General features: G+C 39.8%; 1 long non-coding RNA gene across 1 annotated transcript; it reads right to left on the bottom strand.

Moving 5' to 3' along the window:
- Positions 1–65,888: 65,888 nt before the first annotated feature.
- On the bottom strand, positions 65,889–136,579 carry LOC116645150. The gene is made up of 4 exons (XR_004301918.1): positions 136,502–136,579; positions 134,116–134,271; positions 132,983–133,167; positions 65,889–66,005 (listed from the first exon to the last, which is right to left on the bottom strand). It is a non-coding gene; the product is annotated as an uncharacterized LOC116645150 (long non-coding RNA).
- Positions 136,580–144,179: the final 7,600 nt, after the last annotated feature.

Genomic DNA, 144,179 nt, shown 5'->3' with positions numbered 1-144,179 from the left:
TGAAGACGCTACAATTTCTGTGCCTTCTCTGCACAGTTTGCTTAAGGAGTCACACTGACCTCACTCATCTAGGTGGATTGATTCAGGCTTCCAAATCACGGTTAGCTGTCCTGTAACAATCTGTTTATTTTGCTTCTCTACCAGCACACTGAGTGCTCCATCTTGTGTAGGGAGGGAGTCCCTCCACAAGGAGAGGTCCCATCATGCAAGAGAAAAACTGAATCCATGATGTTTACTCTCATTGGCCCCTTTCCCTTATTGCTGATTGTCCCCCCAAAAATAAACATGAAACTCATTCCTCAGGTATTTTTCTGTTCTGTTGCTACAAATCACACTAGGCTGCTGGGCTGGCAAGCTTTCAAGTTCCTTTGCCACTAATTATTGAATTAATTAATTTTCCAGCAAGCTTGCTCTTTGTTCTGTATAGCACATAAGTGGCACTCAGGGATGGCAAGTTTATACTAAGAAAGCAAGACAAGTGCTAATTTAAGTCAACATGAGAAGCACTCAAAACCCCCATACCTTCCAAGTAGACTCTTACTGACCATTATCTACCTCCCAGGCAGGATCTAGTGAGCGACCTCACAGACATGAAAATTTCACCGAAGTGGCCTTACATGAACCCAGACTAAATCTGAAATTAAAGTCATCCTTTGAAGCCCCACTGGAAATTCTAGCAATATGGATAGGATGATGCTCCTGGTTGGCAAAATGGCAAGTCATTTATCCTCTCTGCCCTTGTTTCCTCACACGTGAAATGAGGAACACTGACTCACTTCACAGGAAGGCTGCATGCATTTCATTAATTAACAACACACATCAAAAATACAAACTGCAGAATACCTTTCCTCAGCCCCTAAGCTCAGTAAACATGCCAACAGTATTCATTGTTTAGCTGACCTAACCTAGATCTTTCCTTAAGTTTGGTCTGGTCTGGCCCATAAATATGTTTTTGTCTACACTTACAGATACTTACAGACACATGTGTGGATTTTAATTTCCTATTTTAATGTTTTCTTTCCATTGCTGCGATTGTTGAGGTCTTATGTTTTCTTCATCAAATGCTCACTCAGCTCCCCATTCACTGCAGAAAACGCTAGACACCCAGGCCAAAAACGCATGTCCGACTGGCATATATCTAGCCAAATGAGCCCACATCAAGCTCAGTTTTACTTTCCTTACTCCAAAGTACCTTCTGTGACTAGACAAAAGATGATGGAAACTTCAGCCTAGAACATCAAACCCTGCCAGGCACATTTCCATCTGTCCTATTGAAGATTGCCAAAAGCATTTTTTGAGGGTTTTTTTTTTTTTTTTTTTTATATAAAGTCAATCAAAAATTCCCTCAGGCAGAAGTTATTTGAGGACTAGGAAATGTGGTGTTTCCTACCCTGACTGACCCCTACAGAAGACACACCTGACCAAAATAGAAGGAAAAACAGCTGATACACAGAAATGGCACCTTCAGAATCTGCTTCCTTCCTTCCTTGAGCCACACACAACACTCAAAGACATTAAGCCTAAGTGATGAAGAATCATGGCCATAAGGAGAGAGAGGACCGCAGACATCTTAGACCCTAACAAGGTAAGGAGCTTCCCAGCCAGAACCTCGAGCCAAGAAATTTAGAAGAGAAATTACACTGATGCCAAGGAGGAAAGGTTGAGGCCAGGGACTTGGGGTTCAATGGCTCAGTAGCCAGTCATCAAAGTCAAAAATAAACTCACAATTTTGACACTGGGGCAAGGGAAAGTGTTACTGATAAACAGGGGCGGAGATAGAAAACATTCATGTTAAACATGCTTGTCCTCTTCTTTAGAGAACACTAAGTTGTTAAAGTGAAAAGTTTTCTTAATTCCTCTCCTTGAACTAGCACTATGCTCATTCACTTACCCGTGCCAAATCACCAGACCTCTCTCATCAATCAACCCTTGTTGGTCCTACTTTTCAACTTTCCCCAAAGATTCTCAGGACCACCAAATATCCCCAAGACCAGATCGCATTCTAGTTTAGACCCTTTTGGCTTCAGACTGCTCTGTCATTCTGTTTTCATGTCTCTCCTGAGTAGCCGTACCAGGATCATGCTGGCACATTGTCATTTCTAGATGCACAAAGATGTTAATGAGTCTCTACTAAGAAACCATGGAGTGTGGATCACCATGTTAAGTGCTGTGAGAATGCTATATATATATGGTCCTTCCCTGAACTAATAAAATTTGATTTTTAATTAAAAAATCCCTACCCCACAAATATAATAGCACTGAACAAATTCATTAACAAAGCAATTTATAGTCAAATGGAACTCAAGATAGTACTGAAAAAGCAGAATCCAGAGGTCCTGAATGAGCACCCTCCAACCACAACCCCAGGAAATGAGGTCAGACCCAGCTCGGGAAAGTAACCACTCCAGCTGCCTTTATTTCTTACTTCCCATTCACTCCTTAACCCTCTAGCATCTGTCTTCCTTCTGCCATATGCTCATTATGTGGAAGCTGGTGGTTCCCAAATTTAGTGTGCATCAGAATTACCTGAAAATCCTGCTAGAGCACTGATTGCTGGGCCCTAGCCCCAGTGTGTCTGACTCAGTAGGTCTGGAATGCGGTCCAACAATTTGCATTTCCAAGTGCCCAGGCGAGGCTGCGGCTGCTGAGCCAGGCACCTCACTTTGAGATCCACAACTCTGTGGAAGCTGTCATGTGGCCTTGAGGAAGTCTATTTTCTGAAAGTGAAAATACCAACCCTCTCCCTACCTCAGAGAATTACAAAGAAGACCTTAAACTTGTAAATTAAATGAGACACTGTGAAAGCACTTCATAAGCAAAGAGATACAGCATTAGTGGTCATCAATATCCGCCGAATCACCTCTTGGTTGCATTTGATCCCAAGGAACACTTAGTTCTCGAAACTCCGTTCTCTATTCCACTGCTCTTTTTTGTCTCCTTCCCTCATTCTTCTTTCTCCTCTATGCCCTGCTTTTCTCTCTCCATACTTTCTCTCTACAAATTCACCTAGTACTACTGGCTCAAAAATCACTTATAAGAAAATCACCCCCAAAGCTCAGTTCCATATCTCTAACTTACCCTGCTCTGTTCACAACTTCTCCAAGCTTAAAAATATAGGCCCTCAGCCCTTCCTAACACTTCCTCCCAGATATCAACAGTCTTAAATGCTTCCTCTTATAGCCTTTAATGTCAGCTGCCACGTTGCCTCCCTTCCTCCGAAATCCCAGTGCCACCACCCTGTTGGCCTCTGTCCCATGGACCTCCCACCTGGCCTCTCCACCTCCACAACCTCCCTGCTCCAGTCCTCCTAAATGCTCCCTCCTTGGGAAGCTGCTTAAAATACCATTTTTTATCAAGTCCCCCTGCTGTAAAATGCACTCTAACTTCTCATGGCTTAAATAACAAATTCCCAAAGCTAATTCAGATGTAAGGTTCTTTGCAATCTGCCCTCACCTTTGAGCAGAGGCCAGATAGATGCCTGTCAGGGCAGTGGTAGCATGGACTCCTGCACTCTCCAACTGTATTAGGTATTTCCAATCTTAGTTGTACTCTTTCCCTAATAAAACCATGTCTTTAGTCAACCAATCCTACTAATTGTTTTTCACCAAAATTCCATCTTAAATACCACAAATACACCTTTGCTGATGATGTTCCCACTTCTCTCTGCCCACACAAATTCTAATCATCCACTAAGGTCAAAGTCAATGCCTTCCTTTCTACTGGCATTCATAAATCCATATGCTCTAAGCACTTTGTACTTACAGTCTTTGTCTTCTTCCCCTCCTTCTCCTCCTTCCTCTTCCCCTTCCTACCCCCACTCCTCTTTCCTTCTCTCCCCTGAATCATTCCCATTACCATACAATGTGCTTTAGAACCTCCTAACCATTAAAAAAAAAAAAAAAAAAAACTCCATTGACCCATATGCACCATTATCTACCCACCGTCTATCAGTCAGACCATTTCCTGGCTTTTACAACTTCTCTGCATAGCTTCTCTACTTTTTCACTTCGCATTCATTCCTTCTTCAACCCTTGCCATCTAGCATCCAGCTCCACTGAATTTGCTCTTTTCAATTTACTAAGTACCAGGTCAGCGCCAAAATCAAAGAAAAGATCTGTCTCCTCATCTTACCTACCTCTCAGTAGCAGTCAACACATCTAACCATTCCTCCCTTCTTAACTCTTCTCTTCGTGTCCAGCACTTCACATTTTGACTTTTTTTTCTTACCCCATGGGTCACTCACTCCCAGTCTTCTGTCATGACTCTTCTACTCTAAATTTGAGAGTGCCCAGGGGCTCAGTCCTAGGCTCTTCTCTTACTATCTATAAACGTTCCCTAGATGATCTCATCTACTCACATGACTTTAGATGCTATCTGTTTGCTGGGGACTCCTCATTTTCCCTCCAGGCTTAACATCTACTTTAGGCCCCAGACTCTATCTTGGTATCTTAACTTGGATATCTAGTATGCACATTATATTTATCTAAACAGAACTCTTAGTTCACCTCTCCCATCTCCTTCTTGTTTCTACTCCAAACCTCTCTCTCTTAGCAAATGGAACTACCTATTTAACTCAAACCAAAAATTTAGACATCATTCTTAATATCTGCCCACATTCAATCCATCAGCAAATCCTGTGTGTTATACCAGTAAAATATATCTCAAATATGCCCAATTCTCCCCATCTCCACTGCTGCCATCCTAGACCCAGCACCCAAAATCAATTTTCTGAGATGTTGTAATAGGCCTTCCTGCATCCATGCTTGGTCTTCTTCCGTAGCAAACAGAGTGGTCTTTTTAACACATAAATGACGTCACTCTCCTGCTTAAAATATTGCAACAACCTTCCATTTTTACCTAAACTAAAAATTCAAAACTTCTCACCGCAGCCTACAACACTGGGCTCTAGACTCTCTGATCTCAACTGGGACCACATTCGCCTCCCTATAGGCACCTTGTTTAGGCCAGACTGGTCCTCTTTTTTGCCCTTATAAGCCATCTTCTTTCTTGACCTCAGGGTTTTGCTGTTTTCTCCTTCAGGAACATGCTCTGCTGGGTTTTCACATGGTTGCTTCTTCCTCATCCTTGAGATTTTAGCTACTAATTTCACCTTCTCAGAGAGGTGTTTTTTAACCACCCTGTCTAAAACTATCCCTATTAAAAGGCATTCTTTATCTTGCCAACAGTAAAAGTTATCATAATCAAAATCTTACTAATTATGTGTTTACTTGTTTGTTTTTTGCCTCCAGCTTCATCTCCTAGCCTCCACGCAACTAGAAATATAAGCTCTAAAAGAAGAAACTTATATGTATTTTTCTATGATTTATTCCTAGCACCTAAGCATAATGCTCAGAATTCCTCAATAAATCTTCACCAAAAAATGTAAATGAATGGAATAGTCAGAATGGGCTACAGAAACACACAATTCCAAAATCTCAGTGAGCTAAAACCACAATATATACCTTACAAAGTCTAGATGGCTGTGTTCATCATGGTCCTATGGGGCCCATGACTAACAGAGGCTTCCTCTCAACACATGTGTCTATGAGGATCAGCACACCAGTGGACAAGGTGTGGTTAACAGCATGAGGACAAGAAGTGATACATATTGCAGCCACTGTGAAAAACAGTATGGAGGTTCCTCAAAAAATTAAAAATAGAATTATCATATGATCCAGTAATTCCACTACTGAGTATTTGCCCAAAGAATATGAAAACACTAATTCAAAAAGATATGTGCAACCTTATGTTTATTGCAGCATTATTTACAATTGCCAAGCTTTGGGAGCAGCCCAAGTGTCCATAGAAAAATGAATGGGTAAAGAAGAAGTGGCATATATACAATGAAATATTACTCAGCCACAAAAGGAATGAAATCTTGCCATTTGTAACAACATGGATGGATCTAGAGGGTATAAAGCTAAATGAAATATGTCAGTCAGAGAAAGACAAATACCATATGATTTTACTTATATGTGGAATTTAAGAAACAAATGAACAAAGAAAAAAGAGACAAACAAAAAACAGACTCTTAAAATAGAACAAATGAATGGTTATGGGGGGGATGAGTGAAATAGGTGATGGAATTAAGAGTACACTCATCCTGATGAGCACTGAATAATGTATAGAGTTGTCAAATCACTATATTGTACACTTGAAACTAACATAACACTGTTTGTTAACTATACTGGAATTAAAATAAAAAATAAAAACATTTTAATTAAAGAAGTGACACATATCAATCTTGCTTGCTTGGGCCAAAACAAGTTGTAATAGCCAGGCTTAACTTCAAAGAGGGTGGGAAAGTATAATCCTCCGTGTGCCCAGAAGGAAGAGAGATGGAAATATTGGGTCAGCAGCACTTATGTTCCACACCCACCTTCTACTAGAAAATTTCTTCCACCCAGAAGAAAGATAATAAAAATATTTGGTAATGCGCATTTTTGACTTTCATGTCTACCCTCTACTTAAAGCTTTCTTCCACCGACCCAGAATAACATAACCTCTCTGAACACTTCTAGCAGTTATTTCTGTAATTCTCACTTGGTGTAACTGTTCAAACATCTGTCTCCCCATCTACACTGTAAATACGGGGGGGGAGGGGGCAGGGACCCATATCTCATTTCCTCTGAACCTAGTATTCTGAGAAACTGGCTCAGTGCCTTTCACATAGAAGATTCTGAGCAAACATTTGTTGGAGGGGTATCTTCTAGTTTGTCATGTGTATGTGTGTTTAGCGGCACAATTAGACTAGATATTCCTCTGCATATAATACACAAAGACAAGAATTTCTATCTCATGTATTTCCAGCTGATGCATCACGGAGATACCCTCAGATTGGCAAGAACACAGTACATAACTGTTGAACTAAGCTAATTAATAGTATTAACACCACTCATTGAGGTGCAATGCGCAAAATACCCCTATTATAAAGGTACTCTCACAGTCCCGGCATTACCATCTTTTGAATACACACACAGAAGACATACATTTCCATCCCTGGCTTCTGGCAAAAGGTCCACAGCCAGTTTTCTTTGGTAGAGGAAAACCAGCAGATGACTGCATGGGTTTTCTTGGTTCTCTCAGTGGTCAATCTGTGTCTGGAAGTGAAACTCCCCCTTCCACAGGATTTCATCACAGCAGTAACCGCAGGACTCAAATTTTGGTCATTGATAGTATCTCAGCTCAGCTGTGTACCCTAATGTGAAAATGAAACTTGTGTTCCACTCCCTTATGTTCCCTTTCCTTACATTGCCAATTTCTAAAATGATGCTGAGATTAAAATCTGTTCCTTCTTGAGCGGGGTCATTGTGTGTGATGACAGATCTGTCTCCAAGACCCTCACTAAAGGAGAGAAAAGAGTGGTATTGTCGAGATTTTTACATCAGAAAATATCCTTTGGTTACCAAGTGGTTTCTATTTCTGCGGACAAGTTCAAAGTACATATATTTGGACATCCTTCCCTACTGCAATACCATGGGACTCATAACCTTCTTCCTTAGGAAAATGCCATTTCGATTCTTAACTGAGTATTCCAAATCACACAGGCCAATGTGGCATAGTAGAAAGAGTTAGAGAGGCCTTCTTTAATTCCACAGCACACCTCAGGCAAATTACTTAACCTGAATTTCAGTTTCCTCATCAAAAAAATGAGGATAATAATGCTTACCTCATAGGATTAAATAACAGAGAATTACAAGTGTTTATCTCTATTCCCGACACTTAGGAGATATTCAATATATGTTCTTTTCTAACAGCCACTTTAACTATTAGGCAAGGTACTAATTTAAAGTCCATTCAAATAAAATCGCCTAATAGTTACAGAACTGTTTTGAGTCAATGAATCTGAGAGCCCATAACAGAGCCTGGTACCTATACATGAACGCCAGCCATTCATGTCTTCACTACAACACGCTACTTGGCTATAGTCTAACTTTTGTACCTTCCCCATGTTTTCACCTCTTATAGATGGCTTTTCTGAAATGTGCTGCGCTCTCTTCCATTGTAGTTGGGAGTGTATATCAGTTCTTTTTCCTATGGGGAGCAATTAGCAATAGCTATCAAAATTGTAAATGCACAAATTCTTCAAACCAGCAATTCTACTTCTAGGAATTTGCACATATGCAATATGACATATGTAGAAGAACATTTATTGTAACATTGTTTATAATAGCAAAAGATGGAAAATAACCTATTGTTCATTAGTAGGAGAGTAGTGAAATGATGGTATGTCCACATAAAGAAATACTGTGAATGGGGCAACTATAAATCCTGGCGTGAAACAATCTCCAAGATATGTTATTAAGCAAAAAGAGCACAGTAGAGAGCAATGTCTGTGATATTCTACTATATGGGTTAAAAAATTATATGCATACACATTCTTGTATAAGCATAGAACATGCCTAGAAAGACACAAGACTGGTAATGACAATTGCCTCTGGGAAGTGGGGAGCAGATAGCCCTGGGAAAGGGGTAGAAGGATAGTTATTTTTCACAGAATATCCTCTTATAAAACCTTTAAAATTTTGTACTATGCACATGAAGTTACTTTTCCAAAATATATTACTAAAACTGTTCTTCATCCTATGATACATCACCTATTAAATCCAGGAAGAGGGTGATAGACAAAGGAAACTTCCAGAATGCTTTAGTTTTTTTTTCTTTTGCACAAACAAATGTTTATATTACTTGTAATTATTTAAAACTTAGTAAGAACAACAGAAATAACTGGAAAGTGAAAATACAGCTAGTGAAACCGCGGTCACTTCCACACTACGATGACTATTCATCAGTCCACAAGCATTTATTGAGTACTCACTAAGACCCTGATGTTCTGTTGGATGTAATAAGAGGGAAAGATGCAAGGGAAGGAGGCCCCAGTCTCTCCCCTTACAGGTGAAATGGTGAACAGTGTCCAGGAGTAAAGGATTTATTGCATGCAGCAGTGAGGCTGGCCTGTGTGAGGAAACTTTCTAAAGGAGAGATTTGCGGGATCTCAGCAAGAGATAATGATGATGTTGGGGACAAGTTATATCCCCTCCTTTTTCCATTTCCTCATCTTTAAAGTGGAATAATCTGCCTTGGCTCTCCTCTCACGTGGATGCTGTTAGGATTAATGAGCTCAAGTTTGTGCTTATGTAGCGTCTTTCTTCTGAGAACTCAGAGTGCTTTGCAAAGTATTCTTATTAATATTCATAGGGTGGTTTATATATTTTTCCACCTTTCACTTTGGAAGTTGCACATCTATACCTAAAGACTCCGATTCTTCTCTCACTCTTCCTCAACATCACTTTCTCTTTTGCACCAAAATAGTGCAGTTTCAAGCTTTAAAGTCTTGCTGGTTTTATATAGCTTAGGGCTAATAACATCACACAGCTTGCCTGCAGGAGAACCCACCTGTACTTTCTAAAATTTCTACAGTTTCCACTGTATACATATGTATGATAAAGCTTAACTCATGGTAAGATATCAAACAAATATATACCAGGGAAGAAAAAAATCATCCATAACCAAGACTGCTTCTTAAGAAGGGTGACTCACAAAAGCAGTAGGTGGTTTGAGATTGGGCTTGCAGGTTCAGAGATAGAGGCTAAACCCCACCTCCTTCCACTGACCCCAGAAACAAACTGCTCTGCATAACATTCATGACTTAGGGTTGGGGGTGGAATACAGGGAGTGCAGAAAGAGAGGAGAGGGGGAGCAGAGACAAGGGGAAGGGAACGGAGCCAGGAGGGTAGCAGGAGGCCACTTCCTAGCAGGAAGTGACCTCTCTCCTATACCCTCTCCCCAGTTATGAATAAATTCCACCAAAGCTTGCAAAATCCCAGGAGTAAGTGGTTTTCTTATATAAACTGGGCTGAGTTTATAGCCAGGGAGATGGAGGTAATGAAACAGACATGAGGTGATGAGCCTGGGAAATGATAGAAATCATGGAAGAACTGTGGACTTTCAATGCCTTGGGACTGACTAGGATCCAAGTTAATTAGACTACATCTCTGAGGGAAAAAGGAGAGTCGGCTGACGTGAGGATATAGATATGTGATGTCTATTGATGCTGGTTATTTATGCATGTATACCAATGTTTAAAAAAAGCTCTTAAGAAGAAAAACTTTAGGTTTCGAAAGATGGCCCTGTTCAGCTTGGACCGAGTGGAGAACAGCAGGCAGAGAAGTGAGTGGACATCCTCCCAGTGCCATGGCCAACCTCGATCCCAGGTCTCCTGCGCTCTGGTCTGCTGTTGGCTGTATATAACCAGTCCATGCCACCTCTCATTGTATCTTCCCTCAGGCTCATTTCTGCCCTGTTTGAATGTTTGAGAATAGCACTGGCTGAAGCCTTCAATTTAAGAGTTAGTAGGAGGGCTGCCTACTCATATCACGCTACCTGTTTGGCCCCAGGCCAATATCACAAAACAAAGCTTCTTGCAGCAACTGAGAAGAAACAATTTGCATAACTTAAAGCTATGTTGGAGTGTTGTGTTTCATGTCTGAGCAGCATAAGTCTTGAGCTTTAAATAGCCCAACCCTAACGTATATTTAAGAGCAATGTTCTAAAGGCTGTGTTACATAAAGTGGAACACTTAGTGACACCACAGCAATGTGCCAGGTCCCCTTTCTTGCAGACTGACAGAAGCCAGCATCAGTTAGGCAACTGGGAGGAAAACTTTCCCAGCCTAGGAAATCCAAAAGAGGTCAGCTCTGTCTATGATTTGGAGAGCCCTACAGTGTTCCACCAACCGCAACTATCTCCTGCCCTGGTCTACAGTGGCCTTGACAATCCTCTGACAGTCACCACAAAGTCACTCCTCTGGACTAGGCAATAAAAGAAGCCTCATAATTCCTGGAAGGACACTTAGGCTTGCCTAAATGTGCCATAGGTACAACTAAGGGCACTTTGTTGTGGCCAAAAGTTATAAACAACATCTTTCTCCTTCTGGCCCTCTCCCACTTGAGTCTCACTCTCTTTGGATTGCAAGTAGTCACTTCACACATTTAGAAACGATGGAAGACTAGGTTGTATACCAGAATTTATGGAACTTTTATAAAATATAAATGCCTAGGATCCACCCCAAACTTACCAAATCAGAATTTAGAAAGTAGTAGAGGTTTGGACAAGCATGTTTTAAAAATGTTGCCATAGACATTCTGATGCAAGCTCCCACCTTACAATTGCTGGAGATAGAATGGGATGTAGGTCAAGGTTAGGGTTGGGAAAGATGTATCCTGAAGACCTGGTGACTAGGAAAAATGGCAGCTGAGAAGAATGTGTCCCAAAGACTACACCCCAGGGAAAGTCTCTGATCTGAGGTGAGAACCGTCTTTGAAAGGTATTCACTCTGGAAAGAGGCTGAGAATTCCAGACCACACTGAGGACAGTCCCCCCAAATGGACTGCCTGAAACAAGTAAGAACCTTTCTCAGTGTATACTGCCATATGTATTTATACTTGTTTATGCATTCAGTTTAATATTTATTAACTACAAAATACCAGGCACAAAGTTGGGTGTTGGGGATAAAATATGGAGCAAAACTAGATATGATACCTGACCCCATGGAGCGTATATTCTAATGGGGAAGGCAAAGAATTAAAGAAGTAATTACAGGAGCGCCTGGCTGGCTCAGTCAGTAGAGCATGTGACTCTTGATCTCAGGATCGTGAATTCAAGCCCCATGTTGGACATGGAGCCTATTTAATAAATAAATAAATAAATAATTACAATTAAAGGTGACAAGTGGTATGATTCAGAAGTATAGGATGCTAAGGAATACATAATGAGGGAACTAACCTGTCTAAGGGTAATCAAAGACGGTTTATGGAGCAGGTGTTCATTAAATGGAGACCAGAAGGATAAGTGAGTATTAGCCTGATAAACAGAATAGGGGATGAGAGTCCAAAATCATGTGCAAAGCCTCCGTGGTTCTCAGCCTAAATTGGATATTAAAATCACCTAGGGAGATTTTTAAACTCCCCACTGTAGCCCCACAAGTTGAATAATAATTTCTAGGGGTGGAACCCAGACATCAATAATTTTTAAATCTCCCCAGGTTATTCCAATGTGCAGCCAAGGAGGAGAACCACTGGTCCAGAGACAGGACTTTTTATTCGCAGTATGGAAAGAAATTCAGAACATTTGATGAAGGTGAGAGATTGACAAGAGATGAGGCTGAAGTGCCCAGATCATGTAAGCAAAGTGCCTTAGAATTCTCCAGAGAATTAGAACCAACAGGAGATTATAGATAGAGAGATGATAGGTAGATAGATAGATGACAGATAGATGATAGATGATAGATAGAAGACAATTATAGGGAAATGGCTCACATGATTATGGAGGCTGAGAAATCCCACAGTCTGTAAGCTGGAGAGCCAGGTGAGCCGACGGTGCAGCTCCAGCCTGAGGGCAGGAGATGCTGTTGCTGCCCCGGCTGAAAAACAGGCAGTGGCTTGAAAGCCGAAGCTCGGGAAAATAATTGTGTTTGTTTGGGTAAAGCACCTAAAGCTAAGGTTATTAACAATTAGAATAAAGCTGTTGAGCAACTATACTAGTTTCCTAGGGCTGCCATAACAAATTACCACAAACAACAAAAATTTATTTTCTCACAGTTCTAGAGGCCAAAAGTCCAAAATCAAGGTATCAGCAGGGTTGGTTTCTTCTAGAGGCTCTGGGGGAAAGTCTGATCCATGTTTGTCTCCCAGGTTCTGGTGGTTACCAGCAACCCTTGATGTTCTTGGCTTTGTAGATAGCAGACTCCAACCTCTGCTTCTGTGTTCACATTACATTTTTCCCTGGGTCTCTGTATCCTCTCCTCTTCTTATAAGGACACCAACCACTGGATTTAGGGCCCACCCTAATCCATAATGATCTCATCTTGGTCCTCAACTAATTATATTAAAAAAACCCCAATGTCCAAATAAAGTAACATTTTGAGATGCCAAGTGGTCAAGAACTTTGGAGGGGCGCTGTTCAACTGTAGCCACTGATCAATTTTTGTTATTATTGAATAATGGCCACGATCAATTACATATGCAAGTTCTGAAGTTTTTCTAGAAACATGTCAATCCTACTCACCCTAGGTATCAAACAGGGAATTTCAAAGAGTCTATAGTGTTTATTTCTGGGACTAGAATAAGACCAGCAGTCCTCTTTTCTTGCCAACCACAATCTTGGCCCCCTCCCTTCCTTTTTCCCAAACAGCTTTTTTTGTGTGAATTAGAAACTTCCTTATTCTGCTCACCCCATCTGTCATCACCTTTCTTCCCCGGCCCTAAATTCCAACCTCAAAGGAACAAAACATAGCTGAGGTCAGGGGCTAACCATTCCTAAACTAATCAAACAAAATAGATTGCCATGAGTTTTCCACTTCTCATATCCATGAGACTATCTTAACATCTTACTCTTTTTTTTTTTTTTTAGAGCGAGAAGGTTTGAAGATGTGTGGGGGTCACAGAAACTCTTCAGTAAGAAGGACGTTCAGAATAAAAAGTATGATAATCTGTTTTAGAAATTATGACCATCTTGTGGTAATACCTCCAGATACAGATAGCAATGTTATCTGAAGCTATTCTGGTTTAAATGTTGAAATAGTCTAATATATCATGGCCTGTTTTAAATGCAATACATTAAAACACACCTCAACACAAGCCCATAAATGAAACAAATATGTCTTAGAGGAATAGTTTAGCTGTGCTTCTTTGCAGCCTCAATGTAAACTCTCCAGTAGTCTAAAAGCATTAAAATCATAATAATGAAATTTTGCCATTAAGAGTCAGAAAGCACTTTTCTCTTTAAAAAGACAGCTGCATTAAAATTTAATTATTGTCTCCCTATCTGATTATCAGACAAGAATAAAGCACATTTGGGGGGGGGGGGGAACTACACATATGTTCACCCAGCACAGGAGTGTTTTTAAAGACTCTTCAAGGAACTGTTCCCCAATACCCATCCTGAGTGCAGAAAAAAAACCCGTAATTAGATATATATGTGTTAAAACAAAAGAGTCAATGTACCAACTGTATAAGCAAACAGATACAAATCAGGTGCTTAAGGAAATGATTTCCGTTTCCTAATCCTGTGGGTCCCTGAATAGTATATGTGCATTTGACTTGCCGTGGCATCCCATCAGGAGGTTCCTCGATCCACATTTTCTTCTTCTTCGGGATAGGTAAGTAAAGATTCCTTTCCGGAGTGTGAAAGCTCGCAGCAGCAGGAACACAGCATATCTCATCTCTAATTTATGACTGACTAACTGAAACTCCTCACTGTCAGCAAACTCTGCTGTGTTTACTGGTTTGACAGCATACACACATATGGCAGAAGCCAGATGGACCTTCTCCCCCAGCTTCAAGCTAAGGGTGCTTCATTAGGAAAGAGATGCAGCCAGTCTTTGAGATCTTTGAACAAGGCTTTCCAGCACTACAGGAAGGAAGTCAGTCAGCAAACTGGAAAGAAAATAACCCTCCCCTAAGTGAGGTATTAGGTCAGAAGAGAATTCATAGTTGCCCCATTGAAGCCCATCCAGTTTTAAAGAACAAATGGCCTGTCCTCCTGACCAGAGAAATTGGGAAATGGCTTCCAAAGAAATCAATTGAAATGAAGTTTGCATTTCATCTACTTGAACAAGGGTAAATAGGACAATAAATCCATTTCCTAAGCTCTGATTCATAGTTAAAAGCTAAATAGTGTCAAAAAGTTCTTGTAAACTCCAAGAAAACAGTAGTGTCTTTTTTTTTAAGATTTCATTTATTTATTTATTTGTGAGAGAGTGTGCACAAGCAGGGGGAGCGGCAGAGGGAGAGGAAGAAGCAGGCTTCCCGCTGAGTAGGGAGCCTGACTCAGGCTCTATCCCAGGACCCTGAGATCATGACCTGAGCTGAAGGCAGACGCTTAACGGACTGAGCTACCCAGGCGCCCTGAAAACAGTAGTGTCTTTTGCAACTACAAAGATCATAGTGAAGAACCTTTGTCCTGCAGTGAAATACTGCTCATAGGTTATAAAATAAAACATAACCCTCTGAACCCAACTCTTCATTCTAAAATTTCAAGGAAAACAATGATTTTCTCAGTTCTATCTAAAATGACTGTGTTTTTTTGTTTTCTTTTTCCCTTGTGATGTCCTCTGCGCCTTTCTGACCTCTCAACTTGAGTTCTTTTTCTCTTTATTCTCTGGTCTCTGGGTTTTGGGGTATGTCTCAAGAGCAGTGGGCTTAGATTCCCATCAAAGTCCTTATCATCCACACTTGAACCATCGGGAGCAGAGATCTCTGCAAAGTAACCAGAGATCTTTCCTCTTCCTAAACCCAAAACAAGGGTTCCTGGAGTAGTAAAGGAGCAACAAAGAGAATTGAGAGAGAATGGATCCTTAGCCAGGGAATACACTGTCCCACTCTCTAACCTGTGAAACTGACTCTCTGATTCAGATGAATGCATTAATTCCATAGGTCTCAAACATTTGAAACAGAGAAAGATCTAATCCTGGGGCAGAAGTGGGTGGCAGGGAGGGAAGAGGTTCATGGTTTAAGGGGATGGCCCTTTCTCTGGGACTTGGTACATTTTATAGGAAATCCAGACACCCCTCCAATGTCTGCAGGACCTTCTGGTAATTAAGCTCTGATGAAGGGAAGTGGTGAGGAGGAGTCACTGGACTTCATTAAAAACTACCTCTATATGCCCTACAATTAGTTCACACTGACTTAAAATTCTCCTCTCTCTCTCAGTGAGGCAAAAAAATTACATATCTTTACAGAATGGGCTATAGAAGCAACTAACAATTTTCTCAACATTCTACAGCACAGTTTTTTTTTTTTTTAATCTATTTCTCAAGAACAACCTTTTAATTGAATGTTGGAATGTATAGGGTCACTTCTAGTCTCTACTTTTCTATGAAGAGTAATTAGAACTAATGCTTTTTGTAGGCACATCAGGACTACAGGCTTAGTGTAATGCATTAACCTTCTGTTTAAATGTTATTTCACAGCACTGGAGAGAAGCCCCTAGTGTGAGGCTGTAGGTGGATTTTAACCTGGTCTTTTTTACCTCTGCTAATGGAAAACTTTGATATGATTTGAAATACAGTGGCCATTGTTGTTGAAACTCCACGGGACCAAAGCTCTATCATCAAGCAAACAGAAGCTGAATGGAGTGCTCAAGGGCAGTACTGCCTGGGGTCCTCGGGGCACCGTACTTGATATCGGTCCAGAATATGATACTCCTCAAAGGGTTCCATACCCATCCTACCATTTGTGCCTTGGAAGAACTCTGAAATAGCCAGAAATATAGTATTAGTCCTCTTTCAACAGGCAAAGAAACCAAGGACCAGAAAGCTACATGATATGTGTCCAAATGGTTAGTAGTAAGGACAGAATTAAATCCTCAGCCTTCTATACTCCAGAACCTAATAGGATCCTCATACATAAGGTTTCTTCTGATGAGTGAGTACAACTGCTATATAAAGGTTAGTGGGATTAAGTGACCAATGGATTGGAAAACATAGGCTATGTTTGATTACAGTTTAGAGCATCTAAATATAATAAGACAACTCGGAATAAGGGGAGGGGAGAATAGGATAAAACCAGTGCAGCCAAGTTTGCTACTTAGCAAACATGCTCCTGAATGTCTCCACAGTTTACACCTCAGACAGCCCCAGTCCATGAGAATGGAAGTGAAAAGAAAATGCAAATTCAGCTGCATGTTACATCCACAGTAAATGCAAAGACAAATTAAGAATTAAAGACAAATGCAAATTACTCTGCTCATAAAAGAAACCTATACAAAAGACAGGGAATGAAAAGGCTCTGACAGTTATGGATGAATCTCTGAAGAGGCGCAGAGCGACCGTATTTCCAAATTCAAGCCTTTTAAAAACTGGTTAGAAGAATGAGAACAGCTGCTGCAAAGAAGGGGGGGGGGTAGTTCTGTGGTTAACAGTAAACCAAACTACAGAGTAAAACTGAGAATCCTATCCTTATTGTCAAGGTGAGGATGAAAAGCAACAAAGGGACGAAACCAAAAGAATTCGGTCTCCAGAAATTCTATGGCAGACTTTAAAAGCAAAGCCCCTGGCAAGCCTTAGGCTGGGGGTGATGGAGACAGGAAGAGAACAAAAGAAAGAGGCAAAGTAGCAGAAGAGGCAAATGTTGCATAAGAGAGAAAAAACACAGGACATCCTAGCAGGAAGGGGGCCTGGAGTCAGGGGTCATACGTTAAGTCAAATGACTGCCAGGCTAGAGAGGTAATGGAGAGCCTGCTTGCCTGGGAGTGGTTGGGACTGTGGGAGATGTCCACAGGCATTCGAATTCATCCTTTAAAAGAGGTGTTCGACATCGACACAGAGCGTGGCTGCACATCAGTTTGTTTCTTTTTATAATTGAGTTCTCTGGTGCATCTGCAAATTTGTGGAGCAGAATACGGGTGCCTTAAACTGTCAGTTGAATGGATAAATGAATCAATGAGTCTTTCATTTTACAGATGAAGAAACTGAGACTCTAAAAGATTGTGGCTTTCCAGGGCGCCTGGGTGGCTCAGTCATTAAGCGTCTGCCTTCGGCTCAGGTCATGATCCCAGGGTCCTGGCTTTGAGCCCCGCATCAGGCTCCCTGATCCGCAGGAAGCCTGCTTCTCCCTCTCCCACTCCCCCTGCTTGTGTTCCCTCTCTCACTGTCCTTTCTCTGTCAAATAAATAAATAAAATCTTAAAAAAAAAAAAAGATTGTGGCTCTCCTGAATTCACTCAGCTAGATAAAAGAGATTATCACTAGAGCCAAGCCCCCCACCTCAGTCCAGGACTCCTTTTCTATGCTATAATGCCATCTCAAGAGGAAGAAAAAGGAAACAACTGTGTTCACCAGCGAGTGAAAGAAAAGACTCAACTTGTCTCAGGTGGTTCCTAAGGGTCTTCCTGCCGTAGGCCGCCATCCCTGTGCTAGAGGGAGGCATCCAGGCTTCGGCTTTGGTCAAAAAACCAAACACCTACAGGGGTCAAGGAGGCAACGTATGGGAGCAAAGTGGCTCTCAGCCCACCTGTGCCAAACTGGAAAGTATGTGCGCCATGTAAGGGGCAGCCACTACCCACTTCCAGCCCATCAACACCAAATGGGAATGTGGCCAATTCTTTTAGAACCTACCCATTTTTCAAGAGAATCCAGAAATCTGTATTTTTATATGAAATACCCTCATTTTAAGATGTTGCAACAAATTCATTTCTAAACACAGTGAGGGCCAAAGTACAACTTTCGGGTCAGAGATGGCCCGAACCTGAGCTCTGCCACTTGACAACCCCTGACTTTAGTCACCGTAGCCATTTTAAGACAAGGTACGGTGTATTCGTTCTAAAACACTCTTAACACTTCAGCTATTTAGAAGCTCTTGGTCTAAAAATGTCTACTTTTATTGAAAGAGCAAATATGTGGAAGCTGCATTTTAGTTGAAACAAGTGCCTTCGGTGAGTGCTCAGCATTTATATACTTGTCTATCTTATTTCCCGAGGCTCATGTTCTCTTTATCCCTGGGTGGCATTAACCTCTGTTTGCTTTTCTTATCTACCTACAGTTAGTAAGGTTGTCAAAATGAGACTCTGTGGCTTCTTCCTTTCTAGAATTTGTAAAATACTTACCGACTTTCACATAGCAACTCATTCAGTCAAGTTCAGGCCTCTAGTGGTTACCCAAGCAAGACAAGAGAAACTTCATTTGAGCTCAGTCTTTGTAAAAGTACAATTTTTATTTAATAAGATTGGATTTGAAATGAAAACTTGTTGCATTTATTATGACACAGACTGAAAGAATTCCAAAACTTCTTTCCAACAGATAGCAACTTGTCTTTCAGGACTGGTAATTTACTTAATTTAAGAGAAAAAAATTTGTTCTCACCTGAAGCTATTAGAAAGTCAGTTTCAGGAATTACCCGAAAAGTAGAATTCAAGTTGTTTATGAGGCAAACAGACCCTGAAGAATGATGTCCATACAATTAGCTTAGCCCTCAGAGAGTCTGAGAAGCTGCAATGAAAAACCTGTAGGAATGCAGTTTAGCTTAAGGTGCCTGTGCCTTTCTCCTCACAAAATCCTGGGCTGCAGAAAACAAAAGTGGTAAATGTTATATAAATAGTATGTGACATTTGCAAAGGTTAAGAAGAGTCTCTTTACTCCTTTTCTTCTTTTCCCAAGTATTATATTTGAGCAGTGAACCCCAAGGTTTCAGTATTCAGGTACAAGCCTACAGGTCAGATTACCGGTGATATGGAGGTAGATCAGGAATTTCCACCCTGTTTGTTCCTCTGAAGAAAGCAAGGCCTCACCAAGTAAAAGTTTGCACAAACATCGCTCAAGCAAGGGGTGATATGGCATTCTGCCAAGGGGTCCTGGTGCTGCTGAATTTGCACAAAGCAGACTTGGCTTTATCTTCAGTTTCCACAAGGAATATGGGCACAGTTTGAGGCACTGTTTTACACAACAAGCTCCATTCCGTCTATTCGTGGCAAGGCTCTGATTTTTTTTTTTTTTTGTCTTTAATCCTCCTTTTCAAGTGACTAAACAAAGAGGCAGGGTGTTCCTTCTACCAAATCTGTGAAAAACATTCAGTGTCTAGGATATCTGAGCAGTTAAGGTGTTGGGTTTTCCAAGCCATAAACACAGAACAAAACTTGGAGCTGGAAGATCATCCTGAGGGACCATCTGAGCCCTGCCCTGCCTCCAGGCCAAGCAGAATTTGAACCCGAAAGAATACTTGGAAATTTGCAGAGTAAGGCTCTACAGTTCCTTCCTCGTGGCCCATCAGTGGTTCCTCAAACTCTGCGGGAGGAAATTCTCCCTAACGTCTAATTCACTTTAAATTTTGCTTTCTGCTTTTTCCCTATAAAGGGACAGATGTCTCTCTCATTGGTAATATGAACACCAAACATTCTGAACTGCATCCACATTCGTGCAGGAATGTGAATATGGAGTACCAGGAGATTGCTCCACCAAGATGTAACAGTTGTCAATAATAAATCACCCGTGGGTCTTCACTATGAAGTCGTTTATGTATTGATTGGGAACTGGGGGTCCACTCTCTGATGGAAGCAGGGTCTTTGCAAGCCAGATTTCTTCTCTGACTCGCAAACATTTAAATGAATCATTTATCCCACGCACACCCTCCCACAGAACATACATCCAGCTCAGGACTGGTAGGTAGTACATAGTGAACAGCTGAATATTGATTGATTAATGATTGTTGACAGCTTGACCTCATGAGACGCCATCTTGTCTCTTTCTAAACCCTTGGTTAAACTTTAACAGTTCTCTAATCTCTTGCCCTCACCTTCCTTTGCCCTCTTAACACACCCATTACTGTACTAGCTTCTAGACGCCAACCAGCCTTGCCATACCCTCCATTGCGGCTTACTCTGGATTTCCTGGTGTTTTGGTTGATACGATCTGCTGCCCTGATTGTTAGCCAAGGTCCTTTTTCAACTGTGCCCCAAGCTAGGTCTTTTCTTACTTTGCTTCCTAATCTCTAAAGACCTATTAGGAGACGAACCACACCCAACTGCCGTACCAAGCCGGAAAGATGATGGTGGTCAGGGCCACTCAGGGTCAAAGACCATAGGCCCATAGAAGATGAGTTGCATGGAGAAAGGAAGCTGCATTTGGCAATGTAGAGCTGGTGATGGCAACAAGTATCTTTGTTTGGGTAATTTAGATTTGGTCAGATAGGATGCAGGCTCCCTACCCTAAGTGTAGTCAGAAAACCTGTTAGGATTGCAGAACCTAGAGCCCCACCTCCAAACTACTGAATCAGAATACTTCATTTAACAAGATCTCCAAATGAGTTATATGCATATTAAAGTTTAAGAAGTACTGGGCTAGAGCAATGCTTCTTAATTCTGGCTGCACATTAGAATGACCTGGGGAGCTTTGAAAAAATACTGATGTCCTGGCACCACCCCCACACCAATGATATCAGCATCTCTCAGTGGGAGAGCTACACATTTGTATTTTATATAGGCTTTTCAGGGGATTCTAATGTGCCACCAGGGTTTGAGAACCAGTTCCTTAGAGTTTAGTTTGCTTGGCAGATGTGAAAATCTGACCGTAATGAACATGAAACGAACTGCTTTAGATCATGTAGCTTATTAGTAGCAGACAAAAGTTCAGATTCACAGATTCCATAGTTAAAAGAAAGAGCACAGGCTGCTGAGCCAGGTTTAAATCCTGCTTCTGCCACTTTCTAGAAGCAGGGCTTAGGGCAGGTTTTTGAATCTCTCTGAGCTACAGTTTCCTAATCTGTAAAATGGGATGGATCATAAAAATCTCGCATGGCTACTCTGAGGATTAAAGGAGATAATGTCTGTAAAGCCTCGCTTTCCCTGCGGTCCACTGTACCTTCCAATGCACAGTATTTGCAGGAGTCCCAAATCAGAATTATTTATTTATTCGTTTAAGAAACTATTATTGAGAACCTATTAGGTAACAAGACTGAGGATTCAGAAACAACGAAATAGTTGGTACCCTCTAGGAGGAGAAATGGGCACAAAACAAACTGCTCTGTAGCTGTGTAGAAGCAATACCAGGGGGCACAGGAAGGCATGAAGGTACACAGAGAACAGTTTCCATTTGTGAAACCCATCCAAAAATGTAACATCTGAGCAGAAGGAAGGAAGAGAAGGTTTCCAAGCAGACAAGGGAGGAGAGGAACAGTCCAGAAGGAAGGCATAGCATATACAAAAGCAAGTAAGCGTGAAATGTTATGGTGCGTTAAAAGAACCGTAAGCAATTCAGTGTCGCTGTAGGTGAAGTGAAGGCGGGAGGGGAACCGCAGGGAAGGGTGTGGCAAGTAGGTAGGAGCCAGGGCACTAAGGGCTTTCTGTGCTAGGCTAAGCTGCGTGGACTTGACCCTATGCATGGTGGGAGCGCGAGAAAGGCTCTGAGACCCAGCTTGTTCAGATGGTGTCTTGTAGAGGGAGGAAAAGAGTACCAGATCACTCTGATGTTTTCCGAGAAGGGGGCAAGTCCGAGAGTAGATGGAACTCAGGACCTCAGCTTAATCACCTGGATGTCACTGAGTGGTCAGTCCTACAACATGGGATGCCATGGGACTGACTGAATCTTAGCCAACATAGAGCTGCACAGGTAAAGCAAGGGGAAAAAGAAAATCTAGAGACCGGGGGAGCATGTCCTTATTATTTGCAGCTTCTGTTCCTATGATGGTAGAGAAACTATCTGAGGATATTTTCTTGAAAACCATTGAATAAATGGAGAAATAAAGAGCCAGCCCCTCTTTGTGTGTGAAGTCTTTCCTCCTACCTTCCCCAGTGTGGTTGGCCACCGCCCTTGGTGAGCCCTCCCTCTCTGCACCCTAGATCTGGCAGATGCCCAACCCACGCTTGGGTTTAGTCCTAGACCACTTGGATTTCCTGCATGTATTTCACCTCATCTTTTTATTCAATAATTTTTCACAATGACAAAAATACTGCATGGTAATGATGGAAAAGTACAGACATACTCAAAGAAAAAAAATTTAAATCACACATAATCCTATCACATAAAGATAACCATTAAAAACACTTTAGTGCGTTTCTTTCCTTTCTTCTAAGCATACATACACGTACTAAAACTGTTTATAGAATAGGATTACACCATGTATATTTATTTATAACTTGCTTTTTACATGTAATTATTCATTGGATAGGACTAGTTCTAGTGAGTCTCTTTTTAAGAATGAACAAGGAAGTAATGCACAGACAGAAGCTAGAGCGGCCATGTGCTCAGAGAAACCTAGAAAGCCACCCTTCAGAGAGAGACACAAATGAAGCAGATGAGCAAAAAAGAGGCAAAGACAAGAGACTATGAGATTCCAGAGACCTAGAAAAAGTAACTCCCGTTCTTGATGATTTTCCAATTGGGATTCCAGCATCTTGTGAGCCCTGCCTGACTTCCTTCCCTTGGGTTCCATCCTATTGCTTTGTAGGTCCCTAATAAATCTCTCAAGTCTGTCTTCAGGTTGTTTGAATGGGATCTGTTTCTAACAGCAAAAAAATTGCAAACTAAGTCAAAACCTGAAATATACCAGAAAAGATTCAGACAGACATAAGAAAGCAGATGGATAATGGCTTGCTTAAGTAAACAAGCGATTTTGGTCTTGAAGGTAAAACTTCCCCTAAATAGCCATTCTATTCCTGCGGAAGCTTCTATACCACGTCACTTCTCACCCTCAGATGTGTAGATGAGAAATTTTATTTAACACACTATGACAACCTGTCTAAAAGAATAACTGCAGTATATTGTGTGGTCCAAGCATCTTGATTTGTTTTTCCCTGGAGTTGGGTAATTGCCTGCTTGTTCCTGATATCACTGAGGACCAGGTGCAATCAGTGTCCAAGCTGGGATTGCCCAATGGTCCTTACCATCACAGATTCATATTATTAGCAAGTCTATGGAACTCTGCAGTATTTCAAGGCCAGGGTATGGTAGCTTTCTGCCAATGAGACCCTGTGACAACTCAAGGGTCTTTTCTGAATATCCAATTAATACTGTAGCCAAAGGTCCTGTTGGTGTTCACATGAATTCCAATGAACCGTCTCCCTTAGCCATCCTATGGCCTGGATCCATAAGCACACAGCACACTCCACTGAATTTTGGTACAGACCAGTCCTTTATTCAAATAGTACCATCCTGGAGGACTTGGGTGGCTCAGCCAGTTGAGCATCTGATTCTTGGTTTTGGCTCAGGTCATGATCTGGTGGGTTGTGAGATTCAGCTCCTGGGGTTGGGCTCCGAGCTCAGCGGGGAATCTGCTTGAGATTCTCTCCCTTGAACCCTCCCCTCACTCGTGTTCTCTCTCTCTTTCTAATAAATAAATAAATCTTAAAAAAAAAAATAGTTCATCTCAGAGAGCCCTTCTCTAATCACTCTGTGTAAAGCAGTACCTCTTCCCTCAAAGTCTGTCTTAGCCTGTTTCTCTCCTCTTTTTTTTGAGTAGCGCACAGCACCAGCTGACATAATACTCTATTTATTTGTTGGTTGTTAATCTATCCCAACAGAACGTCAGTTTCTTGAGGACAGGGACCCTATCTGATTCCCAGCTGAATGCCCACTGCGTACCCCAGAGCCTAACACATAATAAACATCTGTTGAATGAACATTCTCCTAGAGATAGCATCCTAAGACTGGCGCAGGGATGAATTCCTGACAGAATGAGATGCCACAGACTCCTTCTTTCCTGCGATCACAACTTTATTCCTACTTCCATTTGGGCAAGAACCTCAAAGATCATCATTCTTTCTATTGCTCTTTTCAGACCAGTCCTTTCAATCACCCAGTTTCCTTCCTTTTTTATCCTCAGCACTTAAGCACTATGTCCAGCTGTTCCTTCTAAATTAAAAATGGAAGGAGGTAGGACGTGGGGTGTATTTCCATAATGCCATAATTCCCAGCCCTGGGACACCTCCCACCACAGAGTGCCTCTAATTACCTCAGGGGAACATCATTAAAACTTCAGAGAAAGAATCATTTTAATTCATTTGAAGTTTTAAATAAACATAGACCACATATGACAAAATCAAGCAAACAAGGATGCAAGGATTAAAATGGTGAAAATGCTAGGAAGCCCTGCTCTAATGGATTCCAGAAGTGAGATCCACAATCCCGAGCTGCAGTTAGGGTGATATATGCCTACTATCCATTTCCAAAATGACTCACCTTTGAATTTTCTCTAATTTACACACTTCACCTACTCTCCTTCCAAATTACTGGGTCAAGAAATGCCTCTCGTTTTCCTCCGTTAATATGCTGCTTTGCTCATTCAGCTTCACGTATTAAGTTTTAACTTATTGGCTTCAGTGACACTCAATGGTCCCAAAGGGGGGTGGGCTAAAATACGTGTTTTTCCAAGGTGCCTTCATGCCTGAATTGCAATTTCTAATCTCTTACTTGCTCTATATCTGTGTCTTGTGGAAGAGCTATTGATCTGTAATCTCACCAGTGCATTTTCCCGTCCTTGTAAAATCCCAGGGACGTTCTAATTAAGGACAGAGTCCAGCCACAAATTACAAAAAAAGAGGCACCCAGGTATCCGAACAGAATTCAGACCTTTGGCTGTTCACACCCTGGACAACTGAGCAGCAGGTCTGTGCTTAAACTCTCCTCAAATTTGCCAGGTTCTGCTGTGTCCCAAAGGCAAGGGGAGTAGATAAATAATAAACAAATAAATAAATGCAAATTAGACACTTGTGTGATTGCAGACAATGCCATTGATGCCATGGTATACAATTTGTGAATTATGAGAAGCAACGTGGGGCAGCAGGAAAACACGAGCTTGGGTGTCAAAACAGTCTGGGTGTCTTTGAGTCTAGACTCCTCTACCAGCTGTACGTTGATTTTCCCTCTAAGCCTCAGTTTCTTTATATGTAAAATAAAAATAGAAGTACTTACCTCACAGACTTGTTGTGTGAAAATTTATTACATTGTGTATAAAGAAGTACTACCATGTGGGCTCAATACCTGATAGTAATTGCTCCCACTTCAGTCTCCCATACTCTAGACTACAAGTCAGAGACTGTACAAGTACTTAACCTTCTTATCATTCAAAGGAATAGGAAAAAAAAATGTGGAACAGTAGAGATGCCTGAAATTGGCCATAAGAATCTGAATATGCTGCTGTAAATGCAGAAGATAGTTGAGGAAAGGAGGCTAGTTGGCCTGCGTGAGTAGGTTGCCCGAGGCCGTATTTGGAAAAGGTGGTTCACCTTCCCTAGGCCAAGATTATGGAGCAGGGAGGAAAGCATTTCAATAAATGAATAACCACAGCTCTTCAGCACGAAGCAATGAGGACTGAATAGAGTCCACTGGATGTGACCATCCAGGTTACTAGTGACCTTGACCACGGGAGGGGTTAGAAGTCAGGCTGCAGGGGTCTAATGCAGTAGGAGTAGGAGGAAGCAGTCAACAAATTGAGATTATTTTTTCAAGTAGCTGAGTTGTGAAGGGAAAGCAATTCTCACCTTCCTCATTTTAAGTACTAAAAATTTCAATGCCAGAGATGGTGCAAATGGGAGTGTTGAGCTATAGAGGTCTCAATTATTAAGACAGTCTTCCTCCTGCCCCTAGCAGTTCCTCAGCTATGGTTCTTTGGCTGCCATGAGTGGTTGCTTGAATCTTCCTTACCTCTCTGGAAACTTCTGAACCTCACTTGCCTGCCATTGGCCACTGCCTGGGACCATCCCACAGTGTAGTGAAGGTGCTAGAAGTTTGGAGTCAGGAGTGAGACAAATCTGGCTTGTATCCCAGCTTACCACTCATGGGCTGCGTGGCCTAGGGCAATGTGCTAACATCTCTTTGAGCCTCAACTTCCCCAAGTATAAAATGGGAATAACAAAAACTCCTAGATAAATGTGTTATGAGGATTAAATGAGTTAATACTTAAAAAGCACTTAAGAACAGTGCTTGGCACATTCTAAGTGCTCGATAAATGTCAACTATCATTGTTGTTGGTAGGAGACCTGTGCCGATGTATATACCTATTGCTTTGATGAGTCCCTAGTCTGTCTGATCCTGAGTTGCAATCCTGTGACAGCTCTCTTTTCTCTCTGCCAACCTGAGCCAACCTTTCTCTTGCCCAACCGTCCACCTGGTAAATCCAGTCTCCAACCCAGGTCCTATGCCACAGCAGTATCCTATACTAATAACAACTACAACAGCTGCCTTTTATTATTGCTTAGCACATGCCAGGCATGGTAACTAAGAGTTTTACATACATACAATCCTTGCAAAACCATCACACAGTCATTATAAATAAGAAACCCAGCTGGTGAACAACACAGTCAGGATTTTAATCCAGTTCTGCCTAATTGCATAGCCACACTTCTAACCTCTGGGTTACATTCCCTACAGAGGGGGTTCAGATACCTTACCTCATTTCCACTACTTTAAATGAGATCTTTAGATGTCTGTGTGGTACATTGCAAAAACAGCTACAAATTCTCCTGCAATTTCCATCAAGAAATAAAATTTATTTTTTCACCCCTTAAATCTAGGCTGGCCTAGTGACTTGCTTTGGCCAATAGATGGATGCAGATGCAACTCTGTGCTAGTTCTAGGCCTGGGCCTCAAGAAGCGTCACACACTTTCACTCACTCCTTTGAGACCCCTGCCACCATCACCATGTGAACAAGTTCTGGAGAATAAGAGACTGTGGAGAGGAGAACCAAAGCACCCCAGCCAAAAGTCAGGCAGCCCCAGCTGATCTGGCACTGATCACAGATGCCTGAATGGGCTCCAGCCAAGAGCAGCCAAGCTTGGCCCAGATCATCAGAGCAGCCCAGCTGAGCCCAACCCAAATTTCCAAACTGAGAAAGCATAAGCTAAATAAATGGCTATTGTTTTAAGTCACTAAATTTGGGGGAAGTTTGTTAAGCAGCAAAAACTCACTGATACAATCTGTACATTCTTTTTTTTTTTAATCACTTACTAAATCATTTCTTTCTTTTCTGTTGGTATTTCTATTTACTATTCCCTCTCAGTTTCTGATCTTCCTGATCCCTGTCTTTACACTGCTCTTGATCAGGCCTTGGGCAAGAAATAAAAGTATGAAAACAAGATGCCATTAGCACTTCAGTAATAAACTTCTTTGAATGAGATCCAAATCTATTCTCTTCACAACAAATTTCATGTTGCGATAGGTCGCATTATGGTAAAATATCCAGATAATTGCCAAATTTAGAGTAAATGCACCTCTTTTTAGGTAAAAGAAGACATACTTTAGTCAACCCAAGGTTAATATTTGGGGCTCCACAAAGTCATCAAGGACCCAGGCTCCTTCTATCTTTTTGTTCTACCATATAAGAATTTCATAATCCAACATGGCATTTTTTTTCCATTTTTCCATCTGGATTCTAAGCAGCTTGCAGGACAAGATGACTTTCTCCCCATCCCCACCTCCCACTCATTAATGTCTCTGTCAACCCAGTACTATTCTCCACATCTCACTGGCAAGCACTTCACTCATGGAGCCGCATATTGCTCCAAAGGCGGCTAGGTGGGGTAGCCCAGATTCTGTTACTAAGGAGGAAGGGTGAATGGGCATTGGGAGGCAGCTAGCAATATCTGCAATAGACACCTTTCATTATCATCATAACTGGGTATCTTGTTGTTGGCAGTACAGAACAATTTGGCATCCTACATCTAAAAGCTTGAGGTTTAACATGGAAGCATTGTAAATGTCTAATAGTCTGTCAAGAGGCATTGAAAATAATGATAATTGGAACACTCATTTCATGGGGAGGGCTGATAAGATGCTTTTGCCATCAGTCAAGATCTGAAGTATTGTTCCAATATTTGAAGTGTTTAGCCAACAATGATTGAGGTAGTTAGTAGCAGCAATTTGCAGCCCAAACTTTACCTCCTGACCTATCCATCCAGTTACCTACTCAGCATCTCCTTCTGGATGTTTTAAAGGCAGCACAAATCCAACATGTCCAAAATGAAAGTCATTTTGTCCCCAAAACCCATTCCTTCTCCAGTATGTCTCATCTCAGTGAACAATACCACCTTTTACCCAGATGCTCAAGCCAGAATTCTGGGTGTCATCCTGGATGACCAATATCCACTCAGTCACCATATCCTGCCAATCTTTACTCCCCAATACCTATTAAATCCATCCACTTCTCTCTATCAGGCCACTACCCTAATCTAAGCTAACTCCATCTCTTGTTCTGGACAGCTGTAATAGCTTCCCAACTGGTCTCTCCACATCAATTCTTGCCATACATTCAACCCATTGTCTACACTGAAGCTTAGAAACATAAATGAGATCATACCATATCTGAGCATAAAACACTTCAACAATTTTCTATTACTTTTATAATAAATATCAAATCCTTTACATGGCCTACAAGATTACATACATTTCCAGCTCATCCTGTTCCCTGATTCCACTCACTCTCTGTGATTCAGGAATACCAATCTTTTCCTGTTCTTCAAATATGCCAATTTCTTTCCTGCCTTTGAGACTTTACACATGGTGCTTCTCTGTATAGAATGTTCTCATTTGCCCCCACCACCGACTAATTCCCCTTCTACCCCCTTATTATCCAGAACTCAGTTCAAATGTCTTCCTCAAAAAAGTGAACTAGTCAGACTAGTCTAAATACCCCATTAGAGACTCTACTAATATGGCACACTCTCCCTCTATAGTCCTTTTTTTTTGAAGATTTTATTTATTTATTTGACAGAGAGAGACACAGCAAGAGAGGGAACACAAGTGGGGGAGAGGGAGAAGCCGGCGTCCTGCTGAGTAGGGAGCCCGATGTGGGGCTCAATCCCAGGACCCTGGGATCATGACCTGAGCCAAAGGCAGACGCTTAATGACTGAGCCGCCCAGGCGCCCCTATAGTCCTCTTCATAATTATAATTGAATATTTCATTGTATCTACGGGCTCCCCTGCTGGAAAAGATGATCCATGAAGACAGGATCATTCTCTATTTTGTTCATATCTATAGCCTCATTTCCTAGCATAGTGGCTAGCATAATGGTCTTAATATATACTAGTTGAAGAAATGAGTGATTGGATGAATAAGTAAAGGAAAAAAAAAATCCCATGCAAGCAGAAGGTCTTGTCCCAGGAGATCAGAAGTAGATTTGACATAGTCATGAGAGAAGACTCAATCACTAGAGAGGGTAGAATGAAGGACACACTCAGAAATGGGGTAAATATGGACTACTTTTACTTACTGCAAGATCAGAGCTATACAAACAACATTACAGCCAGCAAGCAACTGAAATAGGGATCTTCATACCTATCCCATTTAGGACCAGCTAGGTTTCACATCCAAAGGCAGAACTGATGGATTTTTGATACACTCAGGAGGGTCACTTGAGCTTACTAAAATCTAAACTCCATGAAAACAGGAGCTTGGGGTCTTCTCCATTCACTGAGTATCCCAAATACCAAGATTGAAGTCTGGTATAGAGTCAATGCTCAGTAAATATTCATGGAATGAATCTCAACATGCATGGCCACAAGTAAGAAAGAAGTGAGTATTAGCAACCACAAATTCAAAACAAGAGGTGGGGGTGGTTGAAAGATGTACAGACTAGCATTAAAACACACACACACACACACACACACACAAGTATTTACAAGGGGACACTGTGCAGTCTTTAGTCCTTTCGACCCAAGCATAGAAGCTGTAGAGCACTGCATTTTAATCACACTGTTGACACCTTTCACTTTCTCCCCTCAGTTTTGCCAGTTTATTTTGCTTTAAGTGTAGTTTTTAAATGCCAGTTACTGCCTTTCACTTTATAGAGCATTCTTACACCATCTGGACCACACCACAAACCAATGAGTAAGGAGTTTTCAGTCTTATGTGGCACGTGAAATATCTGAGTGTCAGAAATATTAAGGCACTGGGGCGCCTGGGTGGCTCAGTCGTTAAGCGTCTGCCTTCGGCTCAGGTCATGATCCCAGAGTCCTGGAATCGAGTCCCACATCGGGCTCCCTGCTCGGCGGGAAGCCTGCTTCTCCCTCTCCCACTCCCCCTGCTTGTGTTCCTGCTCTTGCTCTCTCTCTCTGTCAAATAAATAAATAAAATCTTTAAAAAAAAAAAAAAGAAAAGAAATATTAAGGCACTGGCCCAAGTGAGCACAGCTCACAGAATGGCACAGGTGGGACCTGACGTGGTCTTCTGCTGCCAGATTCTACACTACTCTCACTTCTAATTAATGGTCATGGCAAAGGGAATAGCACATCCAAAATCAATGACTAGGTCTGGGGAATGGGCAGAACTATTAAAAACATAAAGAGATCATGGGTGAAAACCTGCCTATAACATTTGTACAATTTCTGCCCCTCTGACAGCTTCTTCCACTGTGGTTTAAAAAAACAATGCACGTAAATCTCATCTGAAGTTTACTGATGTGGAAAGGTTATAGTGATCAAATGTTCTACATTGGCTGAAATAAGATATGGTCACTTTGGGAGAGATATTTACTTTCCCACAACATTCTTCAATTCATTTCAAAGACCCAGTCCTCTAGGGCTCAACTCCCAGCTATCCCAAAATATCCAGCAGAAAGGCACTGTTCTGGCTCTTACACCTGAATTACCCTAATCTCCACCCTCTGTTTCGCATTGGCCCTATAGTCTGTCCTGCAGTGTTTGCTCAGGCAGGATCAAGAAGCAGGCATTGCAAAGTTTCCTCATTTGAATGGAGCTGAGATTGAGGGCCACCATTGATTCCGTGCAATCCCAATAGACTTGAGCTGGGAGGACTGCATCATAGTAATCAGATTGAAAGTAGATGCCATCCCTGGATCACTCCCCTGAGTTGGGCAGCTTGTTACAATGCTGATTCTGAACCAGTTGTAACTGGGCTAGGGTCTGAGAATCTTCATTTCTAACAAGCCCTCAGGGGATGGCAATGCTCCCTTGGAGTAGCAAGACCTTAAACTACATCAACACAGCTCCCCACCAAGTTACATGCCCTCCTTGTACCTGTACTTCATAGCATATCACAGAATGGCATTTTACATTTATAGGACTGATTGAATAATATCTGCCCCCACCCCCCGCAAAAAATAAAAAGTATTGAGATCACATCACTCAAAATCTAGTCAGGAAAACAGAGACCACATCAGGTAGTTTAACAGAAAGCATTTAATTTAGGAAACTAGATGCAAAGTTGTTGAAAAAATTGAGAGTGGAACAGCCCAAAATTAAGCAAGAGCAGGAAACCCCTACCACCCCTAGGGCTTGAAGGATAAAGAAAGGAAGGCCTGTTACTTGATCCCAACATCTAGGCTGCCTAGTGGGAGCAGAACTCATGACAGAAAGTACCTGGCAAGAGGTGGGACACAGAGATATAGTCACTTCCCAAAATGGGAGATGGAAGACACAGTGAGAAATACCATTGCTTCTCCTCTTATTCCTGCTCAACTATCTTCTTTTTGTACCTCCCATTGGCTGAATCCAGCAAGAAGCCACTTGCCAAGGGAACCTGGAAAATAGAGTTTGCAGGAAAAGATCAGGAAATGAATCTGCTTGCAAATATCTCAGCAGTGGGACATATCTACTTTACTTATAGCAGAGTGCCTAGCATATAATTGACATTTAGTAAATATTTGTTGAAAGACTAAACAACCAAAGGAGAAGTAAAAGCCAGATGCCCTTTTGGCGCACACATACATACACAGAGGCATACCTTGCACTTATTAAAACTGTGATACTAGCCATCTGTGGCCAAAGGCCTGTTGAAATATACAGCCTCCACATCATCCAGAGTTACCATCATGCCAGACTCTAGCCAGTAGGAGTGAAGAGTTGGCCAAGAGCATGAATGTTGAGCTTCCATAGTTGAGCAAATTCCTTTTCTAGTAGACTGTGGTCCGACTTTGGGAGAGTAGGCATAGGCGAGCATCAACCACTCTCAGAACCATTTGGTTACCACCCACATTAGGATGACAGCAATGGGGGCACGACAGCATCATCTATAGCCAGCCCAAGCCCCGTAATGGAATAAGCAACTCACTGTTAAGCTAAACCTCAGCTTCCCCTGAAGATTCAACTCTTGCTGACCCAGAGTTATGCCTGTCATTCTCTTATAGGACAATATAAGGACAGTATTCCTTACTCCCCGGCTCTCAAGGTCAACACAGAGTGCAGAAATCACTAATAGTAACAGCCACCATTTACTGAGAAGTTATGATATGCCACACACCATGTCAACAACTTCTCATGCTTTATCTCATTTTGGCCTTGCCTCAACTCACTGAGGTTGGAACTATTCTCATTTCCATTTTCCAAGAGAGGAAATTTACCAAGAGACTGGTAATTTACTTAGAGACTGTCTCTAAGTTTTCCTGCTCAAGATCTTGTGGCAGATAAGTAACAGAGCTGGATTCAAACCCAGACAATATGACTCCAAAGCCACTTTTCTTCTCTGATTCAGAAGGAAGATGGTCATCATAGGGGCAGGGATTTCCTCACGTAGGCTTGGGCATGTGATTTCATTCTTCAGACCACAGCACTGCACCGACTCCACGAAGTGGGCCAATATTCCTCACAACTGCCTGTGTGTGCCTTTCTCAGCATGTATATATCACCCTGGCCTACTGACTTAAGAAAGGACTTTAGATGTTCAGTAACTCTTGATGATCTAGGAAAGTTTTCCACGAGATCTGGAGCAGAGACTAACATCACTTCTTAGACGTCTAGTGGCATTCTGAAGGATAGCTACACAAAATAGAGTGGAGCTGGATCTTTTGAGCAGCCTCCCTTTCTCCTTTGGTGATGGAAAATGACTATGACACAATGCCATCAACTCTGACCCACCTGACCAAAGTCCATGAAGCTCAGCAATTTTCTCTGGCAGTCTACTTAGCATCCATCAGAGCCAAGCTTTACTGGGAAGGATGGGCATTCTAGAAAAACTGTCAAATAAGATTTACATTCCAGAAGTTGTACTGGACATTTCTCCTCTGTCAGCTGCTTTTTAAAGACTGTGTGTACCACCCTGTAAGGTCTCCTAAATCCTACTAGCACCCTGGGGTGGGAGCAGGGGTTTCTCCTTGGTACAGAAAAACCACTAAGCAATCACACTTGGCCTCCACATCTTTCCTCCCTCAGGGGCCACCACTGGGGTCTTTAATAGAATAAAGGAGGAGGACTGGGTGCTGTCTTTTTCCCTGATGGAAAGTTATAGCAAGGTCATCCACATTATCTTGAGAAAGCTTCCATTTTTTCATTACAACTATGGCATTAAAATCTTTGACCAACCCAAGAAAAGTTTAAATCTATCAATTGCTACTTGTTTATTGAGCACTGGGAAAAAGGTGGAAAAGGCATGGTCCTGCCCTCAAGGAGCACACAATCGAGTTGGCTAGTGTATCAGTTGCACATTCTCACAATAATACTGAATAACAAAATAAGCATTTAGTGCTCATATAGCTGGGGTTGTTAGGTGAATTTGCTTATCTCAGGTGGGTGTTCTCACACGTCTGGGGGTTGGCTGACTATAGGCTGCTCAAGTATGGCCTTAGCTAGGTTGACTGGAGTGATTCAGCTCTGCTCACATGTGTTTCATGCTCCTTCTGGGACCAGCTGGCTAGCCTGGGCATGTCCCGTTCATGACAACAGCAGAGTGCAAAAGCACAGGCAAAATGCACAAGCACATAAAGCGATCTGGTGATATCTTAATAGCCAAGGCAAGTCACGTGTCCAAATCCAGATTCAAGGGCGGAACATCGACCTTGCCTATTTAATGAGAGGTACTGCAATGTCACATGGCAAAGGGGCAAGGAAACAGAAAAGGCTGAGAAGTGGCTCCATGAATACAATCAATCTGCAGCAGAGAGCTAAGAGAGAAATGCAGAAGTGTATATACGACCAAGCTCCATAACATGGCTTTCCCGACCTGGCCAGCTCTGACCTAGAGCTTCAATTTCCTGTCTCCTTTCCCACCCATATCACTTTCTTCATCTCACTAAGAGACCTAGTGTTCTCTCACTCCCTGGCCTTAGCCCAATTTCTCTCTGCCTGGAAGGCCATTCCTTCCCCATCTCACCTGACATTTGCCCCCGCAAACTCCTACTCATTCCTCAGGTCTCAAGTCAGGCTTCAAGTCCTCTGCTAAGGCTTTTTTAAACTCTTGAACCTGAGTTGGGACCCATCTGTGCCCCCTCCTGCACCCTGTTCTCACTCCCAGTGGCACTAATAACCTGTATTGTCATTTACTATTTACTTGTCTCTTTCTTCCTCTAGACTGTCTATTCCAAGAGGGGAGGGGCTGTAGCCCCAGAGCCCAGCAGTAAAACCAATAAATGTGAGATGAAGGAAACTGCTCAGAGCCTTGGCACAAACAGGGAAGGAGCGAAAAAGGACAGTAAACAACAACACCATCAAGGAGGGAAGGGGTAACTTCCTCCTAAAACAGTTAAGTGGGAATGGTGCAAATTTAGAGATGGCCTCGAAAGTTAAAAAGGATGCATAGGTTATGTGGATGGGATCAAAGTACCACTGACAATTTCTGAGAAAGAGTGTGTGGGGAAGATGCATTTTCCTCAGATCCTCAAGAACAGCGCCAACCAACAGAAATGAAATGTGAGCCGCAAATGTGGGCCCACTTAGGTAATTTGACATCTCAAATTTTGAGAATTTAAAATGTAAAAATAGGCAGGTGAATTTACTTTGCTCACATATGTTATTCAACCCAACGTAACCAATATCCTATCATTTCCATGTGTAATCCACATAAAAAATAGTAAGGAGTTCATTTGCTCTCTTTTTCTCATATCACATCTTGGATTTTACATGTAAAGCACAAGCCCATGTGAACGAGCTACATTTCAAGGGCTCCGGAGCCACCGCGACTAGCGACTCCTGCATGGAACGGTTCAGGTGGGGGCCAAGAGGCATCCAGGAGGACCCCAGGGTGATGAGAGCGCTGCGCATGATGACAGTGTTGAGAATGGAGAGGAACACAAGTGTGTGACATTCCCCTGGCAGAATTAGCATGTCAGTTTGTCTGAGAGAGAGCCTTCGCGCTGCTAACGTGTATTTACACATTTGGCCTTCAGTGTGCATTGGAAAGGAGAATCAGTTCACATACAAGCTGTGATTTTGTTTATATTTCCGTTCTCAAAGATAGCTATTTGTGAGTGAAACCTACCACCTTTATCCAAGCCATGAAAATAGTGAAAATACTTTCTGGAGGCTGATTTCCCTAGTATGGAATGCAAGATTTGTGAAATTCAAGCATACTTGGTAGAATTCAAGCCCATTTTTATGTACTATGGGTCACAATCAATTCAATTCTACAATCATTGAATGAGTTGCCACTAATTGGAAGCCTGAGCTGCTGAGCAATTATCCTTTGCAGAAGAGTAAACAAAAGCATAATTTATTAATTTGCTATTTATTCTCCCAGTTATATAATTAGCTAACTGCTACAGACTTATATTGTGGTATGTCTGTATGATATAAAGGTTTATAGATATATTTTATTCGATTTTATGTTCAGCCATATTTCAAGATTATCCATTCTGTGTCCTTTCAGCTCTCATTTCTTCACTTTACAAATGAAAAAAAATTTTAAAAAGAATAAAGGGCTTGCCTAAACATAGTCAACAGAAGATTTAATGAGAGAACCCTGGTCTCTTCCTCTTTCCAGGCATGTGCCCTTGCTGAAGTTTGCTTGGATTTTTACCTAATGCACCCAGCTTTATAGGCTTTGCTCAATGCCATCCAACTGACATGAAAAAAAAAAAAAATTAAACAAACATTCACATGCATTAGGTTAGTTTTAAAGATATTTCTATGGCTGGATGTGTGGTGTGATAAATGAATAAAACATATTAGTTTATTAAATAACTTCCTATCTATGGGATTATTTTAAGTGTATATATTTCTAATAAAATGGATTTCAAACAAGACCGCAAGCTCTTAAACAACTCCAAACTTGATTTGTCCCAAAACTGTGTCTTCATATGAGCAGATAACTCTCTCATTCTTATGAGCATCTTTAACATATCTTTTTAAATGATCTGGATTGACTGTCTAGACTGTTTCAAGTTCCCTGGATAATTTCATAGCTCCCTCTTTGCTCTCACAATGTGCATATGACCTTGAGTTAAATTAGAGAGCTATCTTTTCTTCTAAATGTTTCATATGCACTACATACATTACTTAATATTGGAGATTTTTGCTTTAAAAGTATAAGGGAAAAAAATTTCCTGTTGAGCAATATTAAATACCACTTATCTGAGATTATCAGGTTGCATGACTATACATTTTCCAGCCCTGTCTTTCTGAAAACAAATCCACTGTTATTGAAATTTAAAGAAATTAATGCATTTTTAATCAAATCAATATACATTTGCTATAACAAGCACACAATCCATTTTGAGTTGAGCACTCTGTTTTTTTGAAACTAATAGAATCACTGCAGGTCAAAAAACAAATATGTTGGAAATTAACTAAATGTGTATATTTTTGTTGCTAACACTAATGTGATTTCATCGGGAGAATCTGATAAATCTCAGGATTTAGACATTCCCTTGTTCTGCTTTTTCACATAACAATGTGGGCAATTAAGAATTCAACAATTAGTTTAAGACTTCAGGAAATTACTTTCCCCCAGGATAAAACTCACCTCAAGAGAAGTGAAGACCTGCAAAGTTGAGACCCTTTGGACCCAATAGGGAGTCTCCAATTTTTGACACTGAGGAACTTATATTCAGCCTCTGAAAGGTAGAGACGTACTCAGAAGCATCCCATAATTTTTTCACTAATTACATACAAATCCAGAGAATGTCAGAGACTCTTGAAGTATTCTCTAACCCAAGTCTTTCAGTTGCAGATTCAGTGTGGAACATAAACAAACCTTAAGTCTTCCACAGTTTATTCCTATGTCCAGTTAGCACCCCTTGAGGTAAACTCCCAATCAGCCTCTTCAAATTCTACTGTATTTTCTTTATAACTAAAGGAATGTTTGTTAAGGTGCAATTAAGTGCAGTAAGTTGGCCCTTTAAGCTTTAAGGCATTGCCCTTGGCTTTAGCTTTCAGAGATTTGGTGAGCAAATCTATATTCACCCTGCTCAGACCCTTCGTGACTTTATAGACTTCAATCACATCCCCGCCAGCCTTCATCTTTCATATTATTCCATCCAAACTAAAGACATCTGAAGATTTGAAACATTTGGAAGCATTCCCTTTCATTTCCAGCCAAGATAAAAATAGAGGGTTCCATTGTGCTCTCAAGGAAAAAAAAGTCTATGTTTTTGGTACTTGGGGCTGTCTCAAAAAATGAGATCTCACAGAGTATATCTCTATAGAAGGCATAGGAACAGGAGACACATAGGCCTACGAGAGACCCAAATCCAAATACCTACATCCACTCTCATCTTAAAAAGACTCCTTGCTAGCAGCAACCATTCCAGAGTGGGGATGCTGACCCATTTCCTTCTTTTGTATGTATTAAGGGAAACGTTGCCAGAGGAGGAAAGTATACGGTCCCAAAATATTTCTTCCACAAAATATTTCTTCTTCTCTTTATATTCCACATAGATATTGCTGATTTCTTTGATTTAACAAATTCTATGGATTTTTTTTTTTTAGGTAAGAATATTTCTCTGAGCATGAGTTGTAAAATACACATATCTCTGAGTTAATCCACCAGTTATCAACATCTAAGATTGTGAATTGTTTTAATCAGATTGCTTTCCTTGCTGATACTCATGTAAGATGAACACTAAAAGAACTGAGTTTTTGACCAGAAGAATCAAAACAGAACCACAGGGCACTAACAAGAAAGTCAGGTTTGGACTGGCAGATCAGTGAGGAGAATTAGACCACCAGCAGATAATCTAAGGTCCGTGATCCTTGGATAGTGGAAGAGAAGAAAGAGGGCACACAGGCAGAAGAGAAGCAAAGGAATATAGGAAAGAAGCCAATGCACCCAGATTGTAGGTATTTTCAAAAGAACATTTATTGGAAGTTTAGTTCTTACAATTGCCTTGCAAATTACAGATTATTATGCCAATTTACAGATATGAAAACTGAGGCTCAGAGAATCTAATGACATTTCAAAGGCTACATCTACCACTTATTGAATATTGTGTACTAAATATATAAATTTTCTCATAGAATCCTCATAATAATTCTACAAAGTAGGTATTACTACCTGCATTTTAAAATTGAGGAAACAAAGAGAATTTAAGGTTCCAGGGATCCAGAACCAGTCAATGACAGAGCTGGGGTCAGAACCCGGTTTTTCTGACTCCACAGTCAAGGCTCCAAACCAGTAAGCAGCATTATCCCTCTACCTCAGAAAAAAAACTTTTTTGTGTTTGGAATCCAGCACCTTGATGGTATTAATTGTAATTTGCTGCTTGGGATGTACAGTCAGTGATTTTTCTAGCAGACCTTTTATAACCCTACCTCCTTTTTTTTTTTTTTTTTTGTCCAGTAAGATTACCCAGTAAATTCTCACACTATCCTCAGTTATGCAGGTTTGTTCACAAAAGTCTTTGCCAAGAAATCAAGTGTCCTGGGTATTGGTTCCAGACTTTCCAATGACTGGTTATATGACTTTGTGTCAACCACAGGGACCACTAAGGACAAAGTCACATGAATGAAATGAGAGCACTGAAGCCCTCTTAGCACCAAAATTCTATGATCTTTTTGCAGTCTGCTGTCAACTTGGAGAATTGCAAGTCTTCTCCTAAGTATTAAAAGTTAGCATATATTTAGCATGAACTGGAGAAGGTAGAGAACAGGAGTTGAAGATTTCTTGTGAAAGCTCCATTGTTTCCCCCACCACACACAATGTAATGTTGGGGGCAAAGTATCTCTTGCTTCTTTGTGTGGACACTCCATAATATCAGCTTTGAGGCTTTGCTTGTGTTTGCTTAATTTCTTTTGCAAACTGGATTCCACACTGTCACCAAGAGGAAAACATTTTTTTCACTCAACATTTATGGAGTATCGAATATATGCCAGGAACTTGAGGAATAAACATGAATGTTAACATATAAATTTACACGTTAGGTTTTAGGTTTTAGCTTATATACTTGCCCTTCCTGCTGCGCTACTTTCTTAGAATACTTCAATAAAATTTGTGGTAAAGGTAACTATGGGAAGCTGTGGGAGTAGAAATAAGGAACACATGACCTAGCTGGGGCTTCAGAAATTTCTGGAAAAATATGTCTTGAGTTTGAGGCCATTGATTTTTTTTTGTTGTTGTTGGAGAGGCTCTTTTCCCTAGTATTGATTATAAAATAAATTTGAATTAAATACTATTTATTTTTCATAACATTAATATTAGGACTGAGAAAATTTTCATTTCATTCAAAAGGAATTTGGGGAAAGCCGTCCACATTGGAAATTATTTATTCAAGTTATTTGTTTGACTTCAACCCAAACTTTAAAATTATTAGAACAACTTATCAAGAGAATAAATTCTGAGTAAGTGCAGAGCTACAGAATAAAGAATAAACTGAATGACTTCACATATAGTATTTAACAAACCAGCAAAATGTTTCTTTTTAGAGCTCTCTTAATTGTACTTCAATAAAAAAAAAATTAATGTGATTTTGCTTCATTAGGGAAAAAAAAGAATAAGGGAGGTGGTAAATGTTTTCTGAAAACACCAGCCTGAGACTCTGGAAACACCGAAGTTTACTTTTGACATCCTGGGCCAATCTTATCTGAACAATTTCTGTTATTTTCCCTAAGCACAGCTCTCAATTCCAACTCCATCTTCTTCTATTATGTTATGTTGTTCAAATCAAAATCAAAGATGAAGTTCAGACTAGAGAGTAAAAATGAACTTGTCCCTGGCACACATTTGCAGGGGTCAGAAGGGCAGAGAAGTGAAAGCCAGAACTTCATTGCCTGTAATACTCTGCCCTCTGATACTACAAAGAACAGCCATTCGTGTAACCACTGAGAGATGATGCAATTCTGGAGAGCATTCTCACTACAGGAAGGTGGCAAGGAAGCCAAAATAAACAACACAACTTTTAGGCTCAAGCCCACGCCTGCTTATGACACAAGGTATTGACAAATTCATCTTCTCTACCATCACCTCCCACCCTCCACTGTACCCTAAGGCAGAGTTGTGAGCCATGCCTGACCTTGAAAACAATTCTCAGGTCATTAAGCACCCTCTGTACACCGAAGCCTAGGCACTGGCTAACTGGAAGCTTAGTGGTGCCAAGTACCAGTGGGTAAGAGCTTGAAGATTGATTTTCTTTACTTGCCTTCTCCTACTCAAACTGTGGCCCATCTACACCTCCAGAAATCTCCAAGGACAGATTTTATTTACCCACCTTTTACCTACCAACCTTCCAGGCAGTTGTTTATTTTTAAAGATGACTCCCTAAAGATAGCTGACCAGGAAAACCCTGTGCCTTGAAATGTCTCTAATTGCTTCCTCATTTTTATCTACTTTTTTGTGTACTCCAAAATGCCTTTAAGGCCTTTACCAAACAAATCTTTTTATATTTGCCTTCTAATCATTTCACTGTTTTTTGTTGTTTGTTTTTTAATTTATTTCACTCTGGTCCAGCCAAAAAGCCGAGTATTAAATAAAACCATCCCTCGGTGTCACTTTCAATTCCAAGATCTCATGATTCCATAAAAATTTTTATTAGAAGTACTGGGGCCAACAAATAAAAGCAACTATAAAAGTGAAACTGGGTTGTCTTAGGTTTAACACAAAGAAGGAATTCCTAAGGATTTGAATAAATTAAAAATTGGACTTTGTATAGTACCTTTCTATGGTGGACCTTGAGAATAAACTCATTCTGTCTTTGAGGATAGAATGGATTTGATTATTTCTTGAGCTCCTTCCTATCCAAAGACAATTTTATTTATACCTAAATCGGTGTTTCTCAAAATGAGCTCAGGGATCATCACTTCAGAATTAGGATGTTCATAAATATGAAGATTCCTAGGCCTCACCCCAGAATGCACATCTGTAGCAAACTAGCTGATATTTATGCATCCTAAAATTTAAGAACCACTACTGAATTAAGAAGAGACTTCCAAACAGTAGTTCTGAATGTTTCCAAAGAGGTGCAAATTAGGTATCCAGGTGGAAATCTTAGCTCCAAAGATTGGCCCCTTCTGTCAATACCAAATCACGACGCTAGAGATCTCTGAAAAAGGAAAGTGATCTAATAAAAATCCCTTAAACTTTTTGTCTGCTAAAGCACTAAGTTGATTTTTTCTAACTCACTATGGAATGTTTAAGCTCTAAAGAGCTCAGAGTTTGTTCTGATCCAACCCACTCACTTTACAGAAGAAAGTGAGAATAGAAAGGTCACAGCTTACCCATGGTCAGTCAGCTAGAAAGGCCAACGGAAGGCTTACAATTAACCGCTTGGTACTTGTTCCAGTATGCATTCTACTTCCCAAGGTGAATTTCTATCTACATGGATTATTTCCACAATGTACACTTTCAAAAAATTGTTCTTTGATTTATTTGTTTTAATGACAGATTTATTTTTAAACTCAAAGATGAGCAAGTCACAGATGTACCACTCAGTATTATAACTCGAATTTTACTAAAATTTTACCCAGGTCACTCTGTAGTACCCAGAGTGGGTGGCAGCTACAACTATATTTTAGATAAACTCATCTATCAGTCAGTCAATAAATATAGAGATGATACACATACATATATGGTGGCTAGGGCAATTCATAGAGATGTTTCTAGCAGAGCTATTGAATATTCTAGAAAAGCATCCCCTGTCAATCTGCTCCTCTACTGTATCTAGTATTCATACATTCATTCATTTAACCAATATTTGTTAAGTGCCAACCATGTGCCAGGTATTATGCCATTCATTGTGGCTGCATCTTTTATAGAAGGATCAGAACTAGAGACAAACTCATAGAATCAAACTTACCATCAGGAAAAAAATCTACTAAGAAGGTTTATAACCCTATTTTCTCCCAGTTTCTTCTCTGATTGAGGACCAGATAAAGTTGTTAGCTTGCTTTTATTTTTTTATTTTATTTATTTATTTATTGTTATTTTGTTGTTGTTGTTAGCTTGCTTTTAGTGGCTTGTTGTTACGAAAATTCAGTCTCATTAAACATTTGAATCACCCTTTGTGCAGAGAAATACTCAGTGTGAGAAGCATAGAAGGACTGAGACCAACCCAGGAAACAACCTGGGTTCACATCTCCTATCGCTTTCTCGTTTATTAGATGAAATGGCAAGCAGAATCCATCCACCCCACTTAAATTATTTTTTCCCTCTCTTTTTCTTCCCCAAATAGACAGAGCTGAATTCAAGTGATTTAAATTCAAGTATGTTGGGACCTCTTGCCATTTGCCATAATCTGTTGTTATTTTGCATTATCCTGCTCAGTCTACACACTATTTTCTTAAATTGACTCATCAACACCCACTGCAAGGAAAAATGTAAGAGACTTTCTGTCAAGAGGGGGAGCCTCAGTTTTAACCTCTCTATTACTAATATCTTCAGACTGCTATTCAAGTTCGTACTCAGTGTTTTACTATCTTCTTGGCCTTGACCTCCTGGCCTTGACTCTGGCAACTCAAACAGCTGCTGATCCCCAGAATGAGGAGTGGGTTCCCTGGCTTGGAAACTGCTGACCTCTTTCCACAGTGCTCCCTGTGCTATGAGGTCAATGGTGGATCCCAGTTTCCTTTGACTTTCACGGTATTCACTTTCTACCGTGGCCCAATGCTCCACATGAGCCCCAACTCCTGGAACAGCTCCAAATAACATTATTTGGATCAGTAATAAAGTTTGGTTACACTTGTATAGTTTATCCTATCAAATTGCCAAAGCTCTGAGGAGGGAGGGAGAAATTGTTTCCAGAAACTGTCAATTCACAGCCCATTTATCAACCCTATAGAACAAAGGATACCATGTGGCCCTCAATTATGGGGATTCTTGTCCATTAAAAACAGGATTGACAGCAACAGCTTATTTCACAGGATCCTCTAACTGGAGGTCATTAAATCCAATGACTTCTTGATTGGCTCTGAATTAAGAACCAAAAGATGAAAGACTCCACATTTCCCATCTCTAATCTTATGAGCCACTCAACCTAAATCCTGGGCTTTATTGTCAAGCATCATACAACATGGGGCAGCATAACAAACCCCTAACCAGATCAAGCTCACTCAAGCTACAGCATAACAGCATCAGGATTAGTAACTTCCAGGCTAGTGACCACAAGCCACGAAGAGCTAAGATTTCCCTAGTTTTGGAAAAATCTGAAAATATCCTGCCACCAAGAGAACTAGTAATGGCACAGCTGAAACTTGGGACTCAGTCATATTTTATTTTGCTTTCATTCCCCGGTTCTCATTATGTTTCCAGCCCCCATCCTCTTCAATAAACATACCTTAATGAAAGCCTTTAAGAGAAAAAAGTTACTAGAAAACATGTAAAGAAATATTCTTTAATACATAAGTGGTAATTAAAATGTGAGCATGCCCTGAGGGCAGAAAATGGATACCTCTTTTAGAGAATTTCAAAGCTAATAAATACAGCAATATAAATGCGCCATTAAATTGCATTGTAACCAACAAACAGACATATGAATTATTGAGCCATACATAAACTTTAGGACCTGACTGCAGAAAAGGCCAAAAGCAACCCAAAAAGGTCCAAATTAATTGAGCAAGTAATAGGATCCAGGAGGGTAAAAGGTTTAAAAATGGAACAGCTGAAGCACTGAAGTATAGTCTCAAGAGAAGAGGGTCACGTGGAGAGCCGGAGCAGAGAGAAGCAAGTGGAAGAGTTCAGAGGTTATTCTGCTAAATGCATACCTTGTGGTTTAGATCTCAGCACTGATGCCAGTTTGATTCTGAAGATGGACTATGCTTCTAGAAGCACAGCTGTAGAAACAAAATGGGATTCTGTTTGAAATGTAATATATAGCACTCTCTATGTACCTTTCTTCAAAGTCTACCGTGAGCTTCTCCTTCTGATCCTGATGGAGTATCAGGGACCAGATTTACCCTCTCACATTAACTAACTATAAGAAACAGACTAAACATATGAAAGAGTAGTTTCCAGACATTGGACAACAGGACGCATAGGTCAATGACGCCGGAGTGAAGGAAAACAAACCAGGTGAGTTCCACCTCGATTGCTCACTTTTACTGCCTCGAGAGGGTTTCTAGGCCATAAGGAAGAGAGGAGACCCAAAGAGAGCCTACCTTTCCCCCCGGAGTTGAGAAGATAGAGCTGGGTAAGAAGGGAGGCCAGGGTGGCTAGAATTCACAGCACACTGTAGCAGAGAGGGGATCGCTGCCTAGCCTCTGTGTCTGGGAGATCTACAGATGGTTTTTCTGTGTCTTCCGCTGACAGCTGACCAGGCCATGTGTGTGAGGAAATTACTGAGGCCAGGTAAAGCCTGCTGACAAGAAGCAATCCACAGAGCTCACACACATCTGAAAATTATTCCATTTTCCCCTGCCCCCACCAGAGTAGAAAAACTTATGATACACAGAATAAGCAGGGCATCGGGCGGAGCACTCATAAGGCTAACGACTCAGTAGTGAGAAAAAATTATCCCTAAAGGTTACTCCACTTAGCAAATTTTTAAAACAAGCCTACAGGATCAAATTGTTTACAAGTCACTTAAATGTGTCCAGAACAAAGTATAAGCATATTTGAAAGAATCAGCTCCCAATGAGATAAAATCCACAGTAACTGGCATCCAATGAAAACTCACCAAGCATGTAAAGAAGCATAATGAGGAGAAAAACAATGAATAGAAACAGATTCAGAAATGACACGGATGATGGGACAAGTGGACAAAAATATTAAAACAGATACTATAACTGTATTCCATATATCAAGGTAGGGCAGGGTCTCTCAGCTTTGGCACTAGTAACTGACTTTGGGAGCCAGGTAACTCTTTGTTGAGAGACCTGTCCTCTGCATTACAGGATATTGAGCAGCATCCCTGGCCTCCCCCCACTAGATTCCAGTAGCATTCCCCAACCTCTATTGTGACAAGCAAAAAATATCTTCAGACATTGTCACGTGTCCCCTTAAGGGCAAAATTACCTCTGGTTGAGAACCACTAAGATACAGGAGAACATGAGCAAGTTAAGGAGAGACATGGATAATACCCCCTCCCCTAAATTAAAATTTCTGTCCATGAAAAATACAATGAGATGAATGAATGAAATAAACAGCAGATTAGAGGAAAAAACTTAGTAAACCTGAATCTAAAACAATAGAAACTCTCCAAAATGAGACAGAGAGAGTCTACCATGGAGTATATTTACCACTGTAGATGTTCCATGGATGGAGTTAGCATATCAGCTACAGGGCTGTTGTAGCCAACCAGTCTTATGAAAAAGGATGGTAGGGTGAAAAGAACAGTAGCGATGGTAGGAAACGAGTACAACAACCACTCACATTGATAATAATGGAGCAGTACAAGGACTAGCTAACACTGAGTTTTCCGTACCAGACACTTTGATAAGTACTTTATATGCATTTTTCATTTAATATTCACAGCGATCCTGAGAGGTAAGAAGTACCATCTCTTTTTACAGGGAAGGAAGTTGAATTTCAAATACTTTAAATAAATAGTAGAGATCACAACATCATAGGACCACACAGGTACTAATGGTAAAGGAGGAATTTGAACCTAAATCGATTCTACTCTAGAGCCCTGAACTTCTAACTACTAGGCTTCCTGATACAGAATGACTGATTGAAAGAAAGGCATTTGAGAGATAATTCAAAGAAGAATCAAAGTGGAATTTGATGACTGACTTGGACATAGAAGAAAGAAAATACAGCAAATGGAAAGTATATTGTCCAAGAAATAGCAGAAGGGTCAAAAATATAAATAAAGCTGGATACATGTACAGCCCATAGAGCTTTAGAGCTGCAGGGAATATGAAAGATAATCTCTTCCAGACACAGAGGTGCACACACACACACGCACGCACACGCACATGCATGCACACACACACGCACGCACGCACACATGCACGTACACGCACACACATGCACGCACATGCACACACGCACGCGCACACACACGCACGCACACACACACGCACACTTTTAAACAGTAAAATAAATACAGATCCAGAGACTTTGCTTTTCTTTCTTACATTTGTTGACTGTTTTAAATGACTTGTTTAGTTTTCCCAGCTATTTAGAGGCTATGCCAAGACTTAAGCTCTAATGGTTGTGCTCTTTCTACTCTGACACCCTGTTTCTCCTGATAAATATGTAAACATGCCTACCCCATGCCTAGCACACGGCAGACTCTTAATAAATATTAGATGTTTCTATTGACAACCAATTAAGCCATTCAAACGACTTGTGCATATAGACACAACATTACTGCATGGGGGCAGATCCACTCTGAAACTGCCTCAGCTTTTTTCTTCATGGAATAATCTTATTTACTATCAAATGATGTAGCCAAGTCACAGTGACGGGGGAAAGAACAGATGTTTTAAAGATTATTTCCCCTCACATAGTGTGTTCTTGAAACCCTCTCATGCTGGAGTGCCTAACACCCGAGCAGAATGGGGCTAGAATAACTGTCTTCACAGAGACAGCATTACCCGTGTTTACAATCCTTCACAGATGAGGGATCAGCTGATGAAGGCAGCCAGTTTGAATGTACAATTATAGGAGCATGACGAAAACCAGGTGAGCCATTCTCCGCAGGACCCTGTGTTATTCAGACCCCATATCAGCCCCCATACCAAAATGCTGGCCTTCATCCCTTTATCCCCACATTCTGTTCACACAATCGCTATGCCCAGTTAGAGATGGCTTTCTCTGCGTGAGATTGCTGTCCTGAGCAACATGTGACATGATTTGCCTTTAAAAAGCCTCTCCATCGCCCTTGGCACCAACATTTCCTAATGTTTATGTTTTTGAGAGGAGAGTGTTGGTGATAAAGCCCTCGGTCACACGGAGGTGCCTTTTTGCTCTGGCAGTTCACAAGATATTCAGTTTTATTTAATGGCTTAACTGCTTCATAATTGCTCATATTCAGCTGCTCCTAAGCCTGAATGATCTCAGCTTTTAATATGCCTTGTCTAATTTTTAGCCACATCAATCTATACAAATAGCTCATCACTACTCTGAAACGCTAATGCTTGTCACATATTTCAATCGCCTCTGTAAGACCTTGTTCCGTGTTCATAAATCTTGTTAACATTTCAGGACCTTTATTTTCTTGTCCAATGATTCAAAGATATAGATACATATATATAAAAGGCCTTATCTTCTCCAAGGATTCAATTTTTAAAATATGAAATAAAAAAAGATAAGTGACTTCTTTTTCACTGAATCTACATAACACTATTTATAATTATTTGTAGCATTTTACACCTTCTGCCTTCTTTTCCTGGTTCTTCACATATTTTTCTTACCTCCTCTTCTTGTTTGTAAACACCTTGGGATAAACCAAGGAGACAAAGAACAACTCGGGGAGGGGGAGGGAGTTGGGGGGCCAGAGGCCACTCTTTAAGGTGTTATCTGAGTGAGAACTGAAAAGTAGGCATAGTTAGCCACAGTGAGGACCGGTCCAATACTCCCACTTTCTGTAGTCATCAGTCACTATGTGACGGTGACCCATGTCATCAGAATACTATTTTCTTCAGAAACGTAAGTAATCACATCATCAGAAAGGGGCAGGGCAATAACAAGAAAATGTTTCCAGAGACACCTGAGTCAACTAGAAGTGTAAGGACTCCATTGTAAAATGCCCCACAACCGGGTACACTGGCTATCACGTAGAGATCCACAAAGGTCCTCTGAGTTGCTGATACTGTATTTCTATCTTATCTGGTAAGTAGATGCTGATGTATTGGTCTCTCCAATTACATCAAGAGTTCCTCCAAGGTAGAGGCTGTTTCTTAAAAGTAACCTCTGCATTTGTATGTCCTGTTTATGGTATATCATCCCCACTAAAATATAAGCTCTGAGAATCCAGAAACTCTGTGGGTCTTTTTCACAACAGCATACCAAGCCCCGGAATAGGGCACATAGTAGGGACTCAGCATGCTAAACAAATGAGTGATACCAAGCTAGTACCAATGTGAATTTAAATTGTTTGCCAGTAAGACCATATGGCCCTTGGGTCTAAAGGGAGCTTTTTATAACTGATTAAAACAGTGGGTGTCTATTTTTAAAACCCATAAAGTGCCCCTACAATAAATGACTGTTACAACCATCCTATATTCTCTAGGCTACAAGTGCTAGACGTGGCGGCCCTGACCAGCACTCCATACCTACCCCTCTTCCAACTTCACACACCCCAGACACCCAGACGCAGGAAGAAAGCAAAACAACAGTGGCCCAAGGAACACACTCACAGCAGCTGATGCTCTTCCAAGGCACTTCCAAAGCACCACTACTGCTCATTGGAAGGGTGACCGTCGGGCTCCATCTCCCAGCTCTCCTCTTCCTTATACCCTATTCTAAAAGCTGAGAACATACAGGGTTTCTCTCTCTTTCCAGTAACTTAATAGCATACAGCACTGCAGATTGAACATTCAGTGTTTGTTTCAATTCCTACATGTAAATATCCATTTTCCTTAAACCCAGTGTCATTACCTTCAAGGGCATAATCATCCACAGGACTGTTTCAGTTGTATCTACAAGAATTCATCATTACCCAAGCACTATAAAATCATTCACAGATCGTGGTCTTCCCTGAGAGCTGAAAAATAAGGTACTTGACATAATTCTTAAATGCATTGACTGGACCTTCCACAAATGTTCCAATAAAAGAATTGTTCTTTCTTTCTCCTCAAGTACTTATTACCCTTAATAACACCTGTTATGACTGAGACCTTTAGCAAAAAGAATGTTAGCTTAAAATTGTATGTTGTTAGTTATAATTTGCCTGCTGGGAAAAATGTTGCCTAAGTAATAAATACATTTTATTAATAGAAAACTAGGTCAGAATAAAAAAAAAAGTCCACCCTCCAACTATCTTTCTTCTCTTTCCCCTAATTTGTGCTACTTTCTAAAAGCTGCAGGTGCTCCCAGGAATGACTGTAGCAGCTGGAACAGAGTTGTCTTTACAAGACCAGCCATAGGAAAAATACTTGGATTGGTCAAATTGGTCTCCTGTGTTCTGGCCTCCCTTTCTGCAGCAATTTACCTCCATTTAGCCTCTCCCCACTTTCATGAATGTCACGTGGCATCATGATCTATAAACTCATTCGTGGTGGGACACCTGGATGGCTCAGTTCGTTAAGTATCTGCCTTCAGCTCAGACCGTGATCTCAGGGTCCTGGGATTGAGCCCAGAATCAGGCTCTCTGCTCAGCGGGGAGTCTGCTTCTCCCTCTCCCTTTGCCCTTCCTCCCCACTAGTAGTCTCTCTCTCTCTCTCTCTCTCTCTCTCTCTTTCTCAAATAACTCATTTGTGGTAAAACATCCGAGGACTACCATGTCACCTTGCTCAGGTGTATTTGTGTTTCAAAGAAAGTGTGGGGAGGAAAGGGCAATATTTAAAACAAAGTAATGAGTTTCTAATGGAATTGCAAGTCTTTTCCATCTACCAATAAGATCCAACTCTGCGCAGATCTCAGAGATTCATTTTTTTATTCTTTATTCTGTCAGTCACCAAATATTTGAGAGCTTACTATGTGCCAATTACAGAGCAAGGTGCTAGAAATGTTCTAATATGGCAGACCTAGTTCCTGACCTCACAGAATTTACGATACACAATTCTCTAGATCTTGGTTCACAGAAGAACACTGAACCCTGATTGAGCACATTAGCCAACACACTTCAAATACCCTTTACTTCTGTGGAGACCCCCAAACTCCCATAAGTTTCCATCACAATTTTAGCTAAAAAGCATTACCTAGTTCTGATCTGTCAAGTCTTTCATTGCTCTCCAGCCTCTAAGACTAAAAAGATGATCTGCCAGAAGTGTTCCAAAGCTTTTCTCTAAAATGCCTCAAGGTCAGCTTCAAATTTACAAACTGGGAAGACCCCTTGAATAGTTTCCATGTTAAAATGATCCTTGAGGTAAAAGTAGCAGCTTTCTTCAAAAAGGAAAGTCGTTCAGTACATTAGAAAGTGAGACACCCCACGTTCCAATAGCCCATCACAGAAATGAGTGTGAGACCAACTGACCCAGAGCTTAAGAGACCCCGAGCAATACCAACAGTCTGGAAAAAGCAACCAGTATCCATAAGCACAAGAATAATTTCTCCAGATATTTACACCCCACCTCCATTCTGATTGTCAGCATCTGTGCCTTGCCCCTGGATATGCCCCTTTTAATCATTTCTCTTTAATTGTCATATAGATTCTTTCCATTTCTACTCATATCATGAAATATTTTTTCTATTTTGTTCAGCCGCATCAATTTAGCCATGGAGAATGCACCTTGATCCCATCCTGCAGGAGATGGGGAAAAAGGGACAATTTTGCCACTGAAACCCAAAGTTTGCCATTAAAATATGATGAGATTTATTAAAGAAGCCAGTGACAGGCAGGAGACTCATGCTCATAGGATCTGAAAGTTACAGGGAACACTTGCACTGTGGATGGCAATAGTGGTCGAAAGGGCATTGAACCGAAGTTGTGTGTAGCAAAGGAAAAGGATGTCATTTTGGAGCAAACGCCATTCGTAAATTTGGGGACGGCTGAATTAAATTAGTAGGCTGCATAGAAACTTATTTCTGGAGACAATTTTCAGGGCTGCTCTAGCAGACTTTGAAGACCAGGAATTAGAGATACTTTTAAAAACTGTTTGATCTATATATAGGGAAAAGAAGCTATATAAAGGAAAAGGAAGTAAAATACTCCACTGGTTCTATGTGAAGCCAAGCAAAGTCTTTTCTAGTAGTTTTTTGCATGTGGAGCTCTGCTATAGTTACTTTAAAATGACTAAGGTTAATAGTTGGAGCATCCAAATAATACTACAAGAATTTAGATGGCTATAAGTAAACAGTTAATAGGACGTTTGGGAAATAAATTTAGACAGGTGTACAAATCTTAATGATAACTTAAAAAAAAAAACAATTCTGGCAGGAAAAAAAAAAAACCTGTAGATAATAATACAGATTTTAAATCTTCCTCTGGATTTAAGCCAAAAAAAAAAAATCCACATCTAAATTTGACCTACAACTGTGATCTTCACCTATCTATTTTAAGTGGGCATCATCCATCTTCTCTGTTAAGCTTTTATGATTACTTAAAGTATATAATCTTTTTTCACTACTATCCCTAACTTCTTTCTTGCAAGGGGAGAGACAGGCCATTTTCATTACATAAAGGAAATTCCTCAGTGCCCCACTCCTCCATACACACACGTCTCCTTTCCCTACAACAAGCCTTCCCAGCCATGAAGAAGAGGTAGGCCTTGGGAACGGGACCTTTTGCACTACCCTGACCACATACGTCCTCAGGAATCACAGTCCAAGTGAGTAAGGGGTCAAGTAATTCATTTCTTCAGAATAGAGTCGTTAATTCACAGTCCTTGATCATGAATTTTTCCCATCTCCAAGATCCAAAACATTCTACTCTGTCCCCTCCATCAGGTAAAATTCCAGCCCTATTTCAAGGTTCCATTCAAGTTCCACTTCAACCACACATTTTCCCTGACCCATCCAAACAACTTAAACACTTTCTTCTCTCTGAGCCACATAGCTCTCACAGTAAGGACAACACTGTCAATAACAGAATTTGGGGCAAACCCAACCAGAGTGAATGCTCCTCAACCACAGACTATGCTGGGTTTGATAGTGTCCATCCAGTACCTCAGAGTATGACTTTATTTAGAAATAGGGTTTTCCAGGTATAATTAGTTAAGATGAGATCGTACTGGATTAGGGTGGGCCCTATTCCAATGACTGGTGTCATTGAGAGAGACACAGATACTCAGAGGAAAGACAGCACAAAAAAATAGAGGCAGAGTTACGCTGCCACAAGCAAAGAAAGACAAGGGTTGCCAGCAACCATCAGAAGTTAGAAGAGGCAAGAATAGATTTTTCCCAAAATCACCTCACACTGGTCAGAATGGCTAAAATTAACAACTCAGGAAACAACAGATATTGGTGAGGATGCGGAGAAAGGAGAACCTTCTTACACTGTTGGTGGGAATGCAAACTGGTGCAGCTACTCTGGAAAACAGTATGGAGGTTCCTCAAAAAGTTAAAAAGAGAGCTACCCTACGACCCAGCAATTGCACTATTAGGTATTTATCCAAAGGATACATAGTGATTCAAAGGGGCACATGCACCCCAATGTTTATAGCAGCAGTGTCCATAATAGCCAAATATGGAAAGAGCCAAATGTCCATCGACAGATGAACGGATAAAGATGATGTGGTATATATGTAAAATGGAATACTACTCAGCCATCAAAAGAATGAAATCTTGCCATTTACAATGACGTGGATGCAATTAGAGGGTATTATGCTAAGTGAAATAAGTCAGAGAAAGATGAAGATCATATGATTTCACTCATGTGTGGAATTTAAGCAACAAAACAGATGAGCATAGGGGGAGGGAAGGAAAAATAAGACAAAAACAGAGAGGGAGACAAACCATAAGAGACTCAACTCTAGGAAACAAACTGAGGGTTGCTAGAGGGGAGGTGGGTGGGGGGATGGGGTAACTGGGTGATGGGCATTAAGGAGGGCACGGGATGTGATGAGCACTGGGTGTCATATGCAAACCCCTAAATCACTAAATTCTACCTCTAATAATAATACACTATATATTAACTAAACTGAATTTAAATAAAAAAATTTTAATTTGTTATAGCAGCTCTAGGAAACTAATATATAGACCATATCTTGTACTTGTATTTCTTCAGATTTCACAGAGTTTGGGGTTTATGGCTGGTAATCAATAATCAATGCTTATTGACTAACAGGAAGACACTTTATGATGGTTGTAAAAGTCAGGGCAGCTGATCCGGGCAGCCATAACTGAGAGCTGGTCTTCAAATGGAAACAACGGACCATCTCAAGATACTTGCAAAGCACAAGAGTCCTGGTAGTGATTTCCCAGTGTCAAGGATAGATTCAAGTCCAAGGGGTGGAGAAGAGCAGGGGTTTTTACAGATTTCTTATTAGGAGAGGGGGATTACTACATCAAATATATTTTCTATTCAAAAGCATTTTCACTTACCTACATACTATTTATTTGACTCCTCTTATAAACAGGAGCTACAGGATTATAAGCAGAGGCAAAGATTCTCTTTAAGAATAATTTTGCTCCTAGGCTTTGATATGTTAATTTGATCATTAACTTCCACAAACATATAGTTTTCAAATTTCCCACATTCATTTGATCATGGATTACTTTGGGTTGGAGAGCATATCTAGGGAGTAATATTTTGAGTTATACATTTTGCAAAGCTCACCTATAATTAATAACTCTTGCCTCTTGTCTTGAGATTCTTTGGACTGAAAGTAACAGGAAAAAATGATTCAGAGTGGCTTAAACAATAAGAATTATTATTCATATTATAAGTTCTTCATTAGGGGTCTGTAGGGATAGTTAATTCAGCAGATCAGAGTTGTCATCAGGCCCCATGAACTTCTGTCTCTCCCTTTTGCCTTTCTCAGCACGTCATGTGGCTCTCCTCATGACTGCAGCAGCACCAGCCATCACGCCATATATGCCAACATCCTCTGGAAAAATCAAATATTCTTTTCCCCCATGTGTCATTTTTAGTCAAAGAGGCAAATCTTTCCCAGAAGCCCCCTGTCCAATTCCTCTTACATCTCATTAGCCAAAATTGTGCCACAGTTCCATGCTTACTCCAACCACTGGCAAGGGGAATTGGGTCATCATGATTGGCTTAAATCCCTCATGATCATAATTCATTCTCTAGAACTGGGAAGGAAGCCCCCCAGAATGAATGAGTCACACTCCCATGACAGTGTGGAGGAGGATAAAACAAAACCATGTTTCTGTGGCAGAACTGTTGTCTGGCCCCTCAACAGCCGTCCACCCCTTCTTCCATACCAACAGAACCACCATTTTGTGCAGAAAAGTGATGTGTTCTACCCCTATCATTTGAATCATGATTAGTTAAGCCATTGCTAGCAATCCCATTCATTTTTGCCCAATACCAGCTTTCCCAGACTTGTACTGTGGGTGGTACAGGACACGGTTCTGGTCAATGAGATATGAGTGAACATCTTGTGGGGCCTTTTAATATAGCCATATATCTATATCTATCTATCTTTATATCTATCTATCTATCTATCTACAGAGAAAGAGAAATAGAGACAGAGAGGGAATTACCTTTAGCCATTTCTTCTTCCACCTACCCCAATCCCCACTCCTCCTTTCTGTCTTTGAACATGCCATGTTGCCAGGAGTTGTGACAGCCATCTTATGGCCCCAAGATAACCAGCACAAGAGCCAAACACCAACACATTGAGAATGACTGAGCAGAAAACTGAAAGAGCTTGGCTTATGGATGTCATCAATGAGCCACAGTATCTACCCTGGGGATTCATCCTCTGAACACTCTTTATGTAACACCTATTCACATCAGGCTGAACCTCCCAGAATACAGAAAACAAGACTCCAGATACTATTACAGCTGAATCCCCTAACCCCCACCCCTCAAGAAAAAAAAGGGAGGGAAATATTGGCTTGGGGAATAGCATGTCAAAGGCAGCCAGAAAAGCACCCACAAAGGCAGGTTTTCCTAGAGCTTTGGCTCATCCTGCGCAGTTTGAGGTGCATAAGGGAGGCACTCTCAGAGATGCTTCTGCACTTCCCGTGTTGTATGGAGGGGGCACACAGAGTATTGGGAGGAATGCTTCTCTGCTGTGAAGAAAGGAGTTGGAGCTCGGGGAGATCATGGATGGGGCGAAGAGGCAAGTGTTTCTCCTTGTGATTCCCATGATAATCATTTTAACCAGATTTTGTCTGCACAAATCTATGAAGTAAAAAGAAGTGGCCCAACCAAGACCATCAGCACTGGTTCAATATCACCCACCTACCCCGACCCTGGCAGCAAACCATTCTTTGGGGTACCTCCCTTCACTCCCTTTCTCTAAACTCCTTCCAAATCTCCTACTCTTTATGACCACAGTTTTATGAAGTACAGGCAAAGCACAGAACTTCAAAAGCATGCTTGGAAAGAGGAACTGAAAGTGTCAGTAATGAAATGACATGAGCTGGCAGGGCAGGCACACGCTTGGTGCCGTACCAGCAGCAAAGAGGGACTTAGCAAGCACACAGGAGCAGCGCGCTCACTTTCCTCAGAGCTTGACCATACCTACCTTCTAACCAATTACACAGAAACAACACATTACACCTCCACGGTGCACTTTGATCATCTGTCAGGCAAGTTTGAAACACTTTCATTTATATGTGTATTACATTATTCCAAGAAATACACATATGATTCATGGCTTCTGAAATTTTTAAATCTGAATTCAAATGAAGGAGGATAAGGAGGAGGAGGAGGAGGAGTATAAGGCAGAGTGAGAAGATGAAAAGAAGAAAAATAAACAAGTTTTCTAACTAGAGTTCTCCCTACAGATTTCCTCATTCCACACCCTTCCCTATTCAGGGAGGGAACAGAGAAGTTATTCTTGCACCAGCACGAAAATCCCTATCATTCTTTTCCAGTGCTTTTCTCAAGGGACTCCTTGTGTTCATTTCAACACCAAACTGTCAAACTGAAAGGTGGGAGAATTTTAATCATAAATTATTTACGTGGAAGCACATCAAGAATTTGCCAAAAAAAAATACATTTCTTAAAACATATAAAATATTGCTTTTCACACTTTCTAGCTCTTTGATTATATATCAGCGATATCTCTTAGGCTTGTAATAGACCCATGGACTTAAGAAGGCTTCTTAGGCATGACCATGTCATCCCACACTGGGCTTTCCAACCAGGATAAACAAGACTGACAAATATTCATGCAAAAATACCATTCAGAATCACAGTTTTTCTGATAAAGGAGGTTTCTGTTTTATTTAATCACTGAGGTCTTGTGGGTACAGATCAGCTCCCCCACATCCTCAAGGAGGGGTGCAGGCAGGAGGACGTGGGAAGGAAGCTCCCCAGCTCTAAGGCTTCAGGCACTTCCTCCAGCTCTGCCTTCCAGAACTCCCTTCCCAACTTCCTGCTCCTCACTGGTTTCTAGCCTGCATCATGTGGCCTTTGATCTCCATCTCCACTCAGTTCCTAGACATGGAAAGTTCGGTTTGGACTGAACATCAGCTCCTCATCTGGACAGGCTTTTGGAGCTCCCTTGGCTCTACTTCAGGCAATCAGTGAGCCAATCCCACCTACCCAGGGCTCCCCACCTCCCCCAGTCCTACGAGCCCAGGTCAAGCTCCTTGAACCTAGAGGGGGATCAAAAATTAGCAAAAATGAGTTCTGTCAGCTCTGCCATGAAAGGTAAGCAAAGGAAACAAATGGAGACTGAACATAAATTTGGCATTGATATATGATCACCAGATCTAATTTGGAAAATCCTGTGTTTTACCTGGAAAGAGCACTGTCCTAGGAGTTAAAGACCTCTAAATGGCTGGGACCCTGATCAAACTAGCTCGATTTTCTAAGGTCTACGATGAAAAGATTTGGACCACTCAGTCCCTGAAGTCCCTGAAGTCCCTTTCAGATCTAAAATTCCACAGGTGGATAAAATGAGAGGGTCAGGAAGCACAGGTGTATAAACTCTCTAGTAATAAATGTTCCTTAAACAACACAAGAAGCTGGGAGAGCCTTCGAGGAGGCATCAAGCAAGCAAAACTCAGGATAGCTACATTCTCTTTGGTTTTTCCATTTGTCTTCAAGAGAAAGAGACAAAGATTTGGTTTTAGGCAGGCTGATTAGCAACCCAGGAGAAAATCAAAGGTACTTATTTACAGGATTCCTAGCCCCAGCCATTTTCCCAGTTCAGTGAATGTGAAATCGTGATGAGGAAGGTAGATTTGCAGCATTGTAATCTGATTCTTTTAAAGTTCCAGAGGCTTTGGTTCAAAAAGAACATATTACCAATTTGCATCCCATTTGGAGTGTCTAAATATTAAGTTTTAAAAGGCCCAAACTTAAAGTATGTACAATAAAATAAACAACAATCCCCTTGCTCTATTCAAGTACAGCAAAAAATACATATTTTGTCTTAATTTAATCACATTCTCAGTAGGAAAAGAAGTACAACAAACATACAAATGCCTGGGTTTACTCTGCTAAAGTAAGGACATCCAGAAAGCAAGGCTTGCCCTTGACAAATTCTCTTCCACTTCCCTGACTTACACATCAAATTTCTGTCTCTCTCCGACTAGTTTTCATTTCCCAGAAGTCTTATTCTTAGCTGTCAGCCAGTCTCTCTACAGATAATGGCTTTTAGCTGATATTGGTTTAAGGTGTTTCTTTTCCCAGGTGTATTTGCATATATAAGTGAAAGCTTTAAAATCATCAGCCTTAGGTCTAAGGAACTAATTATAATATGGAGGGGGGGAGTAGAATGGAATTTAGGAAAGTGTTTTGGTGGAAAATTCTCATTTGGCCCACTCTGGTTGTCAAAGCTCAAGGGAGAGTTGCAAATAAATATCAAGATACTTAAGCCAGAAACTGTCACCTGCTGGACTTTTATATTTGTTTTAGTTGCAAGTGACAAAAACACAATTCAAATCAGCTTGAGTAAATATGGGACTTTGCTGGTTCATGGTAATTCAAGAAAGGAAGAACAGTAAGACATGGCGAGAGCGGGGATACTGCTGAACCTCCGAAATTACTGGAATCAGGGACTCAAGTGCACACTGAGCTTTTACTCTGTTCCTCATTCCTGCCTCTCTGCCCATCCACGGTATCCTCTCCCCCTGCAGAATGATTTTCTTTGAATGTGAGGATCCATGACCTTTGAGAGTTGTTAAGTTTTACATCTTATAGATTTAATCCCTAGAAAGAGGCCCTCAAGCTCTCTCTGGACACTGGTCCCCCCAAGGAAAGGACTCATTAGCCCAGTTTGAATCAGCCTTGGGCCATTATCTGGGTCCAGAAGGAGGACTGCTGGGATTGGCCCACTTTCCATGGTGGACCTGCCAGGGGGCCTGGGAACATGAAAGGATACTAAGGTGTTTATTCCTATGTTAACTAGGATGGAGGGAAGCGGTGGGGATGGGGGCAATTTTTAGTAAAGGGATCCTGGCAGACAATCCCACATGCCAGAAGTCCTCTACAGCTGGGCACAGCACAGTGCTGCTCAAAGCCCCAGTGTCTCACATTGGCAGAAAATCCTCACTCCTTCAATATGGAACACCACCTGGTTTGAGCTCACTGGGGACTATAAAGAACATAACCTTCTTAGGTTAAACTGTTGCAATATAGAGGCAGCAGCAAGATACTATCCAGGGGACACCCAAATAGGAGAAAGGGTTTTGGTAGGTACTATACGTTATACGGATATCCACTGATCCACACCTACTAGTCTCTGGGAATTCCCAGAAGTAATCGAGGGTGGGAGCAGTGGGAGCTTTGCTGGAGACTGGAGTGTCTGTGATAGCAGTTAGATGTTAGAGCTAGCAAAGTAAGAATTAATGCTGTCAGTGTAGAACAGAAAGGCATGGGGGCTAAGAGCTGGGGCTCTGGAGCTACACTGCCTGGGTTCAAGTTCTTGCCCCACCACTTCCCAGCTGTGGGATCTTGGGAAAGTGGCTAGTGCCTCTGTGCCTCAGGTTTCTCATCTGTAAAATGGGAATAATAATAGTACTTAACTCACATAGTTGTTTTAAGGATTCGATTAATATATGTGAAAGCACTTTTAAAATTTTATTTCCCAAACAGATGTAGACGAAGACCTTTTAGAAACTAAAACATCTCCAGATCCAAAGAATAAGTCTCCAGGAGTAAAATTATACATATTAACAGAATATTTCAGGGCAGAGAGCTATGCCTCATACCTCAGTCTACCCACTATACAGACACCTGCTCACCCTGATTTTGGATTCCCCGTGCCAGGCAAGAAGCAGGTATTTCTAACCCTTCCTCTCCTCTTATCATATCTCTAAGGGTCTAGTCTCAAGTAGCTTTCTGATGGCTTAGGAATTCTTGGGCCCGGGCCTTGAACACCACTCCCTCAAAGTTTGTGCCCCATCCCCACTGATTTTAGTCTCTAGAACCTGAAACTTCAGAGTCTCTAAGAATTATTGGGGAGAGGTGGGGGAAGACGGGGAAATAAGTCCGGAAAGGACTGAGGCATAACTCACAATGGCTCCCTGAAAGAGACAGGAAATAAAAGGGCATACATCTACACAGCTTGGTGCCATGGTCCAGGCCATCTCGGAGACAAATAATATTACCCAACTGCCCTCCAGGACAAGGTCAAGGCAAACAGATCCATCCTTGGCTACCTATCATGGCTCTGAAATAATAGGGAGGCAGAAGACTACCAGGTTACTCCAGGGCCCCTAAGATCAAAGAGCGGCAACATCCAGGTCAGCTGCTCTACTCCTACCCGGAGCCAGGGAAATGTCAGCTCAGATACAGAATGGAAAAGTAGACTCCTTTGAACTGTTGACTGAAGATAACCATTGGTTGTGACTGCAGTGAGTGTTTTTCTTTCTCTCTCTCTTAAAAGGAAGTTGCTAAACTTGTTACTGGAAAGAGTCAGATTCCTTAGATTGTTCCATATGCCCAAATCTGACAGTTACACTGGCACACTTTGATTCCCCATTTCAAAAACGTGTGTGGAGACACAACTGAGCGACTTCCATGTCACATCCTGTTCTCTCCATCCAGCTTTTGACATTTGCAGAGTACTCTTCCAAGGGAATAAACTAAGCGCAGATAGAACTCAGTCTTTTCCCTTTAAGCCTTCTCTTCCTTTAACATATTCTTCATCAAAGATGCACTAGAAAACACTGTCTAGTGCGTAGAGAAGGTGTAATTTTTCAGTTTCTCACTGAGACGCAGGTTGGCAAATAGGTTAATTTTAACTTCACAGATTGCAAGGTGTGTGAATAGAACAGCTATATCAAGAACAAAATAGAGCTGAGAAGAAAGAGCTGCTCTGAACCACCAAGCTGTTTCATCCCTAAGGTCATAAAGGGCATTGGGGGCTATTGCATTAACTACTAAAACAGCACCCGGGTGAGGAATTTCAACAATATGCGCCCCTTTGATTCTTATCAGGAATAGAGACCAGCGTGGAACGTGAAGGGAAGAAAGGGACATCCGAATTTTTCTTAAATAATAATTGTAACTAACACTGATTAAGTGCTTACTGCATGCCAGGCACCAGACTAGGAACGTAACACACATGATCTCATTTAATCCTTACCACAACTCTTTGAGAAAGGGACAATTTCAGTCTCCTTCTGTTGATGGGGAAGCTAGGGCTCAGAGAAGTCAAATAATTCGTTGAAATCACATAGCTGATAAGTAGTGTCAGTGAGATTTGCACCAAGGTGTGTCTGGGTTCAGAGCCCATACCCCATTTCTCTCTCCTGGCTTGTGCCATAAACCCAGTGATAAAAGATCAATTGCTGGCAATCCTCAGTTGCCTGGGGCCTCTCACACAGTTTATGGACTACCCAGTCTTACCATTTTCTTCCCAGCACCCATTGTTAGACCCTCCCTTAGAAGAGCAAGCCCACAGTTGTGGGGGGGGGGGCGGGCGGGGGAAAGGGTGCCAAGGGCAGGGGAAATAGGAAAAACAAAGTGATTGACTTGATGCACCTGGTACCAAACCCATGGAGGAAGTAATTAAAACCAATGGGTAGACTGAGATTTAGGGTTTATCTGAATGTTTCAGTTATCAAAAGTATTCACCGTTCTTCATAAACCTGCATAATCAAGTTGGCTCCAAAGCAGTTTTGTTTGCTTTGCCCTTTTACCCACCTAATTCGTCTAGACAAAGACTTCACCTCTGGTTTTAGATGAACAAAGTCATTCTATATGAAACATAACTGGTTCTGCAAGTCACACAGCAGCAAGGGCCCACCCTTAGATTAAATACAATTTAAGGCCAGTAATGAACAAGGTCATTAAGTTATTTTAAGGTCTCTTACTCCCGCTGCCTATCCAACCAGGGTGTGCTTATTCATTTTCAAATGCCAGAAAAGTCCAAAGGAGGATATTATGTTCATCTTAATAATGAGTGGACTGTAAATGGAGTAGCTTCAGTACAAGTGACTTGGGTTCAGAGTTATGTCATTCCCTGGGTCTAAACCCTAGTCTCAACGACGGAAAATACACACACACACACATACAAAAATACATACTCAAACAAATGTTTTCAATGATACTATATTGAATTAAGTAAAGCTTTGTTAAGGACTTTGTTAAAAAAAAAACTGGGTATTAGCCTCAGGATATTAAATGGCTGCCCTGGGGAAGGAAGGCAGCATGCGGTTCCTGCTGGGTTTGGGGCTGGGCACACAGAGCTGGGGCAGCATGGAGTGCTGATGTTTTGTAACTTTGTATATTAAATAAACATTTCTCCTTGGAGGACGTCTCACTTACCTGAATGCTTTGGAAAAGACAGCTTCCTTTTACACCTTTTGACAAATTTCCCTCTCTTGAATGAAGTATGTCTATTCCTGGAGGTCACAACAGCCACCGATGGATAAACAGACACTGGTAGAGACCACCGTCTGCTACGCACACCCAGGTTCTCCACTTCTCCCTGGGAGCACAGGTCAACCCTATTTTCCACCCTCCTCTGCAGTTAGGTATGGCTGTGGAGCCGTGAAATGTGGGCAGAAGTGATGCGTGCCACTTCGAGGCCCGGCCCACCACGAGAGCCTTCCATGCGTGTTCCTCTGAGTCTGGCCTTTACCAGCTGTGCACTTGGAGGCACCTGAAGATGGCACGGCCTCCGTTGGCCCAGGCCCTACATGACTTCATGGAAGACAGCCACCCTTCTGGCTTGTTCGCTTGCCCAGTATCATCATACAAGCAAGAAATATACTTCTATGGTGTCTTAGCCGTAATATATTTTCGGGGCTATTCTTATGGCAATTCGCCTATCCTACCTAATACAGACACATTTTTCAGGCAAAAATCAGCTCCAAATTTGTTTAAAAATCATTTCAGTTTTGACTGACCTCTTGGGTATTACTCAACAGAAGCATTAACCACCTATGGATAAGTTCTGTTATTTACCTAGAAGCCCAGCTACACAGAGTAGCTTGACTCTGAATCAACATCTATAAATCAGAACACGTGCCCTTGAGATTTTTCACGTAAGACTCGTTTTGAAACAACTGTTGGTTTTCTCTCAGGGAACCTTGACACATGCAAAGTACCCTTCTTAATTCACAGGCCAGGAGTTTTCTAATGATGGGGCTCCGGCTCGGCTCCGTTGTAGCCTATCTGGAGAATGAATACCTATATCTTTGAAGTGGCCTCCAGGAACCTCACAAGTGAATTTCTGTGATGCCATATAGTTACTGTTTGAGTAAGATTGTTTTATTTACACACATTATGCATCAATTCCCATCGCAACTGAAGACATAAAAAGGATATTCAGTGTTTTGAACAGTGTAAAGACCAAGTCGAAAACACTGTGCATATAACCAGCGTAAGGTAGATGCTGTTTTCTTCAACATTCCATGCAAATACTCTGAAGTATTTTTTAAGTGGTTTCAAAAAAAGTTTTCATATGATTTTTAAAATCTGCATAAATAGCATGCTTAAATTATCAGTTAAAGTATGCAAATTGCTTTTTTTACATACAAGAATATCAACCCCCCTCTTCCTCATTCTTCCCTCCCCATTACTGAAAAACAAGTATTTTGAGGAAGTTATTTGATTTCTTAGTTTCTGACCTCACAGATTGTTGGAACAGGAAATCAGAATAGGGACCTGAGCAGAGAACAGTCCTAGAAATTGGGGAGGGAGATAAGGAGGAAGATAGAAGAGAAGATGTGAGGGGAAGGAAAGGTTATCTAAGCTTAAAAACAAGGGAAAGAAAGTGCCATGCTCACACAACCAGGGAACACAGGGTTGGAAGGGGGATATGAGGGTTTGCCCCAGCTAGTTGTGCAGTGACTGAAGGGAGGACGAGTCAGTGGACAATCCCCTCATAGGCTGCTGGAGGCAATTCAGTAATGAGACCAGTATACTAAGATTTCGTTGACCTGGGAATTATAAATTCACTTACTTTTAATTTTTTTTAGAGTACGTTTACTTTAAATGCTCAAATCACGTTAGTACTTCCTACAAATGAAGTTCTCTGCCCAAAACCTGCAAAGTGCTCCCCCGACATTTTTGGTGGATCCTCCAAAGGAGTGAGTCCTATGTGCTTAGAAGCAGCTGTGCGCTAGTCACCAGTGGATGTCCTCTCTGGTTAATGCCCACTACCCTATCCCCAGAAGCCTCTTGGTTACCACTGGTTAACAGAGCTCTTACGAGATCACCAAACAGCTCCCGGGTTGGGGACCTGGGGGCACTGATGGCTATCATAGATGAAAAAGCCAAATGAACGACCCGGGGTTCAACATCCACCTGCCCTCTCATCCAAATGCAGCTCATGTTAATCACTGGCCAAATTAAGTAGCCCTTTGGTGATATGTTCTCTCCACACTTCAGTTCTTCCTCTGTTTCCTCTAATCTTGATTTCTTTATAAACATGTCTTGAAGGCAAAAGGAATCTGATCTCAAAATGGATTCCTGTTTTGGTTTTTGAGGTCTGCCAGTAATTTGTACCATCTAAGGACATCAGAAGCAGCTATTTTGACCATAACCAGATGGCTGCAGCTTCCCAAATTATCTGTATCTTCAGTGTAACATTTTTTTCCCATTTGTTTTATGGAACTTTTTGTGAGTCTATTGGTATCTTTTATTTCAGCAATGAAAATTCCCCCAAGGAACATCTTTTCAGCCTCCCTCTCAGCTTTTTCCTAATAGTTGTAAATTGTGAGGTTAAAATATGAATTGAATAATCTGTTCAACTTTATAACGCTGCAAAGAAACATTAGTAACTTCCCAGTAGGCCGTGCAAATTTATACAGAAAAATTAGTCTGGGTCCAAGGCTTAATGTCTCAATCATTGTCCCTCCAACACCCCCAAAAACCAGTCTCAAAAAAAAGGAAATTTGAAAAAATATTATAGACTTTGTGTGCATAAAGTTTTATATATTATGTAAGAGGGATGTGTATGTGTGCGAGTGTGTGTAAAACTTTAGGGAAATAAGGTTATACAAAAGTCTAAATTTCAACCAAAATTGGGAAAAAGATGAAAAGAAGACCCTAAACTCTGGTAATTGGATTTTACTTGGAGTTATGAATAAGAACTGATCTGATTAGGAAAGGATTTATGTGGAAACAATGGGAAAACTGTAACGACCATCACTGAACTGAAACTTACTATGAGATTATGTAAGCTCTCTCTCTCTCTCCTTTCTTAGAGATATGCTCCTCTTCAGAAACACAGCAAGCTTGATCCCTCTCTTTTCCTCATACAGGCCAAGGGTAGGCTATGGGGACCGAGAAGTCTACACAAGACCAGCAGAACTATCTTTTGTACACATGCCAGTTCTTCAACTGCATCTTTGTGCAGACTGGTGTTACTCTGGCAACACAGTGATAAATAATAATGCCTCTTTCAACATAGCCTGCCCTGGTAAAGGCTTCAACTGGCAGTTAAGTAGGAAACCAGACAGAAAAGGGAAGATAGCTGTGAAGCAGGATGGAAAGCTGAGGCTGGAGAAGGTTATTCTATAAGCAGAGAGAGTTGGAGTATTAGTCTGCATTTTTCTGCACCTGATTTATATTTCCTATATAGTAGTCCTTAAGTATGTGGGGAAAGATCCAACTTGGATTAAGAGACTGACATGAGGAGTGGCTCAAGGTCATTCCTTTGACCTCTCTGTGCCCTTGTTTTTTTCCAAACATAAATTAAGAAGAACAATTCCTTATGATTTTTGCAGGGCAACTCTGAGAGTTTGAGATGTTAATAGGCTGGCCATTAAACATTTCCATGTTGTACTGTCAGAATAGGGTAGATTATGCTGAGGTCAAAAGAGAAAACTAAACTAAAATCTTTGGGTTTTAACATGATACAAGTTGATTATCTCACAAAGTCCATGACAGACCTGGGCCACTCTCCAGGGTAGCTATTCTGCAAGTCTCAACATAGCATCCCTGATGCTCAGATCCTGGGATTCTGCTATCGCTACACAAGTACCCCTCTATGATGGGGGTGGCAGGAGAAAAGAGATTGGAGAGATTCATGGCACCACGTCTCACAGCCTGTTGGCCAGAACTCATCATCTGACCTCTCCCCAGGGTGATGGGGAGGCAAGGAAGGTACAGTTTTCCCATGTACCTAGAAGAATTAGGTGAGAACTGAAAGTCTCTTCTGCTGAGTTATGTGAGGAAACACATGAACTGTATATAAAATGATTTAAGTATTTTAGAAACCATAGGTAACAGTGAGGTGAATTATCAATAAGCTGATACATACCTTAGGAAATAGAATCTTTGTGCCCAAGACTCAGCCATATGTTAGGGTTGCTGAAGATAATTCTTGTAGTTCCTTCTCTTGGAGAACTTTCACTCTTGTTGGGGAGACCAGATATGCTTCAAAGGAATGAGGCAGCTAGACACAGGAGAAATAGCTCTGTGTTAGGAGCCAGAATACTTGGATTCTACTACCAGGTCTGTCACTTACTAACTGTATCACCTTGGACAAATACCTTAGTCATTCTTGGATTCCTCATCTGAAAACCACATGTAAGAACATCTACTTTATCTACCATACAGGGCAGTGGTGAGGACCAGCTGAGATGACCTCTGTGCCTGAGACCTGTGAATGACAACGTGTTCTCTATATACAAGCTATAACTACAGACCAAGACAAAACAGAACAATAGTACTTGAACTTGAACCATTTATTGAGCACCTACTCTTTTATAGACTTTACATAGGATTTCTCTTCTTGGAGTTTGGCTGTGGATTTAAACAGGAAGAGAGAAAGAAAAGAAACTCAATTCCATGTGTGGCAAGCGGTTTGAAACAGATGGAGGGGCTGGATTTGTGAGGAAGGCCTGGTGTTAAAGACAAAAAGAGATGAAAATTTTCTGGAGATTTGTGGTTGCACAACAATGTGAATATATTTAACACTACTGAACTGTACACTTAAAAATGTTGAAGATGGCAAATTTTGTGTTATGTGTATTTTACCACAATTAAAAATTTAAAAATAAAACAAGAAGGACAAAGAGAAGGTGGATGTGGATAGCATAAATGGTTTCTTGGGAACCTGAGTATTTAGTTGTAGGGAAAGGCCCATTGATGAAGAAATTTTAAAGGCAGGCTAACAAAAGTGGCCTAGATCCAGGTGTTAATAGGAAGCCATGATAGGTTCTTGAATAAGAGAGTGACATGACAAAAATGTTGTTTAACAAAATTAATTGGGCACAGTATTCAGGATGAATATTTACATCCAGAGAGAGGCTGGGAACATGGGCCACATATGATTGTTTCCTGAATCTAGAGGAACATGATTAGGACCTGAGCTAGTGAATGCAGAGGAAGAAAATTTGGCAGTGAAGACAAAAACCAACATATTGTGCCACTGATTAGATAAGGAGGATAATGGGAAAAGGAGAATCAAGATGCCCCAAAGTTTGAATGTGGAAAGTAGCAAAAATGACTTTGCACCCTTTGTCTGCCAACAGTACACAGGAGAGCCATCTTAAATACTTGATGTAATGCAAAATTTGTGATTACTTAATAACAAGGTGAGAGCTATAGACAAATTGTTCATTTTAATCTATTTGAAGTGGCCACATGAGCTCTTTCTCTTGCAGGGTTAAACTAAGGTCTGAGAAGTATATGTCATACCTCTGTTCTATCCCCCTTCAAGGCCATCTCCCCATTACCTCTGAACAAATCCACAGTCCTCGGCCTAACACTCAAGGCCTTGGATAGTCTGGCCATCCCATACACTTTTGAACCTTTAACTCACTACACCCTCTCATATGCTCTTATGCTTCCCCCACCAGACTGCGTAAGGCTTCCACAAGCAAGCCCTGCAGTTTCTCACTTCCATGCCTTTGCTTCTTCAGTTTCCTCTGTATTGAATGCTCTTTCTTCTTCTCTGTGAAGGAATTTGCCATGCTTTGCCCTATGCCCCAGTATAACTTTGTGCTTCTAGAATGTAATTTGATTCATTCGATTTGGGATTAAGACTAACTGAATATAGGGGCGCCTGGGTGGCTCAGTCAGTTAAGCAGCCCACTCTTAATTTCAGCTCAGGTCGTGATTTCAGGGTTGTGAGATGGAGCTCCTTGTAGGGCTCTGAACTCAGCTCGGAGTCTGCTTGAGATTCTTTTCCCCTCCCTGTACCTCTCCTCGCTGCTTGTGTGCTCTCTCTCTCTCAAATAAATAACCAAATTAAAAAAAAAAAAAAAAAGACTAACTGAATATATGTTCTTCTATCTTTAGGGTGACCACTTCATCCAGGTTTGTCTGGCACCATTCCATTTTAAAACTGACAGAACCCTGTCCCAGGAAACCCATCAGTCTCAGGCAAACTATGGTGGCTGGTCATCCTACACTTCCTTTGTTGTATCACAAACCAAAGGACAGAGATCATTTGAGCTATTTCTATAAGCACCTTATTTGTATTATCTCAATTATCACAGCCTCCAATGAGAAAGGCATTATTAGTCCCTTTTACAGATGAAGAAAGTGAGGCTCAGAGAAGGTAAGTAGCGTGTTTGGGAAATGGCAGAGCGGGACTGGAACCCAAGATATCTGATTTTCTAGCCCATCCAATGGAGAGTCAGATATCAAAAGGAGTTGGAGGAGGAGGCTGACAAATGTTTCCCCATGTTGTGTCCCTTAGCCAAACGCTCCTTTTCTTTTTTTTTTTACGATATTATTTACTTATTTGAGAGATAGAGCATGGGGGTGCACAAGTGGGGGGAGGGGCAGAAGCAGAGGGAGAGAGAGAACCTCAAGCAGACTCCACCCTGAGCACGGAGCCCAGTGCAGGTTTCAATCCACAACCCTGAGGTCATGACCTGAGCTGAAATCAAGAGTCGAAGGCTTAACTGATGAAGCCACCCAGGTGCCCCAAACCCTGCTTTTCTTATTAAAGAGCTATTTATTCTACATTCCAGATATGGCTATGACTAGTTAATAAGTGCTCAATAAATGTTCATTGAATTGAGGTTAACCGATTAACAGACACCAAATGTGAAGAAAAAGAGAAGTGGACAAAGAATAAGGGAGTCATGAAAGAGAAATATGAACTAATTTTCAACAGTACACAGGAGAAAGAAGGCTAGCAATGGTGCTGCTAGTTAGAGCTTCAGATAAAATTATATCTAGTCTGCCTGCTCTCTCAAGTCTCACCTCCTTTCGATCAGATGGAAACCAGGCCCTTTTTCAACATTTTCTCAGAACATTTCCAAGTATTACTTCTCATTATTCTTATATTATTCCATTTGCATTTTAAGCATAGAGTGTAAAGGCTGGAAAACAATGAAACATGCAAATAAGGAAGCTGAAAGTGTTCTTTGAAAAGTTAAGTGATGAAAAGTAATGGGATTCGAGTTCTTTAAATGCAATACATTATCTTTTAAACCCACTTTTCTGTTCCTTTCCTACCTTCCCCCTGCTTTTGTTACTCTCTGCTTTGAAAAAAAAAAAAAATAGAATTCCACAATGGTATTTTTGTAGGGAAAAGTATCTTTTAGAGCTTGAATTATTTGTTTTTAATCTTATAAACGTAATGCTTTTCTGGAGAAAAAAATTTAACCTGGATGGAAAATTTTATGACAGTTCTCCATCATTTTTATCTTAACTGGATTATCAAATTAATCCAGATGCATTTAGTATTGAATATTCTGGAAATTTGGGCTACCATGGGGGGGGCGGGGCAAGGCCAAAGTTAGTGACCTAAACTCAATTAAGGGATATTTTTAACCAACTGGATCATCACACGGTCGTTCAGGCAGGGCTTCCCTGTGAGAAGCTACATTTTATAATTTCTGTTTACATAAAGTAAGTTTTAAACTGTTCTCTTTCACAATCTGCAAGTTCTTAGGGGAAAAAAAAAAGAAACCATTTCTACGTTATTAACCTGCTTTTCAAAGTGCCCAAAATAGCCTTCCCCATGCATCAGTTGAGAATAAATGTATCTCCATGATGACAACAGGGACAATGGCTACAGAAATATTCTTTCAGGATGCTGGAATGGTCAGCAAAGCATTCTGTATCTATTTTCAAATAAATTTAAGAGAAGTTGAAAGATTTCCTGTGCTCACAGTATGCCTTATGTGAGCCAAGCCCCAACCACCTCACCATAAACCCTGGGCTCCTTCTCTTCCCCCTCACGGCTGAGCCCTGGCCAGACTCTTTCCAGATCTGGTTCTGTTTCTTCTGCCCCTTGTAGATAATCTTGGATAGCATCCGCCCTCAAGCAACAAGTCGTCAGTGTAAGAAAATTATTTATCTCAGTTCAGAAATTTGTTAAGACGGGTCTTGCATGAACCACAAGGTAGATGAAGCTTATCTTTAGCTTAATCTTTGGGGGTTTACCACCTTCCCCGTCTGCACAGTTTCTCCTGCTCCAGGCCTTCCTTCTCAGCACCCAGAGGGATATCTCCTACTCCTACCTTCACAGGCTACTCTCCTCAAGTTTTCACCTTCTTCTCCCAAGAGAATTTGCAATTTACATACAGAAAGTTCCCCACCCTACCCTCCACACATGGAAGCAAGTTTAGTATTTTTATTTCCAAAACAAATACAAACTTATTTCATAAAATATAGGAAATTATAAAGAAGAAAATAAAAATCACCCATCATCCCACCATCCAGAGATGGGATATATATAGCCTTCTAGATTACTTTCTAAGCTTGCATGCCTATACAAGCAAATGAGACCATGAGTGCATTCTATGTAGTAATCTGTTTTTTCCCTGTACTCTTGAATTAATAAGGGCACTCAAAGCTCTTTTTTTAAGTGCCTTAATAAATGCTAGCAGGGTCTGAATCTAACATTTTGTGCTTTCCTAGACTCTCTCTCTCTCACCCCACCACCACTACCACCACCACTTGGTCAGAATGATAGAGAGAAAGAAATCGTAATTCACTCTAGATTCAGAACAATCCACCGAAAGGGCCAGGTCTAACTACCGCCTACTACTGGGCTCTTCAAAGACAAGACTCCAGGCCTCACTCTTCCTCTTTGTCCTCCTAAAGTACTCTAGACACAGACTTTCTTCATTCACTGAGTAGGCCCTTTCAAGCTGACTCTGGAAAACTATTCTCTCTTACTGCTTTGATTGTTTCCTCCCCTTCACTTTCCCTGTTCTTTTTCTCCGAAGATGCTGGACCTCCTGGTTTGGCCCCTTATCTCACGCATTTTTATCTGTTCCATTTCTTTGTATTACTGCTTCACATTCCAGTAGATTTCCTCTACTTCACTTTCCAGCTCTTGCATTACATCCTTTTCATATAGGCAATAATATTTGTATTCTTTAAGAGCTCTTACTTCCCTGATTGATCTTATTTTATGTAATATTTTCTTGACTATGAGTATTTTTCTTTTAAAGTTTTATTCTGTTTCCTAAATGATCGAGGTTTCCTTCAGGTTTCACTTTTTGTTTATCTTGGTCTTTCTTTTTCATGCTGCTAGATTTCTGTGTTCCTTGGCTGTCCTCTCACACTAAAGAAGAAAGGATTAAAAGGTTGCTGAGGGTCCCGCTGTTGCAGCACAAACCAATCTACTTCTTGGGAGAGTTCTTCTCTGAGTAGGAAACCTAATAGAGGACTGAGACGGAAACATGCAGGCTTCGTTTAGGGAGTGAGGGTACAAGCCAACTCTGAGGCTTGAGACCCTATCCCTACCTACCCCCCAAACAAAGAAGAAGAGCACCTGCACCCACGTCAAAAGCCTTCACTTTCCTCCTAGGTTAGTTCAATTATTTAAGTGATGAGGTCTCAGAATATTTCCCTGGGAGTAAATGACGTGAGGTTTCTAGTGATAGAAAGGCACCTCATTGCACAGGTGCATAATCTCTTACCCAATTCTGAAATCCAAAGATCTCTAAAAACCAAATGTTGTTTTCCTAAGTTTGGGGCTGACTCATTAGGCAGCAAACCTGACCTGAACAGACTGCAGCTGCATATGGTCTTTATTTATCTACTTAGGTGTAGAAATAATAGCTTGGTTATGAGGTGCTGTCCCAGACCTATATGAAATATATAGTCCTCTAAGACCCCATTTGTTCAAAGAGTTTTCTCAAAACAAAAGATTGGTTGCTCAAAAGGTAAACTGAAGAAAAAGCTAATTTATACTTTTAAATAGTCCTATTTTAAGAGCAGTTTTGTTGTTGGAGGTTTTTACTGTTCGTACTTGTCTTGTTTTGTGTTTTTCCACTTACACCTATGAAATTTCAGGAAAAAAAAAGTCTTAGTATTCAGTTTAGGCAAGGTAGCCCATTTATACACAAATGGTAACATTATTAGTGGTCTATTCATTTATTTGTTTTATCACTTAGATTTGATTCTACATTGAGTTTTCTTGTTCTCTCCCTGATTTCCTTTTATGCCCGGATTAGTTCTTTAAAGAGCTATTTCTCCTGACACGTGTAATGGTGAGGCAAATTAACTTAAAATCTATAGTGAAATACCATGGAGAAAAAAAGTGAAAGGAAATATTAATTTAGAAATGATTCCTCGGGACGCCTGGGTGGCTCAGTCAGTTAAGCATCTGCCTCTGGCTCAGGTCATGATCCCAGGGTCCTGGGATCGAGCCCCACATCAGGCTCCCTGCTCAGCAGGGAGCCTGCTTCTCCCTCTGCTTGTGCTCTCTCTCTCTCTCTGACAAATAAGCAAATAAAATCTCTTAAAAAACAATAATAAATAAAATTAAAAAATAAAAAGGACCTCATGCAGAGCCATTCGTATTGGCCACACGTAATTCACCAGTTATCTCAGCTGGGCAGAATCATTTTTCCAGTTGTATGTGGAGTCATAAGGTAGAAATCGGATTAGCCTCCCTCTTAATAGAACCCAAAGCTATTAATAATAAATCCTAGAGACATAGTTTAATTAAAAAAAAACTAGAAACTATTGTCAGACAGAAATCACCTAATAAAAAAGTAATTTATAATGCACACCCTAATTAATAATTTACCTCCTAGGGTAAAAAAAAAATTATCAAAAGTAATTACAATTAAAACACACTATTTCTCTTTTAAGGATAATAGGATAACACTAAGAAGCTAGGGTAATCTTGAGCAACAAATTCAACTGCTGCTATCACCACTTTCTGTCAAAAATTATAATTAATTTTTAATGCCTTTTTTTTAAAAAAAAACAGAGGCTCCTTTCCCTCAGCTTACAGTCCATTAAACTGGAAATTGTAACTTTACGAATGGTAAAAACTTCTAAACATTGTCTCGTATAATTCTAAGAAAGATATCCTCTAATTTAAAAGGATTTGGGAAACAACAACTAAGTGCTTAAGGCTTGGATGAGAGATTAAAATTGGCTTAAATTAGGCCACATTGAGTTACTGACCTAGAACCAATTTCTGATTAAACAAGAGACTTCAAGGAAGAAAATTAAATACAAATAGCCTCCCCCAAGCTATAAACATTATAAGAACAGGAACTTTGTAGATATTTTTCATTGTCATATCTTCAGCCTCTCATACAGTGCCCGTGTAAAACTTTCACACTTAAAATTATGTTCCTTGAATAAGTGAAAGAATAAAGAACTATGATACATATATCAAATCATTCTAATGTACACCTAAAATGAATACAATATTATGTCAGTTATATCTCAACAGAAAAAATCCTTTTCCCAATAAACAATTTTGCCAAATTAAAGAAATAATAATAATTACAGAAAAAAAAATGTATGCATATAAACAGTTGTGCTGGGCACTCCAATAAACTGCTCAGATCTTCCTTAAGGAACAAAAGATGTATTTTCCCCAGCTGGGAGCAGGTGCTGTTGGCTGATAACTCTCAGTGGTCAGTCCCCGCTTTGGGAGTGCTGCCTCACCCCAAGCCGCACCCTGTCCTCCCAGGGTGGCCCATACCCAATGATAGATCTTTGTGGGTATAAAAGGCCCAGCCACTACCCATGAACTCTAAAAAGGTGATCCTAGCTTCAGAACCAGGGCTGTGTGAGAACTCTGTTGAAATTCCTCCATGGCTCCATTTCTTTCCTCCGCCCAGTTCTGCCTCCTTCCATTCCCTTTTAATGTGTTGATCCCAAGAGCACTCCCTAATAAATCTCTTGTATACTTATCTCCATTTTAGATGCCACTTCCCAGGGGATCCAGCCTGAGACAAGATGTACCCTTCAGTTGAGAAAATTAAAGATTTAGAAAAATAATACATTGTTAAGCACAATTCCTTGAACCCCCTCCTCCATTACCCAACTTACAACTAAATTTAGTGAGCCAGTAAAGAAGGGCTGGAGAAGGAAGATTTCAGTTGAAACAGACAAGAATCACCACGGGCAGATCATCAGCAATGCCGCCTTATTGAAAGCCAGTCTCTCAAAACAAGTGTGAACCTAATTTGTTGGCTTGATGTCTGGGAGTAGTGATGCCTCAAAGGAGTATTATAGCCTGGTCATTAGTAACATGGAATTAGGTATCCAGCTGACCTGGATTTGAATCCTTTCTCCACAACTTGCAGGCTGAGTGGCCTCAGGCAAGTTACTTAACTTTTCTAAGTCTTACAATGGAGATAAAGATACACAAAATTGTGAAATGCTTAACAAAGTATCCGGCACATAGTAAGCTATGTCTACTAAATGGTAGACATTCTTATTACTCTTTAAATATTTATCACTAAGAAGGCAGAAAGATAAAGCCCTTCCATTGTCACTCTCCCAACCTGCAAGCTAAGTGACTGCTATTATTGCCAAGGAGAAGAATCATCCTCTGCACCTTCGTTATCAGCACTCAGAAATGAAAAGGCTCAGTGTTCATTCACAAGGAAATAGAGGCAGAGGTGTGGGTGGACCCTCAAACCTGTCTGCTTCTTAAAAGATGGGCAATGGATGGAGTATTTCCTGGTTTGGGACATACTATCAAATATAGTGCATGTCCTTTGGAACATGTGCTGAGCTTTTATATCCACATGCAAAGGGTATGGGCCACTTATCTTCAATGAAGATATTGTCATTAGAATGAAGTTTAAGAGACTTCCAACTTCCACCATGACAGAATAAAATAAGTCAAGAATTTTTTAAAAAGTCAAAAAAATCCTCTCTTCCAAAAGCAACTATAAAGCTGGACAAAATCGTCAAAACCAATCATCTCAGCACCCTGGAATTTGACCAAAGACATAGAACAAACTGAGAAGCATTTATTCATGACAACTACTAAACTTTGGGTAAGAACAGCACAAGTCCGTGGCATCTTGCCCAAGGCTGCAATCATCTCTCCTCAGTTCTCAGCCTGAGTGGGGCAGGCCGTGAGAATTAGAAGCTGTCGCTGCTGCTGCTGCTGCTGCTGGAGGGGGTTCACTTGATTTGGAGCATCATCAGTTAAAGAGGAGATCTGGTGGCAAGGGAGGGCCAGGGCTCCATTAGCCTCAGGTTGCTGGCCTGTTTGGGGCAAGCACTGGACTGGGGGACCAGCCAGAGTTTAAACTGATAGTTATGGGAAAATGAGACCTCCATAGGGGATGTGATAAACTCTTCAAATATCCTGAATTGACCAGAGGCTGTGCACATACACAGCCGCCTACACTGTTCCTAGTGGACAGAGCTGAGTCTGGGCACATGAAAAGGAGATTCAAAAGAGGTCAGCAGAAAGCAAAAGATGATGCAGACTTGAAAGTGACCTGAAGTTTGAATACACTCCCGGGCCTACCCAGATCCATCAGTAGATGATGGAAGCCATACTGATTCCAGGTGTTTGAGCACAACCTCTGACCAATTGTTGGCTAACCCTAAGCTTCGTAGGCATATGCCAGAATTGAACTCTCTTTCCTCCTGATAGAGATGAACCCTAGAAAGTCAGACTGAAAAATAAAAACAGGGAGGAGAAGAAGAAGGAAGAGGAGGAGGAGGAAGAAGAGGAAGGGGAGAAGGAGAGGAGGAAAGAAAGAGTAGAGGCACCAAGGGCCACACCCTGCAGAAGAGAGAAACTTCATAGATGTAGACCAGGCAAGTTATTCAACAAAAAACAAGTCCATCAGGGGAAAAAAGTGAGAATCCAGAGCTGCTAAAAGAGATTATCTAAAATGTCCAATAGTCGGGCGCCTGGGTGGCTCAGTCGTTAAGCGTCTGCCTTCAACTCGGTCATGATCTCAGGGTCCTGGGATCGAGCCCCGCATTGGGCTCCCTGCTCCGCAGGAAGCCTGCTTCTCCCTCTCCCACTCCCCCTGCTTGTGTTCCTTCTCTCGCTGTGTCTCTCTCTGTCAAATAAATAAATAAAATCTTTTAAAAAAAAATAAATAAATAAAATGTCCAATAGTCAACAAAGAAATTATGATATGTGCAAAGAAATAAGAAATTATGACCCATACTTGCAGCAGGGAGGGTAAGGGGGAAGTAGTCCATAGAAATTACATCTGAGGGAATCCAGATGTTTTGGACTTAGCAGACAAAGACTCACAAGTGGTATAAATATATTTAAAGAATGAAAAGAAACAAGAATTAAAGGAAAATATGATGACAATGTTTCAGCAAATAGAGAATCTCAATAAAGAGACACAAATTATAAAAAGAACTAGATGGAAATTCTAGAGTTGAAAAGTACAATAACTGAAATGAAAACTTCACGAACAGGTTTCACCTGAAAATGTAATATGGAAGAAAAATGTGGGAATTTGACAATAGATCCATAGAAATTATCCAATCTGAAGAACAGAGAGGAAAAGAGAACAATGCAATTAATGACTCACCTCTCATTAGACACAATGGAGGCCAAGTGAGAGATTTAAATGACAAAGTACTTAAAATTATTGAATTGTGCAAGTGCAATAGATGAAGTTTGAGACAAATAAATTATAACTCAATAAAGCTGTTTTTTAAAAAAAAAAAACCAAGAATAAGAGAACACAGCACATACATACATATTTAGAACCATTTCTGGGACTACTCTGCCACTCCCATTCTCTCTTTTTACTCTCTCCTTTGTTTTTTGTTTATTTGTTTGTTTGTTGTTTGTTTTAATCCTCCATCACTACCTTTTCCTTCAACCAGACCATGACTTTTGTGGCACCCAAAACCCATGAAGCTCACTCAGGCCCAGAAATAATACTCAAAGATAGTCTTTGAGTCACAGATATTTTCAGATGGACTTTCTCCATGTTCAGATCTCCACCCTTCCTTTCTTAAGAAAGATTTCTTTTTTCCCACTGAGCAGTCCGACTTTATAAATATTAGGAAAAAAAAGAGAGAGAGAGAGATAAGTTGGACATCCAAAATGACAATTGTGACAATTTCAAGATGCCTAACATTCAACAGACAGCTTAAGAAATCCAAAGGCTAGGTCTCATATACATACTTGGCTTTGGCTCCATGATTTAGCACAATAGCAATTTTTATGTAAACTTAGATGTCTCAACATAACGGTCAACTAATTTGTTATTTATGTTTTTGTTATTTATGCCGATGTTTTCTATGGAACAAATAACTCCATCTACTTATGTGCATTAATCTGAAGCAGGTTTGGTGGGGAGGATTCCTTGAAAATCACCATACACTAAAGGCAGTATCTTTCTGTAAGATTAGTCAGATACAGGAGGAATTGGGCAGCTTTTCAAAACTGAAGCTGAACATGACAGATAGGGGCTAGCATCAGGTGGGAAAAGTTACACAGTGTTCTTGGAGCCTGGTGATAATACTGTGCTGGCTAAGCTCGTACGCTTCATCGGTGCAGTATGCTACGAGGACATTCAAATTAAGCTCCTTTTTACAGTGCTGAAAGGACATAATGTGATGCAGGCTTCACAAAACAAACTTTTATCAAAAATGAAATATCAATTATTAGAATTCTACCCAAGCCAGCAGCTTGATCTGGTGGGAAAATCTAAGGCAGCATGCCCTAATAACAAAGCCTTGGGCTGGGAATCAAGAATTCATTCTGGTTCTGCAGCTAAGAAGTTATGTAACCTAAATTATGGCATTTATATTCCTTGGTCCTCAGTTTTCTCATCTGTAAAATAAAGGTGTTAGTCCATCTGCCCCCAAGTCCCCTTTCAAACTTAAGTACAAATGACGCTTATAAAATAGTATTCAGTCCCCCTTCAATTTTTTAAATTGCTAATTAATAAAGCATTTTTAAGTGTTTGCCCAGGACTGATTGTTACCCTCCCTGAACAGTTTGGCAGATGATAATCCTACGGCAAATCATGAGGTCTCCAAAGACAACAGGGAGCAACTTGCTATAAAATTTTACCAAATTCTTTATATTATTAAGGAACTTCCAGAGTCAAATCATGACTGGATATGAAAAAGCTTGAGATTAACATCCACAAAAATGCCTTCTTCCAGACATCTTCATCTTCTGTGGACTCATGTCTGAGTGTTCATAACAAGATACTCAAAATATTCTACCCACTTTCCATGGAGTTCTTAAAAGGTTTAGTCAGAAATGAAGCAGAGATCACCAGCCTTTTCTACCCAAGTTATTCACTGCCTGTGTGCCTCACAAAATGCACCCCCTTATGCTTCCAACATTATTTTGGAATGCATTTCCCAGTGAGGGACTCAGGGAAATGCATTCTGTAAAAGCAGAGGTGGAGGGTCTACCCTAAGGTGTTCTCACTTTCAGCAGTCAACACTGAGCAAAGGGAAGCCAAACAAGAGATGAGGAGGAAAACAAGAGAATAAGCTCACAAATTGAGAATCTGGTCAATCTGCTCCATACATTGAGTAATAACTCTACCCAATTCCAGAAAAGGAATCTTTCTGCCCCCAATGCTCCTTAACTGAATCAAAGCTCCTACTTTTGTATTTTTCTGCAGAACCTCACCGCTGAGAGGTTTATTTTTCAAGCTAGCTATTTTCCTGAGTCAACTGGTGGAAATTCTCTAATTTGTATTACCTCTAGTCTAGTCCTGGGAGCCTATCTAGTAAAACAGGAGAAGGGAAATTTGCATTTGGGCTCAGATTTTTCACAATTTAATCAGCAGGTGAAAGAGAATCATCTTGCAAAACGTGTATTATCTTTAGATGGTCCTTAGCTGTCAATAACCAAGCTCAAGGATCACATTTGACAATAAGCAACATTAGTTTTGCTCTAAAACTATTGAAGAGTGGCCATGTTGTAAGAACCGAATAAGAAACCAAGGCTTTATTTTAACAAATAAGCATTGTCTTTCTCTAAACCATCTCTCTAATATTAACTGCTTTTTCTGTATAAATTCAACTCTTAATAAAACAATTAAAAATAAATGTATTTCATTGATCACTCTCCACCCGCCCCCCTATAGATCCCCCCCTATAGATCCAAAGTTATCTTATTACCCTAGATTTGTACTGACTATATTGATTCTCTCCAAGAATCTGGGATGGGGATTCAAGAATCTGGTCATGGGGATACATGACCACTGGATATGATTCAGGGATGTTGCGCTTAAAGAAGCTCTTTGTGGTCATGCAGTCCTCCTTTGCTGACCAAAGCTTATATCAGTTCTTGTACTAAGATGGATATATGACCATCTGTGATCGTTAATGAAAGATGATCCCAAGCCATAAGAAGCAACTAACCCTTACCACAGCAGCTGGACTCCATCTCCGAAGAGAGTTATAGGAGAATTGTTGCATGCATAGCATTGCTTTGCAAGAATCTGATTAGATACAGTGTGGTAACCAAAAAAATGTGAACAAGCACAACTTCAGAAAGTGAGATTTACTATTCCGTTCTCAGTTCCACATACTTTCTGCATTTCATGAGTAGAAAGGCATTGTTTCTCTAATTTCCACAGAAGCAATGATAAATTATTTTACATTATACATCTGGAAGTAAAATTACGGAAGGAGAAAAGTTAAATGGTATGAAAAAAAGAAAGCCGAGGTTACTCCCCAACCATTGTCCTTAAAGAGGAGGCAGAGAAGGACAAGCCATATCCAGGCAGAACAGAACATACACAGGTGGCATACTGTTTCCTTTGTCAGCGTTGGGTCAGAAAGGAACCAGAGGAAAACTAAGTTTTCATAAGGTAGAAAAGAAGGTAATGTGTCTAATGAATTTTAAAAGGAACTAAATTTTTCCCACAATGTTTCTTGAAACAAAGCCTAAAGAATCACACCGTTTTAGAGGATCAAGGGAACAAAACCTGATCAAGTGTAAGGATAGCAAACTGAGGAACATACAGGGCCCAGAAAACTGGTGCTGTTTGAGAATGCAGGCCCCATGTTGCCAGATCTTCCCATTTTATGCTAGAAATCATATGTAAAATCTCCTGACTTTTATAGCGGTAAGTGGCCCACGCAAAACACCTGTGCATGTTAGCTTTAAGCCATGAACCAGCAGTTTGCAAATCTCTCCCTCCACACCCTGAGGACACTGGGGCTCAAGAAGTTTACAGTCAAGGTCCGATAACTGCTTGTGGGCAAGTCCAGGCCTGGAATCCAGATCTTTGTGTTCAGTCCATCCCACTCAGTAAAACTGGCTTACCCTAAATAGGTGAACAATATGAAAACTACAGAGAGGAAAAAAAATAGATGGATGTGGACCCACCCATTCTTTCATATTCACTACTCAATTAGCAAATACACTGCCAAAGAAAAGAATCTGAGTCTTCCCAACATGCGTGTGCTCTGCTATGAGAAGCAAGATGTTTACAGATGTGCAGGGATACACACAGAACACTTCTCAGATTAGAGTCAGACTTAAGGAGTGCGAACCATCTTCCTCTAGGATTATGACACTTTCTCAAAATGACAAGCGTGTTGACATAAGGCAATAAACACAACTGACCAGTATTTTCTAAGAAGTTTTACTCGTTAATGCCTTGAAATAACAAACACTATTTAAAAGCCTTTAAAAATAACTCATACTGCAATATTTACTTGTTCCTGTTGAGAACGGAGAACAAAAATAGCCACTCATGGAGGCTTGCATAAGAATAATGTGCTACATTTTTCTCAATAAAATCACAACCAGTTCTCTAAGGTCATAGGTAAAATTCACAAATTTTCACGAAACAAGATAATGCAAACTCAGGAGGATATTTCATCCCTACAAAGAAAAAACAAAAAAGGAAGGTTGTGTGTAAGAATGTTACTGGGGAGTAGTGACTTGCATCTTGCAGGAGTGTGGAATGCATTATGTATGCATAATAGGTTTGCAATAAAGTTGGGGACTGGTATTTAACAAGCTCGCCTTAAAGGAACCTTCAGCCATGAGTTCTAGGATAAGAATTTTAGTAACTAAGACTACAAATACTCAGTGAAAATTTTTTAAAATTTGTCTTAAAGTGTATGTATTCCTATGCAAATAAGATGTGATGTCTGTGATCCATAGACATTTAACATCTTTTTATAATAAAGTTGACAAAGCATGGCTTGGCATTCACTGGCTGAATTTTTTTATCTATTTCATTTAGAACTATATAATCAATAAGGGGAAATGGAAGAAATTCCTTTACAGAAAGGCTGATTTAATTTCTCATAGAATGTTACTATTTAGTTGGTCTGCTTTCTGCCATTGCAGTCTCAGAAGACTCTGAGAGTATGAAATAAATTATACTCACCACAGACCATACAACTAAATGTTCTTTTATGTTATCAAAAGGAATCAAATTAGAACAGCAGTACTTTGTAAATAGCTGGTCACGTGATCAGACATTAAGCTAGGAGGTCATTCTCTAAGGACGTAGGAGCTTTAAAAAGATCTAAGAAGACAGGAAACTGAACCAATAACTAAATACTACCATGATCTCATGCTTCATTTTGGGAAACAGTGTAGTGGCAATAAAGAGAATTTTAGGACTATTTTAGATACAAGTATGCAAGGATGGTGAGCTTGCTGTCTGCAAAGGAGCTAACTGCTCCCCTTATAAATGTCAGAACCGACTTCGGAAGGATCTGGGCCAATATAACATCATCTCAAAAAATAACAGCCATTATTATAGATCATACTGCAAAGGGTAGTTTGAATCATATCATCCATACCAAATTCAGTTTCCAAAAGGTAAATCACAAAATTCCGTAATTTTGGTGGCATATTCCTCACCAGGTTCTTAAGGCCAAACATTCTCATAGGCAACAAATGTTTGCTCACTATTTTCTGATTATAATTCCCATAGTGAGAAATAGTTTTGTTCTCCTGAACATGTCATACTTCTCTAATGAACATGACAGTTTTCATCCTTGTACTGTAGCATTTATCATCTCTCAGGGGTCAGGATTTATTCATCTTTGTATTTCTTACTATCTAATGATGCTTTGCACAGTAGATACTTAATACATGTCTGTTGATTAATAGTCATCTAATCGCCCTTTCATGCATGAAATCAATCAGTCGATCTAACATCCATTTAGATAACTCAAATAAAAAATTGAAATGTGAAATGTGTGCTGTTTGTTTTATATGCCTTCTTTGATACATTTTTACCAATTAAGGGGTTTTTTTGACAAAGTTTACTGCTTTCCGTGAAGTACATTCTCTCCCTCGACATTCCTAGATTTAGTGCTGCAATCAAGGGGGAATGAAATAATTATTTCTAATACGGTTTGTAACAGAAATATGGTCCTTAAATCGCTTCCTTACGTGTAATGACATATAAGAGTTCCATCTTCTCACGGAGAACCTACAAGGATTACAATACCAACCTCCTGTGTCATGAAACTTCATCGCCCAGCGTCTGGCCAAGTTTAAATCGGAGCACGTCCGCTGTGCTTTCATAATCCAGCAAGATGCAAGTAAGAGTTCTGGGACCATTTATCTCATCCTTCTCAGTTAATGGGGGTCCCTTTCCCTCTTTACCCTGAGAAATACTGTTTGGCATGGTCCTTAAGCCACTGCTGCTTTTGGATTTTCAGTTAGCAGCTTGAGCTGACAGTGTCAAATTCCGACTGTGTTAGGGCAGAGAATGTGCCCACTCTCTGAGAGTCACACCTCAGCTGAATGCCTGCCTCATACACAGCCACATCAATTTTCTAAGCAGCATATGACAACAGGCGGAGGCCAGAGCTGCAAGGTAGAAGACCTGGCTTTCGGTCCTAGCTGTCACTTCACTTCTTTCAATCAAAAAGAGTCACCCTTTAAACATATTTCTTCATGAGTCAAATGCCGAGTTTGACTCAAAATGTTTTCTAAAGTACCTTCCAGACTTGAAAATCTACAGTCTCCATCTCTTAAAATCTCTTAGAATAGTTTTCTCACCTATTAAGTGGGGGCATTGTAAAGATTAAATTAGACAGTAAACCTATTAGTTCAGGGACTTGATCTATTTTGTCAGTCCTCTAGCCCACGTGACCAGAAGAGCACCTACTACTTTGCAGGCATCCAATAAGTATTTATGGAGTGAATCAGTGGATGCTTTGAACAGGAACAACAGGAATGTAATTCCTTCTTAATAGCTGGCTGCACTGATACTAACCAAGGAGATGACCCAATAATTCTGCCCGTCCACTGAGCAGCACCAACCACAAGAGCTGTCCCACACTTGACGTCTTGCCCACTTATCTCCGATGCAATTGCACGGCATGCCTATTTTTGAAAGGCCCCATGGTTTCTGTTCCAAATCTCCACTCCCAGGGCAATGGTGCTAGGATTAGGAGACTGGTCTGGATCACCCCATTTTCAGTACTGTGCACCCACTTTTTTTGATGATGTCACCAACTGAGGACAACATCGAAGACCCTTGTTTCCTGGAGGCTGCCTGGGAAAGGCTGTGCTAAACCCCATCACCCTCATGGCATGAGGTACACATTGATCCAAAGTTCTGAATTATTTGAGGCAGATCCAATTTCAAATTGTCTTATTATCTGAGGACATGTCAGATCATGTGTATCAGTTTTTGTTTCAAGATATGTCTCTTCTCTCTTCTCTGCTCCACGGTTCTTGTTTAAGAAATTTAGGACACCATTGCCCAAAGCATTTTCCCCAAAACCTAGTCCTGAGAGATGCCTTGTGAATAAAAACAGTTTTATGGGAAAATACTGCGTACACGATGAATATTACCATGTTAAATGCTTCTATAGAGGAGAAACCAACTTGTACTTCTAGTATTTCCCCAAGTTTTGTTCACCAGGAAGCATTTTCCTTTTTCGGTAACACTTATAAACACCCTGGAATGAAGGAACATTTTTTTGAGAAATGCTCACAAGTCTGTTTTAATTTGGACCAAAGAAGGAAATGCAACATAATCTATGAAAAAAATGACAACCTTCAAATTAGTACTGATAAAAACATTGTAACCTTAAAATTTACCTGTGAATAAACTTCACAGGGAGGAAGCAGCCCTAGCTTTAATAGATGTTGGCATTAAGTGTTAAAAGGCAGGGCCCCAGTGAGGCATGCTTTCCTCCCAAGGGAACAGGCTGTAACCTAGGCTGTTAGTTTGGGGGTGGAGGAGGGGCATGCCTTTGATAGCTTGAAACAGTAAACTGCCACAGAGAAAAAGGCTTCTGACCAATAAGGGGAAATCTTCCAGGAGAAATGCAGACAGGAGATCATCTCCTCTCTGCCCAGTTAACTCCTCGCAGATTTATTTCAGATATGGAAGAAAGTTTTGGTGTAAGCCTGTTTTAAAGAGTTATCCACATTAGAGGGAAAACACATATCTTACATTCCTCCCATTCGATACATTTGCACAAGAGCAAAGGGAAAAGTTTGAGTCAAAGACCAATGCAATTGACAGAGAGAGGTCATGGATGAAGCAGGAAGTACTGTACTGGAGAGGTAACGTCCAAACAGGACGGATTCATATATGGGTGCGCTAGGTCTGAGAGGCACGTGTAGAGTCTAGTAACTACAGCGGGGTGCTTACAACTTTCCTTGATTGCTTAATACAACTGTAGGTGGTCCTTGGCTGCTTCTGATTTGACAAGGACATCACAGTGGGGTTCTAAAGTGAATTAGGTAAGCTGCCCTCTGTGCGTTCAGCGACAGGCACCTGGGCATCTATGGTTTATTAACGGCTCTCTAGGTGCTCGGGATGCAGCCAGAATTGAGGACCATGGCTCTATTCTCTTCCAGAAGATGCTTAATTTCCCTGGCAATGCAGGTTCAGAAAGAAAGGAAAAAAGAGAGGCCAGAGATGGGGAAAACCAGAGTCAGGAGTCTGGCTTCCATGGCAGACCCTTCACATGTCCTGTAGAAACTCCCTGTGCAAGTTGGTAATTGGTTGTGGGTGAAGGGTGATCAGAGATCGAGATGGAAACAGACTTTAAATGACAGCAGTTTAGGGCGCCTGGGTGGCTCAGATGGTTAAGCATCTGCCTTCGGCTCAGGTCATGATCTCAGGGTCCTGGGATCGAGTCCCGCATCGGGTTCCCTGCTCAGTGCAGAGCCTGCTTCTCCCTCTCCCTCTGCCACTCCCTCTGCTTGTGCTCTTCTGTCTATCTCTCTGTCAAATAAATAAATAAAATCTTTAAAATAAAAAAAAAAAAAATGACAGCAGTTTACAGAACACTGCTGAACACAGTGAGCCGCGAGCAGAGGGGAAACAACAAGACTTTTACAAACCCCAAGAATGCTTTTGTAGTATAAGCTTATTCCTTGTAGCAAATTCACTGTAACCAAATCCCCAAAGACCCACTTCTTAATGCCATGACAGGAAAACATCTTTGTTTTACAAAGCCCTTCATTACAGTTCTCTAGTTCCAACTTCATCTCCCCATCAGATAGCCACTAAGAATACCAGCTAGCATGTATTAAGCTCTCTCTCATTACATGCCAGGCAACGTGCTAAGCACGGTAAGCACCGAGGCTGTTCCTCTTCACCACAACCCCGTGCGATGAGTAACGTTCTTCTCCTTATACGGAGAGGAAAGTGAGGCTTGGAGAGGTTAAGTAACTTACTCAAAGTTACACTGCTGGGAAGCGAGGGAGGGAGGCAGGGCCAAGCTGGACCCTGTCTCCTAGAATCCTTGCTCTTAAATCTGCTTGTGTCAGGCCGCCTGGACAGATCAAGCTCAATTCCTACCCCACCACCTCTAGGGGATGTGTCCGTGTTTGGGTGAAGACTGGACTCGGCTGAGGCTTTCCCGCAGTTAAGAGTGTTAGAGCTGGCCGCCTCTCCTTATCCCTCTGCTTTCCCGAGGCAGGATAACCTTTACCCTGTGGGTCAGACATCTTCAGAACTTCCACATCCAGGTGATCCATCTTTCACTTCTTCTTGCATTTGTAATCAAGGCCCCTACACAGCATCACATGAATGGTATGTCTAAGAAGCGCTAGATCATCCATGCTGGGTCCAGGTTGTCTTGCGCTAGACCTGCGCCCCAGATCTGTACCTGGTGGTGTTCCTAGTTCCACCGATAGTCAGCTTTGGTGCCCCCTCTGGCAGGGTTCCCTCTGTTCTGAACGGGTCCCCTTCAACGTTCACAGTTTGCATTTACCCAGTTAAGGAGGGAGCCCATTGTCCGTAGACATAGATCACAGATCTCAATCTCAGAATACAACAAATAGTATATTCCTCTCCTCAATTACCTTTAGCCAAGTAATGGCAACAATTTTCGGGAACAGATTGAGTTTCATTCCAAACAGGTAAAACACCATTTAATCAGTTCTGCTTAGTATAGCAATTTCCAGGTATCTAAGGATAGACCATGGTAACAGTGCTTTGCTGATCTGGTTTTCACAAAAAAAAAAAAAAAAATCTATTAAAAGAAAATCCTTTAGAACAGATGTGTTGACAAATCCCTGTCCACAAAGCAGTCAAGCTATTTAACAAAAATGTTGGTTCAGTATTTGTTCTATCTGTTATAAGTGTGTGGGTTTGCTGAGTCTCAGTGGAGGGTGGGCTGGAGGTGGGGGGGGGGGGGGGGAGTGGCTGGAGAGAACGGAGAAAGAAGCATTAGCAGAGCCAGGTAAGGATGAAAGAAAACAGCAGTGGTGTAAGGTGAGAGGAAGGGGGGTGCTGGGGAGAAAAGAAAGACAGGGCAGGACAACCACAACCAAAGTTTCAGGAACAGGTACCAGAAAGCAGAAATCAGGAAACGCTGATGCTTACCATTCCAGGCGCTGCTAATTTCAACAGTTCTTCCCCCAACGCAGTCATCTTAAATCATCTTCTACCTCACTCCCTCTCCTCCCCCAGTATACCTCTCTCAATTCAAGAAACCACTGGATTCTCAAGCCTTAAATCTGTGAGTCTTCTAGACTCCTCTCTCTCACTCACTGGCGTTGAGTCAATCACCAAGTTCCAGTAACTCTTTCACTTTACTGTTGCTCAAACCTGTTCCCTTCTCTGAGTTACTGCCATCACCTCTCACGCAGACTCCTCCCACCACCTCCCACTGCCCTTGCTCACACCCTCATCCAATCCATTCTTCACCCAGCAGCCCAGAGGGCTTTTATTTAAAATGCAACCTTTATCACCTAAGTGCATCTACACCCACTCTTTCTACTCCCATCTTTTTGCCCCCTCCTCCTGCCGCCAGTGCTGACATGTCGCCCCAATGCCTTCCGGGGCACCCCTACGGCATTCTGAATAAACTTCAAACTTTTAGAATGACGGACAAGACAGTCTAAGACTGGACCCCACCTACAATACCAGCTTCATCTTTCCTCCCGGTTCTCTTTCCAGTCCCTATCTCCCCTCCAGCCAGCATCCCCAGCTCCCGAATGTTCTCATCTCTGTAACTTTGCACATGCACGGCTCTCTGCAAAGAATGGCTTGTCACCCTCACCAACTCATCCTCCCAGACACAGAGCTAGGGCACAGATCAGGAACATTCTCCTGATTGCCCCTCCCCTGAGGTCCCATCATCCTTTGAGCCTTTCTCTCTAGAGGAGCCCTTGTCATTGTCACACTGTTTTTTTAATCTCCAAAAGATTTTAATCTCCTCAGGAGCGAGAACTCTGTCAGGATTTCCTCAACATAAACCTAAAGCTCACCACACAATAGCTACTTAGTGATTGCATGTGGAAGGAAAGAATCCATGCTCCCATCAAAACTTTCAGTGTTAGGAAGCTATTATTTGCAAAGAGTGCACACCAAAGCAAAAGGGGAACAAGTAAACTTTCCATACCCTGCAGCACAAGGTTTTTACTTTAACCTAATTTGAATTTAACAAAACCATCTAAATAACCCATCTAGTTAATTAAAATGGAATTTTTACCTGCAAATATGAATAGAGGTTTAAAATAACTTTGTATACCATTTGAATTGTTCTCTCTGATGGAATCCTATCTGCAGTTTAATCACAGTGTTTATTGATGTTTCTATAAATGTATCTGTACTGAAGCACAGTTTATTTTCCGGACCACAGAGCTCTAATTTCAACCACCCCAGAGAATACCCATCATTTTCATCCAATTCCTTGACTTCATAGGAGGTCTTCTTTCTCCTCAATGGGACAAATGAACCATTTCCCATCATTTAAGCTCAGAGCTGCTGCTGCAGTAGAAGTCCTTTGCACAAGAGAGGACAATTCATTAGGCACTCAACAATACTACACTAAATGCCAGGAGAAGAAATTAAGGGCCTAGATAAAGACCCTGCCATTGAGGAACCTCCATTTTTAGATGTGAATAGTCAGCATCTTGGAAGAAACTGCTGTTAGCACTCTATTATTCCCAGACTGTCCACCTCTTTTCCCTGTTTGCTTTTTCTTTCCCTTTCTGGCCTCTCTTGTCTACTCTCTTTTTTTCCTTTCTGAAGATTCCCACACCCCTGTCCTTAGCCATAGGCCTGACATTGACAATCCCAATAACTCCAAACTCACAGACTAATTCCAAACTTTTCTCATGCTCCCTCCCTCAACTTCTCCTGCCCCAGACCCTTGGGAAGTCCCTGCATCCCCTCCCCTTCTCCTGCAAATGATTCGACTTCTCTGTGTTACAATTTCTATTGATGGAAGTCACATCTGCACAATCTTTTGCAGAGCACTGCTACATCAGACGAGATGAATATAAAAATATACTAACACCATAAAGTGCTACACAAATCCCATCATCATGATGACGTTTATGATCATTTTTTAAGTAAAAAGATAATAAGCATATGACTGTCACACAAACCAAAATAGCTCATTTGGTCTTCATTTATAACTCTGCCTAAATTTACAGTCCTAAATCCAACCTTAATTCTGAAGAATATGTAATGGTGGATGGGTGGGAGTGGTGGAGGAAAGAGTAAAATGTTAGGGGAGGGGTAAATTCAGCAGCAAGAGAGAGGGATTTCCACACGTTCCCTTTCAGAGCATTGTTTCATTGACTATAGACACTATCGTAATAATGCCATTAAGAATAATAGGTAATATCTATTAAGTAATTTACTATGCACTAAGCACTCTTTTAAGTGATTTACATGTATTAACTATCCTCCCCACAACCCAATGAGATAGGAAGTGTGACTACCCTCATTTTACAATAAGGGAAACTGAGGCATGAGGTTATATAACTCAGCAACCTGAATCTGGAGCCCACATTCTTGACCAGCACGCTCCACTGACTTTCAGCATAGAGCTGCACTTAAGTACACGGGTTACAGAGTTAAACCACCTAGCACTGCAGTTGCGGCACCACTTACAATAAACTTCAGATTAATGAGTTAATAAATACCTAGCACATGATAAGCACACAGTAGAGGTTAGCTAGCAACACACTGCCTCAATTTGCTTTCTTTGCTTCCCAAACAATGAACTGGCTCTGTTGATTATCCCAAAGCAAAACAGTTTTTGAAGCCAATATCTTTAAAATAAGATGTCAAGTGGAAACCCATACAGACACACAGTGAACCGAGTGAACTGGGATCATTAAATATGTCAAGCTCAGTCCCTCCCAGACTTGACAGTGGTATGGGGCAGCAAGAAATCAGAAGCATTAATTTTGCCATTTGCTCAGTACCACAATGGTCCTCTGTGAATAGAATTAATTGAATTTTTTGGCCCCAAATCAATCCATACAGGGTGAAGCAGACACAGCCTAAGGTCTGTCTCTCTAAACAGATAAGGTGAAATAGAGAGCAAGGCAATTTTAGATAATTTTCATGCAGTTAGTCCTGTTGAATAATTTAAGCCAAAAATCCCTGTTTAGATTTAATGAAGGTTTTTAAAAATGAAATAATTTAGGTAATTGTCCCAGATTTCCATTGCACTTTGCTTGTATCCACAAAACTTAAACTTGCAATGGAGAAACTCATTTTTAAAAAAAGGATCAGGAACTCAGCTTCTATTCAGGTGAAAGGAGGAGTCCTCTGCAGGCTCTACTTTACCTGATCAGAACCATCCTTAGCTACTCTTCTTTCACAGGTCCTGTGTCGGTACTTCCCACATAGTTCTTCCCATCATAGAAGAAATATGATCAATTATTTCATAATAGGGTGTGAGTTGCCCAGTATATTACTCCTTCCTGGAGTATTTGCAATTTAGAAAAGAACCACTATATGAGGGAAAAGCTTAACAGAAAGTAATGAGTCATTATTGGTGGCATTTCAAATATCCACAGTAGGCCTATATCATTGAGCAGGGAAACTTCCCAGCTTCCTGTCAAATCCACAGACATCTATTTCCACTACATAAAGTGAAACACTTCAAACTTTTTGGCATTTTAAGAATCAGAAATAATACATTTTGATATTATAAAAACCAAAGCAATAGGAACTTTCATTAATGGAAAATAACAGACAATGGGAATACCTATTCAATATACTAAAAACTATGAAATAAAGGGCATTTTCTCACTAAAAATATGGATTTTTTCTATGTTTTTATGTATTATATAAGCTTGAGAAGATATTCTTTTCAAATGTAATGAAATATATAAGTCTAACCATGATATTTGGCACCAGACGTGTAATTTTTCCAGATATAAGAAAAGAAAGTGTAAACAAGCACATTTGCCACACAGGGAAGGTACTGACTCACTAAATAATATACATTTGCGGAGTAAGTTAAAGGGTCAGAATATGTGTGGTATAGCTATGTGTCTGCATGCACATGATGTGTATATTTATGTGCGCCCCAAAAAACCACCGCCAACCCAGTTTTAGAGATGTGAGACAATGATGTCTTGAGCTTTCACTAATTTTTCTTAATAGTTATTCAACACCATGATGATATTTATAAAAATTGCCCATATGCATTTTTAATATAGTAAATTTTAAGTCCAGAATTTAGAACAATTGTATTGTGTAAGGATTTGACCACTGTCATCATGAGAACTACCATCTTTAATAACAAAATTACATTGTGTATGTATTGTTGGGCATAGCACAATACTGTATAGTATTTCAGTCTACCTTCTATGTGTAAGAATTTTTTAAATTGTGGTAAGATACACATAACATGAAATTCACCATCTTAACAATTTTTAAGTATACAGTTAAGTATTAAGTATTTTCACATTGTTGGACAACAGGTCTGCAGAACTTTTCATCTTGCAAAACTGAAAGTCTATACCCATTAAATGACAACTTCCCTTATATTCACACCTTCCTTATGAGATCATTCCAAAGACTAAATAAGTTATTGTAAATAAAGCACTTAGCACAGTGTCTAGCATACAGTAAGTGCTCAAAAATGGTACTTGATACTGATGTTGGAAGTGATGTTGGAATAAGAGGGCTTGAGATATATACTTGTAAGAACCTTACCATCTTGTTGGGAAGAGACCACTAACTCACATGGAACATCTAAGTGATGATAGTACACTTTGGGACATCCAGAATGTGTTGGAGGAGTTCAACAAAGGCAGAAAGCAATCCAGAGTTCAAAGCAGTTAATGTTCATAGCACTTGTGAACTTGGATGAAGGAGAAAGAGCTTCTTTCCTTCATCTCCATGATTTTTTTCCTCCAGGATCATGCCCAGGCTAAAAAGAGATCCAAGCTGACTTTTTTATTCATTGTACCTCAGTATAGGGAGGCAAAGAGGAAGTCAGGGGAGGCTGACTGAAAAGCCAAACCAGAGGTGGCAGGACTTGGAGAAACAGACATGGCCAAGAAGGAAAGAAGGAAGCCTGGGATGATGGGCAAGTTTTAAGGAGTCAGGCAACAGGCAATAACCATGGGTCTAGGAAAAGAGATGATTAGGTCTGCTACCTAGTATGAAGTATTCAGCCACAGGCATGGAGACCAAAGGACTCTAGAAACCTGGAAACGGTTCTAAAGTAAGAAATATCCCAGAGCAATTGCTATATCAGACAAACTATCAAGGTACCACATGGCAAGGACTTGGTTACTGAAATTGGGTACTGAAGCAAAACAAGAGCCTGGTTATTAGCCCCACCACAAAAGGTAAGAGGTAGACCAGCAAGCTGAACATGTGAGTTCCTGAATCAATCCCTTAACAAAAATGACCCTGATAAAAACAGGCTCATGATGGCAGACTTACTGCAGTGGTTCAATCTGGGACAATCAAAGGAACTATGGAGTCAAGAAATCGGAGTGCTTTGCTCTGATTGCCTGTGCTTTCTGCTAACATTGAATGACCTAGAATGCAGACTGTGAGGTGAGCTTATGCTCTAGACACTTACTAAATATCTGTTGAATGAATGGTTTGTGGCCAATGAATCATTAAGCTCTCTAGCATGATGCCTGTCACCTCCTACCAATAGTCAGGTCATTTATTTATTCTACCAACATTAATTGAACTACATACTGGCCCCTATTCTGAGTGCTGTGGGTACAGAGATGATTAAGCTAGTCTTGTATGGCTCTCAAAATGCTCGCAATCTAAAAGGCAGTGGGAATCTTTTGGCAACCAGGAATCTGTAGATCAAGCACTCTTCTCCATGTGTTATTTCAGCTTCCTTCTGATGTTCCACAATGAAATTGGAGCATGTGGTCAGTGATTTCTTTGATCCATGTGAGAACACACACACTGTATCTCCACACATGGATAAAGCTGCAAGAGTGTGGTTGGACTGGACTAGTGTAGTAGAGGCCACAGCGGTAGTAGAAGAAATGGTAACAGGAGTAGTATTCATAATTGGTAGGTTTCAGGATATATTCTAACATTAGAGATGGTAGACCTACTGATGAATTGGCTGTTGGGAATGAGACAGAGAGAAATCAAGGATAAGTTGTGTTTTAGCTTGCTCAACTGGTGGAGTGGCAGTTCTCTTCACTGAAATGAGGACTTGGAGAGAAAAGGGGCTAACCAAGAGTTATACTTTTGACATGTTAAATGTGAGATGCCTAGTAGACAACTACGAGGACAAGCAGTTAGACAAAATGCTGGGGAAGAGACTGGAGGTGGAGGTGTAAGTTTAGAAAGTATCAGCTCTTAGATGGAACAGGAGGAGATGGCTAGATAATGAGTAGAAAATAAAAGAGGGCTGAAGACTGAGCTCTGGGACATTCTACCATTTAGAGATCTATAAAAGAGGAAAACCCAGCTCAAGAGACTAAGAAGGAACAACCAGTTTAGCAGCAGGAAAACCAGGAGGGTGAGAAATCAAGAATCATAGAGTATCCAGAAAAAAACAAATGAGTAAAGGATATGGAAATACAGTGCATGCAAAATGAAGTACAAATGGATCCTAGGAAAGAAAAGATGCTCAAAGAAAATAAAATTTAAACACCATTGCAAGATCATTGTTCACCCATTTGATTAGCAAAGATCAAAAAATTTAATAACACACCACATTGGTAAGATTGTAGAGAAGCAGTCTCATATATTGTAGATGGGACTACAAACTGGCACATTCTCTTTGGAGAGCAACTTGGCAATATCAAAATTTTAAGTGTGAATATACCCTTTGACCAAGCAATTCTACTTCTGGGAATTGATCTTGTAATATTTAGACTTGTACAAAATGATATATGTACAAGGACATACATTGAAAAACTATATTCAACGGTAAAAGGTTAGAAACAACTTGTATAGATCATCAGGGAACTGGCTAAATAAATTACGACTCATCCTGCAATAAATATTAAAATTATGGGAACTGGTTAAATAAATTATGGCTCACTCTGGAATACTATTCAGCTATTTAAGAAAATGAGGCAAAAAAAAAAAAAATGAAGCAACTCTACAGGTACCATATGGAAGGTTCCTGAAGATATATGATTAAGTGAAACAAATCACAGTTTAGATTAGTATCTTTGGTATATTACCTATCTCTTGTGTAAGTAAATAAAAGAATATATATATATATATATCTTTGTATATGCCTAGAATATCTGTGTAAGGATATACAATAATCTTATGACAAGGTTGTCTCTGGGCATGAGAACTGTGTGAGGTGGAAGAGAGACTTACTCTTGGTTTATATTCTTTCATACGCTTTGAATTTTATAACATTTACATGTGTTATCTATTTTTTAAGTATTTTTAAAAATTTGAGGAAGGGGTGTTGCCAAGAGGTCAAGTAAAATGAGGATTGAAAATCACAAGGCAAGATGGAGTTCCTTGGTGATCTTTGTAAGGGAGAGTCCACTGGAGTGGTATGGATGAAAACCCAGTGAGATTTAAGTGAGTGGGAGGTAAGTTAAGTGGTGATTGTGAATATAGAGTTCTATGCTGGAAAGAACATGACATTATCTCTACTTCTGACCCAACCATTTCTTATCTTTCCAACCTGAACAAGTCACTTACTTTCTGTGAGTCCCAGTTACTTAATTACTAAGATGAAGAAAGTTACATTTGCCCTGCCTCCTGGAGAGTATTGTTGTTGGCTCAAATAAGAGAATGCTCTTTAGTTGGTAAGCTATGAAACCCAATTAGGGAAGACGTAACATTATTGTTATCACTACCTTGTACTGCAGGGGAAGAAAAAAATCCTAAGGGAAATATTTTGGGAAGTTTGAGATTCAGTGTTTGCTCCACCAGTCCATTTTTATAATGTAATCTATTTACATTCTAGATGGGTCTACTTTGTGATATTGCTGCTTTCTCAAATGCCTCTCTTTTCCAAATAAAATATATTTTATTTCTGACTTAAAACTCATTGATTTTGAAGCTATAGCTTTAAAAAGAAAAAGCTAAAAAATCCTATTGGTTATCTTTGCTTTAGCATTAGTTTGATAATACAAATATACATATATCATAAAAAAGAAAATATTGTAGTATCTCATTTCCCAGAGAAAACCACTATTAACTAGCATGCTTTTTAAATCCTTTCAGATAGTTCTCTATTAAAATCAATATCCTTATACACATTTATTCAGGAATTGACCCCTCCTGACACTTCTCAATCCAAAACTAAAACATTAGCTACAGTGTCCCCTCCAAACACATTAGCCATCAAGATTTGACTTACAATGAGAAAAATCAAGAGCACTTTTTCTGTTATGAAGAAAACCCATATACAAAGTTGGAAAGAAACAATTTTGATTTTAGTGCCTTCCTAAATGTTTAGACTTCCTAAATGTTGAGTAGAAGTTGTAGAGCTAATTTTACCTTGCCAGCTAGTTCCTATCTCATTGGAAGCTGGGGCAATAGTATGAATAGATGCCCTGCAGAATAAAAAAATGTAAAACTCCCTTTGCTACTAACCCCTTTGACCAAGATAATTAGGAAGCACCTAATTTAGCCCTGAACATTCAGTAGTGAATAATATATTCCCACTTGAAAGAGAAATTTTAAGACATAATAAATATTCTTTTTAATCAAATTAATCTGTGTTTGCATAAGCAGCTCCATCTCCAGGGCAGGTCCAAGATAGAATTTGTGCATGAATCACGCAACACATCTCTATCTACGAATGTGAATTTATGAGTTACAGAAACTTAGCATTGCAGGGGTAAAAATAAAGATAAAGACTTCTGTTTTCTTTCTCACCTAATTGTACTTCATCAGGGCAACATCGGTACTTGCAACAATACTACACCAATGGGAAAGTAGCTAAATTTGGCCATATAAAAAAAGTATTTTTTCTTTTATTCGTTGTACAAGTCTGCTTGGGCTGCCATAACAAAATAGCATTGACTGGGTGGGCTTAAACAACAGAAGTTTATTCTTTCATAGTTCCGGAGGCTGAGAAGTCCAAGATCAATGTCCTGGCCTGGTTGCTTTTTAATGCTGGCTCTCTTTTTGTCTTGCAGACAGCCACTTTCATCTCCCTGTGTTCTCACATGACAGAGAGCCAGCAAGCTTTCTGGTATCTCTTTTTATAAGGGCACTAATCCCATCATGAGGGCCCCATACTCATGACCTCATGTAACCCGAATTGCTTCCATAAAGGCTCCATCTCCAAATACAGTCACACTGGAGTTTAAGGCTTCAACATATAAATTTGGGGGAGATATAAACATTCAGCCCATAACACTGGTCATTTCTGATGTAATTGTAGTATTAAAAGAATTATAGAGAATGAAAAGTAGTGAAAAATGCCCTGGATTAGAAGTCAAGAGATTTGAGTTGTATTACAATTCATTGTGTGTCTTTGAATATCTGTCTCTTGCATGTGTTAAAATGAGACAGGTAGACGACAGACTCACCATCAGAATTAATGTTCCATTTAGTCAAAGCAAAAAGAATCTTATAGCACTTAATTTTTCTGACGCCAGCTAAAATTAATTTCCGTCCAGCTGTGAAGAGATGATTGAATTATAACTCCCCTTCCCTTTCAAAAATTATCTTTTCCAAACAAAAATCCAGTTTTGTTGCCAGAAATAAATAAATTCCAGTACATATAGGAGAGATGGTTTTAATGTTGCAAAACCATGTATAATGTATATCACATGATTGATGAAAGAGAGACATTGGGGAACAATCCATCAGAGAAAAAGTTTAAATGATTTCAGGTTTCTTATTAATTTCCTTTCATCATCTCACCTTCACCTCTGAATTTACTCCTTCATACTATGATAATGTTATCACCACTAGACTTAATACAATTAGTTAGTAATCTTTCCACTGTCATAATGGTACATAATTGCCTTCACCTCATCTGTGAGGGTAATATATAGTTTACATGGCTGTTATAAGACACTTTTCAGATTCTGTGAATTTACATAGTAAATATGTAGCAATTTTATTATACTTAGGGTTCAAATATCTTATAAACTAAGAATAATAACATAAACTCTGAAGTTATGCAATAAGTATTGAAAGTTTGATAGTGTCATGTAACTCAAGCAATGCTTAATTTTTTTTTTTAATTAGAGGTAGGCATAGAAGATGTTTGACTATGACACCCAGGAAGCCATAGAAATTATTTCTATACAACAGAGAATTCTTTTTCAGGTTGAGTCCAACCACTAGCTGCTCCATTATGTCACAAATCCATGGAAATATAAATAATTTTTTCCAGTCCCTCAATATAGGGCAAATCAAAAAACTCTCAGAGAAAGAAAGTTGCAGCAATGCTTGCAAAGAACAATCCCACTCCAAGGACTTTGTAAAATATAGGGGAAGCACAGGAATCCCCTTTAAATTTGGAAGATAGTGAATTTGATGCAAATTACGTCTGACATGATTACCTAAAGAAATGGCTTATGAAAACTCTACTTAAACGCTTTCCTATGCAACTGTAAATGCAGCAAACAAACATTCTCTCACAGTAGTAATCTTGAGTCTGAGGCAATACGTGCCCATTCCGAGGCAGTCAGTTGTAGAACATACAGAGTATAGGACCCAGAAATGGAGCCATGCAAAGGGACCAACACTAGGTCGGAGATACTTCTCTGATCCACACTTACCTAAGATTCCACGATTTCTTCATGGGAAGAGATGAATGTCACTGTCAGAATGACGTTCAGTATTCATTGTTATTTGTTGTATATGTATTTAAGCACAACTTAATTTTAAGTATAGTAGTACTAATTTCATACCACGGATTTATATTCTCAGCTATACACAATTCTTTCAAACCTTATTAAAGAATGTTGTCTAGAAGAGGTGATTCCCAAGACCCCACCTAACAACCACAGTTAAGATTCAGTTGCCCAGGGGCTCCTGGGTGGCTCAGTTGGTTAAGCATCTGACTCTTGAGTTCAGCTCAGGTCATGATCTCAGGGTCGTGGGATCGAGTCCCTGGTCAGGCTCCATGCTCAACATGGCGTCTGTTTGTCCCTCTCCTTCTGTGCCCCCCCCCCACCCCGGCTTTTGTTCTCTTTTTCTCTCCCTCTCTCTCTCTCAAATAAATAAATTAATTAAGTCTTTAAACAAAAAAATAAGTGTCACTGCTAGCAGAGGGTGCTTGAACGGGTCCTACCCAGGTAAATACATACGATGCCAGCCTTTAACTGGGACTAAACATGAGTACTATAGCATACATGGCATTGTCCCTGACTTCTAGAAACATACGATGTAGTTGGAGAGGCAAAACTGATAGACAAACACGCACAAACTTAGCAAACGGGGGCCTTTGCGCAAGACATTACGCCAAGCAGAATAAAGAGGAATGGGACTCCATGTCCTTGACCTCAAAATGACTATAATCTTTAAGTAGGAAAGGACATAATAATAGCAATAAAATAATGATTTCAAACACATGTTGGGTCACGGAAGTGTCAGGCCAAGAGCTTTACTGCACACAGAAGGATTTCATTTAATCCTCATAGTAACACTACAAGGTAGGTATTATTATGCTTATTTTACGGATAAGGAAACCAAGCTCACAGAGTTTAAATAAGTGGTTCAAGGTTATAAAACTAGTAAAATAGGGCTTGTTGGTTTGACCCCAAGGAGCATTAGCTCCCCTCTGTGATATCACACTGCATCTCCCACAATACACAAACTTTTGTTACAGGGAAAACTTCCTAAAAACAGACCCGTGAACTGCAGGTTGTTATGGCAGTCATTTGCAGCCAGAGGGAACTGGAAGTGTTTGGTGGAGGAGATGGCCTTTGAGCTGGCCCCTGAGCGATGACAAGGAGTCTAATAGGAGCTGAGTAACTATAAGAAGTTGGGTCATTCCAGGAGGCAGGAGGCCCAGAGGTGGGAGAACATACGTCTTGTAAAAGAGACAATAATCTTTTTGGGTGGTAACCTAGAAATAATATGGTGGAGTGGTGGGAAAAGTCAGTTGGAACCAGGTTGGAATCAAATGGTAATAAGCAGGTCTTGAATGCTATTTTAAGGAGTTTAGACAGTGTGGTAGATACCAGTGATCTATTGAAAGGTGTTTGAGGAAGAAGGGCATGGGCAAACAGTGCTTCAGTGTGATTACAAAAGGAGACAATAATTAGGTGATGATACATGTCAATTATGAGCAAATATAATCTCAATGTGGAGAAATATTCCAGTTGCAATATTAGGAGAGAACTAGTAGACTGTTTCAGGGTGGCTAGTTAAATAATCGATCACATCTTGACCAGAATCATCATAGTTTAGACAGGGCCAAGAAGGTTTATACATTCAGTTTCATCAGCTACACCGCCAACAGTGTGATTACACCACAAGAAATGATCAAGTAGCAAGGAAAATAAAATAATAACTTATGATAATAGCTAATCTTTGTGGAACTTGTATGATGTGTCAGGTGCTGCCCCTTAAGCTCTTTACAATAATAATCTGGTGTCTGCTGAGCCCAGATTCGCTGCAGAGGAGGTTGGATAGTTCTGGGAACTATTTAAATCAGGCTATCTGAGAGATCAGAGAATTCGTCACTTTTCAAGCGTTCAGATTACTAGTGACATCAAACAGAGTCTCTTCCTCCTGTTCAGTGGTCACAGATAAACATACTCACTCCCCATCTTTTCCTTTCCTAAACTCCATAAGGGCTCTTTGCCCCAAACACCCTTCCACCTCCAAGATTACAGTTCCTTTTACATTCTTTACATTTTACGGTGATCCTTTCTCCCCCACTTCCATCTCTTCAGCAAACTCTCTCTCCTCCAAATCAGTAGTGGAGGTTATTTCTAGGAAAAGCTCCTCCAAGTAAACTGATTTCCCCTCGCTATGTACTCATTCTGGAGTCTTATTTCTGCATTTTGAAGCATTTCTGGGACCTGCAGCTCAGTGTCCATGATCACCTAAACTTTCTCAATGTAAAGAGAGAAAGCAGTTGGGAAACAAAAAGCAAGAGAAAGATTTTGTGACCACTCTCAACCTTGACTAGCAAAGGAGACTTAATACATGTGTTCTTGCTCACAAAACACCTACTGTAAGTAAGCTATATGCTTAATAAGCCACATTAGGAAGGATGGGGGCACTAGTTTGAGCCAAATTATTATATTTAAGTTCTTTAATGATGGAAACTATTTCTTAATAATCTCTGTATCTCTGAATTGCCTAGCACAGTAAACTACACACTCTAGACACTAAATAAATACCTGTTGAATAAATACATTTTTTCCATAGATTGGTGAAAGGGAGAGGAAATAAAATTCAAACATGAATAATTGACTTGTTTTAACAGTTTGAGGTAACATACCTCATAAAGAATGAGGACAATGGCAAACTTTGAGCAGAATATTGGATTTTTGTAGAGATTTAATAATCTATTCTTTTACATGACCAATATAATGAATATCTTTAATAATAATACCTGGTTATTTAATTCAACAACTCAGGCTGTAATCAGGTCTTCAGTCAGGTAAGAGAAAAATTATATACATTCTTCCCTCTCACCCGCCCCCTGCTTTACCCACAATCTCCTCTATTTCAGTGAATGGTGTACTAGTTTGAACGATGCCCCCCCGCCAAACAGATCCAAATCCAAATCCTTGGAACCTATGAATGTTACCTTATTTGGTAAAGGGGACTTTGCAGGCATAATCAAGTTAAGGATCCTGTGATATGATCATCTTAGATTTCTCCATGTGGGTCCTAAGAGACAGAAGAGCAAGAGGCAACTTGACCACAGAGGCAGAGACTAGAGTCATGCAGCCAAGGAATGCCAGTGGAAGCCAACAACCACCCAAACCGGAAGACACAAAGAATGGATTCTCCCATAGAGTCTTCAGAGGGAGTGCAGGCTTGCCAACACCTGGACGTGGGACCTCCAGACTACATTTCTGTCGTTGTAAGTCACCCAGTTTGTGTTAATTTTTTTACAGCATCCCCCCAAATCTAATACAAATGACAACTCTTCCCTTCCAGTTGCTCACCAAAACCCCCTGAGTCCCGGACTTGTTTCTTTTTTTCATACTGCCAATTCATCCAACAGCACTATGTTTAACATATACCACGAGGCCGTCCACCTCTTAGCACTTCCACTTCTCTGCCTGGGTGAAGCCGTTGTCCTATATCAGCCCCTTGGAGTCTCTGTGATCCTCTGTAATCTACTCCCAATGCACCAGGCACACTGAATCTTTTCAAACTTACTTGAAAACACTGCAAGTGCTCCCCATTTCACACAGACTAGAAGCCAGTATCCCCACGTTGGCTTGTACAGACGCCAGTTTCCACCTGACCTCCCGTCTGCCCCCCTCACACACACAAACACACACAGCTCTGCTCCAGCCCACAGCCTCTGCCCTCTTCCCTGCTTCACCTCCGAAACCCCAGGCCCGATCCCACCCCCACCACAAGGCCTTTGCAGTTCCCTCTGTTTGGAAAGTGGTTTCTGCAGGTAACTGCAGGGTGCACTTCGTCACCTCCTTTAAGTTTTACCCAAATGTCACCTTCTCAGAAAGGAGTAGAAACTTACTGAATAAATAATTAAGTGAAGAGATTTCAAATCAATATCTTTCATAACCAGCCAGCACTTATACTTTATAATTATTCTCTTTTCCCTATCATTGTTCTTTTTAAAACATGTGACCAGGTCTTAATGTCCCATGCATCTTTTCTCAACCTGTACAAAATGAGATTCCTTTATAATGTTTCATACATTAAATCCACAATTACTCAATGACCTTGGATGTTTTGGAAACATACACTAATGTCCAATATTTTCTGAAGTCGTATGGCATACTTTGGCCAAGTAATTCATTAATTTCAATTTGTGAAGTAAGTAAAGTATTCTTTTCTTCATAATCAGGCTGACACTTGTGTATGTCCTCATTTTTTTCCAAAGTTACAAACTACTGTCAGAAACATGAATGGTGATTAGTTAAAGAATAATGTAAGAAAGTGGTTAGAATAACAGAAAGTTAGCTTCGAAATGAACAAACCTATGAAAGAAAAAGCTCTTTCTCCAGTATGGTCAGGATGGTAGCAGGTATATTATCACTGCAGGAAGCAAATTTGACTGTCAAGTTGATGAAGAATAATTACAATTGTCAGGCAGAGAAATGATGAGATTGTGGGAAATTGAGCATTCCAAAATTCTCACAAAAGTGTTGACTTGATGTTATAGTCCCAAAATTCATCTTAACGCTATAAGATCCAACTCACTTTCCCAGAAGTCATTGTTGCCAGTTTTCACCGTGCCAATTGTGAAATGTTCCAATGTGATTCTTGTGTTTGTTTGTTTTATTTGTTTGAGAATTCATTATCGCATTGTCAGATTTCTAGGTCATCGCTTGGAGAGGCAATTTTAGTAGTGTTTTAAATCACCCATGTGATAAACCTTTTCTTTGGAAACACTTCTGTCTCAATCATCCAAAATAATTTCATAATCTCTCTTGGATTGAGAGTTTATAGATTTGAGGCCTATACATAATTCTTTCCTTGGCTAAGATAATAAATTTTCCCATGCTAAAAGGAACTTTCCCAAACCATGTTGAAAACAAAATTGTAATGCTCTGTCAATTTCAACAGCTCAAATACTTTTTTAAAAATTTCAAGCTGATCAAATACTTCTACAAGTTACGCACCATGGGTCCCTTTCTTGTTTTGCTAGGTACATGGTTTGTGGTGTTCATAACAACACAGTACTTCCTTTGAAGTCAGTATTCTTGAAGTATCTGGAGGCACTGGGCTGGGAGAAGTTTCCCAAAGACAGACCTGGTATAATTTGTATAACAGCCCACGGCATTACCAGTTCACACTGTAATTTTGCCAGATTTTATAAACTAAGCAGGCTTGGCCCTAGTCATTAGAGAGATGGACAGCCTCCAGGGTAAACCCAATTGCTGTAGAAACTATCATTAAAACTATTATTGAACATCTATCTGGTGCCAAAAATACATCCAACTCATTGTAGTCATTCAGATCTGCAGCAAGACAATGCTTCTGTGCTTCACAAGGGACACATGAATGCCTTGAAAATTTTAACCCAGGGAAATACTGAAATGGAAAAGCACTAGTCCCAGTAGGCACGCAGGCAACATCATCCTGCTCCCTCTGATTCTGGACCACATCCAACTCCAGCATCCTTTATAATCCCTCATGTAGTCAAGAGTCTGAAGGGAGGCCCAGATGTGATTTGATCATGTTTGGCCAATTTTATCTCCAAAACACTTCTCAAATCTATCTCCTCTTTCTTCGTGCAAAATACCACTGCCTTAGTTCAGTCCTTGTTATTCCACTGACCTGGAATAACACAAGAACTTCCAAATGGGTCTCTCTAACTCTTATCTTCCCAACTCCCCCAACCAAAATCTACCCCCCTACATACATCTTCCACATTGCAGCCAGGGTGACCTGCCTAAAACACACACCTGATCCTTTCACTCCCAAGTTCTGAATGGTTCTGAATTCATTCATCAATTTATTCAACAAATCCCCAGTGCTCCAGCACTGGCAAAACAACAGTAAACAAAACACACACATCTCTGCCTTCTTGAAGCTTATATCCCTGTAAGACAGGCGATAGAAATCAACTATACAATGACAGATACATAGATACAGCAGAAAAAAAGAGACAGAGGGTAACGGAGGTGGAGGATAAGCTTTATAGAAGGTAGTCAATGAAGGAGGCCCTTTCTCAGCAGAGGGGAACGAGGGGAGAGGGTCAGCCATGAGAAGGAAGGAAGGAAGAGCACTCCAGGCAGAGGGATTAGCAAGTGCAAGGCCCTAAGTCAGAGCTACGCCAGCAGGTCCAAGGCACACCAAGGAGGCCTGCATGGTTGGAATGCAATGTGTAAGGAGGTTGAAGGTGAAGTGAGGAGCAAGGCAGGGGCCAATTCAAATAAGCACTTGCCTTTTACACCTTGGTAAGAATGTGGATTTTATTATAAACGTGCAGAAGTCTTTCGAGGCTTGAGTGTTGACTGGGGAATGTCATTATCTCATTTATATTTTGGAGAGACTGTACTCACTTCTGTGAAGAGGTTAGACCTCAGAAGGGCAGAAATGAAAGAAGACTGATTCCCGCTGTCATTGGAGAGCTACTGCTATGATCCATGCTAGCTTGGACTAGTTGGTTATGGTGGTGGGTCAAGACAGTTTGCTGAAGGATTGAAAATAGGTATGAGAGAGAGCAGGGAATGAAGGACTTGGCATTGCCTGTAAAATAAGGCCTAAGTTTATAGCACAGTATCCAAGTCCTTCCTTACCTGATACCTGCTTCCTTCTTCAGCTTCATCTCCCACCATTCCACACCTGATACATTTCCCTTCAATAGCTAAATTCTGGGAGTTTCCATGCCCATATCCCCAAGCCATTTCACAACCTTGTGATATTTTTTAGGCTTTACTTTTTGCATAGATTTCTTTTCTCACCTATACAATTCTTTCTCAATCTTCCAGACTCAGCTCAGGCATCATCTCCCTGGGAAACCTTTTCTGGATCCCAGGTTAGACTAAGTACCTTGCCTGTGTTCAGCATCCAGGAGTCTTACCTTGGCGTTAATCACATTGCATTGAAACTCTGGTTTTGTCTGTTTTCCCACTAGGCTGTCACCTCCACCAAAGGGCGATCTTGCATTATATGTCTTGGTATCCCCAGTGCCTCATTCAGTGCTTAAGCACAGCAGAGGCTCAATAAATGCTTGTCGATCTGAACCAAATCTCCTAAGAACTCTTCATGCTGGCAGGTCAGCCTGATTATGGTCCAATGAGAATCATATTGTCAAAGAGAAACGGAGAGTGAAGCTTTCCTGGATAAATCACATTGCACAGAAGGGCATGCTGACCACATGAATTCTGTGTTCTTGTGGAGTGTTCAGGGCCTTTGGTCAAAGAAAGTCAGACATCTCTACATGTGATAAAAACTGGGAGCAAGGAGTAAAGCCTTGAGGGGAAAAGGAGAAAGAACACAATTACCTGTCTTTTGCATATGAGGTAACAGGCTTCTAGAAAAATGAAACTACCAGGCACTAGCCACTTGTTATCTCTGCCTGTGTCCTGAACATCAGCCCAAGCTGCTTTTCATGGTGATTATATCTGATAGAGAATATCAAGAGAATCAGTCTGCAAGTTGCAGGTACAGAACAATGTTCAGGGGATCTATAATCATATTACATAAAGTGGGGTTTATATAAAGTTGACAGAATGTGCTGATGTGAGCCATTTACAGTTCAATTGTAACAGAGCAGTCTGGCAAGCAGCTAGCTTTATTTGGGAGATGATGTACTTTGGATTCTGCCATCAAGTCAGATTTAGAATAACAATCTGAAGGGAATGCAATCCCCCTTTTAAAAATCCTGCTTCTCTTCCTTGGATCCAGGAAAGCAAAAGAAGCTAGAAAAGTCTACATAACCCCAGAAGACTTTTCATTACTTTTTTACAGAAACATAACTCATCCGAAGATTTTTTGTTAAGGGAAACATATTCAATATATAAAATTTGATTTAATACAATGAACCACAATTCTTTTTTTTAAAAGAAATGTGTTCCTTGAACTTAAAAAAGTTGTCAGATGAATTAACCAAATCTTTAAAAATTTTTCAGCATAGCTGCTTTATTAGGTACTATAAAACATACAGCCAATGGCAATTCTTTTTTTTTTTTTTTAAAGATTTTATTTATTTATTTGAGAGAGAGAGAATGAGAGAGAGAGCACATGAGAGGGGGGAGGGTCAGAGGGAGGAGCAGACTCCCTGCAGAGCAGGGAGCCCGATGCGGGACTCGATCCCGGGACTCCAGGATCATGACCTGAGCCGAAGGCAGTCGCTTAACCAACTGAGCCACCCAGGCGCCCAGCCAATGGCAATTCTATAAAGGGACTAAATTATGGAAGAGACACATGTAATATATATATATATATATATATATACACATATATCTATATATATCGATATATATATATATATAAATATATATATGTGAAAAGACTGAGAACTCCTTAAACACAGGACTGCACTGTCACCTGATTTTATTTTCATACACATTCTCAAAACTTTGTTTCAAATATTTTTCTCATTTTGTTTCATTGTCTTTCTGTTTTTCATGGTGCCTTTTGCTATACTGAATTTTTTTATATACTTAAATACTTCAATAGCTTCCTTTAGTGCATATGAGGGGGAGTGTGTATGTGTGTGTGTGGGTGTGTGTGTATGTGTCTATGTGATGGTTAAAGACTTTTCTCACCATGGGGCGCCTGGGTGGCTCAGGTGGTTAAGCATCTGCCTTCGTCTCGGGTCATGATCCCAGGGTCCTGGGATTGAGCCCCACGTCCAGCTCCTGGCTCAGCGGGGAGGCTGCTTCTTTCTCTGCCTCTCCCCCTGCTCGTGCTCTCTCTCTCTCTCTCTCTCTGTATCCCTGTGTCTTGAGTGAATAAATAAAATCTTTAAAAAAAAAAAAAAAAAGACTTTTCTCACCACAAGAATATAATAACAGTAGCAACCCTTGTTTTTATCTTGTTTTGTTCTGTTTTTCTAATTTTATGGTTCAGTTTTTGAACTAAATCTTTGATCCATTTGGATTCTCTATTAACACAGTGACTGAAGTCAGTAGTGAGCTTTTTTTTTTCCTGAATGACTAGTCACCTTTACATGATTTATTAAATAATCTATCCTTTTGGTACTGCCACCTTTATCATATTTTATTCCCCTATAACTTGAGTCTTCTTCTAGACTCACTGCTTATCTCCTCTTTCTAGGTATTGCTGTGTTGGCAGGACCACACTGCCTTCCTTGTTAATGCCTTGACCCCAGAGACAATTACCCATAACACTTTTCTTTTTCAGGATTTTGTTGGCTATTACATTCATTGACTATTATATTTTTCAGAATATTGTTGGCTATATTTATGATCTGATATAATCTTTAGAATCATTGAGTCAAGTTCCCTCCAAAAAACCCATTTGGAGTTTTGATTAGGATTACCATTCATGCATTGATTGACTTTGAGATCATTGATATCATCACATTAGTGAGAGTGTTTCTAGCCAAGAGAAGGTGTCTTTAAATTTTTTGTCATCTTTTATGCTCTTCAGCACATTTTATCACCTTCTTCATAGGTCATGCATATTTCATGTTAAGTTTATCCCTAGGTATTTTGGATGTTTGCAATTTAGAAATTATAATTTGTCCCAATCCTACACATCAAGATTCAAAAAAGATTTTAGCCTCCAACTTTCAGTCAGCACATCCTGTTAATGTGCCACCTAATTTTAATTTCTAGCTCATCCTGAAATAAATGTGTCCTCACTGAGGTTCTTTAGTCATAGCCTTTGGAACTTTGTCATTTGTAGCGTCTGATATCTTTCAAACATTCTCAATATTTTGATAGATTCTCAGATCAGGAATCCAGTCTTGCTGAAGTAAAATTAAAAAAACAAAAACAAAAACAAAAACCCATTACTTCTTCCAGTCTCACTTGTAGCCCCAGTGCAAGCATCAGACCTAGCTTGTGTCAAGCAAATATACCTATTATAAGACGCTGGAAGTAAAATGTGGACGGTAGCAACGTGAACCAACGGCCATATGTGGGGAGATTAGCCTTCAGGCAAACATGGGAGGGGAAGCATTTGACCCTTCAGGACGTGCTGGTACGTGGCACCCAGAACAATCACTGAAGGCAGGCGGCAGTGGTGTCTTGGTAGTAATAATCCCGTAGCAACCAAGCAGACCTCCAAGCTGCATTGTTGGAGAATGTGCTGCATTCAAACCTGATCCGCTGGCCCTTGCAAACATTCTTTGAGCTACCTGAAATACTTTAATAAATCTTCCTCTTTAAACTAGCCAGAGTGGATTCTGTGGCATGCAACTAGAAACTCTGAACAATTTATAGGGGAAAGATGGGAATGCATGTAAATGACACTGAGGAAAAAGAATAGAAGCAAACGCAGAGAGATGTTGCCTATGTTTATCTTTCTATACCCTAGGCATTTGTCTGATTTTCCCTTTACATACCTCTGGCTAGTAAACGCAGGTTCTGTTTGAATTCCTCAAGTGCTGCTAAAGTTGGCTCCCTGGTGTGAAAAGCAAACATACTTTCATAGCACAGGACTTTGATCCCTCAGTTGTGTAATTAACCATGTGTTATGGAGAAAATGTGTAAATTTGCTAATTTGGTGTTTTTTAATCCTTATTAATACTAGCCATCATTATGTCTAGAGGAGATTTAAGTATACATATGCTTGAACACACAAATTAAGAATTCACATACAACTATTAATCCACAATAAAACAATATATATATATAGCTAAATTACATACATATTAGCAATACATGTAATATTATATTAATATTATACAAATAGCAAAATTACATATTGGTCTCAGCTACAGCATTCACCACCAATAACTCTACGTATTTTACTGGGTTTCCAAGGCCACATTATAAACTAAAAGAGACTAAGATTTCAGAATCAAATGGGGTTGGGATTTATTGCCTTTGTTATTGGCTTTTCATACTGGAACACCAACTGAAGGTAGAAAAGCTTTCTTCAAGATTGCTAGGTATAAAATATGGACACATGCGGCTGAATATATATTCCATTCTCCTTTTTTTCTAATTCCATTTTCTTTCCCCACCTTATACACATGATGACCACTTCTCTCAGGTCTCCTTTCTACTTCTTCAACTAGATAGTGAAATATCTGTTCTGCCCTTCTTTAGTCCAAGTTCAAAGATATCTAAAGTTTCTTTTCTATTTGTCTTCACCAAGACTAAGATAATCCCACTTGTACCTGGAAGTGCACCTCATATCCTGTTCAAGGCATCTGTTAATATTGGAAGAACAACTATTAACAGAAGATTAATTCCCAGAATGCTCACATACATCTCAAGTGCCATTTTATTTCTCTACTTTCAGAACCTCTAGCCTATAACCTCTATAAGGAAAAAAACATTGTGTCTCTAGAGGTTAACAGAGCCCTTGGTATCTATAGGGTGCACAAGCACTATACATTAAATGATGTTTTCATAGTGGATTATCACTGATCAATTTATCCACTGTATGTAAAAATGCATTATAACTAAATTTCAAATTTCCAAAGTGTTCGAGGTGGTCCAAATAGCAAAATGTTCTGAATAACTAGATATTTTTCCTTCTGAAATCTGTTTTTATTATTTACTTTAGAACAAAGAAGATGAGAAAAAAATTCATGTTCATTCCACAGTTGCCTTAACTGAATACTTTTTTTTGAAAACTTTATGGCTCTGCTTATATAAGCAATTATACGCACTAGGAAAAGCTTCTTCAAATGAAGTAATCAACAGGGACCATCTAACAAAGAGTTGAACTAAAACATTTAGCCAGTGAGAGTCAGTGGGATTATCTTAACTATTTTATGTATTGGAATAAGTATTTCTAGATTCCATATTACAATATAATTATGTGGGAAAATCTCTATCAAACTGAAAAGTCTGACTTTTTCCTGACCTAATAGGCCATGCTGTCTAGACAGGCTTTTCCTGTGAGGACATGACTAAAAAAGAGTTTTTAAATACTAGTTTCTTTGGCTCTAGCTTTATCCAATTGCCCTCAGAAAGATAAGCCATAGCTCAGGTAGCTGCTACAAATTTTCTCTTTTGTGCAGTGATTAAATTTTCTCCTACTGACCTTCCTTTTTCAATAATAATTGCAATAAAAATTTGTAACAATTGGGAAATCAAGAAGGATTTTGCCCAAGTAACTTGAGGATGTGAGAAACACTGGAAACTTCAAGGGTAGTAGCCTTTACAAGTATTTTCTTGAAGTCATTCATTGCTTTGTATTAATCATGTTGCTTGGAATTATTGGCTTGCATATAAATACAATTAAGAAACGTTTTCATGTAAAAAACAGATGGTACTTGTTTTCTAATAAAGCAAAAACGATGACAGAATGAAAAAGGAAAAGAAAGGAAACTCTCCCAAACCTACAAAATTGGAATTGTTTCTTCCTCTTAAAGAATATTAAAGAGTCTTTTTTTTTTTTTTAACCCCTTCATTGCACTGGGAATTTATCTCCTTGGCTCCAACCACATTTAACAGGAATCTTCCAGTTTAATGCCTGTACATCACATTGGAAAAAAGGGCAAAACTGTGAATAAATAAGCATTGTTAAATGATGAGTTTGCTCTTACAGGTCTTTCAAAGCCACTCTGAAGAAAATCAAGTCCATAATAGTTGGAAAGAAAAAATAAGTGACATTTACTAATAGTAAGTGGTCACTTACAAAGCAGAGGCTTCTTTTTATGCATAAAGTCTCCACATTGTTGACTTCAGTTTGGATGACCCATTTCTTTACTGTTTCAAATTCGTGTCAACTCTAGTGATCTCTTTTCTTTACGTACCACACTGCAGATTAAGGTCACTGATTTTGCATAGAGCAACATGAAGCAAACAAGAAAAAAAGAAAAAAAAAGGAAAAAGAACCCAATTTCAATCTGTTACTGAGAAGGAAAAGATCAGTCTGTTAATAATTACCTATTAAATAGACATGATGTGTGAAGTACTGGGATAGATTCTGCATGAGGAAACAGGAAGCTGAAGATAAGAACCATACCTCTTGAGAAACTCAAAATCTAACAGGGACAGACCAAACCTAATGGAGACTGAACAAATACAAAAACAGTGACGTGCAAAAATATAGGGAAAATATGGATGGCCAGCCTGAGTATCCATGCAGGACCAAAATCAAAGATGAGCATGATTTACCATCCTAACTTCTAGGTGGCACGGCTCACCCCGCTTCTCACTTCTGTGAGTCTTCATGCTTTCCTGTACTTATAGAATACATCATGGGACAAGAAAGCAGCGTCAAACAGATGCAACCCACATGGATCAATCTTTCATCACACAGTTGTCTGAACTATTCAAATGTCACTACAGATGTGTGAATTCAAAGGGTTTAAAGGAACTTTTTAATCCCCAAACTATACTCTGGAAATTAATTCAAATCTTCATTGGAACGTGAGTGCCTCCCACCCCTCCCCCCGCTGGTTTAATAAAAACAAAATTCATTAATATGTTTCATTGGATTCCTTAAGAAAAAAGAATTTTAAAAAGAAACCACTCTCCATTTGTGAATCTGAGCCAACCAAGCAGAAGACAAGGTGAAAAACAGAAGGATGGCTCTGGGTCCCCCAGGCAGCATCATGGTGTTACTTCTCCCGTTTCTCCTGATAGGGGGCTGTCCAAACAGGGCAATTTTTTAAAAAACAGTAGAAGATGAACACAGAAGAGCAACCTGGGAAAATCACCAAGCATGCCAAACAGCTAGTGCTCTTAGCTTTTCCTTCCTTCTTTTTCTACATTTGTTGGCAGTGAGAGTCACCAAAACACAGAATCACATGCATTAAAATTTTTCAAGATAAAGTTCCTATCTCAAAAATAGTAAATTCCTAGTGGGAGCAGGATAAGAGGTATGTTGATTCTTTTGCAGATAGATGGTTACTACTGTGGATGCCAGTGTTTTGTTGATTTTGTTTTTTTAAGTGCTTAAAAAAAAATGCCATCCATCTGTCCTTAATTTGGAAATGACTCAATAGTTTAGAAGCTTTTGTTTAAAGCTCACAGAATTGCTATACATTGACTTATCTGCCTAAATGTGAAACTCAGGCCTTCAATTAGATACCCGAGTGAAAAAATTATGAGAGTAACAGAATTATGTTCCTTAATAACCATTTATTGTCATCCAGTGTATTTAAACTTAATATCTTATGTCTTCCTTGACATCTAGTTAAAATGTTAGTCTCATCTAACTGAAATTGATGAAATCTAAAATGTATAATTAATGACCTCCTTTGCAGAAGAGTAGAAAATTAACTTTATTTCTTTTAGAAAAGGTGTTATTCTCATGAATAACCAAATTTCTCTAAGTTGTTGGAAGTAGTTTAGCTTAATAGTCTTATAAAAAAAGATCACAGAATTTTTATTCTTCCTTTTGCAAAAGAAATAAAAGCCACATGCACTGTAACACTAATGCTCAAAATTAGAAACTTTTGCTGGCTACTTCCATTCTCAGCCTCCACACTCATCACTTGTCATGCCCCTTTTTTACCCTTTTGTATTATTTCTGTGCTTATCTGTCTCCCCCACAAAACAGGAAACTCTTTGGAAAGCAGGAAATCAATTTTGTTCATTATAAACTTCAGCACTTCCATTGCCCAGCCCAATGATGTACATATACATAGTAGGTGCTCAATAAATGTTTCCCCACAACTATTTTAAAATTTAATAATTGTGCAAGAGACTGCATTTGTTTCCATATATGCAAAGATAAAGGATCATGGCCATCACAGACCTGATGACATCAAGATTCCCAAGTGGGCATATGATATATGAGTAATCCCTTGCCCACTCCCCCCTTACCCCCAACCTGGACTGAGAGGGGCTGTGTGATTGAATGATGTAAAATTCCTCCTTGCCCCTAAGTCTGCTCTTGATACCAAATACGGGCCACGTGCTCCAAGGCTGAGAGCCCCTGTGGGGAGAGCTGAGCTGTGAGCAGTGTCTTATTCTAAGGACATTTAAAGTCCCAAAGAAAGCCCCCAGGCCTCTAATCTGTGAGGGAGTCCACTGTTGCCCTGGACAGGAAAAGTCAGTGTTTGTTTGACAACGTGCATGTGCTTTAAGAAGATCGCCCCATAGCCCAGGTCAAACTGGAGCAGGGCAGATTTCTCAGCTGCTGAGAGTTGGTCTAGGGCAATGCTGGTGGTGAATGTCATTAAGTCTGTAGAGGGGTTGTCTAAATTTTCTCGGGGTCCACCGTGTTTCAGCAGACCCAGTGCTCCAGGACACATGGATTACAGTGTTTGATTTCTCATTGTCCATCTCTATTCCACCCTAGTTGAAACTAGCCATTCTCAACAAGGAATGAAAGGCTGGGACAGACACCCTTTGGGTTCAACCTCCCCAGCTCCAAGAGTAGTAGCATCTAGGAGAATAATAGTCAGGGCTAGCTTGAGGCTGTGGCCAGAGGGGACTCAGAGGCCCTAATTCCAGACCAGAGAGCCCAAAGCATCTAGCCCAGGGATCAAGCATAGAACCAGAAACAGTTCCAAGCACAAGATTTGCAATAGAAGGCAGAGGGCCAGAGGGGTCAGAGAGAGCCCTGCGAAGCCAGGGAAGGAAGTCCGTGCTGCCGTGCCACACACAAACCCACCAGCAGGCGAGGAGCTGTTAATGGCCCTGGCAGTTTGGACATCCTGTTTTCTTAGTTCCCAAGGATTTCAGAATCAGAGTGGGGGCATACAGAATCCAGGCGCATGCCCTTCTAGGAACAGTTTTTTGCCTGGAGTTTTTGTTTGCTTCCAAACATCTGAATCAGAGAAGCGCCCATTAGCTCTGGGAAGAAGGAAGAGCACTGATGAGGGAGGTGGCAAAGATGATGGTGTAGGGAACATCGGTGAAGGCAAGCAGAAAAAGCCCCAGGAGGTAAACAAAAAGGGAGACCTCTCAGCGGCTCCAGGAGCAACACCTCTGACTGAGACCACGAAGGGGAAACCAGAATAACTCGAATGGTTGTACTAACACATTACCTTCAGCAAGTAAGAGCAGGTATTTGAGCAGGTGAGAGGCTGCTGAAAGACCAAAGGAGCCACAGTAACACAGAAAGCAGAGTTTGCTAAAGGAAAAATGGTGCAAAAACTGACCCTGTGAACGATATGACTGTCACCATTGGATTAGATGGCTCAAACTAACTTTCAAGGAGTTATCCATGTAAGACTGGGACTCATCTGAATGCTTTGTGCATAAACAGAAGGGAACAAGGGACTTTCATATGTCATCTGCATCAACATTCCTCAGATATTCATTGCATGACCACTAGAACAGGACATTGTTCTAGACATTGGAGATATACAGTAGTGAGCAAAAAAAGATAAAATCTCTGCTGTCATGGAGCTTTCTTTTTATATGGAGAAATAGATCAGTAAGTAAAATATATAATACATAAGAATGGTGATAAATGCAATGGAACAAATTTATCAGGGAAGGGTAGAGGAGAGGTTGCAATTATAAATAAGGTTTCCAGGAAAGGTCTCACTGAGAAGGTGATGTTTGCAAATAACATTTTTTTAACATGAAAATTTATGTTATCTCTAAATGAACATTGAGGACAATCTAGAAAGATAAAAGAAGAGGAAGAGATGTCACATAGAGGTAAGATGCTTCTTGAGAAGCATATGAGGAAATGGGGGAGGAGATATGTTGCCCAGCAACCAGCAGCAGGTCAAGAACTAAAGTATTTATAAGGAACCCAAGGAGTTCCCTGGGGTTGCTACCTCCTCCTTCAGGAAAATGGTGGTATCTGTCCTGTGGCTGCAATCTCAGCCTGTTCTTACTACCATGTCCTCCCCAGGAGCTGCTCCTTCCGTGATGGCTTCTCTGTGGGATGCCCTTCAGTGCTAGACCTCCATCTGCAACGCAGAGTATTCCTGGGAGAAGAAGAGATAAAATGGATCTCCCTTCCTTTTGCCACACTGGCTTTTCTGTATCCACAAGAATAACTAATCAGGCTCCATAGACTCCAGCAAATTTCCCTAAGAATTAGTGGAATTTCAGAAGGGAATAAAAACAGAGGCAGAACCAATATTAAAATTCCAGCAAACTGAGGCGCCTGGGTGGTTCAGTTGGTTAAGCATCTGCCTTCAGCTCAGGTCATGATCCCAGGGTCCTGGGAGAGAGCCCCTGCTCAGTGGGAAGCCTACTTCTCCCTCTCCCTCTATCTGCTGGTTTGTGCTCTCTCTATCCCAAATAAATAAATAAAATCTTTTAAAAAGTAAATAAATTAATTACATTAAGTTAAATTCCAGCAAACTTAAGACTTCCTCCTTGAGTGTCCAGTGCACCTCGCAAACAACATCTCAAGAATTAAACCTTCACAAAGAAAGGTCCCCTTAGAACTCTTTCTTCAGCTCCTACCTTGGTTCTTACGCATGCATATGCGTGGGTGCGCCCATGTGTGCATACACACTCACACACACACACACTCACAGACTCACACACCTTCCTTCCACCACCAACTCCAAACAGATGTCTGTTGGTGCTAGAGAAAAAGGCAAAACAATAGAAACCAACCCTCTCTAGTTTTTTATTGACTCCCAAATATTACCTGGCTGGGGATAGAGGGGTTAATTCCTCACTAATGGCTGTTCTGAACCCTTTTTTATTTCTTTATTTTTAAATATTAACAGATAGAACCATCTCCTTATTTATACTGTCTCCAACCCATAACGAGTCATTTAGTTTTTTAAAACTCTGGAGGTTCATCCTTCCCCAAACTGAATATGTATATTTGAGAAAAAACTCCAAGCACAAAAGCATCATAGAAATCCAGACACGTGAAGAAAATAATTTGAAATAAGAAAATTAACCAAATTTTCCTTAGTTAGAAAATACAGTTTGAAACTTAACTCTGAAATTCCTTCTTTGAATGGACACCCAATGAATAAAGAAATTAAAGTTACCCATATATCAGGAGTTGAATAGCTCTTGAATACTCAGAAGAGTGAATGCAGAATGATTTGGCATTTTTGACCCAATAATCTATTACAGAGAAAAAAAGGCCAGTTTAAACAGAACTCTCACTGGACCATGCCTCAGCATGGGAAAACTGATCAGCGTGGCCACTCACATTTGTCAAGAATCATTTTAATGTTTAGTAGAGGAAAATTTGAAAATTATTCTGACATTTAATGAGAGGAATACCATGTCTGAGAGCTCAGGGCACTCATATATTCAGCTCTGTCTGATTTGATGAGCACTGTCCCTTTTTCTTTCTACAGATTGTTTTCTCATAAGTTTTTCTTGATAAGGTTGCATTTTCATCTAACTAATATTCTCTTTATGCAAATTAATGTTATTTACATATATAAAACTGGTTAAAAAATCAAAATGACATCCAATTGATATTTACAGGCAATTTCATCTGCTTATTTTTCAGTTTCACAGAATTTAAATTTAGCATTTTCTGACTTGGATTCCATTAGATTGGTACACTTAAGAGTTAAGCTGATTTTCTTTCATTAAAGTTTAGTTTCTGTGGTTTAATCAGTGAACATGTAATTGCTTAAAGTATTCATTTTATAAGATTTTCCAATAAATTATCAAGGATGTTTAAATCTAAAAACTGGTGCTATTTCTGTACTTGCGGTCATAGATACACAGCACAATTTTTGCAGCTAGTCAGCTTGCTCTACTTTAATCTAATAAACCAGCTGGGGGAAAAAATGGTTCTGTTTTCTCTCTGCTGAAATTTTTTTCTTTCTTTTTATTTGTGTATGAATATGCCTCTTTCATACCTTATCATTGTGTCTCAAAGGCCATGAGCTTTTATTTTGAATCATTCCTTGACTCATCAGGTAATAGTTAATATTGACTGAAAACTTACTATGTGCTAGGCACATAGTAATGGATTAATTCACTTAATCTTTATAAGAGATACTTACTATTACTATCCTTATAAAGATAAGGAAAGTAATGCACAAAGAGGTCAACCTTGGGAAATAATATCCACTTCCAGGTTCACCATATTCTCATGAAGTGAGGAGTATATACATAAAGCATGTATCTATCTGCTATGTTCTTATTAAATGCAGTGTGATGTGTGAAGCATGCAGCATAGTGTCCAGCATATTCTTTGTACTGTGTTCCAGTTATTTCATAAACCAAATGACTTTGAGCAAAGTGCCTAACAGCTGGTGAGCAGCTTGGCAGAATTCTTACTCCCAGGCAGTTCTTGTATAGAGCCCTAGTTCTTAATCAATATAATACACTGCTAGGTAAATCATATAGCATTGATAATTTCAACAAACAACCACATAGTCCACCTTATTACACGAGTATAACACACAAGAGATACCTCTCTTACAACATTGATTTGAGAATATCATCCATAGTCAAATCTAGATGATAATATATATACTGAATGTGGAAAGAAGATATGAAATGGAATAAGTGCACACGGCAAAGGGTGTAGCTCTGTAGTGGGCACTCTCATAAAAGCTGGGAACCTTGACTCAAGACTGGGTAGAACCAGGGCATGAGTCAGCTACCCCTGGAAAAAAGGGAAAGTACAGAATCTAAGTCCCAAAAAGAGAGAGGGATGATGAAGCATCTTGTCCATGACCTTCATCTTGGTGATGCTTGTGAGTCAAGAAAGAAAGTAGTTGTAATTTATACAACTTTTTAAGGTATAATCATTCTTCTTAACTGCTACCAGTCTGCTCTTTCTGAAAAACAAATCTGATGTTCCTCTGCCAAAATCTTTCAATGGTTTCTCACCACCCACAAGGTTCATCATGATCTGGCCTTGTCTCTTGCAGTTCTCCTTCCTTCCACTAACCTCGCACAGACCATTTGATGTGGTGAAGAAAACTTGGGTTTTGAAGCCAGAAAGATGCAGATTTAAATTTCTTACTCCACTACTGCAAACTAGTGATCTAGAGGAATTTGCTTAACCTTTCTGAGTCTTATACTCCTTCCATGTACCTGAAGGATAATAATACATACATTTGGGGAAATACTATATATGTTAAATGCAATACTTATAAATTATAGAGCATAATGTCCAGCATACCATAGGCATTGCAGGCACTCAGTTAGCTTTAATCCCATTGTCTTTTATTTGCATATTTTTTCTATAGTAGAATTTGAAATACTTTCAAGTTCCTTAACTTCTTTAGGCCCCATATTCCTCCTCTTCAAAATGGGCCTAGGGATAAGTACCTAATAGAGTTTTTATGAGGAATAATAAGGAATGCAAGGCATGCAGTAGTCACTCAATAAATGTTATATTTTTCACTGCTGCTGCTGTTAGTTCATGGACTCCTTGAGGACAGCAATTCTGTCTTCTTCTTTTTTTTTTTTTTTAGTTTTTATTTATTTATTTATTTTTAGTAATCTCTACACCCAACATAAGACTCGAAGTCATGACCCCAAGGTCAGGAGTCGCATGCTCTTCTGACTGAGCCTGCCAGGCACCCCTTCTTCTTCTTTTTTTATCCCCAACATCTTACATAGCATCTGCTTATGCAGTAGGTACACGACAAAACTTCAAAACGTGAACAAAGGAGTTTTATCGGCTGTGCTCTTGAGGCAGGATTTCTTGGGACCCAACAACAACACTGGACTTAACAGCAATTCCAAATCTTACATTCTTAGTCCTACTAGTTCAAAACCCAACTTTATTTGCTAAAGTAAATAACTATATTTGCTATAACAGGAAAGCCCCAAGCCTCGGTAGTTCAACACAAAGAGTTTATTTCTTACTCATGGTACAATCTAAAGCATTTTGGATTCTCAATAGTTTGTGATAGGAATAAAATTACCAAAAATGAATAAGTTCCTGTAGAGCAGGATCAGTGTTGTATATTTATTTAGATGTGTGACTTCCTTAATTACCGCTACCTCTTTGCTTTCCATAAGAATTGAAAAATTATTTATCATTTAGTAATTGAACTGCACAAGTTAGGCTTTTATCCAAATGTTTTAGGGGGAAAAACTCTTATTAAAGAAAAATTGGGCATAAAAGCCTATATTTGGTAGTGTCATTTAAATTAGTTAACCTTGTAAACAAATTGCTTAAATCATATCCACACTGAAAAAAATATTTTTGTATTGATTTCTAGGATTTCTACATTAAAAAAAATTCTCAGCTAGTTTAGTATGTGTATGGCTTTTTATGCACAGAAGTCTGAATCTTCCTGAATTCAATGTAGAGAACATATCAGAATATAATAAATATTGAATGCTTTCTATTTGTAGGCACTGAGCTAAGTGCTTTGCATGTATTGACTCATTTACTCCCTTCAACAAACCCCATGAAAGAAGTGTCATTACTCTTCCCTTTTACAGATGAAAGAACTGAGACACAGAGAGGTTGCAAAACCTGCCCAAGGACTTAGAGCTGGGGAGTGAGAGAGCCAGAATATGAATTCAGGAAATCTAACTTAGAGCCTATGCTCATAAGTGCTTCCTCTCCTGTCTGTAGTAGAGCATAGACTGAAGAAAAAGAACATATTTTTGATTTCCAGCTAATGTCTAACGCCACACAGGCAAACTGTCATTATAAACAATATAGGCACAATTGTTTTTTTTTTTTCTTTAACTTTAAAAAAGCTAAAGCTTTAATATAGCCTAAACTGACAGCACTTGAGTTATGAATTAGCTTGGAGCTGCTTTCTTTGATGCCAAAAAGGCATTTGATTTGATGTGGCAAAATAATACAATCCAGTTTTAAGGGTAACATTTGAGCTGAACTCAAGATTTGCTTTTTAAAAAACAATCTGTAATCTTCAGTTACCAATGGCTGATTTCCAGGTTCTATTTTGAAAGTGATAATTAGGCCTAGAAATTTTTTGCTAACTTTGTTATGTAAATCACACCTTTGGGGGAAAAATTGGACAAAATAACACAATAGCAATAGAAAACCATTTTACCCTGAATGATTTTTTTTTTTTTTTTTTTTTTTTTGTCTATTCAGTCAGATGAGATACGCGCCAGGCTTTTGCCATACTCAATGATTCCATTTAAAAATTCAGTGCCAAACTGAAAAAAGAATGGTTCTTGCTTTTGTCTATTCCAACCCCAGATAAAATCTTGAGCTCCTCAGATCTTGGGTCCCCACCTCTTGACAAGTTGGAGGCTCATTATAGAATCTTGAACCACCAGAATCTTCAGTACTTTTCTTCATCACATCCCCCTCATCCCCAACCATTGTCAACAGCTCTTCTCTGGAAAGAATATAAATTAAACTCCAAATAATGCTTTTTAATTCCTATTTCTGCACTTTTTAAAAACTTTGAAAGTGATTAAATTACATGGCTCCTCCTCAAGAATTTTCTAAGTCAGGGCAATCCCCAAACAAAACTCGGTAACCTGCATTGCTTGACAATTGGAGGTAGCTTCTCCGAGCCAGACAGAAAGAGAAGAACGGCATCAGCTCTTCCATTGCTACGCTGCTTCACACAGTGGAAGGCAACATGAAAACGATCCCACCAAATAGCACTGAGCACCCGATTCTGGCTCCTCAAGAAACACTGTCTGGTTTTGATGGGAAAGTCCAGTTCTGATGATAGACTTAAGACATTCACACAACTAAATACATCTCTAACTAAATACAGCACAGCTTAAAAAACAGATCAGATCTGGTTTCAAAACACTGTATCGTTAATCCTTTTCAAGTTGCAGAATTCCTTGAAATGATTATCCTCAAAGTTAAAGAGAAAAAATATCACAGAAAATCATTTTGTATCCAAATATTTGCTTGTATCTCAACATAAGACATTCACGCAGTGGTGGCGGCGTTCTACCTTAAATTACTTACTGTACGGCATCCAATGGCTTACAGATCGCTGAAGCCAAGAACAAAAGCAAAATGGATATAATTCTCCTATTCATATGTCGAGGTCAAAATAGAGGCTGACTCATCATAGAGTCCTTACTTAGCAAGTCACAGTCCTTTCTGCCACCCGTTTGTTCATTTGTTATTATGAGCTATTCAACTGCTGTTTTTCTTTCTTCATTCAGGGCAGAAACATAGGGTCTAGGCCAGCAAGAGCAGAGTCCTTAATGGCTCTTTCTCTCTCACTTCCTCTCTTGACAGGATAGCCAGTTAGACACAAATAATGTTGTCATCTCGCTGCCTCATGCCCTCCCACTTTACCCACTTGTCAGAGTGCTTTTGTTTCTTGTCTGTTGAGAGGGTAGGCTTTCTGAGTATATATGCCTTCTTTGTTGCTAGCTATGGCATTTATCAAAATGCAGTTTGAGTTTAATGTATATTTTCACAATTTGCCTACTTTAAGGAAGTCACTTTCCCTTTATTCCTATTCTTCCCAATGATGAAGATCCTACAAGAGTAAGGGGACCCCTCTTCTTCAAACTCCATATCCCAGTGTATCTAGTTTTTTGTAAACATGATGACTCAAATAAATCTTCCCTGATTTCATAATGATATTTTCTTTTTTTGTCCCATATTATTTGGAGTACATATTTAATGCTTTATTCTGTTCTTTCTTACTTCCAGTTTGCCTATCAGGGGTTCCTAAGCCTGCATATCAGAAATGCTTGGGAAAATACTACCCCTGCAGATTCTGATTCAGTAGTCCCTGGAACACCGAAAAAACTGTATTGTTTTTAAAGTTGCTACAATTTTTTCTTATTCTTATTCCCATCTCCAAAAAGAGATTGTTTGCATTGCACAGTCAATGTAAAACAGATTAAGAGGACCACAATATCTATAAGGGTGTCATCTGGGAATATAATTTTTTTAAGTTCCCTAGTGATTCCAAGGTAGACTATCATTGAGAGTAATTGAGAATCTTTATTAGCTATGCTACAAGAAAGACAGGCATGCAGAGTAATGCAGAGAAGACTGGTGTGGTTGGAGAATATAGGTAGGGACTAAAATGTTAGGTTGGGATAAATGAATAAAGACTTTCAAATGGTAAGTTAAAGAATGTGGATTTATTTTGTAAGTAATGAAATGCTACCAGAGCTTCTTAGAAAAGGAGTGTCACAATTTTAAAAATATAATTCTGAAAGCATTAGAAAGATGGCGTTGATGGGGAAGAGACTAGAGTCAGGTAAAGCCAGAGATAAGATGGGGAGGTCCTGATTACTGAAGGAGGGGAAAGAAGGAAAAGATGTTTGGGACAGCAAAAGAAAACTCTCCAGTGTCAGAGTAGAGATGGAGGGTCGGATGGAAGGAGGGGTTGAAAATGACTCACAAGCCTCAAGCTATATTTCAGGAAGACTTGTGATCATTGACTGAAAAGGAGGCCCAGATTTTGAGAGAAAGACAGTGACTAGAGTGATATATTTCTTACTTGAAAGTCAGATTCAACTTGATTTAGAAAGATGCTCATTAGTCAGAAGGAAATTTAGGTCTAGAATTCAGGAGAGAAATCAAAATTGGAGAGGTAGGTGTGGGGTCATCTATACAGAGGTACTACTTAAAATAGTACATGAGACTATTTCTCAGGGAATTTGGATGTGTAGAGAGTGGGGGGTTGAGATCAATTGGGCCCTTAAATGTGAGGGTAGGCTAGCTGAATTTTCTGCCCCTCCTTTGAATGTATGAGCTGTGTGAAGAGGTCACTGTGGGGAACCTGAGAAGGAATACACTGGGAAGGAGTAAAAGAATCATAGCAACATCAGTGGCTTTATCAGTCAGACTATATCAACTGCTGTAACAAACAGCCCCCAAATCCCAGTGGCTTAACACAATAACAGTGCATCTCTTGCTGAGGTCACAGTTCAATGAGAGTTAATAAGGTTCAGAGGGAACAAAGGGTTAGGGTAGGTGAGGGGCTTGACTCTGCTCCATGTATCCATTCAGGGGCCCCAATTTCTTCATTCTTCAACTGTGGTGTCAAGACCACTCTAGTATCATCCAACAAAAGGATGAGGAAAGAGAGATTGTGGACAATTTATAAGACATTTTAGAGGTCAGGCCCAGAAAGGGTAGATATTGCTTCTACACACGTTTTACTGGTCAGACCTCAGTTGTATGGCTTCATCTAACTGCAGAAAATGCTGGGAAAAATAATTTTGTTGCAGGCCAGTTGGACAAAAAAAAGAATAGATTTGGTGAGCACATGAAAATGTTTCTGTCACACTCTGCCCTCCTGGTCATTGCATATTTATTTCATCCTCTCCTCTCAAACACGGAACAAAACCACGACGTCCCCATAAGAGGCAGCCCAAATTACCATTCAATCAATTCATCCAGCCCAAAGGCCAGGATCTCCCAGTAACGATCAAGCTCTCCATCAATTCCAGGTGGGATTTCTCAAGTTCTTATAAACTATGAACTAAAAAGAAGGCACAAGTCATCTGCCTCTCAACTCACATACTCCCAAAACTCAGTGGTGGAATGGGCACAGAATTACCACCAAAACCACTCCCATTTGGGAAACAGAAGCTGACTTAAATTAAAACAATTCTAAAATCCTGCTGGTCAGACACTATGAGGGTCTTCTATCATAGAGTGGGGGGTAGAGGAAGATTTTCTCGTAAAGGCCCTAACTCTCCTCTTTGGGAGGACTCCTTTGATCATCTAGGAGCTTCTTCCTTATGCAGCTTGTTTGGCCATGTCTAAAATGGGTACTTGAGATATTCTCTTCTTACAGACTGCACAGTTTTTATAGGCTGCTTCCTGTTAGAACAACTTGGGAGTCCAAGAGTGGCCTTACTCCTTAAACAGTCAAGATATTTTTGTTTTTAATCCAAGCTTGAAGTCTGCAGTTTCTTTGATAATGCAGTTCACTCAAAAGTATAGAATGTTTCTAATCTAGTTTACTCATCCCATTAGCTAAGTAAGCATCCCAAAATTATCTTCTAGACATAGTTCTCAAATATGGTTTTTTTTCCTCACTCTGCACCTGTTGTCTCAATTTAATGGCAGTTTCCTCAATGCCATCAAGTTCAGTTGAAAAACCACATTCTTAATCTGATCTTTGCCAAATGCTTGGCTATTAATGGGTTTTTAATTTTTTCAATCTTATTATCTACTGATTGGAGCTTAGAAATGGTCACTTTGTCCACCCTTTAAGGCCCCAAATTTCTAGACGACATTTATTTCATTTCTGCTCACTAAGCGGCCAGTTTTTTCCTGACCTTATCTATTTTTGAAATTTTTTTCAAAAATTAGCTAACAGTAATCTATACACATTGATAGTTTGATTCTTTTTGCTATTTCCTTTAAAGCTATTTCTCAGTGTAGACATATCTGCTGCCCAAAATATAAGAGGTGACAATTCACGTCACTAAACAATTTGCCCCTATATTACATGGATTGCCATTTTTTCAGTCTTTAATACTAAGTGTCTTTGCTACCTGCACCCCACCACACCCACTGGTAAGCCAATGTGATATATTTTAAGTTTTATTATATATTACCCAATATCTGTATTAGTCAAGATATCCTAGCTGCTACAATAAACCAAATCTCAGTGAGTTAAATAATAAACTTTTCTAGCTCATATCACAGTCAGTGCATGTTAGGGACAAGGGGTATCTAGGCTCCCCCTAACTTTAACACTGTTATGGCCTTACTTGTATCTCCCCCAAAGTTCATATGTTTGAGCACTTGCTTCCAGTTATCTCAGAATGTGACCATATTTGGAGACCGGGTATCTGTGGAGGCAATTAAGTGAAAATGACATTATGAGGGTGGGCCTTCATCCAACATGACTGGCGTCCTTAGAAGAGGAGGAAACGCAGACACAGACACATACAGAGGAAAGATGTGAAGATACAGGGTGAAGACAGTCATCTATGCACAGTACAAGCCAAGGAGAGAGGCCTGGAACAGATTCTTCTCTTACACCCTTCAGAAGGAACCAACCCTACCTTGGTCTCAGATTTCTAGCTTCCAAACTGTGAGAAAATAAAATCTGTTTGAGCCACCCAGTCCATGAGACTTTGTTATGGCCATCCTAGCAAACTAATATGCCTTCTTAGTCCCCAGGTGTCATCCAGCCAGCAGATGAGGAAAGAGAGAATGCAGAGAATCTTGCGGGAGACTTCAGGGTAAATTCCTGGAGATTTGAGGGGCTACAGCTGTATATGATATTCACCCACATAACATTAGCTATAACTCAGTCCACATGGCCTCACTTTACTGCAGGAAAGTTCAGAAAATGCTGTTTAGCTGTTTGCCAGGAATAAGATGAAAAGAGTTTGGTGAGCCCATGAAAGTGTCCTTGTTATGGCGGACTAGCTCAAGTTGAGTGCCCTGAATTTGAGGTGGAAATGACTCTCTGCTCAGACCAGGAATTAGTAAAAATTTCTGCAGAGACCTGGGACAGAAGCAGAAGGAAGAGATTTTTCCTTCATTTATGTATTACTCCGCTATTTATAAAACACTTTTCTCAGTCAGTACTCAAGGCACTTATTCCTCAAAATAGCCCATTCAAGTATCCACTGAACAAATATTTGTTGAGTTCATTATACATGCTAACCACAAAGGAGACTCTCCCTTACAATTTCCCCATCCATTAGATGCATGAGTGGACAGGTAGGTACATAGTTGTAGGGATATTATTATCCTTACTTTATATACAAGTAAATAGAGTCACAGAAAGTTTGACTAACATAAGTCATACAGTTAGTAAGTAATAGTCAGTATCTTTTAATATATATATAGTGCCTGGCAGGCATATAATAAATGCTAGTCATCTCACTCCACCCTTCGCTTTTATATCCAGTGTAGTTTTCATAGATTACACAGGGTAATAAAGTATATTAAAACCATAAGTGAAAGGTGCATTACGAGAAGCATGATTATTTTAAATGCCTCTAACGATACATGTATCACCTGTTCTGTGGCACCACTGCCGAGTGCAGACTCCCCAGCTGTGTGATGAGATGTGACTACCACACACTGGCTCATCCCACCTGAGGTGCCCAACTGAGAAGACTGCTGTCTTCACCATTCTGTCCACAAAACATGCTATGGAAAACCCGTCCTCTTGTGTTTGCTCATGCTTTTCTTGCCTTCTGGAATATCAGCTCCTTTCCTCTCTGCTGATCTATTTAAATCCTACCAATTCCTCAGATCTCTTCTCTGGCCTCCTCATAACTTCCCCTGCATATTTCAGCCTACCTCAAGCCTCCACTATCTGATCTCACTATTTATATTATTTTGGCATACCATCCTTAGACTTACCTTATATAACTTTGTTTTATGCTCAATGGACTTAGAATAAAGCATATATTTATATTTCTAAACTTCTGGGGTTTTCAAAATTCATTTTGTGGTTAGAATAAATTTGCATGAATCATCTGCTCATTTACTTCTTACAAAGTCATAAGTTGGCAGATCTTTTTTCAGTGTGGTGTCTAGATATGGCCTTCTCTGGTCAAAAATGTGAAATAGATAACCTTGTATACCCTTTCAAATCTCTTTTTCTGCATTTTTTGCCTTTTTTTTTTTTAATGAACCTTATAGTATCTTCCTCCCATTATCAGGGTAGCAGGGCTTCCTTGGCCCCCTAAGAGAACAACTGTGCCCATAGATATTCTCATTTTTCCTCATCTCTTTCCCAACAAAATGTACCTGTCCTCTCTCCCATTTCCAGGTGTCCAAATTTAATCAGAGAAATTTATAATAAGATACATATGTTGAGGGGTGCCTGGGTGGCTCAGTTGGTTAAGCAACTGACTCTTGGTTTTGGCTCAGGTCATGACCTCAGGGTCGTGAGATCGAACCCTGTGTCAGGTTCCACACTCAGTGCAGAGTCTGCTTGAGATTCTTTTCCCCTCCCTCTCTCTCCTCTTCTGCTCCTCCCCCCGTGCCCACTCTCTCTCTAAAATAAATAAACAAAATCTTTTTAAAAAAAGATACATATGCTGAACACAGCAGTTTCATGGTTGCAATTTTATGACATACAGGGCTGTTTGTGCAAATTGTAGTCAGTGAAGTAACACTAGAAGGAAGGAGGCAGGATGTAAAGAACTTTTGATGTCCTTCAAATGATGAAACTAGATGTGTATAAGCAAAATTCTGTGGTCCAATAGAATATCACCAATGTTAGGGGGGAAAATCCTGCTTAATATTGATTTGAGTAGTAAAACATCATAAAGCATGGAATCTATAGAAATAGTTTTAGTTTTGAGGTCTTGTATTCCTATTGTAGTTTTTCACAATTTTTTTGGTTTTGATCTTTTGGTTTTTGTGCTTTTTATGGTTATACAGCATAACTATATAGAAGCTGGCCAGCTGCTTGATATAAAAAGTTCATTCTTGCAACAACAACAACAACAACAACAACAAAAGAAAACTGTTTTCTGAGTTAGTATTTAATAAGAAAGACAACAACAAGCAATGCTTTGGAGGATAACTTTCTGTTCAACAGGAAATGAGTCTAGTAAAAAAGTAATGAATAGATTTAAGCATGAAAAGCATCTACCTTCTCTGCAAGTCTGCTGGCTGGCAGGGCCACAAACATAGTGGTCCAAACCCTAGAAGTAATCTAGGCAGGCTCTGACCACTTCTGAGAGAGAACTGGAAATGGGCAGGTTGTATTTTTTTATTATGAGCCTCAGGTAACTGGAGATCATTTCTTGTTGATTTTCTTGGCACACTCTTGAAAGTACCATGTGCATTTTTGATACTCAAATGTCCTTCAATACCAATATCAGAAACCCTTCAATATTTGTTCATGAGCCTCAGGAATAGAAGACAAAACTTCACCAAAACTCAAATGTTCCCATTGCCACTTACAGCCCAGAAGCTGAGAAGCCTTCCCCCACTCCATCATGAAATATTTTATTATGCCAATTATGGGAAACCCAATCACTCGGTGATATGGAACAAAGTACCTGGAGAATCATTGGGAATAATCATAAAACTGGCCATGGATGTGAATACAATGACATACATCTCAATGATTTCTTATTCCTGAAAATAAAGGAAATTAATCATTCATTCCTCCCTTTTAAATACAAATACAGATATAAAGGCATTTAGAGGAGTTAGCTTATGCATCGTAATCACCAACTTTCATTATGGATGAGGCCAACTCAAAGAAAGAGGAAAAGGACAAATACTAGCAGCATTCTCTCCCTCTCTCTTTCCCATAGTATAATAATTTACTATAAATATAAAGTAAACCAAGCTTCACAAATTTTTATTTATTTTTAAATAAAATAATTTATGTGTCCTCATTATGGAATATGATTAAACATCAAGATGAAAAAGTAGAGTTAGCCTATTTATTTATTTATGGAATATGCCTACCCATTTATAGGTTATTTCAAAGCACATCAGAGGGTAGTTAAATACAGAACTAAAGCTCACACTGATTACCTGCAAAGTTTTTTAGCTCTATTTTCTTCTATCACACAAAAATGGAGAAAACTATTCTTTGGGTTTCTATCATTCCTTTTGTTTTCCAATTTAAGAACTTTACCACCAACTGAATTAATATCAACATTTGTGAATCTTAGAAACAAGCAAAACCTTGTAGTCTGCTTTAAAAAAAAAAGTCTGCTTAATACCTTTTTGTTAGAAATTGTTTTCCTCAACTTTGCTGTGTTATAAAAAAGGCAATCTCAAATCTTATTATAAATGACAAAAAATATTTTTAAAAAACTTGTTTCAATGATCTCTTTCCAATTCATTGCAATAAAACTTCTCTGATACACCAATGGCAATGCTTTTGCACAATTTCTCATCAGCACTTTCATCTGTCCATTATCTAAGCATCCGATTCTCTTTTTTAAGATTTTATTTATTCATTTCAGAGAGAGAGAGAGACAGAGAGAGCACAAGCAAGGGGAGAGAAAGAGGGAGAGAGAGAAGCAGACTCCCCCTGAGCTGGGAGCCGGACATGGGGCTCAATCCCAGGACCTGGAGATCACGACCTGAGCCGAAGGTAGAGCTTAACCATCATCTGCCCATTATCTAATGGCTAACTCTCTAGCCAAATATGCTAAAAGATGCAAAATCCCAAAGAAGCACCCCTCTGTGCCTTTTGGGACAGGGGAATGAAGTTCTGGGGCTCCATCTCTGAATGGGGGATTAGTTTTGCCTTCCTTGTATTTTCCCCTCAGCTATGTGTATGTCCACAAATGGAGGTGGTAAAAACAGGTAGGGAGCTGTCACAGGATCATCCACACCTACCCATGGCTGAGTAAATGGATCTGTTTATGGCTCCATTCATGTGTATGAGGGCAGGAGAAAGAAATGCAAAGAAGGGATATCTCCAATCCTGGTTATTTGAACACTTAGAGTTGCCTTATACTCACCTTTGACTATTTACTTACTGTACATTTCTACAGGTCTCTATGTAAATGAAAACATTAAGCCCCAAAGAGGGGCTTTGCTAATGCTTCAGATAGACAACCCACATCCTCACAAGGAAAATAAATTCTCATTTATTTAAAAAATGTCTTATGTACTTGGAATCAAAACACTACTCTAAACAATATCATGTGGTGGAAACGAAAGACACAAAGGATGTTTTAGTAACTGGGTCTTGTTGTGTTAAATAAATGCAGCATGAAGTTTACATATCTATGTGGGCGTAATGATGTAATTCAATCTCAGAAAACTCATACATTTACAAGATGATGTTGGGATATATGCATTCCAGAGCACTAAGATTAACCATACATTTATTTATATAAAACTATATGCATTGTTTATAAATAAAAATATTGCCACCTTTTTGAAAAAAATGACAAAGACAGCCATTCATGTAAAGTATTTTGATCAATTCTCTGTTAGATGAAAATTGAATTACTCCTTTTTCTCTTTCCAGTTTAAGAGAGTCCAACAAATTCTCTCCAGGCCTTACTAATCCAGGCCAAATCTTGTTTTTCTATTCTGATTTCTTTTATTTTACTCTAAAATTTCCTCTGCTTTTTATCCTATTGTGTTGTGTATAAGCCATTGCAAATCCTTTTTGAACAATGAGGAAAGTATACCCAATCACATCTCTTTCCCCAGTCCTAACAAACAGGTGGACTTGACTCTACCTTGTTCAGAGGGTCTATGTCCAAAGCTTACCACCCAGCTGCCTTAAGAAAATTACTCAGTCCCATGTCAGCACATTTAGCTTCACATTTGCAGCAAAGGATTTGGGGGTGGTATATGTGTGTATGAGTATCAAAAATCACCAGGCTTAAAACAATCTTGAAAAAAAAAAACAAAGCTGGAGGTATCACAAATCCAGATTTCAAGTTATACTGCAAAGCTGTAGTAATCAAAACAGTATGGTACTGGCACAAAAAATAGACACACAGAGCAATGCAAAAGATATGAAGTCCAGAAATAAACCTGCAATTATATGATCAATTAATCATGACAAAAGAAGTAAGAATACGCAATGGGAAAAAGATAGTCTCTTCAACAAATGGTGTTGGGAAAATTGGACAGCTACCTGCAAAAGAAAGAAACTGGACCACTTTCTTACACCATACAGAAAAATAAACTCAAAATTGATTAACCTGAAACCATAAAATTCCTAAAAGAGAGCACAGGCAGTAATTTCTCTGACATTGGCCATAGCAACATTTTTCTAGATATGTTTCCTAAGGCAAGAGAAATAAAAGTAAAAATAAACTATTGAGACTACATTAAAATAAAAAGCTTCTGCACAGCAAAGGAAACAATCAGTAAAACTAAAAGACAACTGAGAGAGAGAGAGAGAGAAACAAGCCAAGATAATAGACTCTAAACTATTGAGAACAAACTGATGGTTACCATAGGGGAGATGGGTAGAGTGATGAGTGAAATAGGTGATAGGGATTAAGGAGTGCACTTGTCATGATGAGCACTGGGCGATGTATGGAATTGTTGAATTGCTATGTTGTACACCTGAAACTAATATAATACTATATGTTAACTATATTGGAATTAAAATTAAATTTAAAAAAAACCTAAAAGACAACCTACTGAATGGGAGAAGATATTTGTAAATGACGTATCCGATAAAGGGTTAGTATCCAAAATACATAAAGAACTTTACACAACTCAACACCCAAAAAACAAATAATCCAATTAAAAAATGGACAGAAGATATGAATAGACATTTCTTTAAAGAAGACTAACAAATGGCTAACAGACACAGGAAAAGATGCTCAACATCACTCATCATCAGGAAACACAAATCAAAACTACCATGAGATATCACCTCATATCTGTCAGAATGGCTAAAATCAAACACACAAGAAACAAGTGCTGGTGAGGATGTGGAGAAAAAGGAACCTTCGTGCACTGATGGTGGGAATATAAACTGGTGCAGTCACTTTGGAAAAGAGTATGGAGTTTCCTCAAAAAACTAAAAATAGAACTAATTTACAACCTAGCAATTGCACTACTGGATATTTACCCAAAGAATACAAAAATGCTAATTCAAAAGGATATATGCACCCCTATGTTTATTGCAGCATTATTTACAATAGCTAAATTATGAAAGTAGCCCAGTGTCCATTGATTGATGAATGGATAAAGAAGATGTGGTATATATATATATACACACATACACATACATATATATGGGACTGAAAAATATATATATACACACATATATATACACACACACAATGGAATATTATTCAGCCATAAAAGGAATAAAATCTTGCCATTTACAACAACATGGATGGAGCTAGAGAGTATAATGCTAAGCAAAATAAGTCAGTCAGAGAAAGACAAATGTCATATGATTTCATCCATATGTGGAATTTAAGAAGCAAATGAGCAAATGGGAAAAAAGAGAGAGAGAGACAAATCAAGAAACAGACTCTTAACTATAGAGAACAAACTGATGGTCACCAGAGGAGAGGTGGGAGGGGAGATGGTGAAATAGGTGATGGGAATTAAAGGCTACACTTACTGCGATGAGCACTGAGTAATGTCTAGAATTTTTGAATCACTATATTGTACAACTAAAACTAATACAACACTGTATATTAACTGTACTGGAATTAAAATTTTTAAAAAAATCACCAAGCTTGAGGTACATACACAAAACGTGGCTTGAAGTACATACAGAACCAGATAGTATATATTATATTGTTACAGTTAAGACTTACCTCAGTTCTGCCCCTTCCTCCAGGTAACTTCAACAAACTGAACCGCCCGCTTCATATCCCTTCCCCTATAGTGCTAAATCCCTAAGTGGCAGGCTAATGGCCCTAAAATTCTTTGTATCCCCCTTTGTATTCCCAGTCACTTCATCCAATGCCATATACATAATAACTAATATTTATTAAGCACTTACTATATGCCAGGCAATATTCTACACTTTTAACATACATTATCACATTTAATCATTTCAACAGTGGTATAAAGTAGTGTTAATTTTATCCCCACTTTACGGAGGATAGAACTAAGGCACAGAGATATTCAGTAACTGGCCTAAGTACAAATCCACATTTGTAAGCAGCAAGCTAGAATTCAAAGCCAGAGTATATACTCCTGGCCACTAAGCAACACTTCCACTAAGCATACCGTGGGTGTTTAATCAAACTTTGATATGAGAAGAGATGATTTCAGTGAACAGGTTCATGAAAATATGGGAAAGCAGTTGAAAGGCCAATTGTTCGAGTAAAAAGGGGAGTATCTTTGATAACTCAGAAGCTCTGCTTTATATCATATTTGGCCGCTGCACAATGACATCTCTTGAACGAGATTGTAGTGTAGACACTGCCCTTGTCTAAATGATAGCAGCGAGTTCCTCCCTGGCCTCTCTGCCTCCAAACTCTCCACCTCCAGACCACAACTTTCCAAATCCATGATATTAAGGATTCTAATATAGACTGAATCGGAATGATTCAGTAAAATCATTTGTTTCCCTTATTTGTCTCAAAATTCAAGCTCACTGAGGTAGGGACTATATCTTACTCATTTTTATTTTGGCTCTACTGCCTTTCAAGTAGTAGACTCTCAACAAAGGTTGAAATTAGTTCAATGAGGGCCTTGTCAAGTTCGGCTACTCTTTAGGGCACAGAGTAGGGTGATCCTGATTGACAGAATATTCTGGGAAGATGACAGCATAGAAAAAGACATAGGCAAAATTATGCCTACAGAGGAAATTTTCCTCTGATTCTATATTGTTAGCAATGTGTCCAGCTAGAAATAATAGAAAACCCAACCGTCTCAAATCAGTAAGGAGTTTCTTTTTCTCACATAACAAGATCAAGGGTAGCAGTTGCCAGGATTAGTTTGGCTGCTCCAGGATGAACTGTGGTTCAGACTCATTCTATTATTCTTCACCATACTCGATGTACTGGCCCTTCTTTGGCATGATTTTCATCTTATGTTGAAGGATGGCTCTGAACATCACATCTATACTCAGGGCAGGGAAAAGGGGACGGGGCAGCACCATGACTTTTACCAGTAAAGCAATACTTTACCAGAAGTCCCTCCTCCCATCCAGGGCAGACTTTCACTTATACCTTATGAGTTAGCATTTTGTCACATGGTCACTCATCTACAAGAAAAGCTGAGGAAGTCAGTTTTTTTCCAGCCTCGTTAGTGAAAGGAAACAAGAAGGAAGGGGGTTGGAAATTGCTGTGAGTCAACCAACAGTACCTGCCACACAGACATTCTTCCCAGCTCATCTTTGCTCCCATGAGAGCATTACTTCCAAGAAATTCATTTACATGTGCTCTTCCCACCAGCTCTTACCAGTCTGTTCATCAAAACCAGTTCCAAGGAAAGAATATGGACTTTACGATAAGTTCTGAGTGACAAGTCCAGTACAGTTGTCCCCCCTTATCCATAGGGGATATGTTCTAAGACCCCTAGTGGATGCCTGAAACTGCAGATGGCACTGAACCCTAGGTATACGATGTTTTTCCTATATGTACGTACCGAAGATAGTTTATACATTAGGTATAGTAAGAGATTAACAACAATAACTAATAATAAAATAGGTCAATTATAACAATATACAGAACTATAATAAAAGTTATGTGACTGTGGTCTCTCTCAAAATTTCTTACTGTACGGTACTCACCTTTCTTCTTGTGATGATGGGAGATGATAAAATGCCTGCGTGATGAGATGACGTGAGGTGAAAGACGTAGGCGCCTTGACATGGTGTTAGGCTACTGATTGACCTTCTGATGATTCGTCAAAAGGAGGATCATCTGCTTCCAGATCACAGGTGGCCACAGATAACCAAAACCATGGAAAGTGAAACTGTGAATAAGGGGAGATTACTATATTTACAAGTTAAAAGGAACCAAAATTTTAAGCTAGACTCTGTCATTACCTCTCACTACATGCACTCTTAGCATTTGGGTAGGATAATTCTTTGATCTTCATGACTGACTGCTCATGAGAGACATTTATCTTCCTCCCTGTCCCCTGCTCCAATTGATTGTAGTAATCCAAAAGGTCTCCTCTCTATACCAGACGCTCATAAGAAACTCCTGGTTGAGAATAATTGAACTAAAGGAATAGAACTCACAGGTGAAATGTCAGAAACCAACAGCTAGAGACTGGGTAAGAAACTGAGTTGGGAAAGAGTGTAAAAAGGAAAGTTGGATAGGTTAGCAAGACCTCCCCAGAACCCCTGAAAAGTCGATGCCGTCTGGTAAAGAGAAAAGCCTAAATAACTTTCCTTCGTTGCTTGCCTTTAGCTCTTAAGAAAGAAGCAATCATCTAGGGTTCTTGTCTGACCAACACCACTGCATTCCAGAATACATCAGAGAGCACAAAGGAATGAGAACAAGGTGAGTGAAGTAGGTTTGCCATGCAGTTTAGAGAATGGCCAGAGAAGCAGACATTATACACACCACACAAACATATTTGCTCATGCAAGTGTTTTTTAAAAAACAGTTCTATTGCTGTATCATCCATATACCATATAGTTCACCCATTTATTTTTTTTTTTAAGATTTTATTTATATACTTGAGAGAGAGTAAGCACGCGAGAGAGAACAAGTGAGGGTGGGGAAGAGAGGAAGAGGGAGAAGCAGTCTCCCCACTGAGCAGGGAGCCCGAGACACGGGGCTCGATCCCAGGACTCCGGGATCATGACCTGAGCTGAAAGCAGACGCTTAACCAGTTGAGCCACCCAGGCGCCCCTATAGTTTATGCATTTAAAGTGTACAATTACTGTTTTCTTTTCTAAGTGGGTTTTACCTGTATCTGGGGAATGGGGAATGAAAGCATTGGATTAGGTGGTCTCAAGGCATATGCAGCTCCGGGATTCTCCATCTTGCTGTGCCATCCCACTTACTCTCTTTATGAGGTGATGGAAGGTAATGGACAGGAGACTGCCTGGTTCTGCAATCGGTGCTGTAGGCAAAGACGCTTTAGCTGCTTCAACTGCGTGAGCACGCTGTCACTGAGCACTAATCAGAACAATTATAAATTGCACTGTCCTGCAAAGAACTCAAAGCTAATGTTAACTAATACTTCCAGGAGTCTTTATTTTCATGTCTGCATTAAGTAGGTAGGGGTTAAGTATGATTATCTTCACTTCAGTAATAATGAAAGTAAAAGACATTGGTTTGGGGTGACTTAGTCAAAGTCCCACCATTATTACTGGGTTAACTGAGCTGAGCTTTTCAGTGGGAGTGCTCTGCTTTTAACTCTTACAAGAATAAACTTTAATGGCAGTTTTGTACAAAGTTGAAAAGCAAAAATTACAATAAAATACAATTCCTTTGTTAAATATGCTTGATGTGTTCTTTCAAACTCGGTCTTTTGTTACTAACAATAAAGATTTAGCACTTATGTAGCACTTCTAATCCACAAAGCACTTTTCAAATGTTAACTAATTAAACATCACAAGCACCCTGGGAATGAGAAAGTTATTACATTAGACTTATGTGCTTCCTGTAACATGTATATTAAACGCTTTGTTTTTTAGTTCCTCAGAATATTAGTGACACAGATGAAGAAAATACCATTTTCACTAATTGATTATCTTCTTTCCATAATGCAATAGAAAGTGTTATTGAAACTATTGATTAGATATCCTTTAATATCATTTAAATAGAATAATATAGAGCTTGGGACTCAATGTATATTTGGTGTGACATACTGTGATTTGAAAGCATACTAAAGTTATATTAATTGGATTATTTTAAATCAACCCTTGAGAGAGGGTAAAAAATCATCAAAATTGCTAATATTTATTGAACCTCCTCTATGCCAGGCACAATTCTAAGTGGTTTACATTTATCAGCTCATTTAATCCTGGCAACAGCCCTATAATGAAGTATACAATTATGTCCATATCACAGATGAGGAAACTGAGAGAAAGAAGGTTAAATAGTATGAACTCAGTTAGATAGCTAGTAGGGAGCTCAGCCAGGCAGCCTGGTTCTAGACTTCTTGTTCTTAAATTCTATTGTATACCATTAAATTCACAACTGAGAGTAAATTATTTTTTTGAAAAGATTGTAGGTTAAAGGTCCGTGGACAGTTATTAGGATACAATCTGTTCATGCCTCTTCAAAGTCTTAAACATACTTAATTATGAATATAGAAAATGAGCTAAAGTTCTGGCACCATTTCAGATTTGGGAAAATTATAGATTTCATATTTCCAAGATGGATTTTAATGCTCAATAATTATTTTAAATGCACATATATTAAAAATATTCTCTGATACTAACCACAGTTAATTTTTTGAATTTTTAATGTGTCAATTTGTTAATAACTTCTAAAACAACTGTTAAACCTAACACTGAGTGGGAAAAAATGCCATATGTAAAATTTTTTCTTTAGATATGCAAAGTAACCTAAAGATTTGTGTGTGTATGTGTTATATAGTATAAGCTAAGAACAAGTGGAATAGAACACTCACATCAGGAAAGAATGAAATCTAACTAACCTTGGTCAACACTTATGGTTTCAAATTTCCTAGTAAATTCAGTGGATATTCGGTAAGCCTTTTCCATGCACATAGCATCTATTGAATTTCTGTTATGAATCTTTGGCAAGAAGAAGAAAATTGTTTAAAATTTTGCCTATCATCTTATCTATAATTGAGTATATTACTACAAATATCTTGATAGAAAAGAAAATGCTCATTTACCATAATTTAATGTGCCAAGATACATGACTTAACATCTAGGCAGAATCAACGTATAATATCATCCTGCAATAATTTCATTTTACTGTGGATCAGATTTATACTTTAGTTCAAATAATGACCTTGAGGATCTTTTTCATTAAAATGCAGAAAAAACCCTAAATGATGAATGTAAATTTTATCTCTGTCACCAATGTTATATATAACAGTGGCTCCGTTGTATCATCAGTGCTTTAAAAGTCCAATGTTGAGAAAGCTACAGAATTCTTCCTGTTGAACCAATACAGAGCAAATCCCCGAGGCTCCCTTCTCCTTCTCCGGCTGTCCTTCTCTTACCACATTCCCTCCCCGCCTCCCACCACCTCATCCCCTCAAAACGCAGTCCTAAGAAGCCACGTATGGTCAAAGACATTAGAAAATAACTCACAGTTTTAAAAACACCCTAGCGATTCTATCACTCACTAGGAAGATGTATGCCTTATACCTTTTTGTTACTTTCTTCGCTCCTGGTAACAATTCCATCACTTCATCTGTACTCCTGGAAGTGTAAACATACTCTCCTGGCAGTTAAAAACAACAAAATTAGTCATGGAGCTTACAAATCAACCCATGTCAATGATATTTCAAAATTCTTATTAAATTAATGTCAGCTTTATTAGCCCTTGACTTGGAATAAACTCATTTCCTTTGCTTTGTCAAAAAGGCAACTCTTTTAAAGGTATATGTCAAGGTAGGAACAATAAAATTTCATAATGATTAGAGAGTGTATAGAAAATCACTAAGATATTTTACACTTACCTTCGAGTGGAAAGTTTTTCCTTCACTTTCTCCTTGTTTTTGAACTCACAACTTCAAGAATGAGAAATCTAGTAGCTGATATGTGTGTTATGTAAGGCCAGTGAAGATAACGCCATTCTCAGGCTCTTATAAATCTTAAGTAAAACTCTCTAACTCAAGATACGGAGCCTAACCATCAAACAAATCTTCCAATTTAAGAGTCAATCATTTTGATAAAAGCACCAAATTTGGTGATGTTAAAAGAAAGTTACAATAAAAAGAGGAAAATGTGACAAAACAGCAGGGCACACTATATTCTAACTTGTCTCACTAGGGAATTAATGTGCTGTAATGTTTGATCACAATCTAGTTGTTAAGGGAAATGATTGTGTGACAAATGAGCATAACATAAGTGTCACAAGGACCATCTAGGTAGTGAAGGGGTGTTTCATGCCTAAGAAGACAACAACCTATATTAATAGTGCCATAGTAGGAAAGAGTATTTTTAATAATAATTATTTTTTATTATGAAAGTAGTATTTTCCTATGTATGTCCACTTAGTTGAGATTATACTATATATAGAATTATACATGTATTATATATGTATATGTATATATGTATATAGATAGAATATTTTTGCCCTGCTTTTTTCATCTAACATTACATCTTACATTCTATTTCTTTTTTTTTTGAGATTTTTTTTTATTATTATGTTATGTTAATCACCATACATTACATCATTAGTTTTTGACGTAGTGTTCCATGATTCATTATTTGCGTATAACACCCAGTGCTCCATGCAGAATGTTCCCTCTTTAATACCCATGACCAGGCTAACCCATCCCCCCACCCCTCTCCCCTCTAGAACCCTCAGTTTGTTTCTCAGAGTCCATAGTCTGTCATGGTTCGTCTCCCCCTCCGATTTCCCCCCCTTCATTCTTCCCCTCCTGCTATCTTCTTCTTCATTTTTTTCTTTAACATATAATGTATTATTTGTTTCAGAGGTACAGGTCTGTGATTCAATAGTCTTACACAATTCACAGCGCTCACCATAGCACATACCCTCCCCAATGTCTATCGCCCAGCCACCCCATCCCTCCCACCCCCCACCACTCCAGCTTACATTCTATTTCTTAAGAAAGCATTTTGCAAGGTAATTAAAGGATCCTTATTCTGCTATACACCCCAAGTCAAAAGGATAGTAAAAAAAAAGGGGGGGGGCAGCCAGCTAAATGTGCCACAATGCCAAGCAGGACTTTTATTTATAAAAATTTGTTAACTTCATCATTATTATTGATCACTTGAGCTCTTCATAGGGCATATGAATAAGGGTGTGGCATGTAGGTACATTAATCTTTATGCTGCAGATAACAGAAAACCAAATTCAAACTGCCTTGAACAGTGCTTAAGGAGCTGAAATCCAGGGGCAGCTCTGACTTCAGGTAAGGCTGAATTTAGCAGCTTCATTGATTTTACCAATGAGCTGATTTGTCTCTATCTCCCATGCTTTATCTTCCTCGCTGTTGATTTTATTCTCCAGTTCCACATATTTGCCCCTAGTGTGCCCATTTACAGCAACTGCAAATGTGGTATCTTCATATCACTCCAGCCAAGAAAAGAAAGACTCCAACAATCAAATACAAATTTTTGTTTCAGGATTTCCTTGGCCCAGATTGGACCATATGCCTAACTCTGAACCAATCCCAAGGGCCACAGCAATGGGATACTGATAAGCCAAACAAGACCCAGTCTAGGGCTAAGAATAGGGTCGTTGCCATCTACCAAATCATTGACTAAGAATAGAGATCTTAGTCAATGATTTGGCCATCTACCAAATCATTGACTAAGAATACAATGGTAATGAATACTGCAAGATAAAATAAAACAAAATAATAAAATTAAGTAGTCAAGTATGTACTCTATACCCACCTATTATTGTTCCGCCCTAGCTGGCTCAAATCAGACCTTCCTTGGTCCATAGTCTTCACAAAATAAAATGAGAAATATGAAAAATCAATAGGCAATTCATAGGTGAGCAACAAAGTTAACAAATGTATTTGAATTCCTTAGCCCAAGGAAAGGAAATCTGAAATCTGATCCAAAAGACTCCATTAGAATACTTATAAAAAAATTATGACCTACATTATTTTCTCTTTCATAAGGACTAAATGCTGCTCTCCTAGATTGTCCCCTTAATGAATTCTTCTTGCTATGAGATTCCCTGTCCAATCATGGAGCCAAGCTGGAATGCTCTATCACTTCACTGTGTGAGTGGCTTAGAGTGGCAGAATTAGCCTGGCAACTTGCCTAAGCATTCTGTCACTCACAATCATAACAACTGTAACAAGGGCTAACTCCTATTGACGGCTTGTTATGTGCCAGACAGTGTGCTAAGAGCTTTGTACGCATGCTTTCATTTAGGTCTCACAATTCCATTGGGTGGCAACTATTATTATCCACCTTTTAAAGATGAGGAAATGAAGTTGAGTTTCTTCTTCTCCAAGGTCACAGCCTCTAAGTAGTGCAGAATTCTTTCTACATGTTCAAATGATAAGCAACACAATGACCCTATACTGAGCCAGTTGCAGAGCTCTGAGATGAGAAAAAAAGATTCCCACTTTTCTTGAGGACATAGTCATGTACTCTTTGAGGATGGCTACCAACTCTTGTGCTCTTCAAATACATGTTACAGCCGTGCCAGAACTATCACCCGAATTGTACTCATGGATTATGTTAGTGGACGGATTAATCTGGCCAAAGACTGTTCTAAACTTTTGTTCAGATCTCTTTATCTAATTTATAATAAGCACATAAACCCAACTGAGTTGTAAAGTTTGTTTACATGCTAAATCTATAAATATTGTTTCTCTCTTTATAATTAAGCCCCTCTGCAGCAGTGAGCAATTGTTCCATAACAAACTACCCCAATACTCAAGTCATAGAATAATAAGCTTTGATTCTTAGTCACGCATCTGTGGGTCAGCTGGAGTGTCTTTGCTTCAGACTAGACCAGAAATGCTTTGCTTTACTGGTCTCATTCAGAAGCCCAGTCTGAAGGAGCAGTGGCTACCTGCTGTATATTCTAACAACTTATTGGCCAACGTAAGTCACATGGCCAAGATCAACATTAATGAGATAAGGAAATCTACTTCTCCCATGGAGGTTTTTTTGGGAGAAGAAACTAAATATTATCTGAGAAATAATTTACTCTACCATAACTCCTCAAATAAAGAATGAAGAGAAGAAATTAACATGTATTAAGCACAAACCTCTTATCCATCAATTTAGAAAAGATTGTGAAATAGGTACAATATACTGATTTTTTAGCTAGATGCTGGGATTGCAATAATGAACAATAGTCCTGTGTCAAAACCAATGTTATTTCCTTATAAATCTTAACAGCAATCCCACTGGTAGATGCATTCTTCCCCATTTGATAGCTAAAGAAACTAAGGCATTAAAAGATCAAACAACTTGGTCAAAGTCATACAGATACCAAGTGGCAAAGGCAGAATGTGAAGAGTGAGTATAAAGCCTAAATTCTTTCAACCTCACCAAAGTTGATTCCCAATAATAAATAAACTCTCATAATGCTTCAGAAGTAAATAACAAAAATAGACCACCCATCAGTTAGAGTTCAACCAGGCAGGCAGAACCAATGAGTGATAGAAAACAAGGAATTCACTCTCACAAGCATTAGCCCATATGCAGTCATAGATGTCTGCTGCCTCTAGGTCTGGTACCCAGCCTGAGCATCAGTAGGCAGAAAGAGAAGGTGGGCGCAAAGTAGGTGCAACCAAGGACAAACCAGAACCCATCAGGAAAAACTGAAAGATCACCTAACCACTGCCTTCTGTCATGACAATTTGGGCAACTTGTGGGATAGGCCAGCATCTTTTACCACAGAGCTATACATGCCCCTAGCCCAGGATTCTCAGAGACTGAAGGAGTTTGATAGAGGCTAGAGGAGCTATGGGCCGAGCAGCTGCCCCTTGCCAACAGCAGATCCGTGACAACATGCACAAACCCCAGCAGTGCCTGCCCTACAGCAATCTTCAGAACCTAGAAATGGGTGCCCTTCAGTGCCAAATCCTGCACAAATTTCCGTCATGGCAAATCCTAACCTGGAACCATTATGGGAAGAGAATTTGGGGAAATTGACATGGTACAAAGCCATCACACCATGTTAGTTCTTTTGCTGTGAGTTAACTAAAAGTCTGTTATCAGGTGCTTCTTTATGTCACTGTCATGCTTTCTAGAAAAGAGAAAAGGTCAATAGCATAAACTTCAACAACTTCCTTAATGAACACCCGGTAATTATTTGATTTAAGGTACATTTGCATTAAACATCAGTCATTTTAATCTGGCCAGAACCGCTGTGTTATTTGAGGAGTGGCTTCTCCCTCTTCCTATGGGTTTTGGTGGAAAGGACAGTCTCAGTATTTGAAGTCTTGCATTTGAAATAAAATGATTTTCTAGAACTTCCAAATGTCTAGAGTGGAAAATACTGGGAGATGTCAGGGAATTCATGTCCAGAAGCTTCTTCCCATGCAGTGACAGATCGTGAGCACTTTGTATTTATTTAACCCTGACATTTCATACTTAAGGAGCCATAACACTTAGTTTTTCTCAGCATAATGTCACTCTGATGTATACTATTTTGGTTGGAAGAATTCAAACCAGCTTAAGCAGAAAAGAAGGAGTTTGTTGGCTCATATACCTGGAAATTTAAAGATGACTCTCACTTCAGGAATGACTAGGTACAAGGATGTAAATAGTATCATTAAGGTTTACTTAACATCTCTCAACCCTGCTAGTCTCTGCTTCCCTTGGTATGTAAGATACATGTTTTACTACTCTGAACAGACTATCTTCACATGTCAGAAAACATAAGGGCCAGGATTTCCAAGTGTGCATCTTAAAATCTTGAGATGCAAAAAATAAATAAGCCCTTTATTTCACCACACACACACACACACACACACATACACACTTTCCAAGTTGCCTTGTCTGGGTCATAGGCCCACCACTTGCATCAAACACTGTAAGGCAGTAGGATGAGATACCATGATTGGACAGGCTTGGGCCTGCTACCCACTCCTGCAGCAGAAGCTGACAAGACACTGAGACTGTCCTTTCCACCAAAACCCGTAGGAAGAGGGAGAAGCCACTCCTCAAATAACACAGCGGTTCTGGCCAGATTAAAATGACTGATGTTTAAGGCAAACGTACCTCAAATCAAATAATTGCAGGGTGTTCGTTAAGGAAGATGTTGAAGTTTATGCTATTAACCTTTCCTCCTTTTTAGAAAGCATGACAGTGACATAAAGAAGCACCTGACAACAGACGGAGTGTAGAAAAAAAAAAAAAGCAGCACATATTGGCAATAGAACCAAATGCAGTTTTCTATAGATAGCACTGGCCTGCTGCTATCTCAATTTAAAATACATTGAAAAAATTGCCACTAGATGAACTTTATGACCAGCTTTAGCTTTGACGGAAATAAAAAAAAAATCAAATATCCAATAGATACCCTGTAATGGTCTGCCTTTGCTGGGGATTTTTTTTTAACAAATCAGTGTGCGTGTAGCTGTTACCCATTGGTCATTCACACCTCACATTTTTTAATACAAAAAAAAAAAGAAAGAAAGAAAGAAAAGAAAAGAATCCCTAAGAATGAAGAGGCTTTCTAATAATGAAGAATGACCTCTCACTATAATGGATGTTCCTTTCAGGTAAATTTGCTAAAAGCTAATTTTTATAGCATGACTTAAAATTATTATTTTTCTTAATGGTTTTGTTTCAGACAAAATGTGAATCCATGAGTAATAAACTGAAATCGGTTCACAACTAAAAAGTATTAAAGGATGTGTTCATTCCCTCATTCCTTCACTCTGTATTGACAGCCACTGTATTGTCATGCACTGAGCTAAGCACTAAGGATACCAAAAAGAGTAAGACATGTCCTTGCCCTAGCGAAGCTTCTGGTGTAGCAGAGAAAAGCTCAAGAAACCCAGACAGTGCTACAAACCTCTTATGTCCGGACGGCTATGACAGCACAAAGGAGCTAGCGAGGAAATTTTGCCTGGGGGTGTCAGAGAAGGCCTTTTAGATCCAGGTCTTGATGGAGAAATAGTAATTTTCTAATCAAAGGCCCTAGAAAATGATATTCCAGGAAGCAAAGGCAGCACCCACTGTTACTGGACTCTGTGGATTAATCATGTCCCTGGCCGGACAGGGCACAGTGGGAAGGAATGCCCAGAAAACTAACAGGGTGAGACAAGACAAAAGGGGACAGGAATTGTATGTCATGCCACGGAGTTTGAAAAGGTAACTCTGGAAGCAGGGAAGAAGGTGAGTGACAAAGGAGAGAGACTGATTATGCTGGGGCCTTAGGAGGGTACTAGGAAGGCTGAGATGGGGCCGGAAGTGAGACGAGATGACTAGCAATGGAGGGAATGAAGGGGCTAAGGAAGAGCGAGGAATCAAAATACCTCTCCTGTATCCAGTTTAGGAGATTAGCTGGATGGAGAGACCATTAAAGATAGTAGGGAAAACAGAAAAAAAAAAAACAAAAACAGACATGAGCAGGTCTGGGCCGGAGTAGGAGAGAGAACGGAGCTGTGATTGCCGATGTGCCCAGACATTAACTGGGTGTCTTAGTACACAGCTATATCAAATAATCTGTTTTACCCATACCATGTTATTATTTAATAGGTTTTGATTAATGCCTCCCTTTAAATGTATTCATCCTGTCAAAACATATGTTATTAAGTAACAGTACGGACCACATCATCTGTTTCTATATTTCTAACATTGCATGAGGGGTATAATATTCTGAGTAGCAGGACAGAAATCTCATGTTATGTTTAGTATTCCAGTTTATGAGTATATTATAGATGCTTTGGGGTGAAAAATACTGTCTCCATGTGACTGCGTAATATTTTGAGACAAAAAACATGTTCCTAACCTCAACAAGCGATCTCCTCAAAGCCAAGAACTGATACAGTTCATACCTACCTAACCTTCCCTTTTCATGTGGAGACATTTTCAGCTCCAGGAGTGTAACAATGCTAAACCTTTACAGATGATGTCTTTTGGTTTGAGTCGCGAGACTCCAAGACTACAAATTCTGACAGATGAGGAGTAAACTATTTGCCAGAAACAATAATAGCTACTAGTTGTTGCATATACATTGCATTTTTCAATGATGTTCTGAGAAACTTGCTTACTACTGTATTATAAAACTTTTACAGTGATTTTAGCTAAGGCATGAACATGAATTACAAGAAAGGTAGCTGAGTTTTTTTTCACATCAGATGTCAGGGGTGGGGGGGTTTGCGTGTCTAGTCTTATTTCACACTGAGTCTTTTTCATTTACTTT

This window comes from Phoca vitulina, unplaced genomic scaffold (genome assembly GCF_004348235.1).
Source record: "Phoca vitulina isolate PV1807 unplaced genomic scaffold, GSC_HSeal_1.0 scaffold1, whole genome shotgun sequence".
Lineage (NCBI taxonomy): Eukaryota > Metazoa > Chordata > Mammalia > Carnivora > Phocidae > Phoca > Phoca vitulina.
This window is presented reverse-complemented; position numbering and strand designations above follow the sequence as displayed.